The sequence below is a fragment of the Pituophis catenifer genome, unplaced genomic scaffold, assembly GCF_029215685.1.
Source record: "Pituophis catenifer annectens isolate HBS135680 unplaced genomic scaffold, rPitCat1.0.hap2 SCAF_2, whole genome shotgun sequence".
In the NCBI taxonomy this organism is placed as follows: Eukaryota; Metazoa; Chordata; class Lepidosauria; order Squamata; family Colubridae; genus Pituophis; species Pituophis catenifer.
The window spans coordinates 215,894,897-216,039,075 of NW_027256882.1; the positions used below are offsets into that span (position 1 = coordinate 215,894,897).

The following is a 144,179-nucleotide window of genomic DNA, read 5'->3' on the forward strand; positions in this document are numbered from 1 at the left end:
GTGGACATGGAATAAAGTCCGCTTGCGCCTTAGGCGCCGTAAACAAGGCCTCATGTTGTTGAGAGGTACCGGGTTGATCAACTTGAGAGACTGGGTCAGCCATATTTGTGGCCAACTTGGCCTTGCGCAGGAGCGATTTGAACAGCGAGGGTCGAAAGAGCCCAGAGAAGGCTGGCTTTTCGGGTGGCATATCTGCATCATCAGATAAGTCCATATCCGACGGGTCGCACTCTCCCTCCTCCGAAGAAGACTCCTCGCGGTGACCATGGTCCAGATACATCTCGGACTCATGCGTCGTAGCCTGATACTGGGCAGGGACCTGTTGAGAGTCCCGGGCCCGAGGAGGAGGAGGAAAACGTGGCTGAGGCCAGGCTCCATATGGTGCAGCTTGTTGAGAAGTTGCTGCCAGTGTCCTGGTAACCGTGTCAGAGATGATCTGCTGAATATCATACTGAGAAGGTGGAGGAGCTGCCTCCGTGGCGCGCAAGCCTGCCGCCGTGGGAGTAAAGGTTGCCTCCGGCTGAGACCGCCGAGGAAGAATGGCACTACAGGAGAGGTCCACCGGTTCCAAGCAGTGTGTCGAAAACGCCTCAGGGAAAACTTCCATGTTTGGCGATTGATACAACGGTTGCAAAGGTTGTTGAGGAGCCTGATGGACGGGCTGGACCGTAGCTTCGACAACGGGCGAGAGTGGCGTCGGTAAGTGTGCGAAAGCAGCTTGTGTTGACTGGCTGCGTGCTTTCTCGAACTGGCGCTCCAGAGCCTTGTGTCTCCTGGAGGCGTCCTTGTCTGCAGCTGATGAGTGTTTTGTCTTTTTAGAGCGTGGAGCAGCTGATGAAGACGCATGTGAGGCGCGTTTACGCGACCGTTTACGTTGTTTGGCCTGGTCGTGAATGCGCTCGGGAGAGCTGTTGTTGTCCTCCAGATCGGATGAGAGAGCACGTTCTGCCATCTTGTAACTTGTTTTCCTTTTTTTTTTTTTTTTTTTTTTTTTTCTTTTGGAAAGGAGGAAGATGAAGATTCAGTAAGTATTTAATTTATGTGGTTATATAGATAGATAGAGAGGAAATAGTTGTTGATTATTATTTCTTTTTTTTTTTTTTTTTTTTTTTTTTTACAGGAAGCAGTTGAAGATCTACTGAGTAAATGAAGATAGCCAAGGGCTAGCAGGTAAGTTTTCTAGGAGGAGAGGCGGGGGGGAGGAGTTGGGGGGGGGGAGGTAATGCAACTAGCCAATTGCTCCAAAGAGACAGGCTAGTAGGTCTCCCAATGCTATTAAGCAGAAGATCGGCCTCTACGACTCACTGCGCATGCGTGAGGCTGTCACCAGGCAGAATTTGACAGCCGTTGTAAACTCCTCTCCTCGAGTAAGGCAAATGGCGCCGAGCAGGGCTTGCAGAGCGAGGGCGACTGAAAGAATGGGAGGGCTGTTCCCCCTTTGAAGTCCTGAGCGGGCGATTAATTTTAGCCAAGGGCAGAGACCAAGCGTCAGGAAAAGTCCTTGTGGGGGGAGGAGGAAGGCTGAGGGGCGCGAGCTGCGCTGATCGCAGCTCCCAGCGCTGAGGCGAATAGGAAGAAAAAAGGCGCGCGCTTTTGAATACAGTTCAAGCGGCGACGCCTAGAGCCCTCAGAAATCTGCAAAGCCGATGTAGAGACAGCCGAAGGCTCAGAAGCGCTTCCCCGGCTGTCTAGGTCGATAGGAGAGCGCTCCGGCAGTTAAGGGGCGCACGTGGGGCGCTCCGGCGCTCGAGGATCGCTCCGGCGAAGAGGCGTCTGAGGGGGAGGAGGCTGTAATAATCCCTGCGATGCCGACGGCGTGCGATCACTCAGAAGTGATCCAAACGCCGGGAAGCCCCCAGGGCGATTAGAGGGAGAGGAGAGAGACGCCGCTGAGCATAGGGCGTCAGTCTCAAGCCGCCAAGGAGAAAATCCAGACGGTGAGGAAGGCAGTGTGGGCAAGGCTGATTTTGCCACACACACCTGCGGCCGTTTGAAGAGGACAGTCACTAGGGCAGGCGTCAGTAAGATGGGAAAACACTGACAGCTTGCCTGAAGTAGCAGGCAGACTCACCACCCGGCAATTATAGAAGGACTGGAGTTGGAGAATCCAAAGTTTCTGGAACAGTTCAGATAGCAATCAGAGAAATTTTCAGACAGTGTCACAGGCTCAACTGAGTGAACTAAACTGGGACTCTGTTGAGCAAGTGGGCGTGTCTGAAGAGAAATCTCTTAAAGGAACACACTCAGTGTAGGCTATCAACTACTGAACAACCCGAAGCTTTGGATTCTCCAAGCTGCGCGTTGGAGAATGCTGATGTTACTTTTAAAACCTACAGTTAATGGCTTTTCATCAAGCCATGTATAGATATGGTTTCCATACCAACCTCATCTTTATGTTTTTTTCTTACTTCCTATTTTCTGACCAACAAGATCAGTTTAACTTTTAAGAGTTTTTAAATGTTGAAAGCTTGCAACTTTTTTTGGGGGGGGGGGGGTGTAGGAATTTCCATCATTCTTTTGTGCTAAATTTGGGGACATACAAGAAGATACAGAAGAACACATGCAAGAGCAAGTAAAATATTAATTTTATCTTAATGCTGTAAACTGGGTTCAGTTTCAGTGACATATGATTGACAGAAGCCATGTATTGGCATAATTTCTAAATTATAGTTCTATAGTTCTGTTTTAAATTATAAGTCATGTATGGTGATTACTGAATGTTGCTTAGATTTCAGCCTTCTCCTCAAGCCTGAATGTGTCTGTATAATTGCATGTCCAGACCTAAGCCCATGAGATCTCATTTCAATATTATGCGTCAATGACATGGCCAGAAATGGAATAAACATTTCCAAAGAGTTCCCTAAGATTCTCAGAAAAGAGAGAGTATATATATATATATATACATAAGGTAAAGGTAAAGGTTCCCCTTGCACATATGTGCTAGTCGTTCCTGACTCTAGGAGACGGTGCTCAACTCCGTTTCAAAGCCGGAGAGCCAGCATTGTCCAAAGACGTCTCCGTGGTCATGGGGCCGGCATGACTAAACGCCAAAGGCGCACGGAACACTGTTACCTTTGATCTGTCCCCGTCCACACACACACACACAAACACAGCCAGCCGAGGGTTAAGAAAGTACTTGGCACGCACACAGGTCGTTATCTCAAACTTGGCAGCAATATAATCACCGCCTGCCAAGAGCTTTTACTGCAACAGATAACACAAAATTACATACGCATTGCAAATAGTCCAGCAAAACAATATTCCTTTCGGCAGCTTCAGACGTTGTTCAAGTGACTAGCCAGAGTTCGTTTTTGTTCGTCACGGAGTTTTACCAGCCACCACCCTCTCTTATATAGTCTCTGGGGTGTGGTCCAGTGACTCAGTTCTAATCCCTAGCACGCCTCCTTAACTGCTGCAACCGTTTATCACGCCTTCGTTGGCGTGCATCCAGGAATGACGGCTCTCCTTCGCTCTCATCCGAGACACCTGGCTCCTGGCTAATCTCCTCTCCCTCGACCGGCACCTGAGACAGGAGAGGGAGGCCTGGCTGACTCCTCTTCCTCATGTTCGGAGCTTTCTTCCTCCAATGAGATAGGCTCAGAGGGCGGGGCCACAACAACCTTCCCATCAAAGGTGCTCCCTATTTTTTCTACTTGCATTTTTTACATGCTTTTGAACTGCTAGGTTGGCAGAAGCTGGGACAAGTAACAGGAGCTCACCCCGTTACACGGCACTAGGGATTCAAACCGCTGAACTGCTGGCCTTTTGATTGCGTCCCTGTATGTATATATACGTATATGTATATACATGTAGTCCTCATTTAGCAACCACGGTTGTGATCAGCAGCTTTGTGGTAAGTGAAGTGGTTGCTAAGTAGAAAATCATAGGACCACAACTGTGCTTCTCCTTTTTTCCCCTGTTCCCTGCCTTTGGAATGCTGGGATAGCTGGTTCAAAACTGGCAAGATTAATCAATTTCATTTTCTGCTTTTATTTACTTCTCAACCTCTTCCTGCTTTTTGGAATGCTCACCTCAGTGCTAGATTAACAGAAGGGAATTAATCTACATTCTTCCTCTCCAATTTCCATTCTGTGAGAGATTGAGGAAAAAAAGCAATTTCTGTAAGGCAATCTCTCCCGTATCTGACCTATTTCTTTCTTAACTCCTGCAGAGTGGTAAGGTTGGAGGGAAAGGGATCACAAGAGAGTAAGCATGTACACAATTGGGAATACACTAGACTGTTTGCACAGGGTGCTTATGGATCCCATCTTTGAGCATACTGTTGTCCTGCTCGTGACTATTGTTATTTTTTCCCCACTCTTTGAAATCGGAGAGATTGGAGAGAAAGGAATTACAAGAGACAAAGCGGGCAAAGCGAGGACTACTTGTATAGTGTTAATGCTAAAACTTCTGGCCCTTTAGATGCTGCTAAATGGCAACTCTCAGAAATCCCAGCCAGTTAGATAATAAACTCAGAGAGATGGAACCTGTGCTGTTCCACTGATGCAAATTTCATCGCCCAGCAGAAAATGGCAAAAAAAAATGCCCATTGGATATGCTGAATTTGCTTAACGACCACATGTGACTCGCTTTGTGACAAAGGGACTCGCTTTGTGAGCATTTTAAAAATGGCTCTAAAATCAAGTCTGCTCACAGACTTACGACCACAATCCTGGGCTTTGTTTTGCTGGTAAGTTGAGGACTATCTGTCCTCAAATTGAAATCCTATTCAATTTTGCTTTGTTGTTTTTATTTACTCTCTCAGACTTTGCATCCATTTCAAGATGGATAGGCAGACTGTGATGAAAGCTGTCACGAATCCGGGAGTCTACTTCATTGTCAGTGGAGATGTGAAGCCGGCTTCTGTCTCCCATCAGTCTCTTGACACACTGCCAGCTTTCTTGCTCATTTTTCCCCCTTTTCTATAACAGGCTAGTAGGGTCACCTCTCTGGAGTTTTAAGTACTGCTCCAAGGATCTATCGAAACGGGAAATAATGGATGTTACTCTCCTCCCTCCCTTCTTAGGAAAGCATTGGTGAATATTGAGAGAAGCCTTCCATTGTGTCAGCAGACTGCTTGAAAAGAGGAAGGCCACGAGGCTTGAAAGATGTATTAATATTTCACTGATAAAGCATCTTCCCATGGTGCTGCCTTGTTCTAATTTTTTTTTAGTAGCTGAGAGCAATTAGCTGGAACTGTTGCGGTCGCAGCTGTTTCATAGCCAAGCTACCAAAGGCAATTTAAAAAAAAAAAAAGAGAGAGGGTGGTCTTCTGGAACTTATGTGGACATGTGTATAAATGTCCTTTTCTTTCCCCACCTCTCCCTGAAATCTTCCATTTTCAAGATAGCAGGAGGAAGACACTTGTCAACCAGCAACAGCACTTGAAATATGCCTGCGGCTTGGCCTGTGAGCTTGGTTATAGTGCTACGACTGGCATTTGAAGCCCATCTTTATAGAACTAATTTCTTTGTGGCTTCGTTCAGGAGGATTCCTCTTCCTCCCATCTGTCCCAAAAAATAGCCTAAGGCCAGGTGCTCACCTCTTGAATTACAATATCTCCTTTTCTTTTCTCTTCTCCACCCCGCTGTATGTCCGTGACTATATTCTTCCTGTGGAGCCAATGAGTGGGAAAATGTGCAAAATAGTATGACTTCCAGTACAGGTAATTCATTTAGTAAGGGACGCAGTAGCTAAGCAGCTAAGACGCTGAGCTTGTTGATCAAAAGGTCGGCAGTTCAGCAGTTCGAATCCCTAGTGCCGCGTAACAGGGTGAGCTCCAGTTACTTGTCCCAGCCTCTGCCAACCTAGCAGTTCGAAAGCACGTAAAAAATGCAAGTAGAAAAATAGGGAGCACTTTTGGTGGGAAGGTAACAGCGTTCCTTGTGCTTTTGGTGTTTAGTCATACCGGCCACATGACCACGGAGACGTCTTCTGGCTGGCTCTTTGGCTTTGAAACGGAGATGAGCACTGCCCCCTAGAGTGGGAACGACTAGCACATATGTGCGAGGGGAATCTTTAACTGTTCAAAGTTACAACATTGGGGGAAAAAATGACTTAGGACCGTTCTTCACCTTTACGACCGTTGCAGCATCCCCATGGTCATGTGATCAAAATTCAGACACTTGGCAACTGACTCGTATTTATGACGGTTACAATGTCCCAGGGTTGTGGGATCCCCTTTTGTGACCTTCTGATAAGCAGAGTCAATGAGGAAGACGGATTCATTTAACTGTATTACTGACTGAACAACTATAGTGATTCATTTAACAACTGTAGCTAGAAAGGTGGTAAAATGAGACATTTAACAACTGCCTCACTTAGCAACAGAAATTTTGAGATCAAGCCAATCTGTAATTTGACAACAGGGTTCCGTAAATGTCCATACTCGCTATGTAAGCAAAGCTTTCTTGCACATATAGGTAGTCCTCAATTCATAAGTTGAGGACTACCTATATGTGCAAGAAAGCTTTGCTTACATAGCAAAGCGAGTATGGACATTTACAGAACCCTGTTGTCAAATTACAGATTGGTTCTCCTTCCCTGCCTCACATCACATGATGGTTTAAACCTTGCTAATGAGCTGTAGCACTTCACCCTGCAAATGGGTCCTCCTGATTGAATGCTCTCTCTGGTTCCCTCTGTCTCACTCCCTCATACATCAAAATATATAAACAGGCATATGCAGGGAAAGAGAAATTGAGATATCAGGGAAAAGGCTAGGCATTAACAAGATATCTTTCTTATGACTCCTGGATTTCAATGTTGAAAATTTAAAAGAGTGGGGGAGAGAGAGACACACACACACACACATATTTGAGCAGTCTACAGTCTGGAATAATTGATGGCATTTGCAACTGAGCATCTTATTTGAAAGATAGGCCTACAGCTCATATTTGCCCAATGAAACAGTCTGTTCAGGTGTTATTCCATAATTGGTGCTGGAAAGTCTGACAAGGAGTTAGCCCTGTGTCTTTTTGCAAGCGTCCCAATATTTTATTCAGTTACTATGCTTCAACAGAGCATGTATTTACTATTATGTCTCCCTACTTGTGAATCTAATAGAAAGTCAACTTAGCTTGTGTCATCCCTGCATGTATTTCAGGATTGTTAGTGTTTGCTAGAGGGATACACGGCACATTAGGAGCCTGCAAACACATTGCCTTCAAAAAACCTACATCTAAGATCAACTAGCTCACATGCTGTATCTCCATAACGACCACCAAAAAACCCTCCTGGTAACAAGAGCACAAGTTTTTTCCAAATAAACAGCTTTCACAATTTCTTTGCAGATCGAAGGAGAAAATTCTAACTCAGACGTTTCCTTCAAGGGCAATTTTTGGGATAATCTGTCGTAAAAACATCAGTCTTGTCTTCCTATGTGAGGAAGAACCTATGGCGCAGTGCTAAGATTGCAGTACTGCAGGCTACTTCTACTGATCACTGGTTGCCAGTAGTTCAGCAGATCGAATCTCACCAGGCTCAAGGTTGACTCAGCCTTCCATCCTTCCGAGGTCGGTAAAAATGAGGACCCAGATTGTTGGGGGCAATATACTGACTCTGTAAACCACTTAGAGAGAGCTGTAAAGCACTATGAAGCGGTATATAAGTCTAAGTGCTATTTCTATTGCTATGTAGAGAGAGTATGTCAATGACTCAGGGTAAATGTAAGACAGTGTTACTCCCAGCTATGTTTTCTGTGATGATTTGGATGTACACTGAGAAGACTTGTACGTGTGTACACCCTTAGCCAAATAAATTATTCCATTCCATTTTATTCTGTAGCACTTAGACTTACATATCGGTTGGACTACTGTAACGCCCTCTACATGGGGCTGCCCTTGGGTTGCACCCGAAGGCTACAGTTAGTCCAGAATGCGGCCGCACGGGTTGTTTCGGGGGCTTCTCGGTACTCCCGTGTGACACTTCTCCTGCGCGAGCTGCACTGGCTACCGGTGGTTCTGATGAAAGTGAGTGACGTCGAGTTGGCTACTCCCACCAAATGTTCATGGAGAGTTTGGAACTTCAACCTTGCTCTTTTAGCCCAGCGGAAGCACCAGACTTGGCCACAGCAATGCGTGGCCGGGTACAGCTGGTAAATAAATAAATATCACTTCATGGTGCTTTACAGCCCCCTCTAAGCAGTTTATAGAGTCAGCATATGGGCCCCAATGATCTGGGTCCTCGTTTTATGGACCTTGGAAGGACGAAAGACTGAGTCAACCTCGAGCCGAAAATAAACTGTTGGCAGTCAGCAGAATTAGCCTGAAATAGCATTCTGACCACTGCGCCACCACGGCTCTTATAATACAGGTAGTCCTTAACTTACGACCACAGTTGAGCCCAAAATCAATGTTGTTAAGTGAGAAATTGTTGAGTGAGTTTTGCCGCATTTTATGACTTTTCTTGCCACGCTTGTTAAGTGAATCACTGCAGTTGTAAAACGAGTAACACGGTTGTTAAGTGAATCTGGTTTCCCCATTCCTCCATTTGCTTGTCAGAAGATTGCAAAAGGGGGTCACGTGGCTCCAGGACCACTGCAACCGTCATAAATGTGAGTCAGTTGTCAAGCATCCAAATGTAAATCACATGACCATGGGTTTGCTACATGGTTCATAAGCAGTGGTGAAATCCAAATTTTTTTACTACCAGTTCTGTAGGCGTGGCTTGGTGGGCGTGGCTTGGGCATAGCAGGGGAAGGATACTGCAAAATCTCCATTCCCACCCAACTCTGGGGCCAGCCAGAATTGGTATTTACCTGTTCTCCGAACTGCTCAAAATTTCCACTACCAGTGCTCCAGAACCTGTCAGAACCTGCTGGATTTCACCCCTGGTCATAAGTGTGAAAAATGGTCATAAGTCACTTTTTTCAGTGCCGTTGTAACTTCGAACGGTCACTAAATGAAATTCTTGTAAGTTGAGGACTACCTGTATGCCACTATCTTATATATGCCGCTATTCTAGTCCATTCCATTCCGTGAGAAGGTTAACAATGGGAAGGCACAGAAAAGGACTTAATTTTGCACCCCAGTCCTTTGCCTAACAAACAAGCATAAGTGAAGAGAAATATGTCTTCAAGGCAAAGCTAACAGGGCCTAAAATGTAGAGCCACATGGGAGTTGAAGGGACTCTTGTAGGCACTATGACTGACAAATAGTCTTGAGAGACATGACAGGCCCCATTTTTATTTGATACAGCACACATCTCTTGAATGCTCAAAGTAATCCTAACTCTCTACGATTTAGTAATACCTTCCTCCTAGTAAATATTCCCTAGTTTCCTATATGTAAGATTGTAGGTAATTAAAAATAGATGGCTTGCAGGGGGAAAAAAACCCTTCACATTCTTTCACTTTTTATTTCTACATGCAGTTCAAGCTGTCAGAACTGGTCAGATAGATCTTTTCAGACTTTGGGATGGACTGTCAAGAGTGAAAGAATCAAAAATAGCTAGTCCTGGGAAACACACCCTATTTGTTCCCCTTTCTGTAAAAATAGGCCAGTAGGATTGTTTAAATGCTTAAGAGGCCTTATGTATGGAAGGAACACAGTGATTACAATTCAGCAATATGCTTGCATGTCCCCACAATGCTGTGGGGCTTCTGGAAAGCTGAGCTAATTGGCTCCTTGAGTTGCTCGGTGCAGAGGAAATGCTGCCATTGCAGTTTTAGAGGGTTTCCTCCAAAGCTGCAGAGCAGAACAGCTACTCTGTAGTGGGAATTGGCACCTCTGGAATTCCCTGGGCCTCCAGAAGCCAGGAATTCCACCATCCTGCCCTGTTGAAGTAAGAGGTGGTTAACCTCTCCCTGAAAACGGTTGACTTGGGGTTTTTCCTTCCTTCACAGTGGAAAGCTGGTTGATTGGAGAGAAGACAGACCAGGATGAGGAAGGTAAGATGAGGACAACAGGAGATACTGCTAGCAGCGTGAAAATGATCCTTTTGGTTTGAGCAGGCAGAGCTAACAGTCAAGGAAATTACCTTCTCTTACTTTCCAGAACAGCAACTTTGAGAGAAATGAATGTAAAACAGTGTATTGCAAAAAAGTGCTATTATTATTATTATTATTATTATTATTATTATTATTATTATTATTATTATTATTATTATTATTATACTGTCTTGACCAGGGGTGAAATCTAAAATTTTTTGCTACCAGTTCTGTGGGCGTGGCTTAATTAGTGGGTGTGGTTTGGTGGTCAGGTGACTGTGTGGGCATGGCTTGTTGGTCAGGTGGGCGTGGCCAAGTCAACGTCACTTCTTTGCCCTTTTTTAACCTACAAAACACAACACAACACAACTGGCTCACCCACAATCTAAAAGCAGCTGTGCTAGACCCAAAATGGCCCCTGCAACAAGCAGGAATCTCACACAGCCCCAAAAGCCCAAAAAATCAACTTTCACACTTTACACACACACAACACAACACAACTGGCTCACCTACAATGTAAAAGCAGCTGTGCTAGACCCAAAAAGGCCCCTGCAACAAGCAGGAACGTCACACAGCCACAAAAAGCCCAAAAAATCAACTTTCACACTTTACACACACATAACACAACACAACTGGCTCACCCATAATGTAAAAGCAGCTGTGCTAGACCCAAAATGTCCCCTGCAACAAGCAGGAACCTCACACAGCCACAAAAAGCTCCAAAAAACAACTTTCACACTTTCCACATATACAGCACAACACAACACAACTGGCTCACCCACAATGTAAAAGCAGGGGCAAAATGGCCCCTGCAACAAGCAGGAACCTCACACAGCCACAAAAAGTCCAAAAACCCAACTTTCACACTTTACACATAGAATTCCACATACAGCTTTGTGAGATTTTGTGTGTTTGTGTAGTTAGAGTGAAACAGTACAGAAACCCACAAAATCTCAGAAAGCTGCACAAATATTTTTATTTTTATTTTTATATAAAAGCAGCTAAATTTAAAACTTCCTAAACTTTAAATGGCTAGGTCTAAAAAAAGAACAACTAAAAAAAAAAACCCAATTAACTATTTTTTTAAAGCTCCCAAAGGAGAAAAAAACTTACAGGCAGGCAGGCAGGCAGGCAGATAAAGCTGCTCACCGATGAGCTTGATTGCAGGCAGGGAGATTAGTTGCTTGCTGATGCAATGGATTGCAGGGATTACAACAAGGTAAGCATGCGAAGGTAAGCAAGCTGGAGGCTGGGGGGGGGAAGGGATTTTTGCTACCGAACTGCCCGTCGCGATCGCTACCTACTCGCCGGAGCCAGTCTGAACCGGGAGCATTTCACCTCTGGTCTTGACTCCCAATTACTCTTATGAGCCTGCTAGGACTTTAACATCACACTAGTCCATGAAAATATATCCCTAAGGGTTTTCTTTGGTGGGTTTTTTTGTTTTGCTTTTGTTTTTTGGAGGGGGAAGCTTCAAGTCAGTTTTCACACTTGACAAGCCCCTGAGTAACAGAATAACAGAGTTGGAAGGGACTTCGGAGGTCTTCTAATCCAACTCTCTGCTCAAGCAGCAGACCCTATACCAAATGGCTGTCCAATCTCGTCTGAAAAACCTCCAGTGTTTTTGGAGCACCCACAACTTGGAGGCAAGCCATTCCGCTGAGTAATTGTTCTGTCAGGAAATTTCTCCTTATTTCTAGGTTGGTTCTCTTCTGTGGTTTTCTTGGCAAGATTCTTCAGAAAGGGTTTGCCCTTGCCTGCTTTGTAGGGCTGAGAGAGAAGCTAGGGGGGTAGGCTTAAAATAATCCAGTTTGCTTTGGGTCTAAGGTTGGACTAGAAGTCACAATCTTCTGTTTTCTGTCCTGCTGCTTTAAACACTATGCCAGCCTGGCTTTTTATCACTAAGGGAGGAGCTTTATCACCATCTAAATGATAGATGTCACACTCCCAGTGATAACTTGGGGCTCCTACCTAGAGACTTATGTTTACAACTGAACTGTCACATATCAACAGGATTTTTTAAAAATTATTTGTTAGTTGCGAAATTGTGTCCCACCCATCACAACCCCATGGACAACGTTCCTCCGGGCCTTCCTGTCCTCTACCATCCCCCGGAGTCCATTTAAGCTCACGCTTACTGCTTCAGTGACTCCATCCAGCCACCTCATTCTCTGTCGTCCCCTTTTTCTTTTGCCCTCAATCTTTCCCAGCATTAGGCTCTTCTCCAGTAAGTCCTTGCTTCTCATTAGGTGGCCAAAATATTTGAGTTTCATCTTCAGGACATGGCCTTCTAAACATTATTATATTGGATTTTTAAAAAGTGTCCAGAATAATAAACTCCACATGTTTCAGGCTCCTTCTGTTTAACTTCTTTCATCAAGAGCAGGTTTCCTTGTCTCTAAAGAAATATTGTTTATCCAAATGCACTGAACAGCCAATGCTTCATTTTCTCCCCCTGCCCTGATTCATAGAAACGTAGTTATAATTTGTTGTGACTGATCTCCAATGCGCATGTTTAGCGATGGCTACTTGCCATGAGTTGGAAAGTGAAACTAAGTGTTGTTTATCAAGAGGGGAAGTGATACCAAAATGAGACAAGGAGGTGTGATTCTAATTTGCACTTTGGTTTCGGTTGTGCCCGGCGGGTCCGCTTTTCTTTGTCAGGGCTGCTTCAGAGTGGTGACAAGGGGAGACAGAACCAAATGTGCTGCTAACAGATGCAGCAGCCATGCTAAAATTCCGCTTGCCTGGTGCCTAAAAGGATGATGAATGTGATTCTCGTTGTATGCGTTCCAGAGAGAGCAACATCTAACATTTTCTGCATAATTTCAGGAGCTGCGAATGTGCTGATTGAAATGCACGTGGAAGCTATTCCAGAGCCATGAAAACATCCTGTCGGTCTTCGCTAATGAAGAGCTCTGACAGGATTCTTTATCCTCCAGTCTGTGGTGCTAGCCCAAAAACACACATTACTCGTGTCAGGTGTGTATTAGCTGCTTCAAGACACCTGGAAGATATTTGCTGTCTTGCCAGGCATAGAAGCTGCTGGTGTAGTTATAGCAGCCCATCACGTCTTCTAAAATGGCCAGCAGGGAGAATAACAGACAGGTCAGCAGGCATGAGATTTTTTACCTCATAGACAGAGCCATTCTCAAATTCACAGAGGCTGGGAAAGGTAGAGTAATGATCAAGGAACGGCTGTGAATCCTTGCAACAATGCCCACGAGCGGCCTAAGTCACAGACAAAAATACCTGAAGGAGCTTTTCATGAGCACAGACTTGGAATGCAGAATGGTCTGTGCAAGGTGGATTAATTGAAAGCTGCTTCCAAATATGGTTGCGTCTGGGACCCTCAATTCTTTTGAGATTTTAAGGAGAAAAATGAATATTTTTTGCTCTCTTACTTCCCAAACCACCTACCTCCCCACCCCAAAAGTAAAAATATTAATGATTTATTACATAGGCTTAAAAGGATGTCCAATTCCAACTGACTCCGAGCATCAGAACAATAAAATGAAAGAAGAGATGATATACAGGTAGTCCTCAAGATATGACTGGTCATTTAGCGGCCAGTCGAACTTACAACAGTTCCCCCCTCCCCCTCCTCAAGCTACCGTACATATGACCTTTATGGCAGCTACAATGCCCCTGCAGTCATTCACCTTTATGACTGACCACGGGGACACTACAGCGTCCCCGACTTCTCTTTCCCCATCCAGCCTTGCCAGAACCCTGCAATCAGTGATGGTATTCAGCCAGTTCTATCTGGTTCAGGCAAACCAGTAGCAACCGCTGCGGGAGGCTCCGCCCACCCACCCAGATATCATCACATCCCACTTTTGGCGCTCTGCATGCGCGGAAGGCACGCGCGCTCACATTTGCGAACTGGTAGCGAAGGTAAGTGAATACCACCCCTGCCTGCAATGCTTGGGCCTGCTTCCCATGCCTCCTGGGAGCAGGCGCCATTTTCTGTGTTCTGACAGTTTCTTGCAGAAATGGTATCTTGTTTCAAAGCTGTCCCTCCAGACCAGCTGGCTGTTGGGGAGACTACAAACCCTCTACTGGCTCTTGCTAGCCTTTGGGAAAACTGCAAAGGTGGCAATTTCAAGATGAGCTTCCCAGAACCTTTCCCTTGCTTCACACACACACACACACGGAACCCACATTTCTTCCATAAAGAAAACAAAATAAAACATTGGAGGGACAGATTTGTTGACTTTTCTCTCCACCCCCATTTCTCCAAATCTCCACATCTGCCCTCGTTCACTTTTAACCAGGGGTGAAATCCAGCAGGTTCTGACATGTTCTGGAGACTGATAGCGGAAATTTTAAGCAGTTCGGAGAATCGGCAAATACCACCTCTGGGTGGCCCCAGAGTGGGGAGGGAATGGGGATTTTGCAGTATCCTTCCCCCAGGAGTAGAGTGAGAATGGAGATTTTGCAGTATTCTTCCCCTGCCACGTCCACCAAGCCACGCCCACCAAGCCACAGCACGCCCACCACGCCACACCCACAGAGCCGGTAGTAAAAAAAAATTGGATTTCATCACTGCTTTTAATTGCATTGTTTGCTAAATTTACTACCTTATAATCAACATTCAGCAGAGAAATTGGTCTGTAAGACTGAGGTTTCTCCAGATCGTTCCCTTCTTGTAAACCAAATTACTATAGATATGCTTCTTTCCCTATCTTTCATATTGAATTGATTAATTAATTGATTAATTAATTTCCATAATTAATTCACATTTATTTCAACAGTTTTCCTTTAGCTTTTTGTTGTATTGGGCCTGGTACTTTCACAATCTTTATTTTCTTTAAATCTCTTGAATTGTTACGGATTGTGAATCTTTTGAATTGTTACGGATTTTTTAAAATCTTAAATCTTATGGTGGTCACTAAATTCTGACTGTCTAATACAGGGGTGGGTTCTAAATTTTTTTACTACCAGTTCTGTGGGCGTGGCTTATTTTGTGGGCATGGCTTGATGGTCACGTGACAATTATTTAGGATTTAGCAGACGTACTGATCTACCAGGCTTTTAACTGCTTGCAGAGCTGTACCGATTTATTTTTGCAGGCACCAGTCTACTTGTGCATTTTTGCAGGCACTGGTCTACCCATTTATTTTTGCAGGCACCGGTCTACTCATTTGTTTTCTTTTAACACTGATCAGCTGTAAGGCAGCCCTTTGAAGCCCCGTGGCAAGAGTTTAACCAGTTTTTTTCCCTCTAGCCATCAGCTGCGACTCAGGAGGCAGCAATAGATTGGGGGTGGGGCCAAATAAAAGGTAAGAATAATGTGGGGGGGCGGGGGGGGACAGAACCGGTTCAGTGACGTCATATCGTCACCGCGGAACCGGGAGGAACCCACCACTGGTCTAATACAGGTTTTCAAGTTTTCTTGATCAACATTGTTCTTGACATGTAATTTCTTAAAGCATTCTGAAACTTCGCTTATAATTCCTGGTTTTATATATAACAATTTCTTTGTTGCTCTTATTGCCTTTCTTTCCTTCTGTTTTCTACTTTTACATGCCAAATTTTTTCCTGGTTTGTTTGACACATTTTATCTCCTTTTGGAGTTTTTTCTATTTCTAGTAAGCCTAATTGTTGTTTAACTTTGTTTAATACTCTCAATGCCTATCATTTTGGATTGATGTTACAAATTTGTTCTAATTCTGTTTTCTTCCAATTGTAATTTCCACGTTTTTTTTCTATTTCCTTGTAAACTTTATAATAATCCCTTTTATATAAGCTTTACTAGCTTCCCAGATGGTTGTTACTAACATTCAAGGAACGGTATTTATTTTTTAAAAAGCATTTTAATTCTTCTTTGCATTTCAGTGATATATTTTCTTGTAGTAACTTCCTGTCAGTCATGCTTTATTTAAAAGATAGCCTTTCTCCCTCGAATCCCGTTGCTTTCTGATCCACATATGTCATTGAGAGAATCTCTTTTTTCTTGATAAGTGATGTAAGAGCCTTAGAGATCCAACACTTGTCAATTCTAGAATATTTTGCTGACAAAAAAAGTGTAGGGTTTTTTTGCATCTGGATTTTGTAATCACCAGGCACCTGTCAAAGCCAGTATGTCCATATACTGAAAAACATTTTTATGGAAGTTTCCTCCTTTTTTCCCCTTGAGAAAATTTGACTCAAGTGTAGGTCTAGCTTTCTATTCATGTCTCCAGCAATACTTATTCCACCACCCATAATTTCTGCAAGCATTTGCAAAAGTATTTCATAAAATTATCCCTTTTTATTTAAAACATAAATATGGACGCCAACGTTCATTTATAAACTTCTTAATTTCAGGTATAAACTTCTTCCATTGTGTTTTCATTTTTCTAGTTCCTCTCCTGCAGGTGACAAGATAAACTGCTGCTGTTTTGTTTTGATTTTGATTTTGATTTTGGTTTTTCTTTTTTTTTGTTGTTTGAAGGAAGAAAATTTCCCATGACCCAATTTACAGGTAGTCCTTGACTTACGACTACAATTGGGACCAGAATTTCCATTGCTAAGCTAGGTGGCTGTTAAATGAGTCACTCCTGATTTTACAACCTTGACTACATGACTGTAGGGATGTTGCAATGGTGTAAATGCAAGGATTGGTCATAAGTTACTTTTTTCAGTGCTGTTGCAACTTCAAATGATTGTTAAACAAATGGGTTGTAAGTTGAAGACTACCTGTATGTAATCTGCTTGAGTCAGGTTTACTTGAACAGCACTGGAGACAGAAAATAGGGTTCGTCCCACTTAAGAAGTATACAACTATAATACCATCGTATAATAAATGCAGGTAGTCCTCTACTTACAACAGTTTGTTTAGTGACTGTTCGAAGTTACAACGGCACTGAAAGAAGTGACTTATGACCCTTTTTCACAATTACAACCTTTGCAGCATCCCCCATGGTTATGTGATCAAAATTCAGATGGTTGGCAATTGGTTCATATTTATGACCATTACTACGGTGTCCCAGAGTCATGCAATCACCTTTGGCAACCTTCTGACAAGCAAAGTCGATAGGCAAGCCAGATTCACTTAACACCCATGTTACTAACATATCAACTGCTGTGATTCACTTAACAACTGAGGCAAGAAAGGTTGTAAAATGGGGCAAAATTCACTTAACAAATGTCTCACTTAACAACAGAGATTGTGGGCTCAATTGTGGTCATAGGTCAAGGACTACCTGTAATAACATGGAGGTGGGTCCTAGTCAGTTTTTGAGGCTAGTTACTTCCTAATTCTCATTTAAAAACACGTAACTCATGAACCAGCATCTGCAAATGCCTCAGGAAGCTTACTAAACTTATTAAGCTTATTAAGGAGGCTTACTTGACTTCAGTGATCTTGGAGGTTTTGGTTCAGGTATTTGTCAAACTCAATTTCATTGAGGGCCACATCAGGGCTGTGTTTAACCTCAGGGTGCTGGGGTGGGCCTGGCCAAGGTGGGCGTGGCCAGCTCGACTCACTCATGTCAGGGGCGTCTGTGGTGGCCCAAGTGCTCTGCCAGCGAAAATGGGCTCCTGAGCTCTATTTTTTGCTGCAACAGGCTCCTGCGACCTTTCGCCAGTGAAAATGGAGCTCGGGAGGGCCACGGTGGCCCGCGAGCTTCGTTTTCACTGGCAGAGGCACCATGGGCCGGTCCTTCACTGTTTCCAGGACAGCCCCGCAGTCCAGATCCTGCCCCCAGGCCTTGAGTTTGACACCCCTGACATAGGGCATCCGGCCAGTGAATGTTCAGTTCCATATTCAGTCTCCCTGACTCCACCCCAATGAAATGGTTTACAGGGTCATTTAAAAAAATGTTTTATTCCTTCATTTTCCTGCTGCTGAATAGTCTTAATTTTTTCTCTCTCTTTCATGACATGTTAATTTGGAAAAATATATATGTTTCTTGTAAACCAACAATATCAGCATTGTATTTTTTTTAAAAGTGTATTAAACAATTGTCTTTTATTTAGGTGAAGTCGGTCCATTTAAATTCAATGAAACCAATGGGATTTTTCTCCCCCCATTGTGAATACAATTCAGTGTTGCTGCTATATCTAGTTTTCCAACTTCTTCAATCCCAGTATCTAGCATCAAGAGGTTCCTTGTCTAAAGAGTTCTGAGCAATTCCTTTTTCATGGAAGGAAGAGGCCTCTGAAGCATTTTTTTTCTTGTTTCCAGAAAGACTTTCAATGCAAGTAACATTTTCCATTTGTATCTGATTTTGTTTGGTTCTTCGTACGCTTGTAAGAAATGCAAATTCTCTCATTTCTCTTAGAACTCTTGTTCAAAGATGAATCCACTTTGTATGCAGTGTAAACCCTCCGCTGTTTGCTGCTTGTTCCAGCCGAGCTTTGCAGTTGAAGTAAGTGCTATTTAATGGGAAATCTCACCGTTGGAGAAAGCACTTTGTTGTCGTGATCACTGATGGGTGTTCCCCCACTTCCTTTTAAAACATGAGACAAAAGCTTTACTCCTCTGAGTTGTTCTAACATACAGATTTGTAAAAATGTAAATTCAGACAATGCTTAATGAATAATTGAACCAGTCTTGTTAAATGTTTTATGCCCGCCATAAAAAAAAATAGATTTTTTTTAAGCCCTGGTTTTTTTTTCTCTCTTTTACAAGATGAAGAGAACAATTCTGGAAGGATCAGATTGACATGATTTGTGAAACAGTCCTCCACCCAATTCCATAATTTGCAATTTTTGGAAGTGCCTTCTTGGCTTTTTTGCCTGTTCTGCAAGCAAAATAATCTACAATAAAACAGAAACAACACAGGTCGTCCTCGACTTACGACCACAATGGAGCCCGAAATTTCTGTTGCTAAGCAAGACAGTTGTCAAGTCAGTTTTGCTCCAGTTTACGACCTTTCCTGCCACAGTTGTTAAAGTGAATCACTGCAGTTGTTAAATTAGTAACACGGTTGTAAAGTGAATCTGGCTTTCCCATTGACTTTGTCTGTCAGAAGGTCGCAAAAGCTGTTAATATGACCCAAAGGACACTGCAATGGTCGCAAATACAAACCAGTTACCAAGCATCCAAATTTTGATTACATGACCATGGGGGTGCCGCAACCATCGTAAGTGTGAAAAATGGCCATCAGTCGCTTTTTTCAGTAACTTTGCATCGTCATTAAATGAATGGCTATAAGTCGAGGACTGCCTGTACTTACTGATTTTTTTCAGTTACAATAGATAATTCCTGTTAAAGCTGACCACTCAAGTCTTTTGGATGCAGTTGATGGAAGCTGTAGACCAGGCCTGTCAAACTGGCAGTCTGCGGGCTGGATGCGTCACATGCAGGCCACGCCAGAGGTGGGTTTCAGCAGGTTCTGACCAGTTCTGGAGAACTGGTAGCGGAAATTTTGAGTAGTTCGGAGAACTGATAGTAAAAATTCTGATTGGCCCCGCTCCCAGCTGATCGGGAGGAAATGGGGATTTTGCAGTAACCTTTCCCTGGATTGGGGAGGGAATGGAGATTTTACAGTATCCTTCCCCTGGAGTGGGAAGGGAATGGAGATTTTACAATATCCTTCCCCTGCCACGTCCACCAAGCCACGCCCACCAAGCCACACCCACAGAACCAGTAGTAAAAAAATTTGAAACCCACCACTGGGCCACGCCCACCCTGGCTCCGCAAAGACACAGAACGTCGTTATACGTCACGATACATCATGTGACACGATCAAGTTTGACACCCGTTCTGTAGACCAAAACAAGTTGGGAGTCTTGCGTGAGAAAGACTACAAGGGACTTCAGTATTATCCTCAGATTTATTTCAGGAGGTTTCTTTCAGATGATGCAGGATGCTCTTGCTTGAGATCTCAAAGTTGGGTTGTTGTTTTCTTCTTCTTCAAGGGAATTGGACAATGTGAAGAAAAAGAGCACCTTTGAGATAACTATGACCTGGATGACTGAGAATCTCCACAGAGATATTGCTTGAAATGCTGATGAGGTGAAGTTATCTGTCTAGTATCTATCTGAACTAGACGCCCACATTTTTAAAAATGAAGGTGTTAAGTACAATTTTGGTATCTTCTGATGCATTTAAGAACTTCAAAAGGATGTTCACGCACACACAAAACACAAACACATCTCCATCAATCATGTATTTTGACAGACAACTATCAACAGAAATGACTGCGCTGTGGAATTTAGTATGCGAGGATGTTTTCCGTCTTAATCTGGGCATCGTTCTTCTCTGTTGAATGTGAAACCACAGAAACATTTGCGATAGGAATTTTCTTGAGATGATCTGCTGTTCAGGTTGCCATCATTTGAAGTTAGCAGTTCTTTCCTGCAATCTGTTGGTGGCTTACCTCTTCCAAGTAGCACGTTTGGTCTGTTCTTTGCTCGCTTTTCAAAAAGGCAGTGAAGACTTAACTCTTTTGAATGGATGCTGGGTTGATTGCCGTTTGTATAATTTATGGATGCTGATTTTTTTTTTTGTAATAGCGAAAATATGTGATAAGATATGAGACATATTAGCAGATAAAATACATAAGATATATTACTAGAGAGAAAAGGTATGTGCAAGGAAATAGAAACACTGTGATGACCCGGGGACATGGCACGAAAACAACACAACCAGGGAACAGGTCTAACTCCTCTTTATTGCTCTAACTGTGCGCCTAAACATCCCCACGTTTATTACAAGTCCTGGAGCAAAGTTCTCACATGAACCTTCAGCTGCCTCTGGCTACGAGTAGTCCAGTAGGCAAGGTTAGCCAAACAGTAACCAGAACAAGAAGTTCAGCGAAGCAGGCAAACCGGGCAAGCCCCACAAGACAAAGCACAGTAATCTCCAGGCAAGTGCACACGAGGCTCCACAGATTCAATGCTAGTTCCTGACAAATGCCCCTCCCACCGGCACCTCCTTACATCTTAGTCCCCAAGTGTGCCTTGTGAAAGGGGGATGGGGCACTCTCCTCCCTCGTAGCTGGCTCAGTCTTGTCTTCTCTCTTCTCTCCATGCTCAAGGATCAGGAGGTGATGCTCTTCACCTGAGCTCTGTCTCTCCTGCCCCTCCCTGTCTGCAAGGCTTTCTAATCCTGAAAAGCCTTGCCCGGACTGACTCTGCCCTTCCCCAGTTTCCTCCAAAGCCAACGGAACCACCGTCTCGATCTCTGTCAGCTCTTGTTCCAGCTTATCTTCCCCGACAGATTTAGATTCTGATGGGGGCATGACAAATACAAGGATATCTGTGATTGCAAAGAAAGGCAACTACAACTGCACAAAGCATTCAAAATGGGTGCTTCACAATGCTCATTCTCTTTTTTCGAATCATTGAAACCAATCCACCATCTAGAAAGATTGTGGTACTACTTCAAAAGCTGCTCCAAGCTGTCCCCAGAAGCATGTGCATACTCAACATTGCATCATTTTCAGAAATTTTGAATAGCCTCACTACACATCTAGTCTGGATTACAACCTTACCACAGCTACAATTTCATTACTTTCAGAGATGGGAAGGAGTTATTGAAAAAAAACCTGATCATCAGGAGAAAATAACACAAAGGAGAAAGAAGCAACAGGGAGGAGAAAGCATTGGATAGGCAGCTGTCTTTGGAGGAACATCTGACGGCTGTTACCAGGGGGACCTTTTATCAGGTTCGCCTGATTCGCCAGTTGCGGCCCTTTCTTGATCGGGATTCCTTGTGCACAGTCACTCATGCCCTCGTCACCTCTCGCCTTGACTACTGCAACGCTCTCTACATGGGGCTCCCCTTGAAGAGCACCCGGAGGCTCCAGCTGGTCCAGAATGCAGCAGCGTGGGTAGTGATGGGAGCAACATGGCGCTCCCATGTAACACCGCTCCTGCGCGAGCTGCACTGGCTCCCGGTGGTCTTCCGGGTGCGCTTCAAGGTGTTGGTTATCACCTTTAAAGCGCTCCATGGCATAGGGCCTAGCTATCTCCGAGACCACCTGCTGCTACTGACGACCTCCCATCGACCCGTGCGCTCCCACAGAGAGGGCCTCCTCAGGGTGCCATCAGCCAATCAATGCAGGCTGGTGGCCCCCAGGGGGAGGCCCTTCTCTGTGGGGGCTCCCACCCTCTGGAATCAGTTGCCCCCGGAGATAAGAAGAATCCATGACCTCAATGCCTTCTGTCGTTCCCTGAAAACCCATCTTTTTCAGCAAGCCGGGTTGGCTTAAGAAGAAATTTTTAAATTCTTTTAATTAGTTTGTGATTCTTAACTTTCGGGCCAAAATTTATATATATTTTTAAATGTTTTAATATTTGTATTCTATGTTTTTTATCTTGGCTGTACACCGCCCTGAGTCCTCAGGGAGAAGGGCGGTATATAAATTGGAAATTAAATTAAATTAAATTAAATTAATTCCAGCCAGAATGAAGGCAGATGTTAATAATTCTTCACTAAGGTCCTTTCACATTCAGGGGATTCACCAGCATCTGAGACAGATGTTGCCTAACCATGTCCTCGTAATACCATAAGACTCGACTAATTTGCTTCAAATGATTTATCAATTAATCAGACTAGCTGTGCCTTCAGAAGTTGTGGGTGCTCCATTACTGGAGGCTTTTAAGCAGTGGTGGGATTCAATTTTTTTAACAACAGGTTCTGTGTGCGTGGCTTAGTTGGGGGTGTGGCTTGGCAATCATGTGACTGGGTGGGCGTGGCTAGCTGGTCACATGACTGTGTAGGCGTGGCTAGCTCGTCATGTGACCGGGTGGGCGTGGCTATGTGCATAGGGACTACTCAGAGGGCTGAAAAAAGTCATTTCTGACTGGGCCTCGCACTTTTAACCGGTCTTCGCACTTACGACTGGTCATCATTTATGCCCATTGTAGCATTCTTAACAACCATGTCACTCATTTCACAACTGCTTCTCTTCACCATGGTGACAAGATAGGGCAAAAACGTAAAATGTGAGGACAGTCGTAAGTTTGAGGACTGGTCAAAAGTGTGAGGACCAGTCAGAAATAACTTTTTCAGCCCTCTGAGTAGTCCATATGCAAAAAAGGATACAGCAATAGAGAGGGATGAAGGAAGGGAAGGGAAATTAGAGTAGGAGTGAGGGTAAGAGAGGGAGGAAGAGAGGAGGAGAAGGAGAAAGGAAGAGGAAGTAGGGAGGAGAAGAAGAGGGGGAGGAAGAGAAAGTAAGAAGGAAAGAAAGAGAGAGGTTTGAGGAGAAAGATTGCTGTACAATAAAAAAGATGAAAGGGAAGAAAGTCAACCCCAAACAAATATAAAGATATTAAGATAAAGAATGAATTGTTAAACTTTAAAGAATAAAAGAGAACAAATATGAATAAATAGCAATAATTAGAAACACACATACAAACATACAATGTATTTTCTTTGAACAGAGTATTTGGCCGGTTCACAAATTTAAACAGTGTTTAGTCATTTCAATTAACTTTACAATTTCTATATTTCCTTTTTGCCATATTTATTCCTCATCTATTTTTGTAAAAAACCAATATTACCCTTCATCCTCATCTCTAATCTTAATCAAATTCAATTTTTCCCTTCTATTCTATATTTTACCCCTTCCCATTGTCATCTATTTTTATATCCATCCTCACATTGGTTAATTATGTAATATTAGTTGTTTAATATAAATTCAACATTTAAATATAAATCAATTAGTTATATAACTACCTTTTTTGTATATTAATCAATATGAACATGAATATTCCAATTATTTCCATGCAATCCAATTTCTTACAAATCAATTAATTATATTTACCAATAATAATAAATCAAATAATTTCCCCCATATATTCCTCCAAACCACAACTTAACCATTTCTGCTTTCAGAAATATACAATTAATAGTATCTCAATTATTACAATTCCCTAGTTAAATAGAGCTTTTTTTCTTTTGTGTTTTAAAATCCTGAACTCTCCTCTTTTCCCCTAAATTTCCCATTGTTTGCACCTATCTTTTTTGGTGAGGAAAAAGAAAAGAATTCTGCCTGCCTAATTTTCCAACCTTGCAGCAACAGCAAAGCAGTTTCAGTTTCTTTTCTCAGCATAGCTAGGGGGAAAAAAATTGCTCCAGGACTCTTTGCAAGGAAGCAGCAGAGCCCTGAGCAAAACAGCTGAGACAAATCAGCTGAGAGTCGGGAGCTGATCTAAGCAAGGGCTAATTAGCCTATGCTGAAGCTCCGCGGGCCAATAAAATTTCAAAAAAACATCGAACCATTTGTTAAATTGCTGGCTCGCCCGCCCCTTGCCCACCACTATTTATTGGCAATAAATAGTGGTGCGGAGGGGCGGGGAAAGCCAGCAATTTAACAAACGGTTCCAGCAGAATCCCACCACTGGCTATAGGGCGGCCCTTTGAAGCCCCGCGGCAAGAATTTGAAGTTTTTTTTCCTCTAGCCATCAGCTGGGACTCCAGAGGCAGCAATAGAATGGGAGTGGGCAGGGTAAGCGAACAGCCGGCGATCCAACAGAGCAGAGAGTGAGGGTGAGTGAAGGCGTGGAAGCTGCTTTCTCCATCCTGCTCTCTTGCGTCCGGAGCAGGTGGGGAACCACATGGCAGCCCACATGGATCCCAGGCAGTGGAACTCAAGCTAGGGAAGGGGTGTGCAATTGTGGCTCTTTTACAACCTGTGGCCTTCAACTCCCAGAATTCCTGAGACAGCCAAGCTGTCTCAGGAATTCTGGAAGTTGAAGTCCACAGGTTGTAAAAGAGCCACAATTGCCTACCCCTGGCTATGGTAGGCTGGCGCCGCGCGGGTGGGAGGCGGGACGGGGCGAGGGGCCAGCAATTTATCAAACGGTTCGGTGTGCTGCGGGGCCAATAAATTACAAAAAAACACCGAACCGTTTGTTAAATTGCTGGCTCGCTCGCCCCATTTATTGGGAATAAATAGTAGTGCGGAGGGGCGGGGCAAGGGTTGGGCCGAGCCAGCAATTTAACAAAGGGTTTGTCCGAACCCAGTAGAACCCCCAGAATCCCACCACTGTTTTTAAGAAAAACTGGACAGCCACTTGTCTCGAACGGTATAGGGCCGGGATGGCGAACCTATGGCACGCATGCCACAGGTGGCACACAGCGCCCTCTCTGTGGGCACGCGAGTCGTTGCCCCAGTTCAGCTCTGCCGCGCATGCGTGTATGCCTCCCACTGGCCAGCTGGTTGTCGGGTTTCTGCTGCGCATGCATGGGGGGGATGCGCAAGTATGTGTGGCATGTGTGCCAGGGACCCGTGCATACATGTGCGAGAGGTGGAGCGTGTGCAGGGGGGCCTGGATGCATGCGCATGGGATGGGGCGTGTGCGGGGGCGTGCACACATGCGTGGGGGTGGCACACATGTGCAGGGGCAGCACGCACATTCATTTTGGGGGTTCGGGCATCCACACGTGCTTTGGGCACTCGGTCTGGAAAAGGTTCACCATCACAGGTATAGGGTCTCCTCCATGAGGAGGGGTTTGGACTAGAAGATCTTCCAAGGTCCCTTCCAACTCTGTTACTCTGTTAATTGCTCAACCATGGTTCCAGAAGAAATGCTGCAAAGGCAGTTTTACACCGTCTCCTTTGGATGTCCAAAAATAAGTGACTTCCTATTGGAAATCCATTCTCATTCCTCTATTTCACTATCTTTTCTAAGAAATAGAGCTTGTCTGATGATGACACATCCAGTTTCTTGAAGTCTTACCACATTTTACTCCACCCCACCAATTGGGGTTGTATTTGATCCCTACCTAGTTTTCTAGTGCCACCATAACTTGCTACAAGCAATAATAAATCCATTGAATTGGACGCCTGATTCCCAATGTCACAACTCATTATCCCTGTAGCTTTGTGGAATGGGAGGCTATTCCTTTCTCTTATTGCACAAAACACATTCTTTTTGATGAATAATCCTGTTTTACATTTGATGGCTTCTTTTCTAAATACAGGTAGTCCTCGACTTACAACAATTCATTCAGTGACTGATCAAAGTTACATCATCACTGAAAAAAGTTACTTATGACCATTTTTCATACAACCGTTGCAGCACCCCCTTAATTATGTGATCAAAATTCATATGCTTGGAAATTGACTCATATTTATGACAATTGTAGTATCCCAGGATCATGTGATCCCATTTTATGACATTCTGATAAGCAAAGTTAATGGGGAACCCAGATTCATTTAAGAACCGTGTCAGTGATTCACTTAACAATGGTGGCAAGAAAGGTCATAAATTGGGGGAAATTCACCTAAGAAATGTCTTGCTTAACAACAACAAAATTGGGCTCAATTATGGTTGTAAGTTGAGGACTATCTGTAAAATGTTAGTCAATCATTAGACATTTAGAGCACTGACTCTTGAAGCACACACTATGGTGTCTGATCTCAAGAGCCCAATGAAGATGTGTAAAGAATGTGATAATAAATGTAATAGTAAAGGAGAAATAAATATGTGATCATGCAGTAATAAAAAAGCAAACTGTTATCAGGAAGGAGGCTGATAAAATTAACAAAACCTTCTCCTTGCCTATTTCAATGTTGTGTAATGTTGCCCGTACTTTATTCTTATATAAAATGCGAACAGTTCTTTTAAAAAGAAATATACAGTCCAAATACATTCCTTATGTCATTTTTAAACAATAAAGTCATTTCAAAGAGTGAAGAAATGCTACAAAATATTTGAAAAAATGTGAAATCTGATTGACAGTGTAATTGAAAGAAATAGAGGTTAGGTAAAGCTAGTAAATTACCTCTTCTCCCAAATTCACTTTCCCAAAAGAAAATAAATTGTCAGCTGGACTGTACACATTTAGACATAAAGAGTGTTGCACTAACAGACAGAAACACCACTGAGAAACAAGACTATTGGGAGATAACGCCTAGAAAAGTAATATATTGATAATAACTCTTATTCAAAGAGCTTTACTTTAATCTAGTTTAAGCCATTATCTTTATAATTACTATCTTATACCTATCATTTTTTCAACAAACATATACAACCAAAATGTGCTATATCCAATAAATTATTCTGCTGAACTAATCATATACATATTGCAATTAACATAAATTTAAGTTTAGGTATAAAAAAAATCAATTGGGTGATTTTGGGCCATCTGTCAGTCCATCTCACCTCACAGGGTTGTTTGTTGGGGGAAAATAGGAGCAGGAGAGAGTTCATTGAGTTATAAAAATAATAAAGGTGGGATAAAGATAGAAATAAATAAGAATAAAAAATATGGGACTTGTATCCCTACCCCCTTTTATGTTAGCCTCTGCTGCCATAATTTGTGTTTCCATAAAAGAATTGTTTCAACCCTGTTATTGAAGAATTCTCTGGACAAATTTCTCCTATAATTTGATGCCAGAATTAAGATAAAGGGTACATGAGATGATGAGATGTCGTCATTTCTATAGGCATCTCTCCTAGTCATTCATTGCCAAGAATGACTTGAACAAAATTGAAAAGCTAAAATTGCTAGCACTAAGAGCTGAGGTGGCGCAGTGGTTAGGGTGCAGTACTGCAGCTACTTCATCTGACTGTTAGTTCAGCAGATCAGCGGATCAAATCTCACCGGCTCAAGGTTGACTCAACCTTCCATCCTTCCGAGGCGGGTAAAATGAGGACCCAGATTGTTGGGGGCAGTATGCTATTTAGTATACTGTCTTTGGTGTAGGCCTCCCAGAGTCCTCGGAGAGTGGGCGGCACAGAAATATGAATATGGCTTAGGACCTGGGTACTTATGAGACCGCCTTCTGTCACCAGTAGCCTCTCACCAGCCAGTACGCTCCCATAGAAAGGGGCTCCTCAGGGTGCCATTGGTCAAACAGTGTTGACTGGTGGCCCCCAGGGGGAGAGCCTTCTCTGTGGGGGCACCTGCCATTTGGAACGAGCTCTGCCCAGAGATACGGAGGATCCCAGATTTACACACTTTCCGCCATGCCCTCAAGACCTTTTTATTTCAACAGGCTGGCCTGGCCTAACTTCCTTTTAATTGTTAATTTTAAATTTGTTTTAAAACAATAGGGGTGTTTTAATTTATTTGGGCCAAATTATTTAATGTGTTTTTACATTGTTTTTTAAATTTTGTATTATGTGTGTTTTATCTTTTGGCTGTTCACTGCCCTGAGTCCTTCAGGATATATAAATCCAAAATAAAGTAAAGTAATAATAAAATAAATAAAATAAAATGTTGTTACCTAGCTTGGGTAATGAAATATCTGCAAGATGACAACCAAGCTCAGAGAGCAACAAGGACCCTTCCATTTTCAACCCTGAGCTACCAATGTTCTCCTTTATCGGTACCACCAAGCCTGTTTTTGCACTGCTTCCATTAGTATTCTGGGCTGGATCTGGATTATGGGACCTTTTGTCCAAAGGGCGGTTTTCCAAAATTTGCAAGAAGTGTGATGATCCGGGGCATGGCACAGAGATAACACAGGTAGCTGACAGTTCAAATTGCCCCTTTATTGCTCCAAATTGCCCCAAACGCTCCCATGTTTCTCGTAAGTCCCAGAGCAAAGTGATGACACACACACCTCCAGTAGCCTCTGGCTGCAAGTAGTCCAGCACAACACTGTGAGCACAATGGCTGAAAAGCAAGAAATCCAGCAGGGCAAGTCAAGGAGTCCAGGAAGCAAAGGAGCAAGGCAATTAATCCCGAAAGAACGCAAGGAATCCAGGAAAGTTCAAACGGCAACTGCACTCAACACTCCATGAATTCAGCATTTTTCCTGACAAATGCCCCTCCCCACAGCAGCTCCTTAAGTCTCAGTCCCCAGGTGTGCCTTGTGAAGAGGGCCAGGGTGCTCTCCTCCCAAGTAGTCGGGTCAATCTGCATTGTTCTCGCCTTCTCTCCACTCTCCATGCTCGAGGATCAGGAGGGGGTGATCATTGCCTGAGCTCTGTCTCTCATGTTCACTTCTTAGCCTCTCTTGGTCTCAATCCCGAAAGCCCCTGGCCTGACTGGGCCTGCTCCTACCCATTTTCCTCTGAAGCCAACAAAGTCGCCCTCTTGATCTCCGTCGACTCCAGTTCTGGCTCATCTTCCTCTGCAGAGTCAGGCTCCAATGGGGGCATGACAAGACAATTCATGGATCCGGAGCTCATGTAAAGTCTATAAGTGTTGTCCTCCCCAACACCATTCTCTATTAATTCCCTAGACATCTCTTTCCACTGCCATGTACAGAAACTGGAAAAAAGCAATGCCTGCTTCTTAGGCATTCTGGTATGGCTCCCATCCTGGGAACTTTAAGAGCAAATCCAACTCCTTAGATCTTTGGGGGTGGAGGCTCTGAATAATACACCCCATATTCCTATTAGGCCAACCAGGACCCCAATTCTGCTAACTTGAACTTTTTTCTCTCTCTGTGAACCAGGGTGCTTCTGTTTATTTGTATCTAAGCAGAATGTCCTTTTGTTTACAGAGACTGGTGCAACCTATTCTATTTGATAACCCACTTCTCTTGATCTCCCTACCTCCTGGAGGACTATCCACATGGACAGGATAAAGAGAAAGGCTGCTTCTTTCTCTCTTTCTGAGCTTGTGAGAATACAACTAGGTCCTCTTAATCCTGGCCATGCCTTGTTACCCTCCTGTAAAAATATTGGGATGAAACCTCTCGGGCAAATGGAATAGAACAATTTATTACAACCTAGACGAAGCTGGTTTGAACTTGCAGGAAAAATCTTCGCTGGCCATTTTGTTAGTTTTTGCTACCGAGAGAGATATGGACAATGATCTGGTAGACAACTGAAGGAACTTGCCTATCTACTCACCTCTTTGGGAACAACTTCCTCTCATGTGAGTTTCTTGTGAAGGGTGACACAGGTCCAAATTAAGATCCCTCCCTCTGCTAAAATTCCTTCTATTGCCCAAGATCCAGTTTCTTAGGAAGCAGAAGACGATCTGGCTCCTCTAAAGGTCCCTCAAAGGAATCTACTTGGAATCTACTCTCACCTGCTAACTCTCCTGTCTTGCCTCCTGTCTTGCCTTCTAACACCGTGAAAGTGAGGAGAGGATGAACAAGGAAAATCCCTCTGTGTTTTGTTCAAGATTTAGGAACTGTAGTACGAATTCACCCTATTATTCATAATCCAAACACAATTACTGGGTCCATTCCTGCAAGTGCAACTCAGTTCATTCTTGTGGATCTCTGTTCCACGTTTTGTGTGTGTGTACTTATAGAATCTATTTCCCAATATCAGTTTGCTTTCACTTATTGGGGACACTGGGGCATTTGAACATACCATCCATTGGATCTCTGGGACTCTCTGATCTTGCTAGATCTGATCCTCCCATAAGAAATTACCCTGATGCAACATGACGACAAGCTCTTGATTGCTGCTGCTTTGGAGGAGCCGTGCTAGAAAACTCCACTATCTTTGTGGTCCCGTCTAGTGATGCCCAAGGGTTATAAAGCCTCTCAAGGAAAATTACATTGCCGGCTTCCAGAGGTCTTCTACTCCTGCTCACAAATGTAAGTTGTAACTTACCAGCATTTCTGCTATTCTTTCTTACCCTTGTCTTGTAGCTAAATAGGCTTTCAGAAGCTTTGTGGAGATGACTCCATCAACGGTTTCCTGAGTATTCTGCATTAACTAAACCACTTTATTCTCTCACTACAGAAGTCGCTCCGCATCCTATATTTTGGAACAGGGAATCTCGACTCACTTTTAATACACTGAAGCACACTTAATTGCCCCTGCCTTCAAAACATCTTTCCTTCTGTGTTGCCATGAAAGGGAAGCGGTGCCAATGGGGGGGGGGGGCTATATAAATCTGCCAGACCACATCCCACACCAGTGGCATAGCTCTCAAAAGGACATGATCTAGTCACTAAGGACTTCCCATCTTGCTTGTACACTATTGCAGCAGCAACTCTATTAACAGATAAACCACAATGTCAGGTTTGTGTCTCTCATGAAGTCCGTGCACTCCTCAAGAATGGGCATCTGCAATTATTTTCTCCTAGAAGACCTACCCGCTTGAGATAACTCTTCTTAATGTTAAAAATATAACTTTGGTGCAGTGCCCATCCCAAATCTGGCTTCTCTTTTGCTGGACCTAACAGAAGCCATTTCCTACAAATTATCATGTGACTCTGTACCTCTTACCTCTGAGTTCGTTCTTTCTTTAAGCTTGGAGCAGTGGTGGAATTCAAATTTTTTTTACTACCGGTTCTGTGGGCATGGCTTGGTGGGTGTGGCTTGGTGGGCATGGCAGGGGAAGGATACTGCAAAATCTCCATTCCCACCCCACTCTGGGGCCAGCCAGAAGTGGTATTTGCCGGTTCTCTGAACTACTCAAAATTTCCGCTACCAGTTCTCCAGAACCTGTCAGAACCTGCTGAATAGCACTCCTGGCTTGGAGCATTTATGATAATTCCTATTTAATTATCTTTCTCTGATGGCTTCTGTGCCTGCAAGCTGGCAGCACAGCAGATGGCAACTATTGACACAGATTCAAAGTACGCTTCTGGTGTTTGCCATTGTTTGGGTACTGTTTGGTAACAAAGATAGTTATCTTAGGGGAACCTTTATCTCCCACACATTTCTTTCATACATGCTTTGCTTTGAGCTCTTTACTTGCCCTCTAGATTTCTCTGGTATGAAACCCACAGCACAGATTCCTTGGAGATTGCTACTGAAAATTAATACACTGCAGCTGTGCTCAGGGGCCAGCTGTAATATTGGCTGCAGTACAATCCAAGCTCTTGTGTGAAGGCTTATCCTTCTAGAGCAGGGGTGTCAAACTCCCAGCCCTCGGGCCGGATGAGTCATGCGCTGGGCACGCTCATACCTGGTTTAGCAAAGGGGGGGGGAAAGTCCGGATACGTCACGGGACGCTGCTGTGACGACGTGAGTTTGATATCCCTGTTCTAAAGGACCTCAAACTTCTCCAAGCAAGAGCCCATCTTCACAAACTCCACCAATGGAATTGTGCAATGGATTCCCCAAAGATCTGAAGCCCCATGAGAAGCTAGTTGAGATAGTTTGACAATACACCAGATGTCTCATATGAAGAAACGAGGGACAATTCAGTCTATTTCATCTGTCTGGTATACCCGTTTTGTCCCTCAGGGAGCTCAATACCCATGCTTCTCTGTTTTCCCAAGGAATTACATTATGCAGCCCCAGGGTACCCATAGTCAGATCACAGGCAGCCCATCTGCCACACCTTATAAATAATTTTTGCAAACCTCTCCCTGAAGATTGGGTTTCATTGTTGGTTGGTTATAGTTTTATTTTATTTTTTTCAAGGTGGATTAGAGGCATGTGCCTGTCACGATGTTGATGCCACCATGGTGGTAGAGATTGCCGATTTATTTTATTTACAGTTGGCATTTATCACTTTGATTAGATTGTGACATCGACATCCATTTTCACCAGTCAGGTAACTAAAGAATTCCCTGATTCTTTAGAGACCCACACACACGCACTTCACGGTCTGTTTCTGTTGCTCCCCTCTGGGAGGAGATTTCAAAGTATTTCTAGCAGGACTTCCAGATTCTGTAACAGCTTTGTTCCCTATGCCATCCGTCTGGTAAATTCACAAGATTCGGTTTTCTCACCATGTACAAGTATACATCTGAAGTAGACTGGTTTCTCCATGTCATATAATATATGTGAGTATATGCATCATTTTGTATTTATTTAGTTATGTTTATGTAGTATATATTTAGAGGTGGAAACCCTTTGAGAGCTGTATGCCATGAAATTTCATTTTAATGTGTGCCAATTAGTGTATATTCAAAGTGACAATAAAGTTATTCTAGTTCTAGTTCTATTTGCAAGAGTCTGAGTACCAATTTAAAATTTCTAACTCCTCATTCCCTGCCTCCCCCCACCAAAATCCTGCTTATATAGAGTGATGGAACTGAGACATCAAACTCGATTAAACCGCCACCCCATATATTCTTTTTTCTTATACATTTTTTTTATTTTTTAATATAATAATTCCATCTTCAATTAAACAGTGTGTCGTCCAGGTACAAATATCTTTGTAAAATAATAATCAAGATTTACAATCATATTCATTACATTAACATTAATTCTATAATATTAAAATGATAATATTGTGCATAAGCGTACCAGCATGCCTACTCTCCCTGTCCTAATATTCCCTTTTATTCGTATCCATTTCATGTATTCATAATCATGTTTATACTTATATCTGTTATCTAATACATGCTTGACGAAAATAAATAAATGAAAAAATATTAAACATAATCATAATATTTACTTCTCTCTCTTAACATATCTTCTTTATTTCACTCATCTTTTTCTTTTGTTTCCCTGTTTCTAACTTCCATTTTAGTTATTTAACCATTGATAAAATAAGCCCCATGTCATATAGTATGCAGTTTGTTCTTTCTCCTTAATTGCTAGTGTTAGTCTATTCATTTCTGCACATTCTAACATTTTCCTGATCATATTCTCAACTGTGGGGATTTCTTCACTTTTCCAACTTTGTGCAAATACAATTCTAGCTGCAGTTAATATATGGATATTTAAATATGCATTCCCCTTACTATATTTTTTTAGGTAAAATCCCCAACAAGAATATTTAGCCATCCCATATATTCTTATAGGACCGAGCCTTAGCAGATAGCATGGTCTTTCTCCCCTTGAGATTGTGTTTGAAAGGAGGACCTTGGTAGCATTTTTAAGTGGGAACATAGCACTGTTTATTATCTATGCATTTTCTATCAAACTATTTCATAATATAGTCATTTATATCACTTATATTACTTCCTATATATTTATTGTCCAACTGAGAGTTTATGCACCGGAGTTGAATTCGTTGTGTGTTCAATCATGCTTGGCCAATAAAGAATATTCTATTCTATTCTATTCTATTCTATTCTATTCTATTCTATTCTATTCTATTCTATTCTATTCTATTCTATTCTATTCTATTCTACTCTACTCTACTCTACTCTACTCTACTCTACTCTACTCTACTCTACTCTACTCTACTCTACTCTACTCTACTCTACCAATCTGATGGCTCTTCCCCAAAGATGATTTGACTTCCTCATTTTCTGAAATGGAATCTCCTGATCCACACTGTAAAAGTCTTGTTCTCTAGAAGAATTTGCATTATGAAGCTGTCCATTCTTTCTCCCCATCAGATATTCTATGTGTGCATGCATCTTGAGATAAAATGCAGATTTATCATTCACACAAGACATTGCTCATGCTTCTTGGAAGGCAGGAACATAGGCTCTAGGCTTGTATTTGGTTCCCCAAAGGACTTACATTTAACTCTTGAGCCCAAGTAGCTTTTTGCAGAAGGCTGCAGGGAGTGTGATACTAAAGAACACATATTTCTGCTACACTTGTCAGATATGATTATTTCTAAAGACCAAAAATATTGCTGCTGGAAGTATTGCTATATAAACAGAGTTTACTGAAGGCCTGCATAACATACATAAAGGCATCTTAGCACATTAAACCTAAATAACTGCCTATATATTTGTTAGAAAGCTGTTTGAAGAAACAACTCTTTGGAGGCTTCTCTCCGCTTTAGATCAATTTGCCTCTCCTGCCCTAAAGCAAGGATGCATTTTACCACCAGGTGGTAGAATCTGACCCTTTTCTGCTCTCTGGAGGTGGTTTGGACTTTTGCAGCTCCGAAATGCCATGGCTCAGCAGTTAAAGATGCTGAGCTTGCCAGCTGGAAAGCTGATACCCAGGTTTGAGCCCCGAATGCTGCATGATGGGGCGAGCTCCCATTACTTGCCCCTGCTCCTGCCCACCTAACAGCTCGAAAGCATATAAATGTGAGTAGATAAATAGGGACTGTTTTGGTGGTAAGGTAACTGTCAGGTTCCAAACAGAACGCAAAAGAAAGGACACAAACCTGGTCTGTTGCTCCCTTCTTTTATTAACTTCCTGGCACATACTGACAATCTCTGTTGAATCTTTTGTTAGGGTTACATGTCCGTGCTCCCTGCCACCTTTTTTACAATAAACACCACCCCTCCCATCACCCAATCATGTGCGTCTTTCCTCCCACGTGTCCCAGAGTAATTGCTCTCGGCATTAAGCCAGCATAATAGTTACACTCCCAGCTTGCCTGCTTGCCAAAACCTCCTATCTAATTGGCTGGGTTTTCCCTCCTTCAGCCCCCACCCACTGCCTTTCAGGCCTCATTTGGCCCTCTGCCGTCCTGGGTGATGTCATCGCCATGCCCCTTAGCTGTTTGGCAGCCATGTGGCATTCCGGCAGTTCGGCAGGGTTTCTCGGGCCGGTCAGATTCTGGTTGCTTCTGACACAGGTGGAGTTTGGCGTGGCCACAGAGCTTACATCTCCCGATGTCCTGGCAACATTTCCAAGTTGGGCTTGGTGGGATGGTGACTGTGCTGGATGTTGGATGTGCGGCTCCCTCCGAATGGCAGCTCCGGGCCAGCTGTGTACAGTCATACTGGCCACAGAACCCATCTTCAGACTATGCTAGAAAAGAAGCTGAATGCTGCCCCCTAGAGTTGGACATGACTGGACAGGGGAAACCTTTACCTTTACTTCTACATTATGGTAGCTCTAGTGTAGGAAAGGTGCTGACAATGAACATAGTGTTTAGGGGCTCCATAAAGTGGATGTCTGCACAACAATATCTACAAAGAAGGAGGATAAGTAAAAAAAAAAAAAAAAACCAAAACAACAACAACACAAAAACATGATGATCTCCTAGATGGAGCTTCATGATTCTTCTCTCTCTTTCACACTTTCAGAGTGTATGCTACATCATTGAACTGTTGTTGGAAGTTATGGTCTTGGGTCGGCTGCTGGTTGAGGAATATTTTTTCCCCTGAAGGTCTAATGGGTTCATGTGATTTTGGACAGTTTTGCTGCTTTGGTAGGTTCCAGGATAGTAGTACCATCTGGGCAGAGGTCAGGGCAGGGGTGCTATTCAGCAGGTACTTAACAGGTTCTGGAGAACCTGTAGTGGAAATTTTGACTACTTTGGAGAACTGGCAAATGCCACCTCTGGCTGGCCCCAGAGTGGGGTGGGAATGGAGATTTTGCAATATTCTTCCCCCAGGAGTGGGATGGGAATGGAGATTTTGCAATATCCTTCCCCTGCCATGCCCACCAAGCCACCCCCAACAAGCCATACCCACAGAACCGGTAGTAAAAAATTTGAATTCCCCACAGGGCAGAACAAACTGCCCACCCCAATAAGACGACGACTTTTTTGATTTTGAATAGGCTAATTTTGATTTAGAATAGACCTTATTTAAAAATTGATGGAATAATTTATATTGTATGATAAATGTCCCCCTTCCCTCATCCCAGGACCCATTTTCAGGAGATTAGGCGGTGCCCTCAAGTCACTTTTGTCTCCTGCTGAATAGTCCTGGAGGTTTTCTCACCATGATTTCAGAAGTGGTTTGCCATTGTCTCCTTTCTAGGGCTGAGAGAGAAGGACTGGCGCAGGCTTCCCCAACTGGCTTCGTGTTTAAGGCAGAACTAGAACTCCCAGTCCCCAATTTCTAACCTGGTACTTAGCCACTACCCAAAACTGGCTCTGATGGAACCATAAAGCTCAACTAAATCATTCCTGATAGGTTCTTCTTTTCATCTTCACCTTTAATGACAACTTTAATGTTCCTATTTTTATTACTTATATAATTTAAGATAGCAGAAACTACAAAACAAAGTAAAGTTACATAGCAAAACATTATTTTCTTAAAAAAAAACAATCCTCTAGAGATTTGCTAAATCACAGCAGGTTCATGACCAGAAGTGGAAACCAAAGTTCTGAGGCAGTGATTGACAGCTATATTCGTATCTTTGCTTTTCTGTATCCTCTGTTTTAATCCCTGGTTATTTGGACTTCTGATTTTCCGTATCTGTATCCCTGCCCTTAAAGTAAGCTTTGTCTTATGCTTTGGATAGTCTGTTCTTCCCTGCAGTTAATGAATATATTTTCTTACCATGCTTTTTAGTGAGGTGATGTGTAGACTATCAACATGGTCATGTAGCATTCATCATCCTTAAAGATTCACAAATTTTAGCCTTGTTTCCAAGCTTGACTATGCATGAAAATTAACTAGCATAGTTTAATCATGAATATTTATGGACAACAGTAATCTTGAATTTAACTATAAAATTTAACGATATGCTAGCTGCTTGGCCAATAATTCATGCTACTGCCAGCTCTATGATGCATTTTAATTGGTCTGGAATAATTGCAATGTATGGTTTGTTGGAGAATGGCTGGGTTCGGGGGTGGAAGAAATTGCTGATCACATTTGGTGTTGACAGTATGTTAGGTTAAATATGAAATATAACAGTTACTCACGGGGTCCATTCTAATCCTAAATATTCTCTATTTAGAATATATCGAATATACTAATTCCATTTATATGCAGAAACTCTAGACATAAGTTTTCCTTAGAAAAACACATCTTTGGGTATAGTATTTTGGGCCACACCAGATGTTTACAAATATATGTTCAAGGAAAAAGGAACTGGGGATCAGGGTTGGAGGGTGGGGTGAATGTTCTCTTAGTTATGTATTCATTTCCACTTACACAGTAATTGCCACCATTGTTCTCATTGTTTTTTTAACCACCTTATTTAATAAATCTAGACAATCCCACTCAGGAGGCAGTGATGTCACAATGCTCACATTTGTTATAATACTTACCTAATATGCTGAGCCATGGTGGCACAGTGGTTAGAATGCAGTATTGCAGGCTATTGCTGCCGGCTGCCTGCAATTTGACAATTCGAATCTCACCAGGCTCAAATTTGACTCAGCCTTTCATCCTTCCAAGGTCGGTAGGATTGTTGGGGGGTGATATGCTGACTCTGTAAACCGCTTAGAGAAGGCACTGTGAAGCGGTATATAAGTCTAAGTGCTATTGCTAAGTGCTATTCTGTAAGAAGATTCATATTCTGCATCACCTAGTGAATGTATGCATGTTCACCATCTTCAGTTACCTATAAATTAAGAAAGGGGGATTTAAAAAAAAACTAATGAAGAGAATGAAACAGGAATGAAGCTAATGGCAGGGGTTTCTACCTTTATTTAAATAAATAAATAAATAAATAAATAAATAAATAAATAAATAAATAAATAAATAAATAAATAAATAAAATTAAGCAAATCTCTACAATTTATTTCTTCAACAGTTGTTCACTTGATATTAATCTGGATTTTTGTTTAAATATGTAAATGTATATATATATATATTCCTTCTGTATGCAAATGAGAGAATTTCTACAAAGAGTGATTAACCAATGAGTTCCTCCCTGTGTATGTAGGAATTTTTTGAGTACACAACTTTCAATGAATGTTTGACATCCATAGATGGCAGTAGTGAGTCCCAAGGATGGTGAAATAAATCTTAATAATAGGGCTGTGTACAGGTAGTCCTCCACTTACAACAGTTCATTTAGGGACCGTTCAAAGTTACAACAGCAATGAAAAAAGTGACTTCTGTCCATTTTTCATAGTTACAATCTTTGTAGTATCTCCTTGATCAAAATTCAGATGCTTGGTGATTGGTTCACACTTATGACCGTTTCAGTGTCCCAAGGTCATGTGATCCCCTTTTGTGACTGTCTGACGAGCAAAGTCAATGGGGAATCTGCAGTGATTCACTTAACAATTGTGGCAAGAAAGGTCGTAACATGGGGCAAAACTCACTTAACAAATGTTTCACTTAATAATAGAAATTTTGGGCTCAGTTGTGCTCATAACCGGGAGACTACCTGTATACTTCTATTGCTATAGCTCCGTGATGGCGAACCTATGGCAGGCATGCCACAGGTGGCATGCGGAGTCATATTAGTGGGCACGCCAGCTCAGCTCTGGGGCTCATGCGTGCGCCGGCCAGCTGATTTTCGGGCCTTCTGAGCCCACCAGAAGTAGGGAAACAGGCTGTTTCCTGCCTCTGGAGGGCCTGGGGGCGGGGTGGGGAAGGCCTGTTTTTCTTTCTTACCTGGCTCCAGATCCTCTCTGTGTATCTGGGAAGGGCGAAAACAGTCTTTCCCACTCCCTTGGAGGCCCTACGGAGGCTGAAAGGGCCCATTTCCCCACTCCCGGTGGGACAGGAAGTGACATTTTTTCCTGTCCCCAGCCACCAGAGACTCGTAGAGAGGCTCCTAGAGACTCCCAAGGGAGTGGGAAAAGCTGTTTTTGCCCTTCCCAGATACACAGAGAGGATCTGGAGCCAGGTAAGAAAGAAAAACGGGCCTACCAGGCCATCATGTGCCAGGAGCGGGGGGGAGGGGGTTGCGCACGCATGCGCGTGGGCATATGTGTGCGCGACCCTCCCCCGCCCCCCCCTCTCCTGGCACGCGATGGCAAAAAGGTTAGCCATCACTGCTATAGCTCATTAAGGCATCCTGGCCTTGAAGTTGCTTTTCAGGCTTCCAGATAAGCCTGACAAAAAGATGTATCTGCTTCAAAAAGTCACATCACATTAATGTGACTCTTAAAACAACTACTATGTTTCCCCAAAAATAAGACCCTATCTTATATTTTTTGAACCCCGAAATAAGTGCTTGGCCTTATTTTCAGGGAGGTTTTATTGTTTTGGAGCACATGGAGCAAGATGGGGCCATCTTACCTGATTTCCAGCTCTGCGTTTAAATATTTCAAGGGAGGGCTTATTTTCAGGGGGAGGCTTATTTTAGATCATGTGCTCAAAAGCCCGATTGGCCTGATTATCAGGGGATGTCTTATTTTCAGGGAAACAGGATATATCATTCTTCCCCCTTAACTACTTAATATATTTTATAGAAATCAGGCAATATGTAATGCAGAAAATGAGTATCACCGTATATAAGTGCGTATGTATGTTTATTAAATGATTAAGCATTTGATTGTTTACTGGCTTATTTTCTTATTTATTTCAATTTTTCCAGCCTTGGTTCTCTCGGGATCAGAAAAAATGGATATCACTTCTTAATGACTAGTTCTTCGTTTTATCCTTTTAGGAGTGTCCCTAACCATGGGTTTTTAATACAATAAGCAACGTAATTTACAAGCCGTTCTTTATATTTAAAAATAAAAATTATTGATCTTTGCCCATCAAAAGGGGCTCTCCCATTTTCTATGCATCTTTTCTTGATGTATGCATATGCAACTTCCAATATTTCCCAAGTAGGAAGAATTTTTTTTAAAAAAGGAACAAATAAGAAATACTACAATTCTGTATTCTTCCAAGGGAAATGAGCTGCAGACTAAGCATTTTGCTATTCCTGTCCATAAATTCATATGTTGCCAAAAAAATAAAAAATAAAAAGTATCAAAGCGGGTCTGTAAAGCAAAACAGTTCTTTGGATTTCTCATTCCAACCGGCTGAAAATTCAAAGGAAAATTCATAGCTCACAAGGTTTTTGCAGCTCCAGTACATTTTTGCAGTCCTCTGTTGAGCACTGAATTATGTACTGGCTCAGGAATTATCAACATCAATCTATTTTTCAAGAAATCTCCAGCATCTCTGGATACAAATAAACTTTACCAAATGTCAATGAATAAGATTTATCATGGATAAAACTCTAAAAGATAGCCTAGCTGAAGCTACTTAAATTCCTTGTAGAGATGCTTCCATGCAAGATGCCATTTAACCATGACAAACCTTTGGGAAAGTGAGTTTTAATATAAATGGATCCACTGACAATTTTTTTGACTTAGCTAGAAATATAAAACTGAAAACAAATATATTACCAAGAGTTCCAAGTTTGTGTCGGAATGTTACACTGCCTTATTACTTCAAAATTTGGATAGGGCTTTTCTCAAATTAGTACAGCTATGAAAATTTCATGGGTTAGAATCTAGCTTTCCATGTAAATTAACAGAGCAATTAGTTTTAATTTTTTTCCATATATTAATTAATGCCTCTATGAAATAATATTGGGTCATCTGTAGAGCTGGTTCATTCAGGATGTGAGTGAGTGATGAGTTTTTGTATTAACCACAGTCTGTGTAACGTCCTGCTTATTTCTCATTTAAATCAAAATGAAATTCATTTCTCCCAACAGCGAATGACTACACAGACAACTTGAATATAAGAAATTATTTAGAAATATGTAGCAATGTCTTGGCTAAAATATGTATTATACCTGAAGAAGGAATCGAGTCATATGCAGAATAAGCAGGAGTCTCAGTCCCTTGTTCCTTTCTAGTATTTGAATATCTACAACTTCAGTATATTGATAATTTCTTGTTTGAAACCCCTGTCTTTTGAAACTGCATAATTCAGCCTTTGATATCAGAGCAAAAATATTCTGAGTCAGATCTATCAAATAACTTTTGACTTGAATGTAACTACCATTTGCCATGAGATGAAATGGAAAAGGGAGGTAGGGAGAGGAACAGCTCAAGTCAACTCTTGAAAAGATTTGGCAGTTTGTCAATTCAGTCTTCGTAGTGCATAAAGCTTAATGAGAGTTCTTAAAGATTCTGCAGAGGTGGCATTTGATTCCACATAAAGTGACTTCTATTTATACAGCGGTTAGTGATAGCTTGTAGAGATCTGTCCTTTGATCAAGCAAATTAATTTTGTACTTATTAGTTGACCCCTTTGTTTAGAGTTTGTTACTTCGCATTCAATAATATTAAATACACGGGAAGATTCATTTTCCCATTAAAATCATTGGTAATGTCATTTTGTAAAATCTGTTTTTAATAATCCAGAAGTCACTGATCAGTTATTTAATGGTGGGGTTTAAGTTACAGACAGAAAATCTTAAACCCGTCCTTTACTATAATTTTACTTATATATACTGTAATTTATGAAATTTTAAAACAACAATGGATCTCTTAGAAGTTATAGCAATCTCACTAGAATAGATAGCTTGGAGATTGAGTTCAGCACCATGGGCTCCAAATAGGTGCTTCTAGAAAAAGTACACAAGCTGATACATAAGAGCAATGAATGATAAATTAGATAAATATATTAGATAGATTGGATAGATAAATAGATTAGATAGATTAGATGGAGAGAGAGAGAGAGAGAGAGAGAGAGAGAGAGAGAGAGAGAGAGAGAGAGTGTTATATAGAGATAGAGATAGATAGTTGATAGAGATAGATATAGGAAAGAAAGAGAGACTAAATGAAACAAATGCCTCCACCTCAATAACTTTGATTTAAATAGGAATATTTTAACAAATGAAACAGAAAAATAATCCTTGAAAGGAGCTCTTTGATTCTATTTTCTTTTCCATATAATCACCACAGTGTATTATGCACTTCTACCAATAATAACAGAACTCCACACTTAGTCTTTTCAACCAAGACTTGATAATCCTTTTCAGCATTTTATCTGAGCCAAACAGTTGCCTACAAATTGTTGTTGTTCAATCTCTAAATTGTGTCTGATTCATTCTTATGCGGCCCCATAAACCACAGCATACCAGGCTCCTCTATCTTCCCCTGTCTCCAAATTCATATTTCATTGACGCTATCTAACCATCTCATCTCCCAACATCAGGGCCTTTTCTGATGAGTCCTCTCTTCTCATTAGGTGGCCAAAGTACTTCAGCTTCAGCTTCAGCATCTGTCCTTCCAAAGAACAGCCAGGTTTGATTTCCTTTAAGATGGTCACAAATATTTTCCTTCATTTTTGGGAAAAGGAAGAAAGTGTATGTATCCAAATCTGGATCACATGGTCCAGATCACACATCCAACTATGCAATTCCTCTTGGGTGCTTTATAAAGCCTAACGTCGTCATGCGGTGACAAACTTTACTTCTTCTGCTTCCAAACTGCTTAATCATTGTTTCAAAGTGTTGCGATGTTTCACTTAGTGGTGCCAATTGCAAGAAATCTATGCAAATCTATGCAAATCATCTACATCTCTAAAAATTGTAGTTTTCCTGCCAGAGCCTGGAAATTGATTGATTGAAGGTGATACTTTGTGATGGTATTCCATAGACTGACATTTTGTTTCTGGGTTCCAATGATAACTTCTTCAGCAGTCAAAAATTCAATTACAGTATATTGATTTATTTGAGCTGTTGCAGCGCAGTGGTTAGAATGCAGTTATTGCAGGCTGACTCTGCCCACTGCTAGCAGTTTGATCCTGACTGGCTCAAGGCTGACTCAACCTTCCATCCTTCTGAGGTCGGTAAAATGAGGACCCATATTATTTAGGGCAATAAGCTAATTCTGTAAACCGCTTAGAGAGGGCTGTAAAGCACTATGAAGTGGTATATAAGTCTAAGTGCTATTGCTATTTCACTCCTCTCTTACCATCTGCATATCAGATTGATTTATTGGTAACAAATCTCTGTAGAAACTAAATAATAGTAATAGTCATATAAATGTATTAAAAATAAATACATATGTTTGAATAATGTTTGTATTAGATATATAAAATTGCAGTTGTTTATTATGCTAACAATGTATTATATTCTGTATTTTTTCTGTTGTCTTTCTTTCACTTATTTTTTTAAGCACTTGTTATGCTTTTTTTTTCTTTTTGGATAATGTAGGTATTTTTGTCTTTGTTGTGGCCCGTCAGCGGCCTGTGCAGCTAGTAGCTGATTCCGACAGTGAGGAGGCTGATGTGGTGCTGCACCAGCAACCTGTGCAGCTGGCACTTGACAATGAGGAGACTGGAGAAGATGTAGTGCCAGAGGCGGGGATTCAGCCAATGAGGAGGCTGGAGAAGATGTGGTGCCAGAGGCGGGGATTCAGCCAGGGCCTTCAGAACCTCCAGAAGCTCCCATAGGTGAAGAGGAAGAAGAGGAGGAGCCTCTTCTCGATGCACAGGCGTGCAGACCTGCCAAAAGGCAGGAGTGGCTCCTCAGGAGGAGATCTCCTCGAGAGTAAGGCTTGGGGCTAATTGCCACTCCCTTAGCCTATTTAAGGAAGGACGACGACTGAAGCAATTTGCAGGGAACAACTTCGTTCACTCTTCTTTGCATCTGGATTTTAGTTCTCTTATCAGTTTCCTGCAAATTGCTTCTGGGCTTTCTGCCAACCATAGTAAGATTACGATTATTTATTCTTTGGATTCTTGTAGGCTGTTAAGAAAGTTAATTAACAGCCTTTGTTTGAAAAAGACTGATTTAATTTAGTAAACTAAGGTTTGTACAGACTTTGTGTGTGCTGCATTCTTTGCGGTCTGTAGCTGGGGCAGAATAGTCTTTTATTCCTTTTCCTTTTTTCTTTTTCTGTTACTATTTAAAAAGTAATAACATTTATTTTAAAAAATCTAATTACAGTGTGTTGTTTAAGATGCACTGATGAGTACTGCAAGCTACCATTTCATGAATCGGTCAGGCAATGTCGGCTGGCGGCCCCCAGGGGGAGAGCCTTCTCTGTGGGGGCACCCGCCCTGTGGAATGAGCTGCCTCCTGGAATACGATTGATCCCGGACCTCCGTACCTTCCGTAAAGCCCTGAAGACATTTTTATTCCATCAAGCCGGCCTAGCCTAAATGGTTTTTAATTGGGATTTTAAATTTTATGGATTTGGGGGTTTTAAATTGGGAAGCTAGTGATTTAATTCTTTTTAATTATCTTAACTTTTGTATTTGTGTTTTTTAATTTTGGCTGTTCACCGCCCTGAGTCCCTTCTGGGAGAAGGGCGGTATACAAATTAATTAATTAAACAAACAAACAAATAAATAAATAAATAAATAAATAAATAAATAAATAAATAACACCTATCCAACCTTCCTTCACAGCTAATTCCTGCCAAAGAAAATCAATACCATCATGTCTTGGTAACTTAGCACACTGAAAGCATTACTTTTCATTCAACATTCAGGTTTTGATTTGGCTGTGTGTGTGTGTGTGTGTGTGTGTGTGTGGTGGGTGAGGTTAGGAAAATATATAAAAACATTTCATGGTTTAACAGTATCTTATGCATGTTTTGATTTGGATCTTGATTTGTAAAGCATGAGATATTAACTCTCCACATGTTTCAAGTTTTTTGTTTAAGAAACATTTTTTTTAATTAAATGAATATAAAAGATAATTCTTGATATATTCTGATGGCACATTATCCTACTCTGATTTATGATAGTGTAGGAGATGACCAGGCTGAGCCTGGGGGGGAGGGATCAAATGCATCATTAGTCTCAAGTCTCTTTGTGTGCACAAGATATCTCAGCCCAGCCAACTTTGCATTCCATGGACTATTATCTACTGCCAATTTGCTTCGGTGGTTAGTAGTTCAGATTCTTTTAGAGAGCTTAAGCTTGCAATAAACCGTTATATTCATTTGAACTGCCTGGATTCCCTGATTTTCCACACTTGACAGATGGATTGATATTGATGGCTGCATTTATTTAATTGGTAAATTTATATGCCACCCATCTCACTATTTCAAAGCACTTGGGCGGTTTACAATAATATAAAAACAGATATAAAAGCATTAGGGACATTAAAAGTAACAGTAAAACAAAATTTTATTTATTTATAAAATAAATAAAAAGTTAAAACCAGGAACGTGGATGGTACAGGGGGTAGACCAGGGATGGGATTCAGCCGGTTTGGACCAGTTTGAGCGAACCGGATGTTAATTTTAATCTGGTTTGCCGAACCTGTAGTTGCAAGGACTAGCAAGGACCCTGGCCTGCCCCTCCCCTCCCAGGAGTCTCCATGTGGCCTGTTTTGGATCCAGTAAGTGCAAGGCCTGCGTGGAGCTCTGGGAGGGTGAAAAATGGGCCTAGCAGAAGTCCGGAAACAGGCTCGTTTCTGGCCTCTGGAGGGCCTCTGGAGCCCGGGGGAGGCTGTTTTTGCCCTCCTGGAGGCTCAAGGAAAGCCTCCAGAGCCTGGGAAGAGCAAAAAATGAGTCTACTGGAAATATTGGAAGTCTGAAAATGGGCTCATTTCTGGCCTCCAGAGGACCTCTGGCATCCGGGGGAGGCCATTTTTGCCTTCCTGGAGGCTTGAGGAAAGTCTACAAAACCTGGGGAGGGTGAAAATGCCCCCCCCCACCATGGTGCAGGAAGCCGACTAGGCCTTACCCCCATGGCCATGCCCACCCAGCAACCGGGCAGAGAACCGGTTGCTAAAATTTTTCAATCCCACCCCTGGGGTAGACATTTGTCTCTCTGCCAACCACCTCCAATATAGCACAGTCCCATCAGGGTCCCAAGCAAACTGGCAGAACTAAGTTTTAAGGCTCTTGTAGAAGGCCAGAAGGGTGAAGGTGGATCTTACTCAGGGGTTAGGGCGACAACAGAGATGGCTCTTATCCTTGATCCTGGTAGCTGAAATTCCATGGCTAAGAATCCATACACAGCCTCTTCTACTGGCACATGTGGGACAGGCAAAGCTCATTGGAGATTGCACATTATATACCAAAGCCCACTTCTTAACTCTAGCCACCTGGAATGCATTTGGACTTAGGCCATGCATAAATAAGTAGACATTTATATACATACATTCTCCAATCTTTGAAAGTAACTTGCAATTGTATTTCTTTTCAGTCAATGTTGGAATGCCTGAAGGAGCTCCTTCAGAAGTTAAAATTCTGAAGAGTAAAAAAAAAAAAAATAGGAAAAATAAATTTTTACAAAGTTAAAATTCTGAAAGTAACAGAAGAGGGAAATGGATAGCTATAGGAGAAACAAGCGTACTGACAAAAATAGATTCACTCTACCTATGTTTTGGAGGGCAGCTGTCAATTCTAGCATTTCAATAGAGACCTAGTCTACTATTGAATTAAATAGCTGTTACTGTTGAATTAAGTTGTGTTCTTCTTTTTCTAGTGTTACTTCAAAATCCTCCCAAAATATTACAAGAATGAAAGGATATGACAAAAGATGATTATTATTGTACAGCAAAGGCAAAACTGTACAGACGAGAAGAAACACAAAATGCAAAACTATTTTTGTTATGCTGGGATATTTCAGAACCAAAACACAAAGGCAAGATTGGAAAAAATGAAAAACTAAGTGAAACTGGCACACTAGTGGATTTGTCTGTCCACATCGCTGTTCCTGAAAAATAAACAGTATTTGCACTGCTAAAGAAATGGCTATTTTATCATTCTTAGAATAGTGAAAAAGCACTGTTTCTGCACACATAGCCATTTTTTCTTTTGCTCTTTTGCTTTTTTACATAGTATTACAGTTTTTGATTTTCCACATGCAAGGTAGGTGAGTAGACAGTGCTTCCCATCTAGAAATATATTTAAGGTGTTCATTAAAAGCTATTTCTCTTAATGGGCTCTCCTAGACTGAATCATATTGCAAACACTGTAAATGAAGTTTAAACATGCTAATTCCAGCAGTTTAACAAGCTCTGGCATGCCTCCTTCTCTTTGCAATAAGCAATTTTCTGGAAGCTAGAGAGCTAGGTATAATAGGTATTTTAGCTATGCATTCCATTTTGCTGTTAAATTAGAATATGATTGCCTCCCACAGCCAAAAGACTACCCCTACTAGCCTAGAGTAAAGCAGGCAATTCTATTTTGCAAACAGATCAAGCCAACATTATTCAATGGAAATGACTGTAAACATGTCATTAACGTTTTAGCTTTTGGCTTATTCTGTTGTATTGTGCTTAATCAAAGTTTCAGTTTGAGAGAGTTTGGAAAATGTGGTCCAGACTTGTCCAATTTTGCACTCTGATTGCCATTAAAAGCCTTCTTTTAGAGGAACTAGGGCTATTTCTCATAATAGAATAGAATAGAATAGAATTTTTTATTGGCCAAGTGAGATTGGACACACAAGGAATTTGTCTTGGTGTATATGCCCTCAGTGTACATAAAAGAAAAGTTATATTCATCAAGAATCATAAGGTACAACACTTAATGATAGTCATAGGGTACGAATAAACAATCAGGAAACAGTATCAATATAAATCATAAGGATTCAAGCAACAAATTTACAGTCATTCAGTCATAAGTGGAAGGAGATGGGTGGTGGGAACGATGAGATTAATAGTGATGCAGACTTAGTAACTAGTTTGACAGTGTTGAGGGAATTATTTGTTTAGTAGAGTGATGGCATTCAGGAAAAAGCTGTTCTTGTGTCTAATTGTTCTGGTGTGCAGTGCTCTATAGTGTCGTTTTGAGGGTAGGAGTTGAAACAGTTTACAGTATGTCCAGGATGTGAGGGGTCTGTAAATATTTTCACTTAATTTTCACTTAATATTTTTGTGAGAGAACTGTAGTGGCACCTTGGGGTAAGGTGTGGGGGGGAGGGGGGGATAAAAAATTGTTGTGGCTCACATTTTACAGAGGAATTGATTACTTTTATCTGATCCTTTGAATTTCCTTCAGAAGTTGTCTCAACCTGAACAAATATTTAGGAAATTTGGAGCAACTGGGAGCAGAAGGAAAGCAGATAGGGCGAAGCAATATTTTTCAACCTTGGCAAATTTAAGCTGTGTGGATTTCAACTCCCAGAATCCCCCAGCCAGAATGTTAATACCACAGACTGGGGATATCTTGGACGAATAACAGTTTTAAAGAAGAAATTATCTACTGATGAAGCTTTTACAGCGGGTTTGGAAAACAGCTTGTGCCCACCTGTCTCCCTGTTTCAGCTGGTTTGAACAAGCTTTTAATTTAAATGAACAAGATGCTATCATGTCACCAAGCCACAATCTCTGGTGTTCTCTTTAATTTCCATCTGGGTGTGGAAGATTGTTCTGATCCACCACCTCCTCTGCCTAAAAAAAAAAGAGATTTCGAGACAGTTTCATTGCAAAGACAAAATCAATCAATCAAACCTTGGTTGCATTTGAGACATAATTGTTGGTGTATATCTTTTGTAATGGCTTCATTAGTTATTCCACAATCATTCAACTGTTTGAAAACACCTGTGCTTTGGAAGGCCTTTTCTGCCTGTTTTCTGTCCAACCTCTTGAGAAAAGACTGCACTTTTTTTTTTACAGAGGTTTCTTTAAAAAACATTAATAATAATAGCTGCACCTGCTTTGAAAAAGAAACTTAAATCTCCATCATGGGGAATGGTGAGGGTGGGTAGGAATTGCATTTTAGCAATATCATATAGGCTGCAGATTCCCGATCTAGGCTCAAGGTCTCCATGTTTTTCTTGACTCTTTTTAGCCATTTTTAGGATGTCAAAAACACAGAATGAAAAGGGTCAGTTTGGTACTCTGAAAAGAAATACTAGGGACAGCATATCCTGTTTGCATTTAAAGAGTTGGGATGAAAAAGTGTCTCATTAGCAACCCGCAAGGCATTTCATTAGGCGTTGAGCAGAATCACTCTAGGTGATTCTGAGTACCGTTTACATGATTTAAAGATGGTGAAAATAGAACGGCTGCTTAGTTTACCTGGCTCTAATTGAAAATGTAATAAATGGGAGTTTATTGGACATAAAGGATGGTAGGTGTGGCCTATTGGGGGTTTTCTTCCACTGACACCATGTTGAAAGCTATGATGTATTATTCAGGCTAATGCTCTTGAAAGAATCATGGTAGAAAAATCCTAGGATATTTCATGCTGGAAATTTTCCATTTTCTCTCGGTGGATTTATCAGTCCCAAGCAATTAAAGAGCTCTGGATGTAATGGACAAAATAATTTAATTGAGATGATAAATTACATCTTCTTGTAACCTAATGGGACAATGATGCATTGTTCAGGGCAGGGATGGGGAATTGGGGAGAATCTTCCATTTAATTGCACAATTGCAGCCGTGTGTTCAGAAGTATTCAAAACACCCGTATTCCCATTTAAACATCTTTTGTGAAAGAATATTTCTTGCAATCGGGAAGATGACAAGTTGTCAGTGAAGAGCAGTCCGCATCGGTGCTCAGATTGAAGGGATGGTGGAGAGACTGTGAAGCCCTTTCTTTTTTTGATGGCCCCCTTAGCGATTGTTTCATTTAATTATTATTTATTGTTCTTATTTTCTCCAAAGAGCTTAAAGTTGCCGGCATCCATTCTTGAATCTGTCAGATCCCACCATTAATTTGCATAAACATGCTCGTCCCTCAGTCACTCTGGTGCTTGATGTGGAGATGGCTTTTTTTTAAAAAAATATTTTTACATGCAATCCAATTTCGTACGCTTAAAAACAATTTTGCTCACATGCTGATTTCATTTTTAAAGCATCTGTGGAGAGAAAAAAAGATGGAGACAAGGTCCAGAAGCACAATAGTAAGTTATACAAACATATTCAGACATGGATCCCTTACATAAAACTGGGGAGTTTTGAGCCACTCATCTGAAGGTATAACAATTATTTGTACATAGCTTGCCAGGGACTTCCTAAAGCTTTTCAAGTCTGAAGACGTCTTTCATGGCATCCTACGGCTTCTTCCAACAGTGCCGTGGATTAAGCAGATTTGGTTTTGTTCAGTTCTTTCAAGTAATATTTTCTCCCCTCTCAATTATAGGATTGTTAAAGGTTTGGCTGGAGAGGAACAAAACCACCAACATCACCCTGCAAATGGGAACATTCTTCCTTTTAAACAACTTCTTCCAAATCACATTATTTTCTTCATATGTAGTGCTTTTACAAATACGTGAAAATCCATAAAGATTGCACAAGTAGTATTAGAATAAGCATAAAAAGAGCAGAAACAACAGGGCCTCTGAGAAGACTCCACTTGGTCTTCTATCTCCATTGGGCCCCAAGATATTAGCCTTTATTGTCATTGTACATCATGTATACAATGAAATTGGTTGACATCTCCTTCACTGCAATTTATCGGGTCACCTGGTGGTTGAATATACCCTACACCAGTGATGCCGAAAAGGTCACATGGAAACATTGCGTGTGTGCTCCTCACGGCCATGCTCCAGCAAAGCAGAACTTCCAAGTTCTAGCACGCATGCACACCCAACGATCAACTGGCTGGCGTGCATGCACCTGCCGGTTTTTAGCACTGTCGTGCACGCAAAGGGACCGCGCTCTGGAAAAGCCGAACTTCTGGGTTCTAGCAAGCATGTGCGCCCAACAATCAGTTGGCCTGCGTGCATGCGCATGCCGGTTTTCAGCACTGCCGTGCACATGAAAGACAGCTGATCATCACATGCACATGTGCACCAGAAACCCAAAAGATGAACAGGCAAGGCCATGCATGCCGGGCAACATGGCTTTGTGTGCCACTTTGGGTATGTGTACCATACGTGCCATCACGGTCCTATGCTCTCTTTAGTCCTAAAGTGCCCTTTGGGATCTAAATCCAATCCACCTTTCAAAAATGAATTAGAATCAAATATATTTTAAGGTAGCTCAGTATACAGCAACAGGAAAGCAAGAGATAGCATTTCCCAATTAAGTCAAAACAACACTTCTAGTCCAATGCCCTGTTCAGGCAGGAAACAATTTCAGACAACTGGTTGTCCAATCTCTTTTTAAAAGCCTCCAGTGTCGCACCCCCTGCAACTTCTGGTGGCAACTTGTTCCACTGATTAATTGTTCTCATTGTCAGGAAATTTCTCCTTAGCTCTAGGTTGGTTCTCTCCTTGATTAGTTTCTATCCTTTGCTTCTTGTTCTTCAGGGTCTCTGGAGAACAGGTTGACTAGAAGTTCTCTGATTAAAAGATGGGAGATGGATCCAACCCACAAATGTGTCCACCTTTTGTCCCTTTTTTTATCCTGAGTATCAAAAGCCTACCCTGTTTTCCCGAAAATAAGACCCAATTGGAAAATAAGTCCTAGCATGATTTTTAAGGATGCTCATAATATAAGCCCTACCCCCCAAATAAGCCCCAGTTAAGATTGTCAGCCAGATGGATGCATTTAGTACCGTATTTCCCCAAAAGAAGAACTAGCCAGAAAATAAGCCCTAATGCGTCTTTTGGAGCAAAAATTAATATAAGACCTGGTCTTATTTTCATGGAAACACAGTAGTTGCTTGGATGACTTGATGCTTTTCTTTCTTCATCTTCTCTCCATGCTAGCAGAGACCTTGCAAGGAGGCTCACAACTTCCATTGCTGTCCCTCTTTCTCTGTACCATCTTTCTAAATCAGGAGCCTGAGCAACTGGCTCACACTTCCTTTATTTCAGTTTAGTTTTGCTTCCTGATGCTTGTTCTTCTGAGATGTTGAATTACAGCTCCCATAATATACATGTTGGCTAGTGACGGGAGCTATAACCCTTGACACCTGGAGAATATCATGTTGAGCTTGGTCTTTTTTTTATATATATATACCGGCTGGTTGGCTGTGACAATGTGCAATGTGCTGTAACAGAGTAACATGTCACAGCTACATCCTGTTCCATCTCTGCATTTATCTATATCGCTTATTTATAACTTGGCAGCTGCATGCCCGACTTTCTTTTTTTTCTCGCTTCCATAAAACAAGCTGCAGAGCCGGGGTACTTATTTAGAGATTACATTTCTCCAAAGGATTGTTTTCAGTGCCTGTGTATGTTGTGTTAGGCAGTTTATTTGATCAAAATAAAAGTCAGTAAAGCAGTTTACTTTGGGGAATTGTTGCTTCTCTCCTCCCATCCTGTGGTTTACAGATTATATTAAGCACTGATATGTTTTCTTACAGGAAGACACTGGGGAAAAATGTCTTCTCGGTTTGATGTACAATAACTGGACAATATCTCTGTATGTAGCAGGAGCTTGCCATTTGTTCTGAAGTGGTGGGTTTTTAATAGGGGATAATGAAAAGACAATTCACATGTGCTTGCAGTAGGATAGGATAATATTAATTAATGGTGGTTTCCTAAGAAACCTTGGCACTCTCATATGAAAGGCAGGCAATCCATTACATGCTGATACCTCTGGTCTTTTTATGCCAGTTGTGCCATTCGGTCATCAAAAGTAAAACATCACCCCAGCGATTCACACATTGTGCTAAGCCAGAAAGTCTGTTGTCTTTAGTTTGGGTTAGTGCATGGATGGTGTACTAAATAGAGGTACCCACTCATTGTAATTTGCAAGCCATGGATTACAGTCCATTTGGCTCCCCTCTTGATCATCACAAAAATATCTCTACGAGATCTGCTTTACACTTCTAGGTTCTTCACTTTCTAGTTATCTTACCTTTATATTATTTTTGCCCCTGTATGCTTGTAGCTTTAACCCTTTTCCATGAGGGCAGGTTGGTTGTTGTTGTTGTTGTTGTTGTTGTTGTTGTTGTTGTTGTTGTTGTTGTTGTTGTTGTTGTTGTTATTATTATTATTATTATTATTAATCTTTATTCATTAAATATGAAACTCAGTCAACTGAACATTCAAAAATGCATCACAAATATCATTGACTGATGCTAATGGTTGATACGGGTTGCTGCCAGCATCCTAGGTATCAACCAAGTACCTTCTTAAGATGTATGATGTCCCAAGTAGCACAGTTTTTTGCAGTTCTGCTGGTGTTATTGCAGGAAGCTGCAATTTGCTGATGTATCTTATAAAATTCTTGGACATGGTACCAAGTGCCCCAGTGACAATGGGTATCACTGTTACATGTTTCATCCATAGCCGTGTAGTTTCAATGGCCAGGTCGCGATATTTCATGATTTTTTCCAGCTCTTTTTCTTTGACTCTGGCATCTCCTGGTACCGCAATGTCAATAAATTGTATGTTTTGGTTTTCAACAACTATGATATCTGGTGTGTTGTGTTCCAAGTGACGATCCGTCTGTATTCGAAAGTCCCACAAGATCTTCACCTTCTCATTTTCTATAACTTTTTCCACTTTTTTTTTTTTTTTTTGCTTTAATTTATATGCTGCCCTTCTCCGGAGACTCAGGGCATCTTACAATGCGTTAAGCAATAGCTTTCATACTTTTGTATATTTATACAAAGTCAGCTTATTGCCCCCACAATCTGGGTCCTCATTTCACCTATTTTTTGAAAGGATGGAAGCTGAGTCAACCTTGAGCCTGGTGAAATTTGAACTTGCAGTAATTGCAAGCAGCAGATGTTAATAACAGTGCTTTAGTCCACTGTACTACAGGCTCTTCCTATAGTACATGGGAACTTTATGTTCCCATGACCTTTTGGATACAGGTAAGTTGTATTTTTTACATAATGACCAGTGGATTAATTTAGCAAGTTGGTCATGTCTAGCTTTGTAATTAGTTTGTGCAATTTTGCTGCATTCACATTTTTATTATTATTTTTATTTTTATTTTTTTATTATTATTATTATTATTATTATTATTATTATTATTATTATTATTATTATTTATTGGTTAATCTTTAGTGAGATTCACAGCCTTTGAGGACCTAGGAACTGCTAAGGTATCGTCGGAGGATGTAAGCTGTTCCGAGTAAGGTGGTTTTTTGTAGAGTCAAAATGTTCAAGTCCAGCAAATTTAGAATTTCTAAATAGCGGGGTAGTCCTTTGGGTATTGCTCCGAGGGCTCCAATTACAATCGGGACAACACATGATTTCTTTTTCCATAGTCGCTCAACTTCAATTTGTAAGTCCCGGTACTTTGTGATTTTTTCTTGCTGCTTATCTTCAATTCGTGCATCACCAGGTATTGCAATGTCAATGAACCATACTTTTTTCTTTTCAACTATTGTTATGTCAGGTGTGTTGTGGACCAAGTGCCTGTCAGTCTGAATCCTAAAGTCCCACAAGATCTTGAGTTTCTCATTCTCTAAAACTTTCTCAACCTGATGTTCCCAGTGGTTTTTGCTGTACTCAAATCCAAACTTCTGGCACAATTTCCAGTGAATGATTTTAGCAACACGGTCATGGCGTTGTAGGTAGTCAGTTTGTGAAATTTTGCTGCACCCACTGATCAGGTGGTTGACTATCTCATCTTTCTCATTGCAGAGGCGGCATTGGCTGTTGGTGGTAACATGTTGAATTTTTGCCTTCATACAGTTTGTGGCTAGGGCTTGTTCTTGAGCTGCCAAAATAAAGCTTTCAGTTTCTTTTTTCAGTACTCCTGATCTTAACCAGTTCCAAGTTAGTTTCTGGTCAGCTTTGCCTTCAATACTTTTCAAGTATTGGCCATGCAGAGCTTTGTGTTTCCAATTTTCAGCTCGCTGCTCAATTACTTCTTTCTTATATTCTGCTTTTGTTTTAGTTGTCTTTAAAAGGCCTCCTTTATTTACTTCCTTAATCATTGGTTCTTCACTTTTCTGGATGTAACCATTCAAGCTGCATTTTTCTTCTTCCACAGTCTGCTTTACTTGTAGGAGTATTATTATTATTATTATTATTATTATTATTATTATTATTATTATTATTTCATTATTTCATTCATTATTATTATTTCATTGCAAGACTGATGGTTTTAGAGGACACAAATAAAAATTATGTAACGTTCAGCAGAAAGCTTCCGTCTGCAATGATGTATGTGTGTGTGTTTGTGTGTTCCGATTTTAAAAAAAGAGAGAGCGAGAACAAGATAGACTCTTGTCTCCATTGTTGGTCTTCCTAAAAGGTTTATTGTCATCCTTCCAGCTGAAGCCTTATTGGTATAAAGAGGTGCCTCATGGATTGTTGTCGCTTCTTCCCTAAGGGAAGAAGGAATAAGGAATCATAGACATGGAGAAATTCTTGTGTCCGTCTGTGGTTCAGAGGAATTTAGTCAAGCAGTTTTAGTTTCTCCTCAACTGGGATTTCTTGAGACTATTTAATCCTACTTTCTGGACCAATGATATTACACAAGGAAATACCTCATCCCTAATTCTGTAGAATGAGCAAAAGGAAGAACAGATAATGGAAGAAAAGAAGGGACACATATTCCTGTGTCCCTTCTTTCCCCTTTCTATGATTAGAGATGCAGGGGAGAGGAGGTTAAAAACTAAACATGTTACTTGGAACCCTGACACAAGGATGATCATTTGATGATTAGATAAATTCTGATTTCAAAGGCTTCATGCTCCTTATGTCAACTGTATCAATTGTACAGTGTTGATAGATTTAGTCTGGCTCTAGATTTAGTCATTTCTATACTTGATATGCCCAAAATTACGTTTATATTTGTCCCCTTTATCAATGGTTGGGAAATAATCAATATGTACAACCACAGAAAAGGATGCAACTGAATTGTACATCCATATAAAGGCACAATTATATGCACCAACCGTAAAAAAAAAGTTGGTTCTGCAAATCAGATCACCATTCATAAAGAACAACTATAGCCTCTCTTTTTTTGGTCAAATACTGCTGTTCTGGGTGAAGAACCATGGATTTCCCAAAACTGTTCTCTAGTCAAGCAGGCATGGTTATCCATGAATGCCATGACCAACAGCTTTATGATACCTCATTGTGATATTTATTTCACCTGTTGTTAAAAACAAACAAACATGGGAGATGTTTTGGAGAAACAGATTGGTAGTGATTTGGAGCAAGTATCTGCATTTCCTGCAGTAAATGATGATAAAAATGTTCCTTATTTCAGGAGACAGTATTACAAAACTCTGGGTCACAGAGAATTGTTCAAAAAGAAGATCCATTGGTAGTTTTGTTGAAGTTCTGCTCTGAAGAGACAACATCCTGATGCACTTGTTCTTTCTCATTACTTTAATGAACCACTATAACTAATTATTCAATTCAATTCAGTTCAAACCTTTATTGTCAATGCACAACATGTGTGCAATGAGATTGGATGAGCCTCCCTTAGGGCAGCCCCCCCAAACACAAAATGCATCTCAATAACTCGTAAGTGAAAGAAAGAAAAAAACCCTAACCCAATAGATCATACGAACAGACACACAGTCGTAGATACATATATGTGCATAACATAACATTATATTATATTGCACCAGTATAGACATGTTGCACATTGTGCTGGCCTTGCAAGTTATCATACTGAATAATTATGTTGCATTCAGAAGTCTGACAGCCCATGGATAGAAGCGATTTTTCAGCCTGTCCGTTCGACTGGCTATGCTTCTATATCTCCTGCCCGATGGTAGGAGAGTAAAGAAGTGCTGACCAGGGTGTGAATCATCCCCAAAGTTGTAGTTTTTAAGTAAAACTTCCTAATGGAAAAATCAAGTGCCTGAAAACTGCTTTTTGGCAGTGGACTCCCATCTTTATTGTTTTATTTATTATTTTATAATATATTAATCAATAGATTAATATATCTATTGATATAACCGGGAGTTGCGTGGCTGCCCTCGCCCCCACCGTATGAATGTACAGCCTGTCTCCGCTCTCCACTCACCCAGCGTTGTTCACGCCCCTCCAACTTCAGCTTCGGGCTGGCAAGGCGGAATTTGCTGTCAGAACTCCTACCCGCCGTACCGCCTCCCGACCAGGAGGTGGCTCCCTCCATGCTGGGCGCCCATGGCTGCCAGGAGGGCACGTCGCGAAAGCTCGCCTCGCCAAAACGGTCGCGTAGGATCTCTAGGGTGGAAGCCCCCAGGCCAGTGGAGTGGCTCCAGTCCCCTTCCTCGTCTTCCAGCCATCGCCGTTCCCTCCAATCCTGGAACTGGGAACCGGCATAGGGCGGGGTTTGAAGACGCATCCCACCTGTCTCTGGGCCGGGCGTCTCCCGGGCGTTGCGTTCGCATTCCTTTCGTTCACTAGGGGCGCCGTCGACCCCGGGCTCATGCTGTTTCGGCCGCACCACCGGCGGGCTGGCCGCCCCATCCATCCCGGCGTCAACCTCCTCCTCCGCTTCGCCCACGGTCTCCGCTGTATCCTCCGGCAGCACGTCGGCCGCTACGCCCTCTGCCATCCCGTTCCTTCCTTCACGGGGGGGGGGGGGGTGGTGGCTCCAAAACGGCTTGTGAAAAGGGAGAGCTGCGTCTTCCTCTCGGCTCCCCTAGGACTGTGTCCACGCTCAAAGAGCACGCTTAAAGCCAAGCTGGTGTATCTTCATTTAATCGTGGCAATCAGCGCTTACAGAAACCGGAATGCAAAGCTAGCAAAACAAAGACGCAGCTGTCACGCCCTTGCAAGCGAGTCCTTATATAGTTCCTTCCAGATTACATTCAGCTGGAAGGTCTCGTACTTCCTCATTTCCTTCGGACGTACTGGGATGCCGTCACTTTTCTAGAGTGTTCTCAGAGTAGTAAGCTAATCCCACGCGACCCCATAAGGCACCCGTGCACATAAACGCCTACTCGGAAGCCTATTCCACCACCATCACCCATGTGGCTCAACCCCCCCCTTCCAGCCGGGTATCCATGTTCTGCCGGTGCATGGACACGATGTCGAGTGCTTCTTGACGCTCGACAAGGTTTTTAAGAAGAGATTGGACAGCCATTTGTCTGAAATAGTATAGGGCTGTGATGGTGAACCTACGGCATGCGTGCCACAGGTGGCATACGGAGCCATATCTGTGGGCATGTGAATGTTGTCCTAGCTCAGCTCCAGCGTGCATACACGCGCCAGCCAGCTGATTTTTAGGCCTTCCGGGCCTACCGGAAGTCGGGAAATGGGCCGTTTCCAGCCTCCAGAGGGCCTCGGAGTGTGTGTGTGTGAGGAAGGCCATTTTCGCCCTCCCCAGGCTCCAAGAAAGCCTCTGGAGCCTTGGGAGGGTGACAAACGGGCTTACTGGGTCCACTGGTAACCTTTTTGCCATTGTGTGCCAAAAGCGGGGGGAGTGCAGGGGGGTCATGTGCGCATGTGTGGGGGGAGCGGGGTGTGGGCACGTCCGTGCATGACCCTCCTGTGCTCCCCCTGCTTTTGTCACAAGACAGCAAAAAGGTTAGCTATCACTGGTATAGGGTTTCCCGCTTGGGGTTGAACTAGATTATCTCCAAAGTCCCTTTCAGCTCTCTATTATTCTGTTATATCATGTATTGTTTTCTTTAGAGCCCACTTGTATACAATCCAAGTTGTGTTTTGGAATCTGAAATGAATTTTAACAGATCTATACAATCTTGTATGAAACTTGCAATCACTTAGTCACAGATACTTTAACTAACGTTAGCAAAGAAATCTTGAAAAGTATTATGAACCTCTCTCCCCTTCCCCACTGAGCCTGGCTTCTGCCTGAAGCTTATCTTTGTTTTTGTCTAGGCCACTGATGAAATCCAATATTTTTTACTACCGGTTCTGTGGGCATGGCTTGGTGGGCATGGTGTGGCTTGGTAGGCGTGGCAGGGGAAGAATACTGCAAAATCTCCATTCCCACTCCAGTCCAGGGGAAGGATACTGTAAAATCCCCATTCCCTCCCCACTTCTGGGGGAAGGATGTTGCAAAATTTCCATTCTCACCCCACTCTGGGGCCAGCCAGAGGTGGTATTTGCCGGTTCTCCGAACTACTCAAAATTTCAGCTACCGGTTCTCCAGAACCTGTCAAAACCTGCTGGATTTCACCCCTGGTCTAGGCTCATTAATAAATGGCACCTTTAGATGAATTGTCTTCTCCAGTTATTAAGTTCAAGGATAGCTTTTAGATATTATTCTTTTCATTCTCAGGATTAGTGAATAGTTTGTGTAAAAACTAGACATCCCTTCCTTTTCATGGTGTGCTGGTATAATAGACATGCAGATACTACATTCATTCCCAAAATGGCTTTTGCTTTTCATCTGGGGAAGCCCATAGCTCTTATCTTTGCCCTCTACTCCATTGGAAACAAGATTTCATACTCAAGACATTACAACAGCTCTTAGTTTTGACCTTTGGTTTGAATGAGCCTTTATTTTTATATTGCCAACTCCACACTTTCCAGCGTAGATCACTTCTGGCTATTAATAGTTGTTTTCAATTGGCTAAACATTCTCATGTTAGAAGCCATTCCACTCTTAAAATGGTGACATCTATTACTGACCTACCAGACTTGCCTGAAATGGTACATAATTCTACTGTACCTTCATTGTCTTTTACCTGGGTGATTTGGCTTGGTCAGAAAACCTTTTGGTGGTAATAAATGAGTTATCTATCTAAGAGCCAGCATAATGTGTGAAGACAGCCACTTGTACATACTGGTACTTCTGGATCCACTGATGGAATCTGTAGTTCATATTTCTTCATGGGCTCTACAACTAACCCAGCTCTTTGATAAGTGACTCCTCCAATTCTCTTAGATCCAAATATCAATGTAGCACAAGCTAAAGCCTTTCAGTCCTCTTCATGCTCCCAAGAGAGAAGAACGGACAAAGCCAGAGGCTATAGAGAGATGTTCTCAGCCTAATGTTCAATCTCTTTAAATCCCTGTTAGTTTCTAGCTATGGAGTGAGATTTAGGTATTCACAGAACAGAAGAGTGATTTATACCTAATCAGACAACTACTGTAGTCCATCTAGCTTAATATTGTCAACACCGAATTGTACAATTCTTTTCTCATCCTACTTAGAAATCAAATATGGAATGTTTTTGATGAAAAACCTGTGCTTTATACTGAGGGTATGGTCTTTCTTTTCAAAGTTCCTCAAAATATGTTCAAGATATCTTGCAATGAGTTTTAACAACAAGATACAAAAATAATTAACTTGCATGGATTGGTGGGATAGCCTTAATACAATGTTAAAGCATCATTCCTCTTATATTCCTGGTGATGCTGCTACAATTCTAAAACCTTTCTTAAATTCAGGATTTAATACCCTTGGAAATCAACCTTCAAACAACCATGAATCCTCTCTAGCAGTTATTGTAGGTTGTCTCCAGATTCAGCTTGTTTGAGTCTTAACTCTTCAGAATCTTGATACTCCTACTTGCCATAGAACACCAAGACTGATGAGTGTCCTCCAGATTTAATCTCACCAGAGTAAAATAATAGAAATGTTTGTCCCAAAGGTGCTTTTTTCCCCCAAGGGGCAACTGGACTTTCTTGAAGTCTTACTTGAAAACGTTTTGCTTCACATCCAAGAAGCTTCTTCAGCTCTGACTGGATGGTGGGGAAAGGAAGGATTTATACTCCTTGCAGACAGCTGGACATTTGCATTCTTTTAGCGGGTCGGTAAGGTTATCTCAAGGTCGCCTGAGTGGTGCAAATTGGTGTGGAGCCTTCTTGGAACTGTTGAAAGGATTGTGTTGTAGATTGGGGATAGATGATGTCATATCCTTCCCCCTCTGTTGAGAGAGGGCTGTTCAATTTTGACATAGATGGCCTCTTTAACCCCTCTTTCAAACCAGCGATCCAATAATAATAGAAATGTTTGCTTCTCATCTTATGTATGGTCATCTTGTCTGTTCAGAATTCAGAAACAGTAGTTCTCAGCAGTATATCATTGGGAAATTGCTATATTTTAACAAAAATAAAGACTAAATTCCAAATGGTTTTTATTGGCTTCTGCTACTCCCGTCTAGCCTTGTTGGAAAGAGGAAAAAACCCAAACCATCATGATTTGTTAAAGAACTATAAATTTTTTCACCACTGAAAGGGTTTGTGTCATGCTTCAACAACATCTCTTTCCTTGGGAATGTATGTTACATTATACTAAGTTGATTCTTTGTGAAATGTAGTGTTGTTTGATCTGATGGCCACAATCCTTCAATTCTATGCTGCTCCTCCCAGAGAAACCTTAACTTGTGAAGAGTCAATGTGTGGCTCTCCAGATGTTGTTGAATTCCAGTTCCCATCAGCTGGGAGCCACATGACCCAAATGATAATGGGAATAGTAGCCTAATGCTTTCTGGAAGGCTGCAAATTAGCCATTCTTGCTTTAACTGGCAATGCCAAGGATTGATGTGCAAAGTACATATTTTCTTACTAAAATATTAGCACAAGCTGTAGAGAGTGGCGAAAAAGCCGGATTATCTTTCCCTAGTGCGAAGGTAAAGAAAAATGTATTTGCTTAGGATATTTTGGAAACAAGACTGTTTTATCCTGCTCTGTGAAGTATATTCCCATTTTGGCAGTTGGTTGGAATTTTTGCAAACCTAAGATAAGGAGTATTGATGTGGCGGTGCTTCTTTTCAATTCCACCCAGATAGCTTGTCACTGTTTGGAAAGAAAAAACAATTCCCCATTTTTAATTTATTTTTATTTTTTTTTTGTTAACACCTCAAGGCTCATTTTTTACCTTTCCCCAAACAGCATGAGCTTGATATGGGCAATGTTAAAACAACTGAATTCCCCCCAAATTTTCTAATTTTGAACAAGTGCAAAAAATAAAAATATGCATTTGGAAAAAAAAAAAAAAGAAGGAACGTTTCACTGGGAACGCATCAAGGACTAATGCGTGTGGCTGCCAAATGGGATGTGCAGTTGCCATAGCAGCAATCAATCTACTAAATAACTAGCAACATAAACTGATTCAAAAGCAAAGACTGATTTAGGTCAGGAAATAACACTCCGTGAAAAGAGCGACTTTTCTCCGTGACTTGTGATGGTTGTGTTTGCTTTTATGAATGCACTTGAAATGCATATTGGAAGGATGGCTCCCTGCTGAGCCCAAGTGCAAGACTGAAGAGCCCTTGAGCAGAAAGTGAAGAGCCAGCCCACTTAAAACTGATGTGCCGCGTTTCCAGCACATCCTCAGACAAAGACACAATAGAGAAGAGAAGGTGCTCTAAATTGTCTGATGCTATTTATGGGGCCCTCCTCGGTAACAGATGAAAACGGATTGTAGTAAAAGCACAGCAACCATTGTGATCAAGAGGGTTGACTTGATAGTTCCTCCGCGCGGATTGAAATGTTCTCAGGGCTTATTGGTGGGAGCACATGGAAGACTTTCTCCAGGTTTTAGATGCTACTTGTGACAGCTTTGGAATTGAGACACTATTATTGCTCAAACCATGGTATTGTAGTCATCCTGTGCTTGCTTGGCCATGTGAAGGCACCACCTCATATTGGTTCATCATGCCAGAATTAGTAGGGGATGATTTTTTTTCACGTACCTCAAGGCATATAAGATTTCTTTCTCTTCAGGCATTAAGTATTACCAGTGTTTAGTCCATTGATAAACCTGTTTCAAATATTCAGTTGTTCCACCTTACAGGGTAGAAAACACTCTTTGGTTGCACTGTTCAAGATCAAAATCATGCCAGTGATTTACCTCCTGGTGTATGGGCATATTTTTTTTTCCAAAGTGGATCTTTCTATTAAAAATATTCCAAAGACTCCAGATTTTTTCATGATAATATGTAAGAGCTTTCAGATGCCTCTGTATCTTAGTTCTTGGTAAAGCTCTTTTAAGGCATTGAATCAATAGAGTGCCTGTTTTTTTTTTCTTTTCTTTTTACAACATGTAGTCCAGCAGTGAAATCCACTTACCTTCGCTACCGGTTCGGGAACAGGAGCACATGGGAGCGTGTGCGCCTCTTCTGTGCATGCACAGAAGGTTAAAAAAGACATCCCATCAGATGGGCGGAGCCTCCTGCCACCAGCGTTACTGGTTCAACGAGCCAGATAGAAGTGGGCAGATTTCACCGCTGATGTAGTTCCTTAATTCATGGTAGAGTTGGGACAACTGGATGGAGCTGAGCATTTACCAGCCGGATGCCCTTCCTGACACCACCTGCAGTTTGCAGCAGATATTTTTTCTTTGTGCACTAGGAGAGAAACATCTGCTGCTACTAGAATTGAGCTCTCAACCTTCTAAATGGGAGGCAAGTGTTTTCACCACTAGGCCACCATGCTGCTCAAATCCAGTGCCTAAATAGTTGAGGTTAATTGTCACCATAGTCACATGTCCTTCCCAAGCCACAATGTTTGCAAAAATTCCTTATTGCTGCTTTCTGTTTAAAAAAGTAGATATGGAGCTTTTCAGTTCTACCAAAGTATAGTTCTCCCAGATTTGTAACTTTCTTGTCAATGCAACTGGCTTACCAGCAGCTGAAAGGAAAACAGCTTCGAAGCCATCGGCTCACCTATGTCATTTCTAGGAGCTAAATAATACAGCGATTCTTAATTTACTCTTGTTATTCCACCGAGAGCTGGGCACTGATTCTTTGTAATAGTGTTAATTTTATCCAAATGATTGCAAGTGGCAACAAATGTGTTGTGAATTGCACAGAACAGCCCAGCTGGAGCTTCCTGAAGGTCAATCTGTTCTAGAGTGCTATTTCCGTCAGCTATTAAATCTCCAACTTGATTGCTCATATTGAATGCTTGAAACACATAGTGCGTCTACCTCAGCAGAAATGCTGGCTGGCTGGTGAAAAGAGGAGTAGGATATTGATTCACACTTATCTATAAATTGGCCATACCCAAGATTTCCTTTTCTTACATACTGCAGTTTCAGCCTTTTAGGGAATAGCTGTCCCGACACATAAACTTGGTTTTGGCAAACTCACGCTTCTCTCTTTTGTTTTGTTTCCTTGCCAGGAAATCAAGGAGAAAGACAGTCCTCCCACTGCACAGCTGTTCATTTATTGTTCTTATTTTGACCAATATTTTAAATATATATATATATAAACACTTTAGCTGTCTATCAATATGGTAGTTATTCAACTCAATGGAGTTATTCCAATGTATAATAAAAACACTGCCATTTTTTAAAAAAAAATCAACTGCTTTCTGTAAGTTTTTGATTTCTTCTAGAAATTATATTTAATTTCTAACATTTTGAATAGTCATTCTTTAATAGAGGGCAGTGATGGGTTCCTCCCGGTTTGGTCTGGTTCGGCCGAGCCGGTAGCGGTGACGATATGACATCATCGAACCAGTTCTCCCCCCCTGCCCTCCCACCCCCCCCACCCCCCCCACGTTATTCTTACCTTTTATTTGGTCCAACCCCCAATCTATTGCTGCCTCCTGAGTCCCAGCTGATGACTAGAGGGAAAAAAACTGTTTAAACTCTTGCTGCGGGGCTTCAAAGGGCCGTCCTACAGCTGATCAGTGTTAAAAGCAAACAAATGAGTCGGGTCGTAAGTGCGAGGACGTTCCAGAAATGAGTCTGACCAGCTAGCCACGCCCACCTAATCACATGACCTCCAAGCCACACCCACAAAATAAGCCACGCCCACAGAACCGGTAGTAAAAAAATTTAGAACCCACCCCTGATAGAAGGAATGATTCCAAACTAAGCCGGAGTAATGTTGCCATGACTTTCTGCTTAAGACTGGACAAAAACGAAAGGTTGACTTGGGATCTGCTGAGTAGAGAAGACTGTTGTTGTAGAAAGGGCTAGCATATGAAGTAGGTAAAAGTAAGAAGTTGAGGCTGTATCTTACTGTTTTTATTCTACTGTGCTGAAAGTAGTTGGAAGTTAACACTTTTTTCTTCTTTTCCCGCTGCCTCCACCCTTTTCTCCCCCCCCCCATTTCCCTATCTTTATTTTCATTTCTATTTTATAATACGAAATTTAATTGAAAAATAATTAAAGGGAAAAAAGAACAATGTTGCTATAATCAAATCCACACATTGTCAAATATTTCAGATTTTGCTTGAATAGTTTATTCCACCCCACACACACCACACACACCCATACCTTTTTAGAAACGGAAATAGCTACCTGATGAAAGTATTGGCTGCAGTTAAATTTTGCATGTTTCTCTTTGAGGAGAGGTGAGGAACTTGTGGTAGAGGTAACCTTCCAGCGTCTCTTCCTAATGGCCATGCTTACTGTTTATTAACAACCACAGGATATTCCCTATCCACGTTTCAGACGGAAGACTTTTGAGGTTAATTTTTCCTTCAGAAAATGCCAAAGCTATTTTGTTTGGCCTTCAGCCCTGCTCTCTGCTTTCCCCTTGAATCAAAGTCCCATCCATGTCATCCAAGACTTGGTGACTTTTTTCCTCTCCATTGGCATATTCCTATTTATCTTTTTTTGTTTTTGGGTTGATCATTTTCCCTTTCCAGAGGTAACCAGGTTTTCCCCCCAGCTTTTAGAAATATTGGTCTCCATCCCAACCCAAATTCATTTTACAGAAGAAGAATAGGTAAACGAAGGGTGATATTTCCAAAAAATAATGATTATGTAGTTAACAGAGAAGGAAAAAAAAAATTGGAAATGCAACCAAATGGCTTTCCAACTTGGAACTAAGAGCTGCCAATCGGCAATTTTAACTTGATTGTGTGAGAGCTTGCTTGGAAAGTCCTCCATGTGGTCTTTTTATATATATATAAAGAAACTTATTGGCCTGCTTGTTTGTTTGTTTCTGAATTGTTTGACACGGAAATCATAAGTCTTTTTCTGTTTTGTATTAACTCCAACATGTCTTCCACCCAAGTCTTTTGCTTCTGAAATGTATTTATATCCTGCCAGGAATACAAGGCACATAAAAATAAGTATTAAAACCTACTGGCCTGGTGGTGAGGACTTTATTATTTAAATAATGGCTGGCCACCAAGTGCTAGAAAGAAACTTGTGGATGCGTTCTTCCCCATCTCCTTCTATCTCTCAAAATTATTCTGTATAACTCGTTGGTGGCACAGAGGTTAAAGTGCAGCACTGCAGGCAAAATCTGCCCACAGCCTGGAGTTTGATCCCAATGGGACTCAAGATTGACTCAGCCTTCCATCCTTCCGAGGTTGGTAAAATGAGAACCCAGATGTTTGGGGTCAATCTGTGAAGAACGTTTCTACATTGTAGAGAGTGCTGCAAAGCCATATAGGGCAGTATATAAGCCAAAATGCTATTGCTATAACCCCCAATTCTCTTTTAACTTTTACTTCTGAACTTACTTTCAAAGAAAGTGATGAGCTTCAGCCATTCACGGTTGGTGTTTTTAAAGCATGAATGTGCAAATGATACTCCGTTTCCCTGAAAACAAGCCCTATCCTGAAAATAAGCCCTAGGATGTTTTTTTATGAGTGTGCCTAATATAAGCCCTACCCCTCCCCAAAAAATAAGCCATATGTCAACTTGTAAAGCATTCCTGGCCTGCTCTCGAGTTGCCATAGGTAGGAGGGGAAAAAACTGACAGAGCAACACGGCAGCAACCAGACGCACATTCCATGCATACCTTTCTCAAGGCTGAATCCTAGGTTACCAGAGCCAGCCGGAGGGGTGTATTCTCTACAGCTCACGAAAGTGCTCCATTGGAGAATGTGATTTATGACACACCCTGGGAGGAGGGGGGAAACAGGGTCATAGTTGGGACGTAAATTACATGGGGCAGAGCTGACTCCATTTGTGTATGTGCCGACATGTTGCTCCTAATAAATAACTGGATTTCTTTTGAAACTTGACTCGAGGCTCATGAATTAATTAGGGCATCTGTTGAAACCCTGACACCATACTTAAAAGCCTGTGCAGCCAGTCATCCACCCATTCCATATGGTTGCCACAGCCATGAGGTGAAATAGGGGAGTGGAGTTGCTCCATGCCACACCTGCTTACCTCAGGACCACCACAGCCAGGCCATCCATGCCCCAACACCTGCCTCAAGCGAGCAGCACCAACAGCCATGTGCAGAAGGAGCCCATGTGGCTGGCAGCCAACTACTTCTGGTGCTCGCAGCCGCCATGGAGAGGAGGCTGAGTGGTGTAGCATTGCCATGGCCATGAGGCGATGGTGTTGGGCCATGGATGGCCTGGCTGCTGGGGCCCTGAGGTAAGCCGGTGCGGGATGTGTGGGGCAGCTACACCCCTTGCCTTGAGGTGACAGCACTGACACACCACATGGCCTCCTGCCCCGTTGTGAGCAAGCAGAAGAAATGGGCCACTCATATATAGAAGAAAAAATAAGATATCCCCTGGAAATAAGCCCTAGTGCCTATTTATTTCAACTAGCTGGGCTAGCTTGAGTTAAAATTTTAAATTGATTTTAAATTGGGTTGTTTTAATTTACGGCCAAAATATTTAATTATTTTAAACTGTTTTTAAATTTTGTATGTTCTGTTTTTTACTTTGGCTGTTCACCGCCCTGAGTCCTATTTGGAGAAGGGCGGTATAGAAATGGAAACAAACAAACAAATAAATAAATAAATAATTTTTGGGGCCCAATAAGACCCAGTCTTATTTTCAGGGAAACACAGGGGTTTCGAAATGAAGAAAGGAATCCAAGATGAGGTGGCTTAACAAAAGCTATCTCTGCACTTTTATTCAAAGTAGCAGACACTCCAATATACCCATATTGGTTATATTGAGCTGGTTACATTCAGTGCAAATAGATGCTGGTTCAAGATGAGTGGCTTGTATGTGTGCATTGCCTTCCAGAACAACTAGGATTCCCGTGAAGGCTTTCTTCCCTGCAGAACATGTCATTATTTGAGGAGAACAGCAGCTGGCAGATCTTAATCAGAGTGTTGCTCCAGTTTTTTTTTTTTTTTGAACATGTCTTATTTATTGGCTGTATCCAACAGAGTTTGAGAACTGCATAGAGTAGCAGAATCCATTGCCCCTTCTGGAAATTTAGATATTTACCCCATTCTCTCCCCAGGAAGGTATCTGTCACAAGTAAATAGGGACTCCCTATATGTAGGAATCTATAGGCTATCAAAACATATATCTTGTTGTGAATACACCATAACCATTTTAATGAGGTGTAGAGTCTAATCCAAACTTGAAATAATGAGGAAGAGAGAGCAACTACTAAGCAGGGGAACAGCCTGTCTCCTGAAGTCATTGGGAGGCTTCATGACGGGAGGTTTTTAAGCAAACTGTGGACAGTGGAATCTGTGGTGCTCTCTGAGCTTGGTTGTTTGCTTGTGGATGTTTCATTCATTTATCCAACTAGGTAATGTTCATCACTGCTAGTAAGGTGTGGGGTTTTCTCTCTGTTTATAGGCATTCTTGAAGAAGAAGAAAAATACTTGTAGCTTGGAGGAGTTTGGACAGTTGCACAGCTGGCTGGGGAATTCTGGCCGTTGAAGTCCACACCTCTTAAAGTTACCCAGGTTGAGAAAACACTGTTCTAGAATTATGATGGTAGGTGGAAATGACCTTGGGAGGCAGATGGAAGAGCAGACAGAGAGGATAACCAACATTTTTTTTTAATCCAGAAAGGGCATGGAAAATGTTTCAAAACTGACCCTCTCTAGTTTTCCACAGAATAAAACGAGAGGAGGTGAGAAATACTTTCAGTCTTGCAAGATTCTCTTACTGTATGTCATTCTGAATTCCTGGCTAATTTCTGTACTCTATTTTTCAGAAGTGCTAAGCTTGAATTGTGAGAGACTGACCGGCCCAAGGTCTGACCAGGTCACCCAGCTGACTTTGAGGCATGACCAGCATGCGTGGTCTCCCACCTTCTAGCTCCTTTAATTCCTAAATCAAACTCCTTCTCTTCTTCCATCTTTTCCCATTATTTCTTCTGTTTCTATCTATGCTACACTTTTAAGGCCTCTAAAATGGAAGAGAAGGGATTGTTTCTGTTGCAATATTTTCAGGATCAGACTCAATAAATTTAGTAAGAGTTAAAGGTTTAAATATATCTCCTTTTATTTACATTAGGCATTCTATATTCACTGAATATTCACAGGTAGAAGCAAGTAAATGGGGGCAAACAGCTCCTTATATATACAATGGGTGGAGCTAGATATGGGAGTGGTGAATTATGAATACATTAAGAAGTGAAGAATAAGTTAACCCCTGATACCCCGTTCATATATTATTTACACATTATAGAATAAGGCATTTACATCTGACAAATCCCCCTCTAAATGCCGATTCGTTATGCAACACCAATTACATTCAGATTCAGGACAGTACAAAACATACAATTTAGAAGTTAAGTATTTATGCTGCTTAGCAGGTAAAGGTTTTGTCAATATGTCAGCTAATTGTTCTGAAGTTTCACAATGCACTGCTTTAATAAATCCATCCTGAGATAATTGTCTCACATGTTTAAATTTTATATCTATGTGTCTGGACCTTTGTCCAATGGCGTCAGATCTGGATATTTCAATAGCTGCTTTATTATCTTCATGCATAACAAAAGGCAAAGCAGGTTTTTTCCAAACATCTGAAATCAAATCATTAAACCATACAAGGTTATTTGCAGCTTTAGATAAACAAACATATTCTGCTTCTGTCGTTGAAGTGGCCACTAATTCTTGTTTACCAGTGTACCAGTAAACTGGACAGTCATTTAAGAGGAATATATAACCAGATGTACTTTTTCTACATGAGGTGTCTCCAGCCCAGTCTGCATCTGCATAACATGTAAGCTTTGGTTCTTTATTATCGTTAGGTTCCAACATTAAACAAAAGTCTAGTGTACTTTTCAGATATCTTAATATTCTTTTAACAGCTTCCCAGTGGTACATTGTTGGCTTGCTGACATGTCTGGATAATAAATTGAGGGGTAAAGCGATATCTGGTCTTGTCCAATTAGATATATAAAGAAGTGAACCTATGACTGATCTATAAAATGTGTTATCTTTGAATTCAGGGGATGATTCATCAGTATTTCTTAGAAAGTCAGTCTGCATAGGAGTATCACAAGGTTTGGCATTACTTAGATTGCATTTGTTTAAGAGCTCTATGATCTTATCTCTCTGAGTAAGTTTGAATCCTCTTTTAGTTTTATTAATTTGAACACCAAGATATTTGTTTACTTTGCCTAAAGATTTCAATGAGAAATGTTCATTTAGCTTAGTTACAAAAGTTTCTCTTCTCTCTTTATGTTTTCCTATGTATAAAATGTCATCCACATAGATCAATACAAATTCTATGTAATCATCACCCTTTTTAACGAAAAAACAGTTATCAGCAGTGGTGGCATTGAAGTCCATGGTTTTAAGTACTTTTACTAAGCAATCATACCATCGTTTACCAGATTGTTTTAACCCGTATAAACTCTTGTTTAACAACCAAGTCTCATTCCTGTTTGTGTATTGACTGTGAGGTGCTCTTACATATATTTCCTTATCTAGTTTTGCGTGTAGGTACGCAGTCTGTATGTCATATTGGAATACATCGAGATTAAGTGCTGATGCTACCACTAGAGCTGTTTTGACACTCTCGGTTCTTACTGTGGGGGAATACGTGTCAGTGTAATCCTCCGGATATTTCTGTGCATAACCTTGTGCAACTAGTCTAGCTTTGTATAGGGTATTGCCTCCCTCTAAGTTCTTAATTTTATATATCCACCTGGTACCAATAATTGTTTTATCCTTTGGTGCGATTGCAGGTGTAAATACATTTAGTCCTTGTAAGCTTTCCATCTCTTTTTTCATTGCTAATTCCCATTTTTCTTTTTCTTTACGAGGGAGTTTTAACACTTCCTCATATGTATTAGGTGTCGTTGACTCACCATCCATATGCATTATATAGTCCTTATATTTATTTGGCATCTGATTTCTGGTGTTTCTAATTGTTTTTTCAGGTTTACTATTGTTATCATGCAAATATCTTGCTTCCTTTTTTGTTAGTGTGTCTGTCTTTATTTTGTGTTGGCTATTTGTCCATGTTTTGGTTTTGTTTTTATATTTGTTGATATTTTGCTTTTCTATAGTCCCTTTCTCTTGAGATTTTGTATCTTTGTTGTTACTTGGAAATATTTCATTAAGATGTATTTTAGACCAGTTGGCCTGTTCATGGAACACAGCTGTTCTGGAGACTATAAATTTGTTATTACTATCAATGAATCTGTACCCTTTAGTGCCTGTCTCATATCCCATAAATCTGAGTCTTCTGGACACGTTTTCTCCCTTTCTTCTCAGTTGCTTAGGTATGTGTACGTCTGCAGTGACCCCAAATATGTGCATGTGTGCCAATTTTGGTTTTCTATTATACATTACTTCATATGGTGTTTTATTTACAATGCTGGACCAGGTTCTATTCTGTGTGTAATTGGAATAATGTAAGGCTTCTGACCAGAATTGTTTGCTTAAGCCAGCATCTTCCAATGTGCATCTAATCATGGTTTGTAATGTTGAGTTCTTCCTCTCTACAATCCCGTTCTGGAACGCAGAAAATGGACTAGACGTGTAATGTAACATTCCTTTGTCCTTTAACCATTGGGAGAATTCTTTAGACATGAATTCACATCCCCTATCTGTCATAATTTGTTTTATTTTGATATTGTGTTGTGTTTCTATGCGTTTATAAAATTCTTTAAATTTTTGAAAGGTTTCGTCTTTGTGTTTTAATGTATAGACAAATCCATAACGGCTATAATCGTCTACTATGGTCAAGAAGTAACGTTTTCTATAAGTGATTGATGGAGTTAGTGGACCAACTAAGTCCATGTGTACTAAATCAAAAATTTGGTTGGTTGATCTGGTGGATTTTCTTGGCCTGGGGCTAGTCTTTAGTTTTGTAGATTTACATACTGAGCATTCCAAATAGTTTTCACAATTTTTTATTTTGACACCTTCTGCGTGTTCAGTCATTTTTTGTACTACAGGAAAACTGGCATGTCCTAACTTCCTATGTAAGATGTGAGCACACTCATCATGAATTGGCTTACCTATTTTTGGTTTTTTTTCATTGTGTACATCTTTGTGATCATGAGATATTTTACATTCATCATTGTCACTGTTGCTAATGTTTCCATCATCTACTTCAATACAATCTTCCATATTTGAATCAATGTTGTGCAACCATTTTTCCTTTGTTATTAGATAAGGTAGGCCTCCTTTAATTATTACAGTGCCTATATCTATTTTATTTTTCTCTAAAGTCGCCTTTCCTTTAGAAAAAACTATGTTAATATCAGAATCTCTACTTAGTTTTATGGCACTTAGTATGTTATGAGGTATTTCAGGTATTAGCAATATCCCCTCTATTTTTCCTAGACCTGGCAGTGTTACATTCCCTCTGCCTAACACTTGAACCTTTTCTTGGTTAGCTACCTTTATTACAAATTTATCTTCTACAAATGAAGACAATATATCTTTGTTATTAGTGGTGTGATTAGTTGCTCCAGAATCAATAAGCCAATTACTGTTCTCATTCTGCTGTGTGTTAGTGTTGTCTTGTTTATTTAATCCATTCAGTGAACCAGATTTTCTATCCTTTGAATTATCTCTGCCCCCTCTATTGTCTTTGTAATTTGGTGGGCTTCTGTATCTATGTCTATCCATGGAAGACTGTCTATAATTGTATTTGTTTCTATATTCTGACCTATGTCTTTCTTTTGAAATTTTGGGGCAATCTCTTCTATTGTGTTCCCTGGATCCACAGTTGTGACATTTAAATGTTTCATTATATTTTTCTTGGAAAGCTACTTTCCTATATGGTTTGTGTTCTATGTGATTGTTAGAACGATTCCTTCTTGAATTGTCTTCTGCTATTAATTTATTGGATAGACTTTCTATGGATAAGTATCCTAGATTGATTGTGTCTAAATGTGACATATAATTGTCCCATGATGGATCAAGTGAGTTGATAATAACACTTTTCATTGTTTGATCTGAAATCACCTCCCCCCTTAAATGCAGCTCAGCTCTTATTCTGTTTAAAGATATTAAATGCTCACTTATGGAAACCCCTGGTTTTATCCTAGATGAAAAGAAATCTTTAGACATCCTTGTGGTGGTAGCTACACTGTCACTGTAAAACAAATTGAACATGCATTGAATAATTTCTGAGACAGTCAGATTTTGCTTAATGCTATGATACATTGCAGAAGACACACTAGATATTAATAAGAAAAATGCTCTATGGTGTAAACAGTCTATTTTTAGAGTCCAAGGTCTTTTGGGGGGACTAGTGATAAAAAACAGTAAGTTTTCCTTCATAAAGACAACCTGGAGCTGCTGATACCATTCTTGCAAATTAATGCCATCTATCCTTAGCTTTGGGAAGTCACTGGGTAAATTTCCGACATTATTAGGTCCATTACTTACAACCTGAGGTAGTCCGTGGTCTCGCAAATGCAGAAAGTTACAAAACGGCGTGGGGATGCTCGCAACGAGCCTGCACGGTCTCCTCGCCAGTTCATGTCTTCCCGGACCGTCTGCGTAGTCTTGCGCATGCGCGTTGTTCATTTCTTCCATGGAGTCGTCGTGAGAGGTTCTCCTCGTTGCGGCTCGCTCGTTCTGCTCCTCCTCAGACGAATTGGTCTCTGGCTCGATTTTGGGAGTCTTGACGATGGCGGCTGCTCTTCTTCTTCCTTTGAAGGCGTTGGTGCTTGCTTCGGTCTGTGGCGTGGGGCGGTATCGGCAGGGCTCTCTGGGTTCGGGCGTCGTCGCTCTCGTAGTCAGAATGGGAGCGGGCAGGTCTTGAGGCATTGGCTTGCTCGCTCGCTTCTTCGTTAGCTTTTTTGTAATTTTTAGTTTTGGTCCAAAAGCAGCAAAAAGCGTTTTCATTGCTGATTTTATTTGATTGTTTGTTGAATCACCTTCACTTTCCGATTCTGATTCTTCTGAGGTGTTTGAGTCTTCTTTTTCATTTTCGTTGTCTGATAATGTTTTTCGCGCCAGAAATTTTGAATTGAGCTTTCTGATTGGCTCTGCTTTGCTCACCCTGGAGGTCTGTTGAAACCAAGATGGCTGCCATTCAAAATTTCGCGCGGGATCACCGGTTTTCTTCTTCACAACAATTTTTTCTGTAGTCATATCACTCACTATTTTTGGGTCTTTTGATTTTTCATTAGTGATGTGCTTCTCTCTCGCTGCTCCGCTGTTCTTCAGCATATCTTGGAGGTTCGCGATGAGGCTTTCATCGTTCTTCTGGCTCTTCAATAGTTTTAATATCTCTGACCTGAGTTCGTTATTCTCTATTTCGATTTCCTCCTGATCATCATTTTCATCTATTATTTCTTCGTCTTCAGTGGTGTATTCTTCGGATTCTCTCGAAATCGCGTTTGTGGATTCGTTGATTATTTCTTGTTCTGTTTCCATTTCTTTGCTGTATGCCCTGGTGTTGGGCCTATCTTTCTTAGACATTTTTAAGTTTTTATTGAGTCAATTAACCATCCTCTGCTACCAGCTTGTTGCAATATTTTCAGGATCAGACTCAATAAATTTAGTAAGAGTTAAAGGTTTAAATATATCTCCTTTTATTTACATTAGGCATTCTATATTCACTGAATATTCACAGGTAGAAGCAAGTAAATGGGGGCAAACAGCTCCTTATATATACAATGGGTGGAGCTAGATGTGGGAGTGGTGAATTATGAATACATTAAGAAGTGAAGAATAAGTTAACCCCTGATACCCCGTTCATATATTATTTACACATTATAGAATAAGGCATTTACATCTGACAGTTTCATTATCCCAATGAAAAATTTAAAAAACAATAGCTGGCGTTATATAACTAAAATATATACCTGTACGAAGATTCATGACCATCATGACTGCATTAACAAGAAATATAGTATACATTCAATTCCATTCAATCATCTAATAAATAGTTTTAAGAAAGGAAAATGGAGAAGTAACATAGTGATGACCATTGTTGCACTGATATCTATCTATCTATCTATCTATCTCTATCTATCTATCTATCTATCTATCTATCTATCTATCTATCTATCTATCTTTCTGGGAGGATAGGGGAGGCTTCTGTGGGGCAAGCTTGAGGGAGAGAAGGGGATAGGATAGGAGAGGCCTCTGTGTGGCAAGCCTGAGGGAGAGAAGGGGATAGGATAGGGGAGGCTTCTGTGGGGCAAGCCTGAGGGAGAGAAGGGGATAGGATAGGGGAGGCTTCTGTGGGGCAAGCCTGAGGGAGAGAAGGGGATAGGATAGGGGAGGCTTCTGTGGGGCAAGCCTGAGGGAGAGAAGGGGATAGGATAGGGGAGGCTTCTGTGGGGCAAGCCTGAGGGAGAGAAGGGGATAGGATAGGGGAGGCTTCTGTGGGGCAAGCCTGAGGGAGAGAAGGGGATAGGATAGGAGATGGTTCTGTGAGGCAAGCCTGAGGGAGAGAAGGAGAGAGGAGAGGCTGATCATAAGTAAATTTGCTCCAATAAAGTACAGTTTCTTCCTGAAGATCCTCACTTTTCTTTAAACTGATTATCCATTGTATGCTAGCCAATTAAATATTTAGATCTCTTTTTCTCCTTGCAAATAACTGTACTTAATTTTTTTATCTCCTTCGATCCTAGGATTCAGGGGAAGCCATGAGAAAAAATCCAGACATTAAGCAAAGAACATTCTTTAGTTAGGGGAATAGTGAGATTCCCATGTAAGACGATAACATTAGGTTTGTTTCATTTTTTTGTTTCATCTAATTTTTGCCATAAATTGAACACAGTGTACCATTTGGTAGGCTGTTTGGGGATGTAGTTCATTAAAATTTCTATATAATTCAATTCATTAAAATGTTTATATCCTCCAATGTAACCTCAATCATTCAACTAAAGCTTGTATATAGATATTTGTTTCCCAATTTTCAAATCGTGGTTTGGATAATTCAGAAAGAGTTATGAAAACTTCTGTTTTCATTTCCATTCATCACTTCACTTATTTGCTCGGACCAGAATTGCCTTTATATCAGAATTGTTATTTAAGGAAATTTCTAATTGAGTATGATAGGGAGAAGCTCAGAAAGATATTCTTCATTATTTTCACAATCATATTTTGGTGGATTAAGATCACTTGATCCACCAATATAGAAATGTACAAATTTGGGAAGATACAGTTTTTTTTCCCCAGAAACAAATAAAAGATATATTAAGAAACAAATGTATCTATACCTAATTGTCTTTTATTTTACACAGGACAGAGACAGCCCTACAATTAATTTGTTAGTTACTCCTCTTTACATGATTAACACAACCAAAATTATATAATCATAAGAAAGGAGATTTGTTAGAAACAAGAAGCATGTATTTCACAGAAAAATATACCCGAAAATAAGATCCTGTCTTATATTTTTTTGAACCCTGAGATAAGCACTTGGCCTTATTGCCATGAGCTCAAAAGCCCTATTGGGGATGTCTTATTTTGGGGGAAACAGGGAACTTTTTTTTTTTTAAAAAAGGGCACTTATCTGGACGTACATATAATTACCATTTGGAAATTGCAAAGAATTTGATGGTATCCCAAATATTAATAAATGTATTATTTTCATTTTCTCTCCATTAGGAAGCAGACTTTTGAGAATGCAGGCAGAGAAAATTACCTATAAATAGCATTCATTCACATACAGTTATTGGGTGTGATACGGGGTGGGTTCTACTTACCTTTACTACCTGTTCGCATCGTGCTCACCACGTGCACAGATCACTTATGATGATGTCCGGGTCAGTGGGCGGAGCCTCCCACCGGTTTTACTACCGGTTCTTGTGAACCGGTCCGAACCGGGGGCAACCCACCACTGGTGTGATAGATTTATTTTTCTTGCATTAGCGGGCTGCTTAATACATGTAGGTCAATTACAAAATATTTTGGCCCCGTGTTTAGCATTAGAAAAAAAATATTAAAACTCCCAAGGAATTCTGACTGACTGTCTCACTATATAATTGGCCACTATATGTCTGTCACTCAAGGAAGACCATCTTGAAGATTATATAAACATCCCATGAATGTAAAATGCACTGTCATGGCCATTTCAACTAGTGGCCAGTCTGTATAATGTATAATACAATGAGATTTTGCTGATGAAGTTAACCCCGGAAGATCTAACAAGACCAAGCCTCTTTTCTTATCAAGATCATTTGAAACTGGGTTAGAAAAGGGATATCTGAATAACGTCCATTGATTTGCATTTTGTAAAATATAGATATTCAGGTGTGATTAACAAGTTTTCAGAATATTTTCTTTGTGGAACTCTGAGAATTTAAATCAAGTGCATGAAGTGGTTTATAACTTAGATGATATATTTGTTTTATTGTATATAATGTTGTGTTTCTTAACTACACATGTCTCCACTTGTAAAGAAAGAGAGGGAAGAAACACAAATTTGCAAGATGCAATCTGGGTCGGTCACCAGGGCCAGAGGTTTAGTCTTCCGAGTTTTCGGATTCATGCTGGACCCCATCCTCAGGGAATTTGTCTCTACCAGAATATGTGCTTTGGGTTATTCTAGGCATCATATTTATGTGGTGCCTTCCTATTGGTTATTGTATTTATGTGGTGCCCTTCCTATTGGTTATTGTATGTTATCCTGGGACACATATATTTGCCTTCATTCGTGAAACATAAATTTGTTTGGTCCATCTTTCCCATCACTCTTGAACTGGGAAAGCTTCAGTTTGAAGGAGAATCTATGGCATTTAGAGTCTATATCAGGGGTGAAATCCAGCAGGTTCTGACAGGTTCTGGAGAACCAGTAGTGGAAATTTTGAGTAGTTCGGAAAACCGGCAAATACCACCTCTGGCTGGCCCCAGAGTGGGGTGGGAATGGAGAGGGAATGGGGATTTTGCGTGGCAGTATCCTTCCCCTGCCACGCCACCAAGCCACACCCACCAAGCCACACCACATGCACCAGGCCACACCCACAGAACCAGTAGTAAAAAAAATTGGATTTCACCACTGGTCTATATGTTCTTTTGTATATGGCTGTTCCTTTGGGGACTACAAGGCAAAACATTGGATGGTAGAGAGGTTCAGCTATAGGTTTCTCTCAACAACAAAATGTCAGGGGTAGAAGTGATAGGACTTGTACACCTATCCAACCGAGAGCCTGTTGGTTATAATTATCAGCATTATAATTATAATGCTTAAGGTGTTAAACTAGGAGCAAGGAAAACCAGTTTCTAGTCTCCTTCAACCCCCAATGATTACTGGATGACTTTGAACCAGTTACTTTAGCGCTGTAGACCTTATAAGAGTGTAACTATGCAGAAAAAAATAAGGGGAGGGAATGTGAGCTATTTAGCCTTTTGCTTCTGAATGAAAGGTGGAATATAAATATTCGTCTTTAACCCCATGTTACACCTGAGATTCTCAGAATCCTATCCATTCTATACTCTGTATTGAAGCAGAAATAGTTATGCAACTAATATAAACTCAAGAAACTTCTTTGACATTTCTGATTTTTTTTTTAAAAAAAGTCCTAGTTAAAAGCCACTGTCCTAGGATCAATAGAGAATGAAAAAATGCACTATATTGGGTTTTACAAGCAGCCAGAGGACTAAGAGATCAATAGTAATCCTGTCCAACCTAGGACCTTAACCAGATGCATCCTTCAAGACATTCATTGATGCCAATTCTCAGTTCTGAAATTCCTTGTAGAAGAGAGCTAAAAAATAGATCCGTTTGCTAAAATTTAACCCTGAGTGAGAAGTATATTTCTCAGTTAAGGAATCTAGGGGAAGATCAGTATGAATCCAGTTGTAATTTAACTGAATTCATTCAAATCATTTAATTCATTTATATAGACTTTGTGTTTGAGTAGAGGATAAGAAGATGGCTTGTGGATAATTATGGTATAACAACATCTCACAAAAGCTGGAATGGTCTACATCAGATGTATCTAAACTTGGCAACTTTAAGACTTGTGGTCTTCAACTCCCAGGATTCTCCAGATAGCATGACTGGCTGGGGAATTCTGGGAGTTGGAGAACAAAGGTATTAAAGTTGCCAAGGTAGGACATCCTGGTCTACATTGTTCATGCAAATCATGATGAATGGGATTGACTATAAAAGCATAGCTGAGTTTGTAGGAACTCAAAGAGACTGGAGGTCTCATCCTCACCTCCTAGAAGCCCATTTCTTAACCTAGTTCTGTCTCCTGTCTTGGTGTAGTGGCTTTGTAATTACTGCCATCACCACCTATCTCCTATGCTCACCTTGTAAGTGAGAAAGAAAGAGTCTTCACAGCCTTTTTGGCAAGTAAAGCAAAAATCAAATTCAAATCTTTATTGTCAGTGCACAACATATGTGCAATGAGATTGGTTGAGCTCTCTCAGTGCATCCCCCCCAAACACAATACAACTCACAGTGAAGACAGAAAATCTCTAACCCAATAAATCATATTAACAAAACACCCAGTCCTATTGCACCAGTGTGAACATGTTACACATTGCGGCGGCCCTGCAGTCCATCATACTACATAGTTATTTCTCATTCAGGAGTCTGACAGCCCACCGATAAAAACTGTTCTTCAACCTGTTTGTGTGGCTGGCTATACTTCTATATCTCCTTCCCGATGGTAGGAGGGTAAAGAAGTGATGACCAGGGTGAGAGTTGACCCTGAGGATTTTCTTCACTCTTCTAAGGCAACGAGTCCTAGGGATCTCATCCAGTGGTGGGTTGCTCCGGGTCAGCCCGGTTCGGCCGAGCCGGTAGCGGTGACAATGTGACATCACCGAACCAGTTTTCTTTGACTGGGAGATGGGCCCTCCCGCCCACCCCCGCTTTATTCCTACCTTTATTTTTCAGTTTTTAGCCCAGCTGATAGGCGCAGCAGAGTGGATTGCCACACCTCAGCTGGGCAGATACCTAACACGCTTGCGTGAAGCTTAAGTTTGGCGTGTGTGCGAGCAAAGCGAGCACGCGCAGGGTGATCGCACGCAAAGCGCATGTGCAAAGAGAACAATGGTAACACCGGTTGGAACCCACCACTGATTTCATCTAGTGGTATCAGGGGACAGCCCACAATGTTTTGTGTTGTACTCACCACCCTCTGTAATGTTTTTTTATCTGCAGCTGTCAGACCAGCATGCCATACCGTGATGCAATAAGTGAGGACGCTTTCTATTGTGGACCGGTAAAAGGAGGTCATTAGTTTTTGTTCCACCCAGTTTTTACGAAAGATCCTAAGGAAATGGAGTCTCTGTTGGGCCTTCCTGGCCACCTGGATCATGTTGGTTTTCCAGGTGAGGTCTTCACTGAGATGGGCTCCCAGGAATTTAGAGGAGGAAACTCTCTCTACACAGCCCCCCTCAATGTAAAGTGGGGCAGGTTCCTCTCTCTTCCTCCGGAAGTCCAACACCATCTCCTTGGTCTTGCTGACAAGCAAGACAAACGGGCATTAAATTCCATAGTACTACCTCCTGACTTTCTCAGTTGAAATCAGTAGATGAAATCTACCCCATCTTTGGGAGGTAGACCAATCTTGCATAAATAAACTTAAGAAAATAAAAGACAACAATCTGAAACAGCCATATGGAAAATGTTCACTGGCAAAGGAGATTAAAAATGCAGCGTTGCTCAAATCACAGGCAGTGGCTTAAAAGAATCACCCATAGAAAGCCTCTAAGTGACAATAAAAGGCTTTTGGCAGATACAAGATAATCATCATCATTAGGTCCTGTGCAGAACAAGATAATGTTACACAAGATAACATTTGACCCTAATTTATTGGCATTCTGCTATAAAGGATTTCCAAGTTGCATAAAACCATACTCTTTACTGAGCATGTACTAAGGATGTAAATATGAGAGACAATAAAGCATTAACAACTGGACACCACAAATGATGTGTAACTTTCGCACAGTTCTAAACTAGCCATTTTTTTCCCCATTCTGTGGAAATTACAAGAGTCTTGGAACAGATGTTATTTTTGTGCCAATTAGTTACCTGGAAAATCCTCCTTTCCTGCAAATCCCAGCTTAAATCTGAGGCTGAAGGTTAAACCCCACTCATTTCTAAGCTCTCATTCAATAACTTCTACTTGATTTTCAAACCAGATACTTTTTTCTAAGTAGCAAAAAAAGAAAAAAGAAAGAAAGAAAAAAGACTGGGGGTAATATGCTTGCTGCCCAGTGGTGGGTTTCAAAATTTTTTACTACCGGTTCTGTGGGCATGGCTTGGTGGGCGTGGCATGGCTTGGTGGGCGTAGTTTGGTGGGCGTGGCAGGGGAAGGATACTGTAAAATCTCCATTCCCTCCCCAATCCAGGGGAAGGTTACTGCAAAATCCCCATTTCCTCCCAATCAGCTGGGACTTGGAAGGCAGAGAATAGATGGGGGCGGGGCCAGTCAGAATTTTTACTACCGGTTCTCCAAACTACTCAAAATTTCTGCTACCAGTTCTCCAGAACTGGTCAGAACCTGCTGAAACCCACCTCTGTTGCTGCCTCCACTCTAAAACCTATGCGGTTTTACCTGAGAGGAAGATATATTTAATAATATAATAATAATAAATGTATAATAAATAAATTTAATAATTCATGTATTTATTTATTAAAGTTATACGTAGCCCCTCTTACCAATAAGGCAAGTCCTTGCCTGGGAAACAGCTGCTGAGATAGTGCAGATCAGATAGCATCACTTTTTTTTTACACCAAGAATTAAGAAATTTAGTTTAGTTATAAACTAAATTTAGAGAAAAGTGAAGAAAAAGTGACAAAAGAATAAAAAGAGTAGGAGAAAACAAGAAAAGATATACTAAAGATATACTAAAGAAAAATAAAAGAAATACTGTATATGAAGAAGGAACTTCCAATTTCCATCAGAAGTGTCAGGGTTCCAAGTAACATACCCATAGCAAACAAAACTCTGAGGCAGGCAATTTCCTCAAAGAATAGGTTAGGATAGGAATAGATAGGAAATATCTATTTAAATAAACCTGATTCTGGAAACAAAAGAATTCCTTTTAATGAGTATTGGGGCAGGGCTAACAATTCTCCCTTGAATCATGATCTTCCAAGCTGCCATAAGGAAGGAGAGGAGAGGCTTGAACTTTCACCTACTTAATTCCCCTGAAGAACTGTCTCCACGGAGATGGGATGGGAGGGGGGACATTCCTGTGAACTGACAGAGATGGGATGAGTAGAGTGGCTTGGAAGATGGCCAATGAGACGCAGAGAATTGGGAACTGGAAAGAGAGGTTTGGGGGGGGCAAAGTTCAGTGCTAACTGCGCATTGAGTCAGGGTCAGTTCGTTATGCTCAATAAAGAGAAAAATTTCCTCAAAGATCGGGCGTTTGGAAATTCATTTATTTGGAGATAACAACGAAGCTTGACAGAAGCATTTTGGGAGAAAATAAGGATATTCCTTCAGGACAGCTGTCTTGGGATCAAGATAATTTGATGTTCCAAATTCTCCTTAGTGCTAGCAAAGTGCCTAGAAAAAAAATGTGTTAATGTCTTGGGGTCTTTTATGAAATTGAACTGTGGTTTGTTGAATAAGATAGAATTGAATAGGACTGCAAAAACACAAGAGCTGGGTTCATATATCTCATTAGCCAGAAGCAACTAATGTACATATGGTGTCTGTGACTTGGTATTTATTTATCAAACATGTACAAGATAGCAGGCATAGGTATAAACATAAACATAAACGAAGGAAGTAAGTACAGATAAATGGGGACAGTAGGACAGAGACCGTAGGCATGCTGATATGCTTATGTACGCCCCCTTTACGGCCCTCTTAGGAGTGGGGTGAAGTCTACGGTAGACAGTTTGAGGTTGAAGCCGTGAGGGTGTGAGGCTGTAACAACGGAGTCGGGTAGAGCATTCCAGGTGTTGACCACTCAGCTGATGTTAAGAATGTTACATAACACTCTGTTGTTATATCTTAAGATGGTTTCCCATCTTTTTCACTCTGTAAGCGTCAAAGTGGATGGTGGGGAGTAAAGCAGCTTTTCAGGAGGTTTAAGAAATGAAACTTAGCAAAACTGCTTTCTCAGTCCCAATTGGTTTTTCTGGTGGAATATGATGTCTTCATGTTGAAAAACACCTTTAGAAGAGACAGCTACCCGGGATACTTTTCTGTTTCTTGTGACTAGGAGAGAAAAGCATTGAAAGAGCCACGCAAACTTTTCATAAGGTGAATTCTTCTACATTTATGTCACACATTTTATTTTAAAATTGCTAATAGTGTTTCATGTGCTGTTATGTGTGCTCTAAATTTAGAATGGGGCCCTAGGCTTTCTCTCTCTCTCCCTCTCCCTCCATCCCTCTCCCCCCCCCTCTCTCTCTCTCCCTCTCTCTGTATTTAATAAAAATAGCACAATAAGAGGCCATTGAGAAAGGAGACAATCAAGCCAATTTATCATTGAGATGTTTTGCTTGAAGAGTTAAGCTTTCTATATTTGAAAACATTTAGAATAGAATAGAATTCTTTATTGGCCAAGTGTGATTGGACACACAAGGAATTTGTCTTGGTGCATATGCTCTCAGAGTACATAAAAAAAAGGATACATTCTTCAGGAATCATAAGGTACAACACTTAATGATAGTCATAGGGAAACAGTCAATATAAATTGACTGTTTCAATATAAATTAAAGCTGTAGAGAAGCTTTGAACTTTCCTAAAGACATTATGTCAAGCAAAGCTTGTAGCAATAAATTGGGAATATTTTTTCTCTCAATTAGGACAGTATTATGACATTGTTCAGGTCTTCAAATCATTGTCACTGATAAGTAAAGGTTCCCCTCGCACATATCTGCTAGTCGTTCCCGACTCTAAGGGGCGGTGCTCAACTCTGTTTCAAAGCCGAAGAGCCAGTGTTGTCCGAAGACGTCTCCATGGTTATGTGGCCAGCATGACACGGAACGCTGTTATCTTCCCACCAAAGGTGGTCCCTATTTTTCTACTTGCATTTTTTACGTGCTTTCGAACTGCTCGGTTGGCAGAAGCTGGGACAAATAACGGGAGCACATCCTGTTACGTGGCACTATGGATTCGAACCGCTGAACTGCCGACCTTTCGATCGACAAGCTCAGCATCTTAGCCACTGAGCCACCGTGTCCCTTTTGTCACTGATACTGTGACATTAATGTGCATGTTACTTTTTACATTTGTTTTAGCCAGTCAAAAATCCCCCACACACACAGCTGATGGTACATTACTCTATGGACATGCTTACTTAAGTGCTACTGCAGCTTCCTCCTTTGTAGACTGAATCTTCTGTACTTAGCTCACAGCCTTTCCCTTGAGTTGAGCAGACGATCCAATTTGCTTAATAATTTCAATTCATGTTCTCTCTTCTCCCTGCTTTTTTTTTAATTGGTAATGTGCTTAATAATGACAAATCTTGTCATTAATGCAAAGTTCAAGGTATTCTTCGACGTTCCATATTCAGAAAATATGTGCTAATTCGCACACCATGCAGAGTAATATAAAATACCAAGCTTTCAGCTGAATCCTCTTCTACATTTATTATCTTAGTTAAGAACTGTCTGGAAAGTTGAAGGATGCTTTTATCACTATATGCGAGAGCATATTTTTCAGTATTCTTTATGCAAACGCTAAATAAGGGTTGGGAGTTAAGATCAATCAAACAAAAATGGGCTGTATGTAAGAACTGGCTGAGTTTTTCAAAGTAGTAAGTATGAAGAAACTATAGTACCAAATAGAATCATGAAGTTGAAAATGGCTTCAAACCAGTGGTGAAATCCAAAATTTTTTACTACCAGTTCTATGGGCATGGCTTGGTGGGCATGGCAGGAGAAGGATACTGCAAAATCTCCATTCCCACGCTACTCTGTGGCCAGCCAGAGGTGGTATTTGCTAGTTCTCCAAACTCTTCAAAATTTCCACTACCAATTCTCCAAACTACTCAAAATTTCCACTACCAGTTTTCCAGAACCTGTCAGAACCTGCTGGATTTCACCCCTGCTTCAAACGTTTTCCTACCTTGTCTGATCTGCTCAAATATTAATTTTCAACAGTTCTTGATAACCAATTTGATACACAGTAGTGGTTTCTGGGTCTAAGCATGGGAGAGACCAAGTAAAGAAAATAAGCTTAGCCACAATCCAAATTCATGAGATTAGGAAAGGCAAAACTGTCATTGTATTATCCAAGATCAAATTCCAAAAAGAACTATTCTACAGCCACAAAAAAAACACCCCTCAGTGGACTATTTGATAAATGAATTCTAAGCTAGCCTGAGATCTAATCAATATTCCAAAAGACATGAGCTAATAGAAAAGCAGAATTCCGAGCAGGATAGGAAAATCCCTCCCCACTTTCACTGATCTCCTTCAAAAAAGACCGGGGGGGGGGGAATCATTTATTGAAAATTAAGTATTGGATGGAAAAGACTTCCCTATTCTTGAGTGGATAAATATAAAGCGTGATAACATAATTCGCAAAGCCTTCACTATTAATAGCTTTTCCATCCCTAATTGCACAAACCAAAAGCCTAATAATGTATTTTTCTTGTTGTAAACCAACAAATATACAAGCCCATTCACAGATTATTGTAGGTCACCCAGAGTCACTTTGGGCGAGATGGATGTCTATTTAAAATGGATACTGTAAATAAATAGAATTAAGCTGACAATTAAAAATAGCTGTTAAAACCCAGTTAGAGTTATTTTTTATTGGGGAATTTTTTTTTATCTCTGTGTATAATAATTTCCTTTATAAGGAATTGTTTCCTTATAAAGAACTTTATAAAGAACCATCTCCTACCCGCCTCCCACCGTCCTGTTCGATCTCACAGGGCTGCTCTCCTCAGGGTACCGCGGCCAGACAATGTCAGCTGGCGACATCCAGGGGTAGAGCGTTCTCCGTGGGCGCCCCTGTCCTCTGGAACGAGTTACCCACTGAGCTTCGGACGGCGCCTGATCTCCGCTCCTTCCGTCGGGACTTAAAGACCTGGCTGTTTCAACAAATGGGTTGACTTTGAACCTTGGGTTTTTCTTATTTTGATTTGTCATTGTTTTAACTGGGTTTTTAATCATTTTGATCTTTTATTATTATATGTTTTTAACTTGTGTTCGCTGCCCTGAGTCCTTAGGGAGAAGGGCGGCATATAAATTTTTGGTAAATAAATAAATAAATAAATAAATAAATAAATAAATAAATAAATAAATAAAATAAACTTTATAAGAACTTTGAAAACAACAACCAATAACACAAAGTCAATGAAATCAACAACCTATCACATTGTTAGGGAACTCTTTACCAGGCATTTAATTTTCTATATAAACCTACCTTTTCACTATAAGCATGTTCTGTGAATCAGAACTTAATAATTGAGGGTTTTTTTAAATTTATAAGGCTTGTCATTTCCTTGCCGACCAAGCCTGATTTTACCTATAAGAGCCTCTACCTCTACTGAAATACTCTTTAACAAACAACCATATTTCCAAGACACTGTCCATTATAATTAGTAGATTGGCACCACTTCACTTTCTGCTATTCACTGTATATCGCACTCCTGAATTGGATGGTGGCATCAGTGAGTGGAAACTCATTTTGGTGAACAGTTCCTATACAACTGGAGATTGGTTAATTTCTTCTAGAAATTTGGGTTTTCAATTCCTATCAGCCCCAGAAGCAGGGCAAATTATAAGGGATGTAAGAGTTTGCTTCCGGTTGGTGACTTGCAGCGATAGGGTGTTGAGTGCTTGCTGCTCCTCACCACCTCTTAACACCACGTTTTGGGGATCCCTTTGGGGGCATGGGACCTGGAGAGTCCTGCGGACAAAAGAGGAAGCCAGGCGAGTGGGAAAGTGGGGTGCGACCATTTCCCGCTAGACCAGGTGGCTCTGTCGATCCAACGCGGTGTGCCGGCCATTGATGGCGGGCTTGAAGCTGCAATAGCCAGCAAAAGACGGGAAGTTAAGAAGAAGATCTGAGGTGCCGTGTCAGATTTACAGCCACTTTCCCATACCCTGGAGTGATTGAGCGTTGAAAGAGGAGGTCGGTGGAGTCGGGAGAGGAGTGCTTGGTTCGGTGAGAGGCGGCAACGGAGAGGGTAGAGCAGATCACAACTACGGAGACCCGACAAGCCGACAAGAGATACGGAGAGAGCAGATTGCCTATATAAAGAGCTACGGACGGTGCGGTGAGAGGGAAAAGAAAAGACTATCGGTGCGGTTGGCGCTGTGTTTGGCGAACGAGGTGGAAAGGAAGCAGGAGAAACTTGTGATTTGTTCTTGAGAGCTTCAGCGAAACAGGAAGTGCGCCCATTGAACTGAAAGAGTGAAACAGCAGAGGACTGACAAGAAGACGCTCTAGCAGTCTGATTTATCATCGAGAAGCGCTGGAACCCAGTAAAGCGGCGAGGTGAAGATTTACAACTTCGTGAACACTATATAACAACATATATACACTTATACTTATTCTCCCTCCTCCTCTTTTTGAACATTTGTGATTCTAACACTTGAACTTCGACTTTTAAAATTACTTTTAAAATTACTATTAACTAGATTCACTAATTGTTAAGAAATATAGAATATAGAAATACATAAATTAAGTATTGATTCTATCTAATAGCCATTAGACATATTTATAAATAAGGACTTAGATCTGTATTTAATGAATTAACTTATTATATTATATATTATATCTATATATATCTATCTAGTCATATTTATCTAATTTATCTAATCTAGAATATTCATTTCTACGGGTAGCATTTAGTAATTTATTTATATTAACATTTTATACTAAGGTTTGAATTTAGATATATAAGAACTATAGAGAGAACTTATTAACTTATTAATTCATCTATATCAATACTTATATTAAGATTGAACCTAGCTATATAAGAATTATATAAGTAGTGATTGTTGTTTGTTGGAAACGTTGAACTATCCCATTATAGTAATTTAGAAATTAAGCATTAACTGAAATTTATTAAGAGTTTAATGGGAATTAATAAAGGAGGTTAACAAGGATTCAAGATAGTGCCCCGGAGCAAAAAGTGGCAAGTGCCACTGGATGATTATTTGGAGAAAGATAGAGAATATAATAAGAGACCAAAAATTGCTTTTGAAAGAAATGGCAAGTTTGACATCAACAATTGCAAAAACCGGTAAAAAAGTGCCATCCATTCCCACGTTAGCAGTGTCATCCCCAGCCATCCAGAAATCAGTAGAAGGTCTCCAGAAAACAGATAAACCCCCAGTAACCCCAACGCTGCAAACGGTACAATCGTCTCTGCTATCAATACAAGAAACCATGCTTGCGATGCAAGAGAAACTTTTGAACAGTCATTCTGAATTAAAATCAGACATACATGCACTTGATTCTAAAATGAATGAGATTCAAATTTCTATTGCCAGTAATGAGAATAGAATTCAAAAAGCAGAACAAAGGATTGAAAAAAACGAGAAGAAATTGGACATAGTTGATCAAACTCTGTTGGCGCAGAACAAAGAAACAGAAGACGCCCTGATACAACTTAAGATGGATAAGGCCTCGTTTTACCTTCGATTCCAAAATATATTGGAAGACAAAGAAGAGGACCTAGGAGATAAGATGGCCGAGTTGATCGCAGAGACCCTTCAACAAGACAAGCAGGAAATAATTCGAGAGATCGACGAGGTGTACAGAGTCCAAACAAATTATGTGAGAAGAAACAGGCTCCCTAGAGAGGTTCACGTTCGGTTCGCTAGAAAAAAAGTGAGAGACATTCTGTATAATATAGCCCGGGAGGAAAAAATTATCTATGGGGGAAAAGAAGTGAATATCTTAAAACAAATCCCAAGGAGAGTGAGGGAAAGGAGGAAAAACTACAGATTCTTGACTAACCAATTAAATAGGAGAAGGTGGCTCTTGCCAGAAGGAATGTTAATATCATGGCAAGGGAGGAAAATTAAAATTGACTGTTTAAGTGATGCCCAAGATTTCCTAGATCAATTAAGGGGAGGAGAAGAGGAACAAACTAGTAAGGAGGAAATAGAAACAGCGAATACGGAAGAAGAGACATCTCAAGAACAAAGCACAAGGGAAGATATAGAAGAGGAGAAGAAAAAGGAAGACACAGAAGAAAAAGGGAAAAAAACCAGACCAGTAAGACTTTAAAGGTAAACAAGAACTAGAGACCAGAGACCAACAACAGGAATGAACGATACAAAGATCATATCGTTAAACGTGAACGGCTTAAATGATTATAAAAAAAGAAAGATAATATTGTCAAAATTGGCGAAACAGAATCCCTATATAATCTGTATTCAGGAGGTGCATATAAAAAAAGATGAAGCCAACTATCTAAATTATACCAAATTTGGTAAAGTATTTCTTTCACTAGCCGAGAAAAGAAAAAGGGGGGTCGCTATTTATGTCAAGAAAGGAATAGAAGCAGAATGTAAATATAAGGATGAAAAAGGGAGAATACTAATAGTAGAAATAACGAGAGGTAATTCTAAGTTGTTATTGGTAGGGGTTTATGCCCCAAACAAAAAACAAGGGAAATTCTATCGGAAATTGCATGAACAGCTGGCAAAATGGGCACATAATGAAATATGCATGCTAGGGGACTTTAATGGAATTGTTGACCCAAATAAAGATTATAAATGTGATAAAATTAAAAAGAATAAAAGATCTCCCTTACCAAAGACCTTTTTTGACTTGGTGGACGAGATAAATCTAATAGATATGTGGCGTACCTTACACCCCCAGGATAGACAATTTACTTTTTACTCAATGCCACAGAACTCTTGGTCTAGAATAGATATGGTCTGGGCTACCAGGAAACTGGGCCTAGAAATTAAAAAGGTTAATATGTGTACAAATGCCTGGGCAGACCATAAGTTTCTTGAAGTTAGTTGGCACCATGATACCAAGAGAAAACAACAGAGATGGAGTTTAAGGACCAACCTGCTAAATGATAAAGAGTTTATATTGAAACTGAACGAAGAAGTCAAACGCTTTTTCATAGAAAATGGGAACCAAGAGACAGCCAAAGAAATTGTTTGGGACACCATGAAGGCTTATGTGAGAGGGATAGCCATCTCATATACTGCCTTCAAAAACAAGGAAAAAAGAAAGATCAGGGAAGAGCATACCAAAAAGCTATTACAAGCTGAAGATGAACTCTAGCAATGCCCAGGAGATGAGGCGATTAAACAACAGTGGTCGATGGCGAGACACAGACTGAATTTATTGGACCAGGAGGAGATGGCACAAAAAATAAAAAGATCCAAACATTATTGTTTTGAGAACGCTAATAAGTCGGGGAGATGGCTGGCGTATAAATTAAAAAAAGAGAAGGAAAAAAATCAAATACTAGTACTAGAAGACTCTCAGGGTAACCTTCTGACGAAGGAAGAAGATAAATTAGAAAGCATAAGAAAATTCTACGAATGCCTATACAAAAACGAAGGAATTGAGTCAAACAAGGTAGAACAGTATTTGTTGGAAGCCAGCTTACCTCTAATCACTGAAGAAGAAAAGGAAATGTTGAACGAAAAGATCACTATAGAGGAATTAAAAACTGCCCTCTCTAAAATAAAGAAGAACAAAACCCCAGGCCCAGATGGTCTCCCTGGGGAAATATATCAAAAATTTGATGAAGCCCTGAAATTAGAATTACTAGAAATACTTAATGAGGCCCTAGCTGGTATAACAATTCCAGATACTTGGAGGGAAGCGTATTTGACGCTCATACTGAAAGAAGGTGCCGACCCGAAGCAGATATCAAATTATAGACCTATCTCATTGCTGAATGCAGATTACAAACTGTTCACGAATATAATTGCGGAGAGGCTTAAAAAATTTTTAAATTGGTGGATCCACAAAGATCAAAATGGTTTTCTACCAGGGAGACAGATCAGAGACAACCTGAGAATTGTTTTGAACACCATAGAATTTTATGAACAACATCCTGAAAAACAGCTGGCCCTAATGTTTCTCGATGCCCAAAAGGCGTTCGACAATTTGAATTGGACTTTTATGATTAATCAAATTGACCTAATGGGATTCGGGACCAATTTTAGGAAGATGATCGAGAATATCTATCACAAACAGAGGGCAAACATATTAGTGAATGGAGACAAAACTCAGGTATTTCAGATCCAAAAAGGAGTGAGGCAGGGATGCCCCCATCCCCCATACTTTATATTTTGGTGTTAGAGGTGCTACTTAGAAAGATTAGAGCCAATAAAGAAATTAAAGGATTAAAGATTAGGAAGGAAACATTCAAAACCCAAGCTTTTGCAGACGACGTAGCCCTCATAATGGAAGATCCATTAGAAACCGGTTTAAAACTAATGCGGGAAATACAGGATTATGGAGAAGTGGTGGGCCTTAAACTCAATAGGAAAAAAACTAAAATAATAGTGAAAAACATGACAGATCCACAAAAGAAGGAATTGGAAGATTTATTAGGCCTCCAGGCAGTTAAGAAAATAAAATATTTAGGAATATGGATTACTGCAAGATTCTCCTCACTAAAAGATGATAATTATATCCCCCTACGGCAGAAAATATATCAAGACCTTGAAAGATGGAAAAGGCTAAAATTGTCTCTGATTGGTAAAATAGCAGCGATTAAAATGAACATCTTACCTAAAATTCTATTCCTATTTCAAAACATCCCGATAACCTTAGATAAAAAATTCTTTCTGGACCTGAATAAACACATTAGAAACTTTTTATGGGAGGGTAAGAAATCGAGGATCTCCTTTAAGATACTCCAAGGGAAAAGAAATTTGGGAGGATTTGGGCTCCCTGATTGGGAAATATATCAAAAGGCGGCGAAAATAATTTGGATCAAGGAGTGGAACAAGCTACAAGATAGGAGAATCCTGACATTAGAAGGACACGACCTTCTAGAAGGATGGCATGCTCACCTGTGGGATACAAAGAACAAGAAAAAATCCTACTTTCATAAACACAAAATTAGGGAGACTCTTATTCGCACGTGGGACGAAATTAGACAGAGGATTTATACTAAGGTACCCAACTGGCTTTCTATTATGGAAGCATTGGCGGCCCCAAACAGGAGAGACGATTATAAATTGGGCACATATAAGGATATTCTTGATGAAGAAGGGAAGCTCAAACCTCTGGATTTATTGAGGAACCATGGTTTTAACTTGGATTGGTGGAACTATCTACAGATTAATTCAAGATTCCAAAAAGATAGAGACAAATTTGGTATAGAAGCTAAATACGGAAATTTTGATAAAATTATCTGGGGAATAGACAAGAAAATGCTAACAAAAATCTATAACTTCCTATTAGATGAGGATAGGACAGAGATCATAGCAAAAAATCAGCTAAATATTTGGGAAAAAAACCTGGGATATAGACTAAATTTTAACGACTGGGAGATGGCCTGGAATAGGAACTATAAAATAACGAAATCGGCAACATTTAGAGAAAACCATTACAAAATGCTACACAGGTGGTACCTAGCCCCGGCTAGGTTAGCGAAAATGTTTCCAAATCTCTCAGCCACATGTTGGAAATGTGGAAAAACGGTCGGCACCTTCTATCATCTATGGTGGACCTGTCCTGAGACCAAAAAAGTTTGGTCAAAAATTTGACACTGGCTCTGTGAAATAACGGGACAGGAGATAGTCCTAGCCCCAGAATCTTTCCTCCTGGGTATAACTGAAGATGGCCTCAATAACAACAAAACGCAACTCATAATCCAGATTACAACCACGGCTAGACTAGCCTTTGCGAAATACTGGAAAAATAAATCTATACCCTCAGAAGAAATATTAATAAACAAAATCCTAGAGTGCGCAGAAATGGCAAAATTGACGAGTGAGTTAAATAATGAGGAGAAATCTAAATATTATGAAGTATGGGGAAACTGGTATAATTGGTTGAAGAACAAAATAAAAACATGATTTTAGGATATGACCTGTTTTGTATTCGAATTTGAGTTATATTGCATAGAATATTGTATAGCTAAGGATGAAGTTTATTTAATGTATGATTCACCAAATTGTATAAACACTGTACCTCTGAAGGAGATAGAGATTGTATATTTTCTTTTTATTATGGAAAAATTCAATAAAGTATATTTAAAAAAAAAAAGAGTTTGGTCCAAAACATATGGAAAACATCAAATTGGCTCTTTGAAAGGACTTGTTCTTAGGGAAATCTTCCCCAAGATTAAATCACAATACTCACATATTACACATCCAGGAAAGGATTTAGAATAGAATAGAATAGAATGGAATAGAGTGGAGTGGAGTGGAGTGGAGTGGAGTAGAGTAGAGTAGAGTAGAGTAGAGTAGAGTAGAGTAGAGTAGAGTAGAGTAGAGTAGAGTAGAGTAGAGTAGAGTAGAGTAGAGTAGAGCGGAGCAGAGCGGAGCAGAGTAGAATAACAGAGCTGGAAGGGACCTTGGAGGTCTTCTAGTCCAACCTCCTGCTTAGGCAGGAAACCCTACACCACTTCAGACAAATGGTTATCCAACCTCTTCTTAAAAACTTCCAGTGTTGGAGCATTCACAACTTCTGGAGGCAAGTTGTTCCATTTAATTTGTTCCTAAATATAGACTTGTCAGAATAAAACCAGGTCACCAGTTGACTTGGTAAACCAACTCCAAGACTCAATATGGTGACAAGGAGCATTTTCTTTCCTGACTCAGGTTTGGGGAACCTATCCTTTTGGTTAAATCTGGGACTGTCTTATTTTTATGATTCCCTGGGAAAGCATCCAGTTATTTAACTGGCTCAGTTTGCTACTGCTAACAAGGCATAATATTTTACTGCTATGACATCATTAAGATAGGCAGCATGAGAAAGATTAAAAATTAATGACCGTAATGACATGGAAAGATTCTGCTTTATTAGTTAAATAACTTCTGTTGCTGAGTAGGTGATTAGGTGCCTTGAGTTTCTATAAACAAAGGACTGTCTTATATAAGCAAAGTGTCAGTATTTCTGAGCTAAAATGGGCTGTCTTCAGGTCAATTTAGCATTCCATGAGCAAACATTACAATCTGATAATTTCATCTGGCAAACTATATGTGTCAGCAAATATGGAAGTGTTACAATGGTTCATTACTTTTGCTGGGAAGGGGTGAGAAAGGAATGGTATATGAAATAATCTACTTTAACTTCTACAATTAAAAAAAAAATCCCAAATCAGCCAATAACAGCTCTACTTCAGAATTCTGAAATGAAAGGCAATAAATTCATTATTCTTCACTTAATGCAAGTTTCTGCTGGGATGTTAGCTTAATATGCACATAGGAATAAAACTGTCTTTGGTGTGTGAACGTTCAAATGTTCATATGGCCACCAAACCATATGATACTCAAATGTATCTGTCAGTACACTAATTTCTCCATCTTACCTTCTATTATGGTGTACATCAGGGGTGAAATCCAGCAGGTTCTGACAGGTTCTGGAGAACTAGTAGCGGAAATTTTGAGCAGTTCAGAGAACTGGTAGTGGAAATTTAGAGTAGTTCAGAGAACTGGCAAATACCACCTCTGGCTGGCCCCAGAGTGGGGTGGGAATGGAGATTTTGTAATATCCTTCCCCCAGGAGTGGGGAGGGAATGGGGATTTTGCAATATCCATGCCCACCAAGCCACGCCCACCGAACTGGTAGTGAAAATATTTGGATTTCACCACTGGTGTACATCCATGTACAGCTATCCATAAATGGAAGAATAGCACCTGGAAAGTTTAGAAAAGATTGAAACTTTGGCACTCTGAATATGACTTATTGTTGGCCATGGTAGCTAGATCTTTCAGGAATGATACTCCAATAACAATTTCACAATAACATGTGAAAGGGTGTTTTCTTACCTCTGGTTTACAAAGCACGGTGTTGAAAAATGAAGGTGAGGAATTAGGTGACAAATCAACATGCCAGAGAAGTGGTTGATAGACAGAGAAGAAGAGACTAAGGATTCCACTCTCCTTTTGGTTTTGGTAGTGCTTGAAAGTGAAAAAACTAGCTAGAGGTGTGTGAGTTGAGTAGTTGAAAAGGCCAAGCTTCCGAAATAACATGAGAATGATGAGTGTGGATCAAGCTTTCTCGTAGCAGCCACAAATCTTGCTGGGAAATCCAGGCAGCTGCATGATCCCAAACCCCTGACTGATTGTCATTAGCAGCAAAATTATGTAAAGACTGCTTCAGTACTACAGAGAGAGGTGTGGGGAGAAGGGAAATTTTGTCATCCCTAAAACAGCTGGGGTGGAGAAAAGGGTGATAGGAGGTGAGATATTGAGGAAGGTATGTAGGAACTGAATATGGCTGGCTGGAATGGCTTACCAAATAATCAATCACATGGATGACAGGAACAAATGAAGGGACCTGGTCTGTTTATGGAGGCTGTGGGAGCTATAGAGGGAGCCGGGAAAGATCTGGAGGAGTACTGAGGAACAGAAGGAACATTTTAGGTATGGGTTGGATAATTCCAGTATGGTAAAAGTAAAGGTTTCCCCGGGGTAGTGCTCCAGTGGTGGGTTGCCCCCAGTTCGGACCGGTTCTATAGAACCGGTAGTAAAACCGGCGGGAGGCTCCACCCACCAACCCCAACATCATCAGAACGCTTCTGCGCATGCGCAGAAGAGCGCGTATGCAGCCCCGTTGCAAACCGGTAGTAAAGGTAAGTAGAACCCACCCCTGTAGTGCTCATCTCCATTTCTTGGCCAAGGGAGCCAGCGTTGTCTGAAGATACTTCCATGGTCATGTAGCCATCATGACTGTATGCCAAGTCACACGGAATGCTGTTACCTTCCCACTGAAGTGATACCTATTTATCTACTCATATTTGCATGTTTTCAAACTGCTAGGTGGGCAGGAGCTGGGGCAAGTAATGGGAGCTCTCTCCATTGTGCAGCACTCAGGTCTTGAACCTGGTCTGTCAGTTTTCCAGCTGACAAGCTCAGCATCTTTAACCACTGTGTCATTATAGCTTACTCTAATTCCAGTAGAAAGGTGAACAGCTTCTGGCCTTTGTCTTAAACACTTGCTAGTCAATGCCAGGCTTTTTCATAATAAGTTAACATTTAGCCATCATTTGGTAATGGATAAAAGATTAGGCCTGATTTATATTATGGAAACGGAGGCTGTCCTAGATTTCCTGATATTCCTAGAAATATAGGGGAATGCTCTGGCTCCCCAATTTTGGCTAGTGTTTGAGCTGTGTTGCTTCTCAAAAGAGGCCCATGAGGCAGTAATTCAAGTCTTTGATACTTATATAGATACTCTGTGTTGTTCTGTTTTTGATAGTTTGAAAGAACAAAATGCATCAGCCAGTTGTTGGTTGATGAAAGCCAATGCTTCTGTATCACACGGTGCTTGGGGGATCTGATTTTGACTTACAAAGCACTATAGAGCTTGCAGTCCCTGGGAAAAAAGCAGGGACATCTGCTTTCAGGAGAACCTGCCCATTTGGTCCACACACCCTGCCCTATGGGATATTTGAGGGGAAGGGACCAGTGCTTGCTCCTTCTCAGTTATAGTTCCAATTTTCTGGAAAGCTTCCCCCAGAATTGTGGCTTCTCTTCTGATGTTTGGAAAGCAATGAAAACAAGGTTTTGTTTAAAATAGCTTTTAACATTTAAGATCATTGTTGATTAGAGACACAACATTGCCACTGTCATCATAATCTGTACTAACATGGTATTATTTATTTAGCTGTGTTATTTTATTTTACTTTGGAAACCCCCATGGATTCACTATGGCGACATAATAATGAAATGTTTATGGAGATTCTCAGTCATCCAGGTCATGGTTGTCTCAAAGATGTTTCACTTCTAAGAAGCTTCTTCAGGTCTTCAAGAAAAACCCACGAAAGTCCAGATGCTTTTGAAAAAACATCTTTGGGATAATAAATGCGTACATTAGAATGTGGGAAGAATTAAGAAATAATAGAAAGAAAGTTTAGGCTTTCTTAACTTTTTTTCAGATCTTAGCAGGCAAAGCAGGATTAATTTTGGAATACACTTCCTTATTTATTAATAGTTGCAATTATTTGCCTTTCACTACACACTGCATTGTTTTCCCCAAGCTGCATAAAACTTTCTTTGGACTACTGGATATTTGTAAGATTCTGGGACTCTTCTGCTCTGGGCTCACCAAAGAATGCCATGGAAGTTTTGTTCAAGGTCTGGAGTAAGAAAAACAGATTTCAGCTCAACCTTAGCAAGACTCATGTAGATGACCAGTCAGAACTTGAGAGAAGGGTCAAATGTGTCATCAATCTCAAATCCTTTCATGCCCGCAAGGGATCTAAGTCCAGCCCAGCTTGATTTCCATTGACTTTTATGTACTGCCAATTTGCTTAGTTCAGTTAGTAGTTCAGATTCTTGTAGAGAACAACTAGCATATAATCATCACCATTTGTACTGCCCAAACTCCCGATTTCCTGTGCTTGACACTGAGCAGCTATGGAATTTAGGATCACCCATATCTGGTGATGTTCCAATAATAAAGTAATGTCAGTAAATAGTAACATGGTCAATAAACATTTTGAAAAATCTACATGAAAAAGATACCCAGTTTGGGAAAATGATTAAAAGTGCTAGATTAGAAACTGGAATACCGTGAGTTTTCTTGACATAGTCATAAAAACTAGCTGGGTGATTTGGGGCCAATCTCTTTCTCTCTCAGCTCTAGGAAGAAGGCAATGGCAAACTACTTCTAAAAACATTGTCAAAAAAACCCAAAACCCTGTGTGGACTTGTTTCTGCAGTTATCAAGAATCAGGAGTGCTTTGATGAATCATAAAAACATCTAGAAGAAGGTCATTATTAATTATAGTTAATATCCATTTGAGCATAGAAGAAAGATGGTGATGGCAGTAATTACAAAGAATAAAATATAATAGAATTCTTTATTGGCCAAATGTGATTGGACACACAAGGAATTTGTCTTTGGTGCATATGCTCTCAGTGTACATAAAAAGACAAGATACATTTGTCAAGAATCATAAGGTACAGCACTTAATGATAGTCATAGGGTACAAATAAGCAATCGAATCATACTAGGAAACAATCAATATCAATATAAATCGTAAGGATTCAAGCAACAAAGTTACAGTCATGCAGTCGTAAATGGGAGGAGATGGGTGATAGGAACAATGAGAAGACTAAGCCACTACACCAAGATAGAAGACAGATCTAGGTTAAGAAACAGGTTTCTAGGAGATGAGGCTGACACCTCCAACTATCTTTTTGAGTTCCTACAAACTCAGCCATGCTATCAGAATCAATCCCATTCATTATGATTTGCATGAACAATGTAGACCAGGGTGTCCTACTTTGGCAACTTAAATACCTTTATACTTCAACTCCCAGAATTCCCCAGCCAGTCATGCTCCCTCCCCTGAAAAAAAAAATGCTAAAGCTGAATCAGCAGGGTAAGAGCTTTTTGCTGTTCCAACAGTGAGCTGTATTTAAATTAAATCCTTCTTCAATTTAAGTCAGTGGTCTCGTGATTTCATACAGCTTCTTTGCAACAAAGTGGAAGTTATTTGCAATGCTGTTTTGACTTCCCAAGGTGGTTTGGGATTTCTTGATTATCTCTTGTTCAAACATTAAACAGGCTAATCTTGCATAGCTTTCAAGATCAGCCAAAGTCAACGTGATCCTGCTATGTCGCTGGGCAAAAATATAATTGCTCAGTTGCTATTTGGTTACATCTTCACATTTTGGACAAGCTTGCCTAATTCGTGCTTTTATAGATTAATAGCCATTTTGCAATGTTTTGCTGTTTGCAATTTACATATCTCCTAATTTTGCAATTTAGTCTTTGGTTCATGAATGTGTACAGAACGGTGTGTTTGGGGGAAAAATGCATCTAGTGCGTTGCATTTAAACTTTGCGTTCTTTTTCTTTTTCTTTATTTTCACATAATTCCAAACTCATCCCAATCGACTCACTCTTGTTTGTGTTATTCATATTATTATTTGAAGTTTTGTGCAGGTTAGAATAGTCTTAGATGGAACATAGGTGAAACTAACAAAGAATGGCAAAAAAAAAAAAAAACTGGTTTGTTCAACCTTGAATAAGCCTGCATAGGATCATTTTGCCGTAAGAATTGGTCCCAACATCTTGTCTATGAAGAGATAAATCATGTTGACAGAAAATATTATTATTCCACATCACAGGGGGGAAAAAAAATCCTGACATTTTAACAAAAATCTTCCTTTCTGTTAATTGCCATTAAGGTTTCTCTCGAGACTGTTCTCACTCTCTCAGCCCACGTAGGAAGTCTGCTGATTTTCAAATTAAGCTACAGTATAATGGGTAGAAACTTAAAGGAGGGAAAAATGGGGGAAAGAAATGCATTCTAAGTCTTCAGCTTTTTGGTTGGATATACGCATGAAAGGGGGTTGCGTATATGGGGGGTTTGGATAGGAAAAAGAGTAACATATTTTTGCCTATTATTCTGAATTAAATTCCAGAGGGTATATCGATTGCCAAATTCATGACCCTATTGTGGCTGTCTCATATTATTTATTTATTTATTTATTTATTTATTTATTTATTTATTTATTTATTTATTTATTGAACTTATATGCCGCCCTATCTTCGAAAGGACTCAGGGCGGCTCACAACAATAAAACACACAAAGTTCATTTTTTTTTAAAAAAAAAATACCCAATAAAACTATAAAAAACCATTAAAATCCCCTCTAAAACCCCTTTAGTCCAAGCCGGCCAGGTGGAATAGCCATGTTTTAAGGCCACGGCAGAAAGAGCAAAGGTCAGGGGCCCCCTGGAGCCCCAGGGGGAGCTGATTCCACAGGGTAGGTGCACCCACAGAGAAGGCCCGCTCCCTAGGGGTCACCAACCAACATTGTCTGGCTGACGGCACCCCAAGGATATTAATATTAATTGGCTGTACTAATGTAATCCAGTCCAGCCAACACTGATTGGCAGCTGTTACCCTGAAAGGTGGAGATAAGGCCATTGAACATGGACGTCAGGAGTTTTAATGGTTGATGAATGAATCCTGACTGGTGATGCTAACATAGCTTGTTCAAGGCTAGTTCCAAATTGGATTTGGTAGATCTGACAAAACATGTTGAATGCTGTTCACCAGGCTTAGGTCCATTCTGAAGATTGATAGCAGCAATAAAAAAGACATCCATCTCAGGAGCCAGAACTTTAACTCAGGGTTTATGAAGATTTAGCGAGTCTGTTTAGTGTAGCGGTTAAGGCACCTGGCCAAAAGTGGGAGATGGTGAATTCTAGTCCCATTTTAGACATAAAGCCAGCTAGGTGACTTTGGGCCAGTACCTCCACTCATCTTAGGAAGGAGGCAATGTCAAAACCACTTCTGAACTCTTGCCAAGAAAACTGCCAGGACTAATCCAGGCAATTGCCAGAAGTCAAAATTTATAGGAAGGAAGGAAGGAAGGAAGGAAGGAAGGAAGGAAGGAAGGAAGGAAGGAAGGAAGGAAGGAAGGAAGGAAGGAAGGAAGGAAGGAAGGAAGATTTAAGAGAGCAGTTTCGTTAAGATGCTGAACTGGGAACAGAAGATCTGAGTTCCAGTTCTTCTTATGCATGAAAACCAAACTCTTTCACTCCTAGGAAGAGACGATGGAAAACTCACTTCTGAACATGTTGCCTAGGAAACTGCATGGACTTGTTCATATAGTTGCCAGGAGTTAAATGTGATTGGTGTCAAAAAAAAAAGTGGGGGGAGAGGGAAATGGGCCATTTGCAGAACGTATAGGCTCCATATATCCTTATCTCATTTTTAACATTTTAGTCACTTTCCATTAAAATCCTTAAATGTTTTGGCCTAAGGGAATTCCCACCATCCTTTCCACATTAGAAATCGAGAGGAAAACTGTACAAACATTCTTCTCCATTCCACCAAATATTTTTATTGAGTTTGGAGAAATTTGTTTGGCTAGACCAGGCTTTGTAGCTCCTCCACATGAAGAGAACTCCCCAAGGAAATTCCTGCATGGAACCTGAATACCTAAAATGTTCAGGTTCCATTTTACTGGTAGGATTGGAGCGCCTCTCCACAGACCTTATTGATGGGCTACTTACTTAATATAATCCACCTGTATTTATTTATTTATTTATTTGTTTGTTTGTTTGTTTGTTTGTTTGTTTGTTTATTTATTTATTTATTTATTTATTTATTTATTTATTTATTTATTATTTAAATTTATATACCGCCCTTCTCCTGAAGGACTCAGGGCGGTGTACAGCCAAAAATAAAAACATAAAAATATAAAATTTAAAACAATTTAAAAGTATATTAAACAAATTTGGCCCATATTGATTAAAAAAACCCTTTAAAAAAAAATGAATTAAAAACAATTCGAAGAGCTACGCCAGCCCGGCTTGCTGAAATAGAAAAGTTAGAAAAGTTTTGAGGGAACGGCGGAAAGTGCGTAGATCCGGGAGGTGTAGAGGTGATTGGCAGCATCAAGTTTCTGGGTGCACAACTAACGAGTAGACTGGCTTGGTGACTCAACAGGGAGGCACTGGACACAACAGCACCTGAAATTTCTGAGTCACATGAGCAAAGTATATCTGCGTTCCCCTCTCCTTACCACTTTCTATAGAGGGATGTTTGAGAGCATCTTGTCATATTGGATTACAGTCTGGTTTGAAAGCATTACTGCTTTGGATAGGAAGGCAGCGCAGAGAGTGGTGAGGATGAGAGAAGATTATTGGCAGTTCACTTCCATCTATCCAGGACCTGGCATAAAAGCAATGCTTGATCAGGGTCTGCAGTATTGTCTGGGACACTACACATCCTTTTCACCACCTCTTTTCCTTGTTACCTTCTGGGAGGAGCCTTCGTGGTATCCGAAGCAGAACATCCAGATTCGGTAACAGTTTTGTTCCATGTAGTATCAACTCTCAAGCTTCCTCCTTCCATGTACCGTGTTTCCCTGAAAATAAGATTAGGTCTTATATTAATTTTTGCTCCAAAAGACGCATTAGGGCTTATTTTCTGGTTAGGTCTTATTTTGGGGGAAATATGGTACTAAATGCACCCATCTGGCTGACAATCTTAACTGGGGCTTATTTTGGGGGTAGGGCTTATATTACGAGCATCCTGAAAAATCAGGCTAGGACTTATTTTCTAGTTGGATCCTATTTTCAGGGAAACAGAGTATATGTATATGTATATGTATATGTATATGTATATGTATATGTATATGTATGTGTGTGTGTGTGTGTTTGTTATTTATATGTATATATGTGTTATGTATGTGTACACTTTTGAGAGCAGACAAGAGAATTTCATTTTTAATGAGGGCCAGTGTGCCCACAGTAAAAAATGACAACACAGGTTATCTATCAAAAATGGAGAACATTTGGCCAGTTATGATATACCTTTTCTGCACACTTCCAGGTAAGGTTATGATCATATTTCTCTAGCTTGAGTCTTCTTCAATGTTATTCTTCATAAACAAATACAAGCTACTGTCGTGAGCTATCGTGGTGGAGATCAATGGTCCCAATCTCACCTCTACTTCGAACATACTGGCTAGCACGAAACAAACTCTGAGTTGGTCTTATTCTCTTTCCTTACAAAAGAAAGGAGGTTTTTCTGCCTTTGTCTCTAGGTGAGTGAAATATTCCTTTTGAATTTCAGGATGTTTGTATTTTTGAACTTTGTTTTTTGCTTTTGTTTTGTTTTACTCTTTTGCATGGTGCTCCATCATTTGTAGTCTCTTTGGCTGCTCATACAGTCTGAGATCTCCTGAGTTGGAGAAATGCTATAGATAAGGTGCTCGTACAATATCTTCTTTTGGGCCTTCACCTGGCCATGGCAATTCAAAGAAGCTGCCAGTCATTGGACAGCGGCACCACTAACCAAGAATTTTGTCATAATCCCCTCCTCTTTGGGGAAAAAGTAAGCTTTGTTTCATGAAATTGAAGGAGAATAAGGAAAGGAAAAAAAAATACATTTTTACCGCAATAATAGATCAAACAATTAAAACCTCATCCTATGTAAATTATTATTGATAGAATAATTATTTTTTACATAACGGTAAACCCTCAGGTACCCAGGACATAATTATTTTGTGTGTAATTATTTTCCTAGGCCAAATTATTTTGTAGCTTTGCTTATTTTCTGTAAGGTACAGCTAGTGGAGTAAGGTAGGTTGTTCTTTCAGTTTAAACAGCCTTTCTGTTTTATTTGATTTCTGTTTTGCAAGAGGAATATTATTTACTTTTTAATTTCTCATGAGCCCACGTTGCAATAACTCTGGTTAAGGAATGCAGCTTTTTCCTACTGTGTTCACGAAGAATTTGTGGGAAAATAATACACTACCAAAATGGACATATTCAGTTTATCTCATTGATTTATCTATCTATCTGATTTCTCAAGAGATGTGACTGATGAGAGGATTGCTGTTTTTTTTTTTTTAAATTAAATTTTGGACATTTTGAATGTTTACCACTTACACTGTTGATATTGGAAAGGCTTAATTACAGAGAGCCTGAATACCCATGTTTTCCTTTTCCATATGCTTTCTTCTTTCTAGTCCTGTTTTCTCAAAAAAATCTTTGAACATAAAACAATATGGATTACACTTCGATAATCCATTAGTGTCCCACAAGGTATTTTTCAGAAACTCAATGAATAAGCACAATAAAAGGAGATACTGTGATGCAGAGGTGGGTTTCAACAGGTTATGACCAGTTCTAGAGAGGAAATTTTAAGTAGTTCAGAGAACCGGTAGTAAAAATTCTGACTGGCCCCACCCCCATCTATTCTCTGCCTCCCAAATCCCAGTTGATCGGGAGGAAATGGGGATTTTGCAGTAACCTTCCCCTGGATTGGGGAGGGAATGGAGATTTTACAGTATCCCTCCCCTGCCACACCCACCAAACCATGCCCACCATGCCATACTCACCAAGCCATGCCCACAGAACCAGTAGTAAACATTTTTGAAACCCACCACTGCTGTGATGGTATTGTTTGACCCCCAATACTGTACCCTAATACCACATCATGAAACTGTGAAGGTTCTATTTTGCAAATTTATTTCTCAAACATGAGAAAAAGACCCATCCCAAAGACAATCATATCAATAGACACGACGAAAATGCTAGCTGGGCTAGTGGAATGCCAAATTTGATAGACGTACATCACCTCACCCCAATCCTTCAAAAATGGGGAGTGGGGGCAGCTAAAACATCAAGGAAGGTAGAATCTACTCAATAAACACCAAATGCTAAAATGATGGAGATAGGTAGGCATGGAAAAAGAGGAAACCACAGCTGGACAAAAGCCTGAACAAGAGTATTATGATATTTTGTTACCTAACATACTTGCTATAACTAACACTGATTGCAGATTTAGTTCCCATGAGTCTGTTTAGTGAATTTGTTTAGGCCAGTTTTGCTAATAATTCTCAGGTGGAGACCAAGGGATCTTGTGGACTCCATTTTGAGCGTAGTTTGCAAAGAACTGGCCGAAATGAAGCTATAAAATGCAGCCTCCCCTAATCCTGCATCCTCAAATGATGTTGGTTAATGATTTCTATCTTTCCTGGCCAATGGCCAGTTTAGCTAAGAGTGATAGGACTTGCAATCTAATAGCATGTGGAACACTCAAGGTTATGCAAGAGTGGAATAGAGAGTTGCAATCTGATCATATTGGGAAACGCTCAAGGTTAGGCATGACTAGAATATATAATGAAAGTAATTTATTTCTAATCTAATACAAGTTGACCTAGAAATGTCAGTTCACCCTGGTCTCCAGCAGGAGCCTTTCCTAACATTATATATTTATTTTTATGCCCTCTGGTCAGTCTTGATTCATGGCAACTCCATGAACAAGCCTGTGCCTTTTTCGTAATAACATTTTCAGAAGTGGTTTGCCCTTGCCTTCTTTTGAAGAATGAGAGTGAGTGACTAGTTCACTAGCCATTTAGCTGGTTATCATCCTTAAGGTAGGGTTACAACTCAGGTCTTCCCAATTCAACTCCAGCTCCTCAGCTGCTAGATCAGGGGTGCCAAACTCAGGTTCTCACGGCATTGTCACATGAAGTTTCCAGACTTTTCCCCCCTTCACTAAACTGGGTGTGGGCATGGCCAGTGCGTGACGCATCTGGCCTGCGGGCCGCGAGTTTATAGCCCTGTGCTAGATCAAACTCAACCCAGTTGCAACCTCTTACCTAATATGAGCTGTTTCAGTTGGACCCTTCTTAGTTAAACCACTCTAAATAATACTCAGAAGTGAACCAGGAACTTTCTTAATAGTATTTTCAGGAACCCATTGCATTTTTAGTCAATAAACTTTTGATACAGGAATTTTCCATAATTTTATTTCATATTTAATGTTGATTCATATTTTCCATTGCATTATTTCCAAATTAAAGTTTGTGGCTCAAACAATGATTCCTGTGCGGCTAAAAGAAGGGGAGAGACAAGGATAGGTCAGGCAGCTAGATATTAAATTTAGAGAACCTTTTCAAGAAAGCAATGAAAAGAGTTCTCAATGCAGCTGGGCACCAACTATCTCTTTGAGAGGCAGAAGATAGAAAAGAACAGAAAGAAATCAAACAAATAATGTTGGGAAATTTTGCAATGTATGGCTCTTTACTGGCAGTAGGTAGTTCCTTTTGAGTAATAACAGAAATTGTTGTGTGTGTGTGTATGTTCATGCAAGGGTCTTAAAATCAGATATCTTACTTCTCTCTGTGTGTGTGTTATGTGTGAAAGGATCAAATCAGGGTACAGGTGTATTTGTTGCACTTATGTTTGTGGTCTCCCCTTGTATTGTATCTATGTGGGCTTGTGTATATGCACCCTGAATCAGAGGGTGGACATTTCTGGGTCACATGACTGGGAAGGAAAGGACTTAAGGATAGAGTAATCAACAAAATCAGTGACTGTCCAACTGCATCTCCTACAGGTTTGCATCAAGAACTTTTCTCCCTTGAACTTTTTCTCTCCAAAGCACCCTACTAGAACCAGCCAATTTTGCATTTGATCTTTCTTTGGCTGATTTCTCCCCCCACATTCGATTTGGTCCTATTCTTTTCTATTTTGAGAAGTACTCTTATGGTTGGATGGCAGGCAGAGTCCCAAGCCCCTTTATATTATTTCTTTCTGACATTCCATTGGATTAAAACAAATAAAAAAGAACCTATAAAGTTACATACAAGTACAGTAGTGGCTAAAAGTGTGGAAACCTTTTGGGAAAAGTGTATTTTCTAAAACTAGTTAATAACACCACTTTTTTTTTTTGAGTAGTACCATAAAATTTTATATCAATGGAAAGATAATTTAACCAAGAATGTAATGCAATAACTTTTATGAAGGATTTACTATTAGAATAGCAGTTACAGTATGAAGAAGAAAAGTGAAACACCTAGAAAAAATGAGATATACAAAAATTATCACCATAGGAAAAATGAGATATATAAAAATTATCACATCAGTTAATACTTAGTTGGGTAACCTTTAGCATGAATTACAGCCTTACAATGTCTTTCCATGGAGTGAACCAAATCTTTTAGTTCTGCAGCTGTTATAATGTGAAACCAAGATTGAATGATTGCTTCTATTAATTGGGTTTTATTGCTGGGTTGCTTCTGACTAACTAGTTTCTTTAGCTGGCCCCATAGATTTTCAATTGGGTTAAGGTCTGAGCTATTCCCAGGCCATTCCAGCAGTGGAATATGATTATCTTGAAACTCCAAAAAAAAAAAAAAAGTGGTGTTATTAGCCATCAAACCTCAAAAATACACTTTTCCGAAAAAGTGTATTTTGGCCACTACAATATCTCTTCTTTCCATAACCATCACTTATCCATATGCAAATCCATACATTTTTAATATTTCAGTTGTTGTCTGCAAAAAGTCCATGAACAATTCCCAGACCTTTATAGAAATATGTCTTATTTTAACTGGTAAAACAAACCCACTTTGTATTCCTTTGTTTTGCTTTTAGCAAACTTGATCTTTGCTCCAAAAGGATTTGATCTCTCTTTGGTTTTTCTTTTTCCCATCTCAAAGACTTCTTTGAGGCTTTAGCAAATCTCTTTTGTAAATCTAGGAAGGAGTCATTACCCAGCTCATTCTCTTGGTTTATTAATTTTATTTCCAATTTAACTGTCATTTCTGTCTTATAATCAACTTTTTTTATTTGTCAGTATTTTAACAATTTCTTGGTATTCTAATATTTATGCATCAAATGAAGTTTTTTTTTCAATTCTTTATCTTGTAGTTTTTCCAAGGTATCATTTCTTCTTTAACATCTTTGGACATAGCCTAGTCAAGCAGAAACCTAGCCTGACACTCTGCTGGTTGCTCTCCCCATTCTTCAGTATTTAAAATGTCATGCTATTTTTTGTCATTTTGTCTTCATGTTGATCAAAGACAAAAATAAGCTCCTCTCTAGCTCTCTCTTCTTTTTCTTTTATGCCTGGAATCTTTAGTCCCTGTAGTGTCCAAAACTGAGGATTTCTATATTGACTTAAAGTAAACAATTTAGTTTCCACAAGGGAGCTGTTCGTTTATATAATTATTTCCAAAATCTCACATCAGAAATCCTATATTCCAAATTTATCTAGACCCTTAATTCATTTACAACTTTCTTGAATTAAAATATTATTTAGCTTTTTGTCATTTATTTCAAAGTCTTTAAATTCTTAAACTTATAGTCATTTTTTTTCTTTTATTCTGGAATGAAGGTAAAACTCAGCAGGTAGCTTTGCAAACACGTTTCATTGAAGAGCTCTGTTAATCCTTAAAGTAGTTAAACAAGTAATTTCTGAAAGTGATTAGAAAATGGGGTTTGCAAAGTTGGTATCCTTCAAATGATTCCACCACACTTGAGACTGGATAATTTCCCTTAATCTCCTTGAGTTCAGCGCTATCCTGAGGTCTTGCAAGGCGCCGCCATCCAGAGAACAAATGGATGATCTCCCGTCCTTCAGTCATGGCTATGATGTTAACTCTGCTCATTTGGAGATGTGCTAGTTTGTGATTCCTTCCTTGCAAGTCCTGTGAATGCCAGTTCTGATCACTACTGCTACACCCCACACATATTCTCAAGACTCTCTGTATGCTTGCTTTTTAATACATTGCTTCTCTGTTCATTGTGTAATGAACTAATGAAATAGCAATGAAATAATGAGATACAGGTAGTCCTCAATTTACAATCATTCATTCAAAATTACAACAGCACTGAAAAAAGTAAGTATGACTGTTTTTCACACTTATGACCATTGCAGCATCCCCACAGTCCTGTAATCAAAATTTGGATACTTGGCAACTGGTTCATATTTAAGATGGTTGCAGAGCCCTGGGATCACCTTTTGTGACCTTTTGGTCAGCAAAGTAAATGAGGAATTCAGATTTACTTAACAACTTAACAATTGCAGAGGTTCACTCAACAATTAGGGTAAGCAAGGTCGCAAAATGGGGCAAAACCTGCTTAACAAATGTCTCATTTAGCAACATAAATTTTGGGCTCAATTGTGCTCAAGGACTACCTGTAGAGTAGATGTGTTTTTGCCAACTGGGTACCTTCTGTTAGAACTACAATTGCAATGATTGTGCTATCTGGGAGTTAGATCCTAACATAGCTAAAGCCAGGTCAAAAATATGTCATGTGCACAAATTGCTCTTGGGTAGGTACATATATAGTTTAAATGTTCTGCCTACTATGAAAGTTGAAGTAGTTACCAATGGATCCAACTTCTTGGATGAGAAGCGAAACGTCTTCAAAGAAAAATCAGAAAGTCCAGTTGCCTCTTAAAAAAAGCACCTTTGGGACAACCATGACCTGGATGACTGAGCATCTCCATAGACAAGTAGTTACCAATGTTTTTTAGGTCTTCTGAAATGAGTGTTCTTTGTGTTCAGCTTAACAATTGGGACATTTCAAAAATCTCTAAAAGTCTTCATATCTTAGTTTACAGATTGCTATTATAATAATTGATCGGTACAAATAACCCTAAAGATTAAAATTCAATATTAATCACCTATCATAAACATAATGCTGCTGCACATTTTCTTTAAATGAATGATAACTTTTTGCATCAAAAAACACACACAGAGGAAATGTGAATTGATCTACAAATTGCACTACAATATGTCATTGATCTGATTCGTATTATTTCTCAACTAAAGCTCAACATTTTAGAGTTCATATCCCTCAGTATTCAGTCGAGCATCGTTGTTGTCACTGGGCTGGGGCAGAATTATAACTTCCAAGATGGCAAGAAGCTTTATGTTCAAACTGTGGGTGTATTGCATTTTGTACAAAAGGGACTTAGCTTTCATTGTAATGCTATTATATCCATTTATTGATAACTGTATTTAGTGATACCTATTGAATTTCACAATGAGATTTTTGTTTGGTTCATATTTTTGACTTTCAATAAGTGGAATATATGCATATTCACACACACATACCATAAACATATGTGTGTTTGTGTGTGTGTGTGTGTGTGTGTGTATAATTTATCATTAAAAATTTAAGAAGACTATAAAAACTAACAGAAACAAACACAGTATAAAGAGAACAGAGAGAGAGAGAAAGAGAAGAAGAAAAAAAGTGCAGAAAGAAAGAATAGAAAGAAATAGAAAGAAGACACTTCTGATTTCCTTTGCAGCAAATACAAGCTTGATTACAAAGTCATCTCTAATTCTATGATTACAAACATTCTCTGAGGAAGAATTTTAAAAGCTTCAGGAAGAAAAAATGCCTTATAGATTTGTTCAGCCATGTTAAAAAGGGAAATCTACTTCTACTTGTTGCTAATATAATTTGGTTATTGGCAATATCACAATTTGTTTAGTTTTGGCTTAGTATACTCTATAAATCATGTCATTCTTATTGATAAATATAGACGGTGGCTTACCATGATACACAGCAAACCATGTACTTCTCAAAAAACGACCATTACAGCTAACTATGGTTTGGTGTTACATGTGAACCTATATCTATATCTCTACTTTTTGCTGTTGGTCTGTTTTGTTCACCTTCTTTTGAACAAATCTTCACATCCAGATTGCTGAATGCTTCTCAATGTTTACAAATAATTTCCCTCCATGATTCAATGACCTTAGCAAAAAAAAAAAAAAAAAAAGGGGGGGGGAGTGAGAAACAAAATGTTTCTTCTATATAAGCCTGCATAAATATTTAATACCTCTTAAACCACAGGATATGATTTCTTCAAGGCAGGGAGAAAACAGCGTGAAAGATCTGTTTTAAGAGAGAGATGTAATCATTTCATATTTCCTTCAGATATAATGCATGGACTTGAAGGTGTTGCTCTGATAGAACTGATGGGAAGAATGTGGTACTTTGTATTCAGACGGATGCTACAATAAAAGAACCTGAATCAACATTGTACCATTTCTGAAAAGATGTGTCTTATATTAGAAAACAGCCTGTGCTTTTCATGTCGGCTAGGAATGGCTGGATCTTTATCTCTGTTTATTGAGTAAAATAAGTTGGGTTTTTTTTCTTTTCTTTTTTTATTTGTAGGCGCCTCCCATTGTTCTGTGTAAATAAACTGATCCTCAGTCTTGAAAAAAAGCCATGTTTCTTGATTTTCTGTTTTCACTGTGTGAAAGGAAATTAAACAATGCGTTGAGCCCTCCTCCCTTAACGCACCAGCCTGGTAGCACTAGTTGACTCAAGCTCGTGCCTCCAAGCTGGTGGCTGGAAAAACGCAATTCAGAAGGGATCACAATTTGTAGGATAGTGGCCTTGGCTGTCAATTGCCTCTCGTCTACAGTGTAAACCATATCGTGGTAATTTGCTATACTCCTAGTTCCACTGTGTGTGTTTGTTTCCATTTAATCAGAACTAAACGATATTATGCGAAATTTCTTTTGGCCTCCTGAGGAATCCAGATTCAACACTTTCTGAGTGGTTCAGCGCCGGAGACAGAAGAAAAGTGTAACCATAGTGATGGAATAAAAATGATTTTCTTTGTTCGGAGGCTTCAATATCCAACAGACATTACCGTTTTCAAGGTCAAAAATATATTAAGAGATAAAAATTAAAGGGGGGGGGGAATGTGCTAGCTTAGCGACAAAAGCTAATTTAGTTTATGCATTATAAATTATGTTTAAAATGACTAAAATGGGATTTCTCAGCAAGAGCTAAATGTGTGGTTTCGCAAAACTAATTTCCAAGGATGAATGTGATTACGGAATTTAGCATTGAAAAGCTTACTCGAGCCCATCAGAGAAAACAGCAAAACCTATCAATTATAGCACTTTTAGTGAAGGCCTCTTGTTAGAAATATCCCAGTATTTTTAGATTTCTCCTTGGCATTTACTAAATTAAGGATGTCTGCAAACAAATCAGCTAATTGGAATGTCATTTAATTAGATAAAACGTGGTGTATTGAGCTTTAGCTGGTCTATCAACCATGGCAGGAGATAGTCTCTTTGAGTGCAGAAACAGCTTTGAGCAAGGCCAGACTGAATGAAAATTGTGTTTTCTCACTGAAGCAACCATCTGTTTCAGAGTTAGGACATATTTGGAAATATTGATCCAGGGACCTTATCTGGGTATGTTTCATATTCCACTCTAGCTCACATTTCTGTCCTTGCCATTATCATTGCAAACGTTACTATCTTGAGTCTGTGGTTGGATTTTTTTTTTTCTGAATTGTTTTTCTGCCCTTTTTCTGCATATCCAGTGCTTTGAAAAATCTGTTTTCAGTGCTCATCTAAGTATTTGTGGTATCAGTTTCTGTTCAAGACTATATAGTCTGTTTGAGAATTAGTGGCCTCCAACACTGCTGACATTTCAAAAAGCCGTAAAAACATGGAGAGTTCCTCAGACTTGGTCAAGAGATTAGTGGAGCCGATCAGGCAATCTGTAGTTTAATGAGGATTGATGTCCTTGAGTGCCATTTATGTTGTTGTTGTTTTTTTAAAAAATATTATTAATTTGGTGATTGTGAGTTTTTAATGCTATGTTAGTTACCCAGAGGGACGCGGTGGCTCAGTGGCTAAGATGCTGAGCTTGTCGATCGAAAGGTCAGCAGTTCAGCGGTTCGAATCCCTAGTGCCATGTAATGGGATGAGCTCCCGTTACTTGTCCCAGCTTCTGCCAACCTAGCAGTTTGAAAGCATGTAAAAAATGCAAGTAGAAAAATAGGAACCAACTTTGGTGGGAAGGTAACAGCGTTTCATGCGCCTTTGGCATTTAGTCATGCCAGCCACAGGACCACAGAGACATCTTTGGACAGCGCTGGCTCTTCACGGAGATGAGCACTGCCCCCTAGAGTCAGGAACAACTAGCACATATGGGCGAGGAGATCCTTTACCTTTACCTAATTACCCAGAGTTATTACTGCAAAATGGGTATTTGTATAAATCTATTAGACATCCTGTGCCCTGTTGGGTCATCATTTCAGAGACATTTCTTCAATAGAGAGAGAAACAGAAGGTCCAACGACAAAAAAGCAGTGGAAACAGGAGTGATCTTCAACTTCCTGCCGACTTCCCCATTGAGTTTCCTTTTGGGAATCTAGCAGGGAGCATCAGAAATCTCCCTTCCCTTCCCTTCCCTTCCCTTCCCTTCCCTTCCCTTCCCTTCCCTTCCCTTCCCTTCCCTTCCCTTCCCTTCCCTTCCCTTCCCTTCCCTTCCCTTTCCTTCCCTATAGACAGGTAAGTGGCTGCTGCTGAGTCAGGGAGAGAGTGAGGGATTGCAAGAATGGCTGGGAAACTGTTATGAAATGTTGAAAATGAACATCACAAGACTGCAGCAGCAGGCCCAGCAATGCAGCAGTAGCTAGTAGCACTGAAGCAGCTACACCTTTTCCAAATTTCATTCCCTTGGGAATCATGGGTCACAGATTTTGGATGCATTCTGTAAGTTACCCCATTGGAAATACCTTAGTTCAAAAACTGTAGCCCTATGATGCACTATTTTGCCCAGTTAAGGGTAACGACACAAGCATTTTAGTAGTATGTAGATTAGAATGGATGTGTGGATGGCTGGATGTTCTTTTGGTCACAAGGGCAAATGGCAAAGGATAAATGAAGGAAGGTCATTACACAATGTCCCTGTGTCTGTCTCAGACTTGGCCTATTATTAATTAAATGAGTCCCTGTTTAAAACAACAAAAAGGGCATTTTTTAATTTCTCCACTCTCTTGAAGCTTTTGCTATTTTGAAGCTTTTACTTTTGCATTTGCTATTCAATCTAACTTTCATGATTTCTACTCTAATGAATATCTGTTAGCATTCATTGAAAGCTGAACGGAGCCATGCTCTTCATCCAAGACAACTATCCTAGGTACATTTTCCTTTTCAATAAAATTGTCTGCTACTTAACTTCTCAATATTTTTTAGCAATCTGTATATGCTCAGGAGCACACTGACAAGGGCTCATGCTGAATTTAAATTAACAGTTTAATTAGAAAACAAAACCTGGTAAATGTGTTAAATGCTCTTGGGAGATCTGATCTTTCCCACTTCTTGTATTTTTCCCAATGTTGTGACAACTGATTTCAGGAAGGTTGATTTCTTTTAATTGTGAAATGATGTGACTTTTTGTGACACAGATAGTAGATGTCTTCTGTTGTTGTACATATGCCAGAAATCATGTTTGGGAAATGAGGTAACTCATTCACCCTTATAGACAGATCATCATTGTCCATATTTTGAAAAAAAATTGTAGTACCTTATTTTTCGGACTATAAGACACACTTTTTTGTCTCCCAAAAGGGGGTGAAAATGTCTGTTTGTCTTATAGACCGAATAGTGCCAAAATCCCGCCCAAACTCCAGCTGTTTTTTGCCTCCTCACAACCCATTTTCAGGCCTTTTTTTGGCCCATTTTTTGGGGGGTTCCAGCCCATTTTTGAGGCTTTGTTTGGCCCATTTCTGAGGCTTTTTGGCCCATTTTTTGGCTTTTTTCAGCTTGTTTTCAAGACTTTTTTGGCCACTTTTTTTGGAAAAAACAGCCTGAAAAAAGCCTCAAAAACAGGCCAAAAGGCCTCAAAAATGAGCTGAAAAAAGCCTTGAAAACAGGCCAAAAAAAAAAAAGCCTTGAAAATAGGCTGAAAAATGCCAAAAAACTGGGTCAAAAAAGCCTCGAAAACTGGCCGAAAAAGCCTTGAAAATGCCCCCCCCCCAAAAAAGGCCAGAAAAGGCCCCAAAAAAGGCCTAAAATGGGGTGCACGGAGGCCAAAAACTTTTTTTGTTGATTTCCTCTTCTAAATTTAGGTGTGTCTTATAGTCAGGTGCATCTTATAGTCTGAAAATACGGTATATGCCTTCCAATTTATAAAAGACAAATAATATTATGCAAAAACCATATTTCAGGAGAGAAGAGTGGCCAAGTGAACTTCAAGAGTCATTGTGGTTTATGTTAATTTATATGCTATATAAATAAGATGTGTAAAACTAAGGTTTCCCTTGCCCAGTCATGTCCGACTCTAGGGCAAAGTGGTCATCTCTGCTTCTTAGCTGAGGGAGCTAGCATTGTCCAAAGACACTTCCATGGTCATGGGGCCAGCATGACTATATACCACGGCACATGGAACACTGTTACCTTCCTACCGAAGTGGTACCTATTTATCTACATGCATTTGCATGCTTTCAAACTGCTACTGGGAGCTGAGGCAAGGATGGGACCTCACCCTGTCATGTGGTGCTCTGGTCTCAAACCCTGGCTGTCAGCTTTGACAAGCTAGTGTCTTTAACCGCTGAGCCATCACACCCCCTGCATAAAACTATAATATGCTAAATGAGTAACAATTCAGTATTTAACTATTTTTTAAAAAATTCCTGCTCCACCTAAACTTTTAATTAGGATTTCAGTGAGTTCCAGTTATATGACAGTGTGGCCTAAAGATGAAATGAATGTGCAAACTCTTCATCTACTTTATACAGAGATATGAGAGGTAGGTCTCTTGGATGAAGGTAAATATTTAGCATTATATACATGTATATGGATCTTCGTTTGCTTTACCAATTAAATAACAGAAGGCTATCAAGGTAAAATGACCATCCACTTACAATTCTTCATGAATCTGTTGCAAAGACTTTATATTTATCCAACTTCGTAGGAAGCTCAATTTAAGTCCACCTAGCTCAGCATTTTTTGACTCTTCCATTACTACCAATTACACAATAATTGCAATTTGCTTTTAATTTTAATATAAAATTGAGACAATTGGCAGCGGTCCCAAAATGAAACTGATCTACAAAATAAAGTGCATACACAAAGAGCTGAACATGAAGGCCATTGTTCTATTTACATCTCACACCAACATTCTCCAATAATTAAGAACAATAGAATTAGTGCCCGTACCTCTGAAGACCATCTGATTTGGGACAGTTAATTTCAACTGCAGATGAACCCTGTGGTTTTAGTAGCCTGATATGGCTGCTGTTGTGTTGACATGAGTTAGCACATGAAGAGAGCTCTGCTGTCACAAAGGCTGATGAGCTGACCTGGCTGCTATATGGAATCTACTCTGCAACATACTCTATTATTATTGTTATTATTTTGAGGGGGAGTTGCTATAAAACCAGATGTCTGTTTATTTATTTTGGTGTTTAAATGTTCTCTCAGATTTAGTTCTGAGCATTGTCAAGCGATTGCTAGTATCTAAAGTTCTGGCAAAGTCTGTTGGAACTTGTCTTTTCCAGCTACTGGCCAGACACCAGTTTATCCATGTATGGCACAGTTAGGAGATGGATGTTTACTCTGCGCACATCTGTGCTAGATTAATCTATTATTCTCAGTACAACATGTTTGACCTAGCATCTGGTTATTATTGATATAGTGGCCATCTAAATGTAATGGGCTGTGAGAATGACCTTGGAAGACAGGAGGAAGAAATGCAGCCTAGATAATGGTCTGATTAAAAAAGGGATAAAGGTAGAAAAAGCATCTCAAAATTGAACCTCCCTAGTTTTCCAGAAAGCAAAGTGGGGGGGGGGGGAGGAGGAAGTGCTTTCAGATTTGCAAGATTCTATTACTGTAACATTATAAGATAAATTATATTAATACTCATGGTTTTGGTTCCCCATCTGGACTACCTTTCCCATCTGAAATTTGTTTGATGTTGGAGTCGGTGCATTATCCTTTAATCTATGTTGATTGATTTTGGAAACTAGATGGCATTGAGATATTGCTTTGTTCTGTTTTATTTTTAATTGTGTGGTTTTTAGGAGCTAGTGATTGAGAGCAGTGGGGTGACCTAGTGGTGAAGATGCTCGCCTCCCACTCAGAAAGTTGAGAGTTCCATCCCAGGTAGTGGCAAATATTTCTCTCCTAGGGTGCAAAGAAAAAATATCTGCTGTGAACTTCGCATAAGCATCAGGAAGGCATCTGGCCAGTAAATGCTCAGCTTCATCCAGTTGCCCCCAAATCTACCCTGAATAGAGACTACAGGGTTGTAAAAAAGGAGTTAGCGATTATATCACTGGGAAGTCTAATATATTCATTATTTATTATTATAGTATATATTATTTAAACTGGTAAATTTTCTTTTTTTAAAAAAATCTAGGCTGGACAAGCTATAATATAAAAACATCAGCAAAATAACAGTAGAAACATCAAGAAAAATAATCAAGAAAACCAATTGTTAAATGAAAGTGGGCTCTCATTCTTACCATCTTTTTTTTTTAAAAAAACCTTTACTTAAATATTTTCTTGAATAAATGTGCTGACTGGGAAATTATGGAAGTTCTGGTATCCTGTAGCTCATCTACAGGATACCAGATTAAGAAAAAGATGGACTCCAAGTTTCTTTAATTGATATATTTAGTTTAGTGCCCACAGACATCTACTATAATTCAGTTAATACAATTCAGAACACAAAGAAACAAGCATGAGCTCAGAAGTTCATATTATATGGAAATTATTTAACCTAAATAAAATAATCAAAGAAGCAGAAAAGGCTGCCTTATTCTTGACCCCCACCCCTTTATCCTTCATTATTTTTTGCCCTGGGATTCAAAACAGTGCATGGATTTTCTTTTCCAGAATGCTGAAAGCAGTCAATCTTTATTCATATTCACTGTGTTAAGATAGATGATTGATTCAGAGATCAGATGATCTGCATTTCTTACTGATTAATATCTCAAACAGTGCTGTGAGAAAACAAAACACATTTAAGTATGTGTTTTCAAACCATTAAAATAAATGGTTTGGTGCTATTTAAAACCACGACTCTCAAATTGAAGTCCACAGGTCTTAAAGTTGCCAAGGTTGGAGACCCCTGTTCTAAAGGGCAGGCACCACAGGAGAAATTTGCAGACTAGTATCAGGGAAGTATTAGTAAATCCTAAATAAAAATCAACACTCAGCCATAAATCTGACAGAGGGACTTTGGGTCAGATGCCTTTGTTCTACTTAACTTATTTCATCAAGTGGCTGTTAAAATAAAATTGGTAGAAAAGAGCCACATATTTTAAAATAAGCCAGGTCCATCGTATCTCAGTGTTGTGGCTCCGTTACCTGATCCTGTGTCATCGGCAGGAGAGGACTGTGTGTGTCTGTGGGACGGGGACAGAACACTCATCTGCAAAAATCCAGAAAACTACTCAATCTTTTTGCTGTCATCTAATGACCACCCAAAGTTTAGCAGCAAGGATGCAATAAATCTAAAATATGTTCACGGAGCCAAACTTAAAATTATTAAACTGAGCAATCTTAGATATGTTTATTTTGATGTAACTGCCTATCAATGTCTTTAAGATCTTTTAAATGAAGCATACATACTTATGAGTTAGCCCTACCAAAAAGAGAAAGACTTATTTCTGAGTAGACATAATGAGCCTGTTAAAATTTCATGTTGAAATTAAGAGATACGGAAGATCCCGGACCTGCGCACGTTTCGCCGTGCTCTCAAAACTTTTCTATTTCAGCAAGCTGGCCTGGCCTAACTCCCATCTTTTAAATTTTTAAATTTTTAATTCGTGATTTCAAATTGGGTGTTTTAATCTGTGTTTCGGCCGAAATATTTAATAATTTTAAGGGATTTTTTAATATTTGTATTATCTGTATTTTATCTTGGCTGTTCACCGCCCTGAGTCCTTCAGGAGTAGGGCGGTATAGAAATTTGATTAATAAATAAATAAATAAATAAGAGAATTTCAGATTATTGGAGCACCAATGAGTTGTTGCCCCAATCCTTATTAGGATCCACTAATAGTTAAATAATCTGTTAATGGTTAAACCATTGATATAATAATTCTGAGCTGGATGGAGTCTTTTATACATGAAGATGCTACTATATTCCAGAGCCGGTTTGATCTAGTAGTTAAAGCACCAGGTTAGAAAACGGGAAACTGTGAGTTCAAGTCCTGCCTTAGCCATGAAATCCATCTTGTTGCGGGGACAATATCAGGAGGAAAGTTTTCACCACCCTGTGTTATTTGTGGGGGAGAGAGAGATAATAAATAAATAAATAACTTCCTGAACATGTTCAATGATGACTTCCAGAATTACTCATAGTTGCCTGTCCTGTTTGTGGGGTTTTAGAGATACGGTTTAAAAGTACTTGAAGCAACATTGTTCCCTATACTGGTTGTAGAGAGATTTAAAAAAAAAAAATTGGAGAAAAGAGATCTGTTATCTCTGATATCTTCTTTACATTAGAATGACTTACAACAAGTTTCAGCAGTATTCTCTGCTCTATCTATTTCAGTGGTGGGTTTCAAATTTTTTTACTACCGGTTCTGTGGGTGTGGCTTGGTGGGCGTGGCATGGCTTAGTGGGTGTGGCTTGGTGGGAGTGGCAGGGGAAGGATACTGTAAAATCTCCATTCCCATCCCACTCCAGGGGAAGGATACTGTAAAATCTCCATTTCCTCCTAATCAGCTGGGACTTGGGAGGCAGAGAATAGATGGGGGAAGGATACTGTAAAATATCCATTCCCACCCCACTCCAGGGGAAGGATACTGTAAAATCTCCATTTCCTCCTGATCAGCTGGGACTTGGGAGGCAGAGAATAGATGGGGGTGGGGCCAGTCAGAATTTTTACTACCGGTTCTCCGAACTAAAAATTTCTGCTACCTCCAGAACTGCTGAAACCCACCTCTGATCTATTTGCTTCTTTTTTCTCTGTGTCTAGAGGTAGAATTCAAATAAATGTAACTCCATTCCATTGTTATAAGGATGGAATTTATAATTCACAAAAGCAAAACCAGGCCTCATTTATATATGGAAGGTGATATCTGTGGAGGAAAACTGAGGTTGGTCTTTGTTGCCCTAACAAAGTTAACCCTCTGTTTACCAATCTTACCTATCTACCTTGTAATTTGACGTTGTCCTCAACAATTGAGCCCAAAATTTCTGTTGCTAAGTGAAACATTAAGTGAAGTGAATTTTGCCCCATTTTACGACCTTTCTTGCCACAGTTATTAAGTGAATCCCTGCAAGTTAATAACTCGGTTGTTAAGGGAATTGGGTTTCTCCATTGACTTTGATTGTCAGAAGGTCACATAACTTGATCACATGACCCCAAGTCACTGCAACCATCATAAAGATGAGTCAACTGCCAAGCATTTGAATTTTGATCACATGATCACGGGGATGCTGCAACGGTTGCGTGAAAAACATGCATAAACCACTTTTTTCAGTGCTGTTGTAACTTTGAACGGTCACTAAATGGAGTGTTGTAAGTCGAGGACTACCAGTGAAATGGTTAGCAAATCTATTCTTAAAAGCTAGTTAGATGGAAGTTTGACTTCTTCAACTGAAATGAGCCAGGTAACATAAGAGATGAATGCTGAGAGACATCTCACTCATTTGCAAGTGAAATGATGAATTCATGGCTGTATTTATGTTTTCCACTTGATTCATAATCCTGATTGGCTCACTTGGTAGCGGATTTGCATGAAAGTTCCTGCAATTGTATTACTGAAAAATTAATTTCTACAGTGGAGTGGCTAACTTCCACTTGGATGATTTGAGAATACTGTTCATGCAATAATGGTTGAAATGCATATTCTGATCAGAGGTGCAATGAGCCAATGTCATCTGGAGTGTTAATTATATTGTCATTTCTGAAAAGCTTTGCTGATCACACGGCTAGGCTGATGTGCCTAGGATGGAATTAACAATTTACTTTCTTCTGTAAGGGGAAAAAAATGGGGGAAAATGTACTGTAAACCTGGAATTTACCTCTCTTTTCACGTGTAGCCAGTGAATTAAGAGTTAAATTATTTTGTTTGGATATTTGTTCTGCTTCTAAGGGAACATCAAATAGCTGCCGGGGAGAGTGAAATGGCAAAGTGAATGCTTTAGTTATCAGTCATCTGGATTACTACAATGTGTTCTACATGGGGCTGCACTTGGAGACCACTCAGAAGCGGCAGCAGTCCAGAACACAACAATGCAAATAATTGTGGGTATACTTTGCTGTGCCCATGTAACATTGCTACTTGCCAAGTTATACCGATCATCACTTTACTTCTGGCTGTGATTCAATGTGCTGGTTATCACATACAAACTCCTTAATGGCCCAGGAACTAATTATTTGCCACATGCTTTGTCTCTGTTTGGGGCACGATGGCTCAGTGGTTAAAGATGTTGAGCTTGTCAGTTGGAAAGTCTGCATTCAAGAGCAGTGCGCTACAGGGTGAGTTCCCGTTACTTGGCCCAGCTCCTGCCACCTAGCAGTTTGAAAGCAGGCAAATGCATGTAGATAAATAGGTACCACTTTGGTGAGAAGGTAACAATGTTCCGTGTGCCTTGGCATATAATCATGCTGGTCACATGACCATGGAAGTGTCTTTGGACAATCCTGGCTCTCTCAGCTAAGAAACAGCTGAAAACCACGCTCTAGAGTCAGACATGACTGGACGTGACTGGATACCTTTGTCTCTGATTAGGTTTTGAATTTATAAGCCGCTAAATTCACTATCATTTAGTTGAGCCCCCAAGACATCTATGGGAACATGCCTGCCCTATTGAACAGTTTTTTTAAAAAAAGTTCTTTTTAACAAAAAAACATGTTGGTGTAGGACATTTTCTGTATTTCAGCACTGTTCAGCACACTTTTTTTTTTCCCCTATTGGCTTTTGTTGGAGAATTTGGATCCTATTCAGTCCCTTCCTCAGCCCTGCTGTGTCTATCTTAAAAGAGAAGTAGAGGGAATATTTTGAAATTTTTATTGCTGTGAACCTTTGAAAGTATCCACCGGAAACTTTATGTCCTCTGAAAGGCCTCCCACCTCAGCTATTTTCATCCCATTCTGCCCCAAAATGAACTAATTGCAGGTACTTAGTCACTTCCCTGTTGCAACCTGTAAGAAATGTTATTTGATTGAATAGAAGTTTAAATCAGTTTGACTTTAATCTTGTTGCCTTCAAATCTCAGATCACAAAATCAAATAGTATGATGATGACACCTTTAAATCTCAATCTGAAGGGGGGGATCATCCTTACCAGCCAGATCAAACCACATCCAATTTAATTGTTACTTAATATACCACAGTGAGTCACTACCCTAAATCTCTTACTTGAACAAGGGCATGGGATGCTTTCTGAATTCTCCTGAACTGTAAATGTTATGAAGTTAAGAGATTTTCTTCTGGGGCAATTTGAGAACTTTTTGCTTTTATGGACCATTCTACCAGCTTGTATCGCCATCTGGGACATTCTGTGATTCTTTTTCCCCAAGAAAAAGAACATTATTGCTCAGCTATTTTCTACTGGATTTCTACAATGAGACTTGATCTTCTTAACAGAGTCTATGTTAACATGACAGCTCTGTTAACATTTCAGCCTAGCAAGCATGAATCTGGTGAAATAATGCCTTGGGGACTAGCAAGAATTGTTCATGAGAAGTGCTGGTGAGAAGAAAACATCTTCTCACCAGCTTCTTTTTCAGAAAAACCAATGATCTCTCTCGTTCTCTACTAACTACAGAAAATTAAGTCCCCGCCCACCCTCCCAGATTATAAATACAGTGGTATTTCAGTACTCATCATTAATTGTGATGAGTACCAAACAAATTTTCCCATAAGGAATAATCTAAATAAATTTAATGCATTCCTAAACCAAAGACCCATGATGAGGGGAAAAAGTGCAAAAATACACAAAATGACCACAGAGGCTAAAATAAGACCACAAGGGGATATGCATGAGGTAAAAGCTAATAGGTGACTAATGTGTGACCCTTTGTTTTGGCTGGAAAAGTTAGCGAATTAAAGGCAACTGACAAGGATTTCCAGAGAAAAAAATTGCAGACTACAAGAACCAGGAGCACTACTCAGGTGACCCTGAGGACACAGATAAACCTCCAAGTGCTTCAACAACCCTCTAAATGACCAGCTGTCTGCAAGGAATAGAAATCCTTCCATTCCCCATTATCCTGTCAGAGCTGAAGAAGCTTCTTGGATGAGAAGCGAAACGTCTTCAAAGAAAAAAATAGAAAGTCCAGTTGCCTCCTGAAAAAGCACCTTTGGGACAACCATGACCTGGCTGACTGAGAATCTCTACAGACTAAGGCAACTGACACTGACAAGTTCTAGCTTGCACGTTGAGTACCACAAACATTGGGACAAAATGTACAAGGCAAAACGTGTCGAGTACAAATTCGATGAGTTTCAAAGCAGTCAGGTACCAAGGTGTGACTGTATACGTCTTCGAAAGAAAAGCACAGTTCCCAAGGCCACTAACATCTGGATCGCTGCTGTTAAAACATTAGGGTTTTGTGAAGGGAAGAGTTGAAGGAGATATTCTTCATGTGCCTGATAATATTGAGGTGCATTGGGGGGTTGAATTGACTAATGTAGTTAAACCACATTGTTTCCACCCATGGAGAATGGGTGCAGTTGTTTTGCTGGTTGCAGCTACCCATTGTGGGAGCTTGATCTTTCACCATATGTTGCCTGTCAGTGGATGGCACCATACTGCTACTCATTTTTAAAAAAATATTTTATTAGGTTATAAGATAAGATACAAAATTACTTACTGGTTTGGAAGCGCACATGCGTGCGTCATATGCGCGCACAGACCTTCTGCACATGCGCAAAACCTTCTGTGCATGCGCAGAAGGTAAAAAAAACCACATTACTTCCTGGTTAGAACCAGGAAGTAATGACACCCGGGTGGGTGGGCGGAGCTCTGCTCCGCCATTGCTACCGGATTGCTGAACCACTGGCCAAGATCGCTACTGGACCGGGCGATCCGGCCCGATCTGGGAACATTTCACCCCTGGAGGAAGGGCTGGGAAAAAGGAAAAAAAAGTGTTGACTTCCAACTCCCTCTGTTACAGTAAAATAAAGCATTAACATCAAACCACAACTTTTTGCTTTTTCATAGTAACTAGCCATTTCTATTAACACCTGTTAATCTAATTTGTAAAACCCAAAATCAATGTTTCATTTTTTTTTTTATATCAAGCACAAAGTTCAGAAGCGGTCCCCACGTAGCAACAAAAGTACTTGTATTATTTTCTTTAATCAAAACGATCAATTTAGCCATTTCTGCCAACTCCAGCTTCTGCAGCCTTTCATCCGAAGTGGGTCGATTACTGCTACTCATTGACCTGAAAATAGGCAGTTCCACATTCTCCTCTGGTAATTTATGGTTATTCACTGAGCTGGTGGCTTTGGAGCCATCACTTTTGGTTGTGACTTGGAGCCAAAGCTGGTGGCTTTGGAGTCAGTTGCACATCAAGATGGATGCAAAGAGAGATTATGACATCCATACTGTATTTTTTTTTAAAAAAATATTTTGTATCTGCATATGCAGCCAATATGGTATATCATTAATATGAGAGAAGGAGTAGTTGGTAGAACTTGGGGGTTCAGTTAAAAGAATGATCAGTCTAGAATCCCTACATAGTCACCAGTGAACTATATCCAAACCCTCTTGAATTTCATTGGCCATTATTTAACAATAAATCAGTTTATTTGGACCTTCACATGTGGACCTGGCCTTTCATGCCTGACATTAAGGGGGATTATAACTTCCTGAAAGTTTTAGATAGTTCCAAATTAAGATGACAATTCTTTAAGGGTCAATTTATTCTCCATTTGACTGTTTCCTACTCTAGTTTCCCTGCTTCTTCTAAGGCATACTAAAGCTCAGTTATTATACTTGGGTGAGACATGGACTGTGACAAGTGGACAGACAAGCATTTCCTATTTTTGCAACATCGGATTGTGTGTGTGTGTGTGTGTGTGTGTGTGTGTGTGTGTGTGTACATCTTCAAGTCAATCTTGAAGTGCAGTTTTCTTGGCAAGGTTTTCAGAAGTAGTTTTCCCTTGCCTGCTTTGTAGGGATGAGAGTGGGTGAGTGGCCAAAGATCACCCAGCTGCCTTTGGGTCTAAGGTGGGACCAGAACTCCCAGTTTTCTGGTTCCCAGCCTGGTGCCTTAACCATTATTCAAAACTGGCTCTCTGGATGATGTAGTCATCGGATATTTAAATATGCCAATATCCCCACCAAAGGCCTCTACTAAATAGAAATGGTGAATGGTGCAAAGATAAATGAAGGAATACAGAATAAAACGCTCAGACTCTCTAAGGCAACCTGAGTCTGATGGATAAAGTGACAGATAACTCTTCTTGCTTCCAGTCTCAGTTATGTCTGCAAGGCCATCTCTGCCATCATTTCTAACTTAGAGAAGATTGACCTTTCAGACGCCGTTCTCTAAATCATCATCTCTCTCTTTTTCTCCCCAGTTTCTCTCTCCCCCCCCCCGCTCCTCCCTGAGGTTAGCATCATGATTTTGACTGGCTTTGGTTGGGTGGTTCTTTGGCAGACTTGAGAGCTGCCTCTGCCTCTTATGTCAGGAGGATCCAGGAAGAAAAGGAATGGTCGAGTCAATTCAGATCAACAAAACAGGGCTCATTCTCTCTCTACAACCACCTAAATCCTAAGTGATCACTATATCTTCTTGGAGTGAAGCGCCTATTTTTCATTTCTTGCTTTGCCAAGACAGATTGTCCTAAGCCTGTTTTACTGCAGCGTTTTCCAGTTTGTGAAGCACAGGGGTGTAAATAAGGATATTGGGCAAAAAAAAAAAAAAAAATAGATGAAGAAAACTTGGATCACTAATACTTGCAAATACTTGAAAAAATGTCTTGGGTAATATATATGCTCTAAATAAATCAGCAGGAGTGGTGAAATTCATTTTTTTTTTTACCACCGGTTCTGTGGGCGTGGCTTGGTGGGCAAAGCTGTAGGCCCAGATAGGGTGCTGGGATTAGTGGTAAAGAATTATGCCGATCAATTAGCAGGGGTCCTAACAAGGATTGTTAATATCTCCCTGTTATAATCATGCTTGAAAGCAACCACTATTGTCCCAGCCTCGAAGAAAACAGCAATTAACTGCCTAAATGTCTACAGACCTATCACATTAACGTCTGTAGTGATGAAATGCTTCGAGAGATTGATTCTCCAACACTTTATTTATTTATTTATTTATTTATTTATTTATTTATTTACTTATTTATTATTTAAATTTTTAGACCGCCCTTCTCCCGAAGGACTAAGGGCGGTGCACAGCCAACACTAAAACACACATATACAAAAAATTTAAAAGCAATTTAAAAATATATTAAATAATTTGGCCCCAATATTATTAAAAAAACTAAAAAACCATTAAAATTCATGTTTAGGCCAGCCCAGCTTGTTGGAACAATAACGTCTTGAGGGCACGGCGAAAGGCGCGTAGGTCAGGGATCATCCGTATCTCTGGGGGCAATTCATTCCAGAGGGCAGGTGCCCCCACAGAGAAGGCTCTCCCCTGGGGGGGTCGCCAGTCAACATTGTTTGACCATCGGTACCCTGAGGAGTCCCTCTCTGTGGGAGCATATTGGCGGGTGGGAGGCTATCAGTAGTAGAAGGCGATCTCGTAAGTACCCAGGTCCTAAGCTATGGAGCACTTTAAAGATGGTAATCAACACCTTGAATCACACCTTGAAGACCACCGGGAGCCAGTGCAGCTCGCACAGGAGAAGTGTTACATGGGTGTGCCGTGTTGATCCCATAATCACCCGCGCGGCCGCATTATGGACCAGTTGGAGCCTCCAAGTGCTCTTCAAGGGAAGCCCCATGTAGAGAGCATTACAGTAGTCCAGACAGAAGGTGACGAGGGCATGAGTGACCATGTGCAAGGAGTCTCGGTCCAGAAAGGGATGCAACTGGTGAATCAGGCGAACCTGATAAAAAGCCCTCCTGGCCACAGCCATCATGCCTCCCACCAGACTTCAACAAACATCAGTTTGCCTACAGGGGGAATAGGTCGACAGATGATACCATAGCTACTTCTTTACATTCTGTAGCGAGCCATCTGGAGAAACCCAGGATGCTTTTCATGGACTATAGCTCGGCCTTCAATACCATTCTGCTGAGCATCCTTATCAAAAAGTTGACTGACTTGGATTTTCCCTTTTCCATCTGTGACTGGATCAAAGACTTTCTGAGGGACTGGCCACAAACAGTGAGAGTTGGGTCTGTCATATCCACCCCCCTGAAGCTTAGCACTGGCTCCCCACAGGGCTGTGTGCTCAGTCCCTACCTGTATTCACTGTACACACATGATTGTGTACCGTCAGACCCATCTACCATGATCATTAAGTTCGCAGATGACACCACTATACTGGGTCTTATTACAGGTGGAGACGAAACAGCGTACAGGGGGGAGGTTCAAAAACTTTCCACATGGTGCTTAAAAAACAATCTGCACCTCAACATCAGCAAGACCAAGGAGGTGGTGGTGGGCTTCTGGAGGAAGAGAGAGGAACTTGCCTCACTTTACATTGAGGGGGGCTGTGTAGAGAGAGTTTCCTCCTTTAAATTCCTGGGAGTCCATCTCAGCGAAGACCTCACCTGGAAAAACAACATGATCCAGGTGGCCAGGAAGGCCCAACAGAGACTCCACTTCCTTAGGATCTTGCGCAAAAACCGGGTGGAACAACAACTGATGACCTCCTTTTACCGGTCCACAATAGAAAGCGTCCTCACTTATTGCATCACGGTATGGCATGCTGGTCTGACAGCTGTGGATAGAAAAACATTACAGAGGATGGTGAGTACAGCACAAAACATTGTGGGCTGTCCCCCTGATACCACTAGATGAGATCGCTAGGGCTCGTTGCCTTAGAAGAGTGAGGAAAATCCTCAGACGACTCTCACCCTGGTCATCACTTCTTTACCCTCCTACCATCGGGAAGGAGATATAGAAGTATAGCCAGTCGCACAAACAGGCTGAAGAACAATTTTTATCCGTGGGCTGTCAGACTCCTGAATGAGAAATAACATCATAAATATGTAGTATGATGGACTGCAGGGCCGGCACAATGTGTAACATGTTCACATGGTTGCAATAGGACCGGGTGTTTTGTTAAAATGATTTATTGGGTTAGGGATTTTCTGTCTTCACTGTGTTGGGGGGGGGGTGCACTGAGGGAGCTCAACCAATCTCTTTGTACATATGTTGTGCACTGACAATAAAGATTTGAAATTGAAATATTAACTTAAGGCAGCTTAAATAATGAATAAAGTAGAATCCTGAGATTCACAAAGTAATTATACTAGGCAAATGAAATATGACCCCAAAAACAGGATAAATTCTTGAGATATCTAGAGTGGTTTTCTGTATTTCCTTGGGTTTCTTTTATATTGCATGTAAAAACAACAGCAACAACAACTGCAGTTGCTACAAAATAATTTGTACAGAGAGAAATGTTCTTTGTATGTGCACGTTATGGATATCTGTGTGATTCTGACACATGTACAACCAAATTGTAGAATACTATGGATTTTTGTCTTGAATAATAACAAATATATGTGTGTATCTTCCGTTGTGAGAGCTGAGTTGCATGTTCTTCCCTGAAGCAATATGAGAGACTAATTATCTAGAGAATTTAATGTGCCATATGATTTGAAAAATACTAAGCAAACCAGAAGAAAAATCATTGTGATTTTTCTTGCGAAAGTCATTGTGTGACTGTTAAGTTCAGGAGCAATATTTTTAGAGGCCTAAATGCACGATCATGTAAATCTTACAACCCAGAAGTAATATGTTAAGGGAACGAAGCCTTTTTTCAAATCTTCTGACTGCAAATGGTGATGATTAATCCATAATAAGCCTTTTAGAGCCATAGTCTTCAAACAACATGCTATACCAATGTTCTTCTTTGTGGCTTATATTGTTTCAACAATGATTATAAACCATGGCTTATTTTTTTCAGCATGTTTTGTGAATCTAGCCAACTCTGGTTCACTCAATAAACTGAGCAAATCTGATTTAAGACAATATGTCTTACACACACACACACACACACACACACACACACACACACACACACACTCTGTTTTCAAAGTTTTCTCATCTTTGATGAGATAAAACTGAGACAAAATGTTGATTCCTAAACTTGATGAATACCCTACTGCAGTGTTGGTGAACCTTTTTGGCACTGAGTGCCAAAATGGGGGGGGGCTGTACGCACAGGGGAACGCCGGAAACTGGAAGAGCAGTTCGCCAGTGCGCGGAAGCTGAGCTTCTGGTTTCTGGTGTGCAAATGCATGTCAGTCACCTGGTCTTCCAGTTTCCAGTGCTCCTGCATGTGCGAAGACCAGCTGGCTGGCGCCGGAACCCGGAAGAGAAACGGGCAATGGTTACGGTGTCGGAGAGATGGCTCTGTGTGCCACTTCTGGCACGTGTGCCATAGGTTTGCCATCACGGCCCTACTGTCTCCAAATGTGAAAGCATATCTACAAAACTGAGCACAAAATGCCAGAAAATAAATGTATACAGTGTATAAACGGCAGCAAAGTGCCTCTGAACATGAATAGCATTCTTTGTATATACAAAATTCTGTTGTGTTCAAAAGTTGCAACAAAACATCTTCCTTACTATTATAGAGAAAAGTCCCTTTGCTGTAGTTTGATCTTTCCTTAATCAGCACCTGCACAACAACTATATGTCACATATTCAAATTCTATATCTGAAAGTACATGCTTTTTATTCATAAGCTATGGTCTCCCTATGATTTAGAACCATGCAAACAGTTTCATGACAGTTTCAAGACAATAGCAGCATGTAAAATATTCAGAATGAGGCTAAACTAGATCAGGAGTGTCAAACTCGCAATGACACATTGTCGTCACCTGACGTATCACAACTTTTTTCCCTTCACTAAACTGGGGGTGGGGGTGACTAGTGCGTGACATATCCGGCCCTCGGGCCGTGAGTTTGACACCCCGGAACTAGATAATGGCAAAGCTTTTTACCGATCTTGCTTGAATACAACCCACTTCACTTGATGTGAACATTCAGAACCCAAATGTTTCATTCACAGTCTCAAATGGAAGTGAAAAGTTCACTCTTTCCAGTCACCACTTATCAGGGGTGGGTTCTACTTACCTTTAGTACCGGTTTGCATTGCGCCCGCATGTGCTCTTCTGCGCATGCGCAGATCACCTATGATGACGTCCGGGTCAGTGGGCGGAGCCTCCCACTGGTTTTACTATCGTTCTTGCAAACTGGTCCAAACCGGGGGCAACCTACCACTGCCACTAATGTACCTCTGGTGAGATTCTCTCAATATCATAGATTTTTTATAAGATTTAAATACACCTTTTGACCCATGAAATTTTATCAAAAAGTGCCTGACTATACAACCCACACAAACTATAGAAAAGATAACACTACCATGCATCAAAAACATATCAGAAACAATACTGTGTTATAACCACACAGTATCAAAATAGCACACAAACCAACTAAATCCCTCCCAAACATCTTAAATAAACCAAAAACTGAGTACCCTAAGAATAAAAAACATAAGACATCTACAACGTATAATGTAAGGACTGGAGCAGCCACTACATAGGACTGACAAGCAGAAAACTAGCAGATTGCATCCATGAACAGCAAGTAGCAGTTTTCACACAGTGAAAACTCCTAATCTTACAACAGACGGACAGAGTCAAACACAATTGCCTGCAATACTGCACTTTAACCATGTGCCACCAGGGCTCTATAACAAGTTGCCTCATTGGTAGTAGAATTTGAATCTGAAACCCAAGTAGGTCTCCCCTAATAATGTAAGAATCAGAATGTCATCATCAGACTCAACCACAATTTCACTAGCAAACTCTAAACATCCTAGACCAAGCTAAATCCAAATATGCTAGGGAGTTCCTGGAAGCTTGGTTAGACAAATCAGGAATCAATAGACACATAAAATAAACCATATTTATGCACCATTCAAAAGAGACAATTTTAAAAGCTAAGAAGGAAAGAAAAGGACTCATCCTTTGCTGCATCCAACAGCCAGATAAGCAGGGATTAACTCCTGACAAACCAACAAGCAGAAAACAATAATTTAATCAAAAACTAGTAAGAAGAAAACCACATACACTTCATATTGGAAGGCAAAGCTACTGTATATAAAGAGGTAGCAAACTGCACACATATTTGCACTAATGGTTTTACTTAGTTGGGTAATGAAATGTCTGCAAGGAAACATCAAGCTCAGAAAGCATCAAAGACTCCATGGTTCAATCCTGAGCTACAAATATTGTCTTGTCTTGGCTAGACCATGGCTACCCTGAAAAACATAGCAAGGTCATATTTGGGTAGCACTTAGATGGAAAACTACCAAGTACTAGGATGGTAGGTTATCCTATGAGATAAAAACATTTTGGAAGAATGCTTATAGTAAAACATGTACACGGTGATATACACAATATTTCCTGTAATGCTTTGATGGATATTTTTATGTGAAGCTGCATTTGTTGTTTTTAGTACTCTGTGTCAGGGTTCCAAGTAACACCCCCAACAAAATCAAACTCTGAGGCTTGAAGTTCCTCAAAGCTAACTTTTATTAGAGATGTCATATTGGCACATCTGGGATAACCTGACTCTGAAAGCTTCCAGGTTTTCCTCACCCACAAGAAAGTTCAAGACCTTGCCCACGTCTCCCACATGTCCACCACAGCTCCAATCAGTTCTTTCCTGAACAAAAGACATCCTCCAATTTCTTCTTTGCACAGCTGCCGGACACCATGGCCTTGAACTTCTCTTAGAGAAATTTGTTATGGCTATCTCTACTTCACTCATGCAATCCCCCCTCCCAACTTCCCACGGTATGATTGTGGCAGGCCTGGATCCTCAAGGCACACAGGTAATATGGCTTCCAGGCATGACACTCTGAAGATCCTTCCCTCCCTCTGTTTCTCTCTCTCATCTACCCATCCATCCATCCATCCATCCATCCATCCAACCATCCATTGTTTGTCTGTCTGTCTGTCTGTCTGTCTGTCTGTCTGTCTGTCTGTCTATCTATCTATCTATCTATCTATCTATCTATCTATCTATCTATCTGCTATCAGCTATCATCTCTCTGTCTCTCTCACACACACACATCTATCATCTATCTATCTATCTATCTATCTATCTATCTATCTATCTATCTATCTATCTATCTATCTATCATCTATCTCTATCATCTATCAATGTCCATATTTATGAGATAATATAGAACATAACTATTAGTCAGTTGAATGTGTATCAGAATGTATTAAGTGATCCCCCACATCTAATGTTCTTCTCTAATGCATAAAAGTGTTAGTTCATGTCCTTGCAAATGTGAGACAATATGCTGCTATTTCACAATGCACTGTTTTATGGAGTATATTAAAGTATGCCATAATGACCAGAAAAACATGATGTCTTTTCCCCAGATCTTTCCTTAAACAAACCAGACCTCCAATCTGTCCCAACAATTGCTAAACACATATTGGAATAGGCACCTTCCTCTAATTAAGTTGTAAACTCAAATGATTCTGAAAATCCTCATCACTAGAACAATTCTTTTTAATATACAAACATTGTCCATATGGCAAACTATTCCTCAAATGCTGGGGAGAGGGAAAGGAAGGGAAGGGAAGATATATACCTTTTCAACATCTGAATTAAATTCTACCCATACAATTAATGTTTAACATTGTACATTTTCACAATATTATTGTTTGTTCAATATGTATGTTAGTATGCAAACTCTTTAATCAATCCTCATAGATTCTTCTTACTGAATCACTTTTTTTCCAACATTATTTATTTAATCTTTTTATTACAATGATTTTGGACCATCCAGTCCAGAATATAAATGCTTTCTTTTGCTTCTAGGAAAAGGTTTCCACCAGGCAACTTCCAATGTCAATAAAATAATAAAATAAAAGAAATAAAATAGCCAATTAAATGTGTGCCTGGTTATTAATTGCCTCAAAATCTGTTCACTCTCAATTTTGTTTTGTTTTCAATGTGTACAAGCAGCTTTTGTCCAGTAGTAAAATGGGGCTGTAGAAGGTATAATCTGAGCCTCAGAAACTCACCCACTAGCCACAACAGAGCTCTAAAACTGATTCAAGGAACACTGAAATATCTGACTCCAATTATGTAGTGCTAACTCTAGGAATAAAATACCCCTGTCTCCAATAACAGCTCCACAAATCTTGTATACATTCTCAAGTAACTGGAAGTCCCATCATTATTAGCAAACTTTATCTAATGCTGTGAATAGGCTGTACATATATATAGATAGGAAGAGGTTGTGTGGCCACTTGAGATTTGCATACAATCCTTGGTTGCTCTGTATTACTCCCAGGGGTGAAATCCAGCAGGTTCTAACAGGTTCTGGAGAACCGGTAGCGGAAATTTTGAGTAGTTCGGAGAACCGGCAGATACCATCTCTGGCTGGCCCCAGAGTAGGGTGGGAATGGAGATTTTGCAATATCCTTCCCCCAGGAGTGGGGAGGGAATGGGGATTTTGCAGTATCCTTCCCCTGCCACGCCCACCAAGCCACGCCCACAGAACCAGTAGGGAAAAATTTTGGATTTCACTCCTGATTACTCCCCACCATTTTTCTTCATCAGCTGATACTATCCCATTACTATCCCATCCTATTACCAGTTTTCTGGGATGCACGTAGTGGTGGTATTCAGCCGGTTTGGAATGGTTCAGGCGAACCGGTAGTGACGATCTACGGTCACTATGCTATGTCGTTCTATTTAATCATGTTTTCTAAGCCACACGCATGTGTACATGCAAGCAAAGTGCATGTGTGGAAGGCCGGGCACATGTGCAAGAAGGCACACGCTCACATTTTCAGCGTGCGGCAAACCGGTGTTAAAATTATGTGAAACCCGCCTCTGGATGCACGCAACTCACCAAAGCTCTCCCCCACCGTAATTTCTTTTACTGTGCCATAAGACAGACATCATTTAACACACAAGAGGTTGCTATCCAATTATATTTCATTGATTGAATTTAAATTCCTATTAATGAAATTGGTTTGTTTTTTTTTTTTTTTTGCTTTCTCTCCACTTACTCTTTTGTCTGCGCCTACCTCCCTTTTTTTAGTATGGCCCTCAAGATGGTTCTCAACCTGAAGAAGGTTGCATGCTCTTTTGAGTAACTACTAAACGAAGGTTTGGAAATGATCGCTCTTCGAGTACAAGCACCGACAGCTTCCCTATCCCAGGGATCCTGAAATTACAGGTTCCTATTGTAATTGATCCAGCAGGTGCAGCACCTAGCATATTTAGACTGATCTTGAAAAACAGAATCAGAACTGGGTGTTATTGAGAAGGCAAACACCAGCAAACTGCAAGTTGTAATCCAGACGTTGAAGTCTATTTTATATATCACAGTCAGGAAAACTACATGGTTGGATGTCCCAAAAATTGGATGACCCAACCCTGTATGTCTATGGAGATTCTCAGTCATCCAGGTCATGGTTGTCCAAAAGGTGCTTTTTTCAAGAGGCAACCGAACCTTCTGTTTTTTCTTTGAAGACGTTTCGCTGAAGAAGCTTCTTGGATGAGAAGCGAAACGTCTTCAAAGAAAAACCAAGAAAGTCCAGTTGCCTCTTGAAAAAAGCACCTTTTGGACAACCATGACCTGGATGACTGAGAATCTAACGGGCCTGGTAGCTCAGCAGACTAAAAGCATTGTGATTAACACCAGCTGTCTGCAATTACTGTAAGTTCGAATCTTACCAGGCTCAAGGTTGACTCAGCCTTCCATCCTTTCTAAGGTAGGTTAAATGAGGACCCAGTTTGTGGGGGCAATAAGCTGACTTTGTTTAAATATACAAAAGTATGAAGGCTATTGCTTAACGCATTGTAAGCCGCCCTGAGTCTCCGGAGAAGGGCGGCATATAAATCAAATTAAAAAAAAAAATCTCCATAGAAATATAGGGTTGGGTCCATGTATGTATTTATCAGGAGTCCAGCTCAGTCCAAGAGAGATACTCTGGCACAATATATCTGCACTCAAACTATTTAATTTTAAACAGGCAGTTGGCAGTCATTACATGTTGGATATATCTAGCTTAAAATGCGCCACTCGTTTGGGGCCATTTGGAAGAAGTTCTTGCGAGGCATTATTAGCACAGAAAATGATTCTGAAAAGCTAAAAGCAACCACAGCGAAGCAGGTTCATTTCAACAAACAAACAAAGCCCAGTTTCCTTTCAGTCTTAGAAGCCTATTCTCGCCAGAGCTTTTATACTACTCAGCTCATCCGCGAGGCTTGTCTAAAAATAGTTGTAATCTTTTTCACACCCTTGAAGCATGAATATAAAGATTTCTCTTTTCTTTCCAAACCTATTAAGCCCCGTAGTCTTAAAAGAAAGCTGCACCATTTATGTGTGCATGTGAGCGGGTGCCGGTTCTCAGATCTTTGATTTCTGAGGAGGGATAAGCTAAAGGTGACTGTTCTGATGAGTCATCTGGAAATCACTGCAATTTACAGATGAGTGTCTGATTACTTGAATTGTCAGCCTGGGCAGGAGATGCTCCATTGTTTGACTTTTCAACAAGATCATTATTCCCTGCTTTTAAACTAAACAAGGTAAAAGGGAGATGGGGAAACATCAGTACACGGTGCTCCAACAAGTTATAATATCTAACAAGTCAGGAGTCTCCGATAAAGAGCATAGGGCTATCTAATGTATATGTGGCCAGTCCCAGCCTATCCCTTATATCAGGAAAAGCAAACTCCACAACTGGGTTTTTGCCTTCTAAATCAATGCTGCAAGACTTAATTTGCCTTAAGGGCTAAATCTTTCTTTGAGATTCAAAAAGTGGGGTGAGAGCCATAGCCTGTATTTGGGGGTGGGGGGGAGAGGGTTCAGACATTTTGAGGACTGTACCCACTTGGGGGATTTCAAGGAAAAATAGAAAAGATTCCTATGAAAGTTAGGATAAGAATTTAGGTGATAGTGACTCTCAACAGATAAGGAGCTAGAATTAGCTAGAATAGGAGTATCAAACTCAAGGTCTGGGAGCCGGAGCCGGCCCACTGGGTGCTTAGACCTGGCCTGTGGGGCCACCCTGGAAACAGTGAAGAACCAGCCGGCAGTGCCTGTGCCAGCAAAAATGGAGCTCAGGAGGACCACCGGCGACCTTCACGAGCTCCATTTTCACTGGCAGAGGGTTTCAGGAGGCCGTTGCAGCAGAGATGGGATTCATTTACCTTCGGTTTGCAAATGTGAGTGCGCACAAATGTTGCCTAGGCAGCGGTTCATGTATACAGGTTGTCTTTGATTTATAACCGCAATTGAACCCAAAAATATTGTTCCTAAGTGAAAATGGTTGTTAAATGAGTTTTGCCCCATTTTATGACCTTTCTTGCCTCAGTTGTTAAATGAATCACTGCAGTTGTTAATAACACGGTTGTTAAGGGAATTTGGCTTCCCCGTTGATTTTGTTTGTCAGAAGGTGGAAAAAGGGGATGCCACATGACCCAGGGACACTGCCACCATCATAAATACAAGTCAGTTGCCAAGTGTTTGAATGTTGATCCTGTGACCATGGGGATGCTGCAATGGCCATGTGAAAAATGGTCATAAGTCACTTTTTTCAATGCCGTTGCAACTTTGAATGGTCAGTAAATGAACTGTTGTAAGTCTAGGATTATACCTGTATTTCCTTTAAGATCATCTTCATTACTCTCTACAGAAGAAGAACTAACTGTGTCCTCCCTATATAGTGCAGTTTTAATCCAGCCCCTTCTCTTCCACACAAATGGGAAATAATGCTTAGTGCATGGCTGAAGAAATTAGAGACCCTAAACAACATCTCCCACGATCCTCTAGCACCTTAGATAGTTGTGTTTGTGCTGACTGTTAAGTTGGGCGAGTGAGGAGACAGGAGACAGGTCTATGTGAACAACAGCTCTTTATTTCAGAGTGACAATCCAGCAACGAACACAGTTGACAGCTCCCTTTATATAGTTTCTTGGCCAAGGTGCTGGCCAATAAACATCGAGCTTTTTCCCACTTAATTTTCCCTCCAAAAGTGGATACATAACACTGACCATTATAGTTGTGTTGTTATTATACAGTAGTGGCCAAAATTGTGGAAACCTTTTGGGAAAAGTATATTTTCTAAAACTAGCTAATAACACCACTTTTTTTTGGAGTAGTACCATAAAATTATATATATATATCAATGGAAAGATAATTTAATCAAGAATATAATGCAATAACTTTTATGAAGGATTTGCTATTAGAATAGCAGTTACAGTATAAAGAATAAAAGTAAAACACATAGAAAAAACGAGATATACAAAAATCATTACGTCAATTAATACTTAGTTGGGTAACCTTTAGCATGTATTACGACCTTACGATGTCTTCCCATGGAGTGAACCAAGTCTTTTAGTTCTGCAGCTGTTATAATATGAAACAGGGGTGAAATTCAGCAGGTTCTGACAGGTTCTGGAGAACGAGTAGTGGAAATTTTGAGTAGTTCGGATAACCGGTAGTGGAAATTTTGACTAGTTCAGAGAACCGGCAAACACCACCTCTGGCTGGCCCCAGAGTAGGGTGGGAATGGAGATTTTGCAATATCCTTTCCCCAGGAGTGGGGAGGGAATGGGGATTTTGCAGTATCCTTCCCCCAGGAGTGGGGAGGGAATGGGGATTTTGCAGTATCCTTCCCCTGCCACGCCAACCAAGCCACACCACACCACGCCCACCTAGCCAAGCCCACAGAACCGGTAGTAAAAAAATTTGGATTTCACCACTGATGTGAAACCAAGATTGAATGATTGCTTCTATTAACTGGGTTTTATTGCTGGGGCGCTTCTGACTAACAAGTTTCTTTAGTCGGCTCCATAGATTTTCAATTGGTCTGGGCTATTCCCAGGCTATTCCAGCAGTGAAAAAGTGGTGCTATTAGCCATCAAACCTCAAAAATACACTTTTCCCAAAAGGTTTCCACAATTTTGGCCACTACTGTACCCCCTTTACTGTGCTCAGGGTGTTCACTGAGCTCTCTGAAGAGGAGAAGTTTCTTTCCACGGGCTTTCTGGAAAGCCAAAGTGACTGTGAATTGTTGCATGGCTACATGTGATATCAGAAGTACAGATGGTGCTCAACTTACAACAGTTCGTTCAACGTTACAACAGCACTGAAAAAAGTGACCTATGACCAGTTTTCACACTTACGACTGTTGTAGCATTCCCCATGGCCATGTGATCAAAATTCAGACCTTTGGCCATTCTCGGTTGCAGTGTCCCGAGGGTCATGTGATCCTCTTTTGCAACCTTCTGATGAGCAAAGACACTTAACAACAATTTGACTCATTTAATAACGACGACGGTGATTCACTTAACAAGTGTGGCAAGGAAGGTCGTAAAATGGGGCAAAACTCACTTAACAAATGTTTAACTCAGCAACAGAAAGATTGGTCTCAATTGTGGTTGTAAATCGAGGACTACCTGTACCAGGGAGCCTTATCTACTTTATGAAACCTACTAGGTTTCATAAAAGCTAAACAAGATAGAGCAGACCTCTTGCTCATCTCAGCTTTTAGAAGATGAATTAAATTCCTCAGGATTTCATCTGACAAACTCTGATCTCAAGTACCATTAACATTTGCTGGATTTTAAAATTTGCTCCCAAAAGGAAGCAGTTAAATGGAACCAATTTTCTCTTCTTTTCTCACATGGAACAGAAATCAGACGGGATCTTCTTCCATCTCAGAGTAAATAATTCCACCCTTGTCAACCTCTTAAAATCTCTGCAGGGTTTAAAAATGAACTTGTTATGACGCCGGTTATAATACACGTCTATCTTCTTGCACAGAGAGTAGGATGGGGTGTTTGTCAGACCTGCTTCTTAGACAGAATGGTTGTTTTAGTTGCATCCAGTAGAAATGTTGCATTTTCTTATGAGGAAAAAAAAAATGGCATAAAAGGGCAAAGAGATTTCAAAAATCCAACATAAGGGAAACTGAGGGAAATCGGAAATGTACAATCCCAAAATTAAGCATCCTGACTGAAAAATGCCATTTGCTTGTCAGAAATGTGCTAGGCAGCCAAGACTGTTCACTGGGATTGCTATTATTCTCAAACCTTCAATCACATGCAAACCTCTGCTAGCGTGGATTGTTCCAGGTAATCCTGACTTACTAAGTCATTGAAGTTGAAGGAAATAAGTAAGCCATTAACAAAGCCCTATTTTATTATTCTATTCTATTCTATTCTATTCTATTCTATTCTATTCTATTCTATTCTATTCCATTCCATTCCATTCCATTCCATTCCATTCCATTCCATTCCTTTATTTTATTTTATTTTATTTTATTTTATTTTATTTTATTTTATTTTATTATTTTATTATTTAATTATTTATTTTATTTTTATTTATTTTATTTTTATTTATTGTATTGTATTGTATTTTTATTTATTTTATATTTTGTTTTGTTTTATTTTATTATTTTATTACATTTTATTTTATTTTATTTTATTTTATTTTTATTATTCAAAAGGTTTTTACTATCACCTATCCATCCACATACTATTTAATCCAACCAGTATGGAAAGAAGTCACAATAACATAAGACACTAAAATTCAAGACCTTCTTCTCCAGGCTTCTGTGCTTCATAGGTCCCGCATCACAAGTCCCAGAACTACCAGTCACTCACCTGCACAAATTTGTATTAGGGACCTCTGAGTTTTTCTGTTATGGACTGTCTACAGTTGAAAGGAAAAGGTTCATTCCATTTTAGCAAAAGCAGAGAAAAAGCTCTCAAGCAGAAGGATGGAGTCAGGCGCAGAGAATCAGGACCACATTTTAAACTCCAGTTAATCTGATTTATTCCTCATGCCTAAAGAGGTAGTCCTCGACTTACAACCCTTTGTTTACTGATCAAAGTTACAACAGTACTGAAAAAAGTGACTAATGACCGTTTTTCACACTTACGACCATTGCAGCGTCCCCACTGTCATGTGATCAAAACTTGGATGCTTGATAAATGGTTCATATTTATGACGGTTGATGTATCCTGGGGTCAGAAGCTGGGACAAGTAACGGGAGTTCACCCGGTTACGCGGCACTAGGGATTCGAACCGCTGAACTGTCGACCTTTCAATCGACAAGCTCAACGTCTTAGCCACTGAGCCACCACTCAGTGGAGCTCTATAGACACCCTAAAAGATAAATTAAACCCTATCAACTTTCTATCATTTAACAACCACTATTAATGACCCTTCCAAACTTTTATTGACCCTCTTTTGACTTGCAGGCATTTATTGACCCATCAGCCCTTAGGAGTCAATTTTGACCACTTTTAGGAATTCCAGTTTAAAGGTAAGAAACATAAAACAGTTGCCAAGTAACTTTTATATTGATTTTGATCCTCCTATTTAAGCCAAAGAGAATGATACGTTAGACAGTAAACTAGTTTTATTGAATACATGTATATAGTATACTGTATTTATGCATACACATTTTCAATGCTTTTCTTATTTTTCTCATGCTCGGTTCAAAAGAGACTAAATCTTGAGGCCTTGGAATAATTTGTGATTCTAGTGTTGGAGTGTTTTACATTGTGCTGATATTGCTAAATCTGATCAGTGCAGCAAAGTGCTATTGTTTGAAATAAACTTTAAGAGACGGATCTTTTGGTCAAATCGCCTTGTTTTGCCTATTTGTTGTCATCCCAGGAACCTTCCCCCCCCCGCCTTTGTACCCATCGGATACTTTAGCAAAGATTTCACAAATTCAATCAGGCCACCTCAAAATGAGTTTTATTTCCTTTTAATTTGCTAAATTCCCTGATGAAGCGATAAAAGCCGCTCCATGCACCCACCCACCCCTCATTTTTCCCTATCTGTCTTCAGAAGAAACTAAGCCAGCATCCATCACACCCAAGCCAGAAAAAAAAGACAAGGTTGTTTTCCTACAATCTCCCATTTCTTCTAATTGATTGACAAACACATTAATCTCCTTTTCAAGTTTTCACTGAAAACTCAACCTCTGGAAATCCTCCTGAGGCTTTTATCTGATTTTCCTCCTGAATCCCTTCCAGCTGGACCTGTTCCAGTTCAGCATTTGGGACAACTTTAGCCTTCTTTCCCCCCATCTTTTCTAGTAAAATTCTTATAAATACCAGTGTTATTTTCACAGAATCGTGCCACCATATTGCATCTTCATGTTTATTGCAGTCTATGTTTGATTCCAATTCCCCTGACAGAGTAGCATTTTCAGCTTATGTATGATTCAAATTCCCCCAATGTATGTTCTCAAGTCATTGTAGTTCTTCTGCAATAAATAAACTATTACTTTTCTAAGCTTTGCCTTTGGCCTTTTGAAGTATTAGATTTTCTTTAAGCTCTCGTAGAATAGAATAGATAAGATCCTGCAAATGTGTACTCAACGTGCACATACATCAGAAACCTTGGAAATAGGTGGTTGGGGAAGGACATTCAAAATGAAATATCAGATGATGATTAAAGTCCAAGGCATCCTTTCATATTTCTACAACGATCACTCTGGTTTAGATTCAAGGTTTTATTCCTCTGTTGAAAGTATTCCCAGATAGCATTTTGCTCACAAATCTATTAACAACAAAGAAGAGAAGCTCTGGTTTTTGGTGATTCTACTAGCCTCCCAAAACATATTTTAGAAATGTGTAAAGAGGCAAAAGAAAAGACCAGATTGCTCTTGTCCTATTCAACTATCAGAAGAGGGCTTTTGTTGGCTTCTGTTGGGCTTTTTTCATCAGCAGGATGTTTATCCAACAACAATATCAATTTTTGATATTTTTTGATAGAAATGGTAGAACCGCTTAAGGAACTACTTCAGAAGATCCAAGCTGGAGGAGATGTACCCCCTTCTTGGAGAACAGCTTTTATTTCATTGATTCCAAAGGAGGACCAAGATCATAGTCAACCTAAGAATTATAGGCCAATATCGCTTCTAAATACTGATTATAAGATTTTTGCTAAAATACTAGCAAACAGGTTAATGGTAATTATGCAACAAATGATTCATAATGACCAATCTGGATTTATAAGTGGGAGACAAATGAAAGGTAATGTAAGACAAATTGTAAACTTATTGGAATATCTGGAAAGGAACAACCAAGTCCCTGCAGCGCTTATCTTTTTGGATGCGGAGAAGGCATTTGATTGATTGAATTGGCAATTTTTATTGAAAATAATAGAAAAGATGCAGTTTGGAGAATACTTTACACAATCTGTTAGGGCAATATATCAGAGACAAACAGCACAAATAGTAATTAATGGTGGTTTAACATAAACTTTTAAAATTGAAAAAGGAACAAGACAGGGATGTTCTTTATCACCATTATTGTTTATTTTAACCATTACTGAATAAAGTACGAGGGTCAAATAAAATAAAGGGAATTAAAATTAGACATCATGATTATAGATTAAGAGCATTTGCGGATGACTTGGTTGTTACTTTAACCCAACCAGTACAATCAGTTACAGGCTTACTGGATATAATTACCCAATACGGTCAAATGTCTGGATTTAAAATAAATAAACAAAAAACAAAGATAATAGCTAAAAATATGACGGTAAAGCAAAAAGAAGAACTAGAAGGACTAACAGGATTTGAAATAACAATATCAATTTTTGAGACTGGACAGCCATTTACAAAGCCTTAGTAAGACCACACTTGAAATAGTGCATCCAGTTGTGGTCACCACAATACAAAAAAGATGTTGAGACATTGGGAAGAGTGCAGAGAAGAGCAATGAGGATGATTAGAGGGCTGGAGGCTAAAACTTATGAAGAACAGTTGCAGGAATTGGCTATGTTTAATTTAATGAAAAGAAGGACTCGGAGTGACATGATAGCAGTGTTCCAATATTCTTAGGGGCTACCACAAAGATGAAGGGGTCAAGCTTATTTTCCAAAGCACCAGAAAGCAAAACAAGAAACAATGGATGGAAACTAATCAAGGAGAGAAGCAACCTGGAATTAAGGAGAAACTTCCTAATGGTGAGAACAATTCACCAGTAGAATGCCATGCCTTCAGACGTTGTGGTGCCCTGTCACCGGAGGCTTTTAAGAAGAGACTGGATAGCCACCTGTCTGAAATGCTCTAAGCTTTCCTGCTTGAGCAAGAGTTTGAACTAAGGTCCCTTCCACCCTCTTAGAACATAGAATATAGCATGACAGGGTTGGAATGAACGTCTCTTTTCTCTTAAAAGTGCTTTGATGCATATTCCATTAAGGTGGGATGCATGCACTTAAAGCACATTTTATTATAATTAACTGCACTTGTTGAAGAAAAAAACAAAGCCTGGATAGAGTTCAGTTTAAAGGTAAAGGCTCCCCTCGCACATATATGCTAGTCATTCCTGACTCTAGGGGGCGGTGCTCATCTCCGTTTCAAAGCCAAAGAGCCAGCGCTGTCCGAAGACATCTCCGTGGTCATGTGGCCGGCATGACTAAATGCCAAAGGTGCACGGAACACTGTTACCTTCCCACCAAAGGTGGTCCCTATTTTTCTACTTGCATTTTTTACGTGCTTTCGAACTGCTAGGTTGGCAGAAGCTGGGACAAGGAACGAGAACTCACCCTGTTATGCAGCACTAGGGATTCGAACCGCTGAACTGCCAACCTTTCAATCAACAAGCTCAGCGTCTTAGCCACTGAGCCACCGCATCCCTCTACAGTTCAATTTACTGGTTTATAAACATGAACTAGAAAACAGAGCTATCAGTAATATACCAAGCATGATAGAGAACTGTCGCATACCTAGTTAAGTCTTTTCTCTATCTTTATGGAGATAAATAGTCCATAGATCAGAGAGCGACCACCATTTTTATTTATTTTTATTTTTGTCAAGCATGTATTTTATGACAGATACAAGTGTAAACATAATTATAAATATATGAAAAGGATACGAATAAAAGAAAACATTAGGACAGGGACGGTAGGCACGTTGGTGCACTTATGCACGCCCCTTACAGACCTCTTAGGAATGGGGTGAGGGCTACAGTAGACGGTCTAAGGTTAAAGTTTTGGGGGTTTGGGGAAGAAACCACAGAGTCAGGTAGTGCATTCCAGGCGTTGACAACTCTTGTTACTGAAGTCGTATTTTCTGCAGTTTAATTTGGATTGGGGAAAAATGTTTTCATTGTTATCAGTAGCATTTAGAATTATGAAAAAGTGTCTTGGCTAACAATGGGCTTAGAAATGCCCTACAAGGAAATATTAAATTCAGTTTAATTCAATCATCATTTATTATCTAATTGAACATTGGTTTTCCTAATACTATATATTTTTCCTGTACAAATGTCATCTTGGACAGAAATATTGCGTTCAGGAATTTAAAATGCTGTTCTTCTCCAGATTACATTATTTAATTCTGTTTTCTTGCTTGCTTGCACACTCCTAGCTAAAATGTGGGTAGGTTTAATTGAATCCTAGACTACCTTAGAAATTTATAACTTTTTGTACCACTATTGGTTCACTTCTTTTCTCCTTCCTTCCTTCCTTCCTTCCTTCCTTCCTTCCTTCCTTCCTTCCTTCCTTCCTTCCTTCCTTCTATAAAGCTCTCATGCTTCAAAGAGAAATTCTGTACTAGGGTGGTGCTGAGATATTATTAATTCCTTCTTAATGTTACTTCTTTCTGTTCAGCTCTACTGTTTTGTAGGATCAATTACAGAAGGTATAATGTGATATTATTTTAATGAAATGCTAAGTAGACTAGAGAGGCCATTAGTTCAAAGAATCTGAGGTACATTCTGGTAATCTTTTTTTGCCTGTTTTGAATGGTAGATGAAGCCTTTGAAGTGAAGTGTGATAACTTTAGCCTTTTGTAGAAAGCTTGATTTTAACTCCCTTCAGAAATAAAACTTCTTATAGATGTATTATACAATTCTTCTTGCCATTTGTTCAAGCTTGCAAGTGCATTATGATATTATACTGGGTATAATTGATATGGGATCTTGTTAAGCAATAAGGAAATTTCTTTGGCTTAGCTTATTCTTTCAATGATTCAGGAAAAAATTGAAAAATATATAGTTGGGCAACTGTAAGCAGTTACTCTATGATGATTGGGAAATGTGGGAATTGGTCCCAATGTGATTTTTTTTCCCAATGGAAGACGAACCCTCAATGAGATGCTTTTTGACTCATAGGCTGATGGACATAGAGAGATAGTTGTACAGTGAAATGCAGAATATGCAC

At 40.2% G+C, this 144,179-nt stretch overlaps 1 pseudogene; it reads left to right on the forward strand.

Annotated features, from left to right (window-relative positions):
• The first annotated feature begins 7,829 nt into the window (after positions 1-7,829).
• LOC139310339 (proteasome assembly chaperone 2-like) lies at positions 7,830-56,294 on the forward strand (annotated as a pseudogene).
• The last annotated feature ends 87,885 nt before the right edge of the window (positions 56,295-144,179 follow it).